Source organism: Hippoglossus stenolepis, chromosome 7 (genome assembly GCF_022539355.2).
Source record: "Hippoglossus stenolepis isolate QCI-W04-F060 chromosome 7, HSTE1.2, whole genome shotgun sequence".
Classification (NCBI taxonomy): Eukaryota; Metazoa; Chordata; class Actinopteri; order Pleuronectiformes; family Pleuronectidae; genus Hippoglossus; species Hippoglossus stenolepis.
Window position 1 is genome coordinate 18,539,906 of NC_061489.1, and position 101,343 is coordinate 18,641,248.

The 101,343-nt window shown below is 42.1% G+C and overlaps 8 protein-coding genes across 12 annotated transcripts; 4 read left to right on the top strand and 4 right to left on the bottom strand.

Moving 5' to 3' along the window:
• The first annotated feature begins 17,378 nt into the window (after nucleotides 1-17,378).
• On the top strand, nucleotides 17,379-20,876 carry gpr101 (G protein-coupled receptor 101). Its single transcript, XM_035161593.2, has one exon. The coding sequence runs from the start codon at nucleotides 18,042-18,044 to the stop codon at nucleotides 19,389-19,391; it is 1,350 nt and encodes a 449-aa protein (XP_035017484.1). The 5' UTR covers nucleotides 17,379-18,041; the 3' UTR covers nucleotides 19,392-20,876.
• A 779-nt stretch (nucleotides 20,877-21,655) lies between these two features.
• LOC118112348 (transmembrane 9 superfamily member 2) lies at nucleotides 21,656-31,632 on the bottom strand. 2 transcript variants are annotated; one of them, XM_035161591.1, is made up of 18 exons: nucleotides 31,323-31,632; nucleotides 30,854-30,921; nucleotides 30,651-30,744; nucleotides 29,888-30,015; nucleotides 29,601-29,730; nucleotides 28,921-29,048; nucleotides 28,654-28,768; nucleotides 28,440-28,519; nucleotides 28,242-28,347; nucleotides 27,757-27,807; nucleotides 27,248-27,380; nucleotides 26,606-26,725; nucleotides 26,443-26,500; nucleotides 26,090-26,249; nucleotides 25,820-25,971; nucleotides 25,582-25,693; nucleotides 24,783-24,954; nucleotides 21,656-22,668 (listed from the first exon to the last, which is right to left on the bottom strand). In XM_035161591.1, exons 1-18 carry the CDS (start codon nucleotides 31,458-31,460, stop codon nucleotides 22,601-22,603), a joined length of 2,013 nt encoding a protein of 670 aa, XP_035017482.1. In that variant the 5' UTR covers nucleotides 31,461-31,632; the 3' UTR covers nucleotides 21,656-22,600. The 2 variants fall into 2 exon arrangements, with proteins under 2 accessions (XP_035017482.1, XP_035017483.1); XM_035161592.1 differs by lacking the exon at nucleotides 27,757-27,807.
• A 2,499-nt stretch (nucleotides 31,633-34,131) lies between these two features.
• rbmx (RNA binding motif protein X-linked) lies at nucleotides 34,132-39,270 on the top strand. 2 transcript variants are annotated; one of them, XR_004697195.2, is made up of 10 exons: nucleotides 34,133-34,437; nucleotides 34,531-34,656; nucleotides 35,175-35,281; nucleotides 35,364-35,526; nucleotides 35,644-35,787; nucleotides 35,949-36,066; nucleotides 36,306-36,434; nucleotides 36,518-36,609; nucleotides 38,914-39,006; nucleotides 39,113-39,270. XR_004697195.2 is itself a non-coding variant. In XM_035161471.1 (9 exons), the coding sequence occupies exons 2-9, from the start codon at nucleotides 34,548-34,550 to the stop codon at nucleotides 37,690-37,692; spliced, it is 1,179 nt and encodes a 392-aa protein (XP_035017362.1). In that variant the 5' UTR covers nucleotides 34,132-34,437; nucleotides 34,531-34,547; the 3' UTR covers nucleotides 37,693-38,007. The 2 variants fall into 2 exon arrangements, 1 of the variants encoding a protein (XP_035017362.1); XM_035161471.1 differs by lacking the exons at nucleotides 38,914-39,006; nucleotides 39,113-39,270 and adding an exon at nucleotides 37,376-38,007 and having other exon boundaries at nucleotides 34,132-34,437.
• Nucleotides 39,271-39,793: 523 nt separating this feature from the next.
• arhgef6 (Rac/Cdc42 guanine nucleotide exchange factor (GEF) 6) lies at nucleotides 39,794-61,857 on the top strand. 3 transcript variants are annotated; one of them, XM_035161131.2, is made up of 22 exons: nucleotides 39,794-40,108; nucleotides 41,147-41,230; nucleotides 43,100-43,184; nucleotides 45,661-45,782; nucleotides 46,363-46,567; nucleotides 47,056-47,108; nucleotides 47,596-47,690; nucleotides 47,943-48,038; nucleotides 48,614-48,736; nucleotides 50,162-50,300; nucleotides 50,612-50,671; nucleotides 51,923-52,069; nucleotides 53,348-53,434; nucleotides 53,712-53,793; nucleotides 54,529-54,644; nucleotides 54,889-55,068; nucleotides 56,114-56,134; nucleotides 57,681-57,777; nucleotides 58,187-58,273; nucleotides 58,509-58,608; nucleotides 58,925-58,979; nucleotides 59,203-61,857. In XM_035161131.2, exons 1-22 carry the CDS (start codon nucleotides 39,944-39,946, stop codon nucleotides 59,329-59,331), a joined length of 2,328 nt encoding a protein of 775 aa, XP_035017022.1. In that variant the 5' UTR covers nucleotides 39,794-39,943; the 3' UTR covers nucleotides 59,332-61,857. The 3 variants fall into 3 exon arrangements, with proteins under 3 accessions (XP_035017022.1, XP_035017023.1, XP_035017026.1); XM_035161135.2 differs by lacking the exon at nucleotides 39,794-40,108 and adding an exon at nucleotides 40,979-41,026; XM_035161132.2 differs by lacking the exon at nucleotides 56,114-56,134.
• Nucleotides 61,858-63,689: 1,832 nt separating this feature from the next.
• Nucleotides 63,690-65,912, bottom strand: cd40lg (CD40 ligand). The gene is made up of 4 exons (XM_035160603.2): nucleotides 65,596-65,912; nucleotides 65,067-65,094; nucleotides 64,880-64,969; nucleotides 63,690-64,802 (listed from the first exon to the last, which is right to left on the bottom strand). Exons 1-4 carry the CDS (start codon nucleotides 65,794-65,796, stop codon nucleotides 64,441-64,443), a joined length of 681 nt encoding a protein of 226 aa, XP_035016494.2. The 5' UTR covers nucleotides 65,797-65,912; the 3' UTR covers nucleotides 63,690-64,440.
• A 2,277-nt stretch (nucleotides 65,913-68,189) lies between these two features.
• On the bottom strand, nucleotides 68,190-75,750 carry tmtops3a (teleost multiple tissue opsin 3a). Its single transcript, XM_035160602.1, has 4 exons — nucleotides 75,345-75,750; nucleotides 72,256-72,584; nucleotides 69,386-69,619; nucleotides 68,190-68,434 (listed from the first exon to the last, which is right to left on the bottom strand). The coding sequence occupies exons 1-4, from the start codon at nucleotides 75,748-75,750 to the stop codon at nucleotides 68,207-68,209; spliced, it is 1,197 nt and encodes a 398-aa protein (XP_035016493.1). The 3' UTR covers nucleotides 68,190-68,206.
• A 1,660-nt stretch (nucleotides 75,751-77,410) lies between these two features.
• On the bottom strand, nucleotides 77,411-82,156 carry vgll1 (vestigial like family member 1). The gene is made up of 4 exons (XM_035160567.2): nucleotides 81,938-82,156; nucleotides 81,208-81,410; nucleotides 80,759-81,121; nucleotides 77,411-79,923 (listed from the first exon to the last, which is right to left on the bottom strand). Exons 2-4 carry the CDS (start codon nucleotides 81,395-81,397, stop codon nucleotides 79,886-79,888), a joined length of 591 nt encoding a protein of 196 aa, XP_035016458.1. The 5' UTR covers nucleotides 81,398-81,410; nucleotides 81,938-82,156; the 3' UTR covers nucleotides 77,411-79,885.
• A 15,406-nt stretch (nucleotides 82,157-97,562) lies between these two features.
• On the top strand, nucleotides 97,563-100,435 carry LOC124852111 (tumor necrosis factor receptor superfamily member EDAR-like). The gene is given in 9 exon segments (XM_047340677.1): nucleotides 97,563-97,610; nucleotides 98,198-98,311; nucleotides 98,397-98,575; nucleotides 98,659-98,787; nucleotides 98,988-99,124; nucleotides 99,223-99,280; nucleotides 99,419-99,563; nucleotides 99,943-99,982; nucleotides 100,167-100,435. Coding segments are annotated over 9 exon segments (1,119 nt in total).
• The last annotated feature ends 908 nt before the right edge of the window (nucleotides 100,436-101,343 follow it).

Consider the following 101,343-nt stretch of genomic DNA (forward strand, 5'->3'; position numbering starts at 1 on the left):
TTTTCTATAATGTCATAATTTTATGAAAGAAACGTGTACACATGCTGTATTAGAAACACATGGATTATGAAGCAGTGTTTCACTTTGTTGTGTGGATTAGTCAGCCTATATTTATATGCCACGGTGAATTCAAACAAACAGGATTATGTGCATTGTGTCGGTGTGAATGCGGCAGGCTGATATCCAGCATGTGTAGGACACCTCAGGTGCACACAAGTATACATGCATGTGTGTGGTGTAGTATTTTTTTTAATAGGATATGGCTCTCCTGTGGCTCTGCTGTAAAGGCCTGCGATTGGTTGGAATCGTTCAGGCGTCTGTGTGTGCAGGCCGGAGCAGAGGCTGCGAGGCAGGCAGTGCGACCTAGTGGTGGAAGAGAGGTGTGTGGTGCAGGGGGGGAGTGCACAAACACACACTATACATCTTGCTCATATGGACACACACCGATGCGTAGACACACTCACAATCAAACCCACATACTTTGTTAATTCGCTGTAATTTATCTCCCTGAAACACATGCGCTTAACCTCTAACCCATGTATGACACTGTTCCAGGTTCCAAAATAACACATAATTCCCTACAAGCCACCCACACACACGCGTTAATGCTCTTTAACCAGGTTTGCATGCATTTGGAATGTCAGTCCACCCTCCTCTGCCACACACCCCCCCCGCCCCTACTCCCATCCTCTCACAGCCTGCTCTTGAACCAAATGGCACCGGTGGCAACTTCAAAGTCAGGATCTCTGTGATGACCCGACCTTCTCAAAGAAACATCCATTTGCCTGTGTTGTGGAATATTAGATCGGTCTAACTAGATCAGCTGGCGGTCCACGTTTTTCCAATCAGCCGACTGACACTCGGCCAGGCTGGTTTTTTGGAGATGTTCAGCCTCAGATCACGATTTGCTCCCCAACCCCCTAAAAAAAATCTGAGATTACCCCGCACCTCCAGATGTGTTGTAGCAGGGATTGAGAGGGCAGACGGGGGAGCTTTGATAAAGAGGGGGGCTGAGAGTGGTCGGCGGGGGGAGCTGGTCAGAAATTTTGGGAGAAAGAAGAGCAAAGGCAAGTGAAGTCCCAAAAGCAGGGTTTAACAGGGGCCCATCTCTGGCAGAGCCACGGCCCATTTTGCCTTGAAGGGGATTAATAATGAATTAAGGCACTCCCACCCCCCCTTCTAAAAAGATATTCATGCATGCTAATGCATCCATTATTTATAGTGTGCACAGAGGCTGGCTAGTGGTGGCCACATGCAAGTGGGAGGGATGTAAGGATGAAGTGAAGAGGTGGGGGTCTCTTCCCCCTGAGTGAAGCTCCGAGGCTCTGGAAGCAACATCCGCCCATTGTGGCTGAGCCGGAGGTGGGTGGGGAGGGTTTGGAGACTGGATATGGACAAGTGGGAGGAGGTTGGGGGAGATGGGGCGAAAGGGGGCCTCGCTGCCAGACAGGCAGCTCGTGCATCGGGAGAGGGCCGCCAAGTGTTGTGGGGGGAGGGGTGGATTAAACAAATAAATACATGATAAGAAATAATCATGCCAGGGAGGGAGGGCGCAATGGAGACAAAGAGGCTAAGAGGGACAAGGCGGGGGGGGGGTAGTTAAGTCGGACAGGATTTGCTGTCTGGACGGATCCGTTCTTGACCAAAATGTAATGTGTGAGGCAGGAGAACTTTTCTGAATGTTCCCCTGACTTGACTGGTTCCACAGTTTGACACATATTGAGCTCTTCTTCCAATTTCCACACCACAACTAATATAAGGCAGCTGTGGGTGATAATTAAACACAGCGTCGCAGAAGTTGATGCAGCGAAAGCATACGATGAAATGTAGACATTTGAAAAAGGTGAGAGATCGAGGACGAGTGGGAAGATGCTGTCTCCTTTAATGTGAGCAGCACGTCAGGTATGTGGTAATGCAGTGCAGAATGAGGCGGGGAGATAAGATAAAGCAAAGGAACGAGCCAGATGAGCTTTCTACCCCACTGATCCCCGTATTAGCATAGATACAGAGTCATCAGCATGGCAGGGAACTGGAGTTATGGTGGTGACACCTGGGCCGTGACACCCCAACTCATCTCCATAGATATCATCGGGGCCATGCGGATAAATAATACATCAGGCTTATCTAACACGTCTGCAGTGCATGACATTCTGCCGACACACCACCACCTTAAGTTTTGGTTATCCTTGTGAGTGAGTCATTCCTTATGCTGCTTCAGTCCCCCCCCCCCGAGTAAGACGTTACTCTGCTGTCAGTGATGGTTTCTAAATGGTTGTACAGTCGGGATGACGGTTGCTTCGACAAACTGCGTAACATTGATAATCCGGGGGAGGCTACTAAGAGTTCACTGTTTACATCCTTGCTTCTTGCGTGCATGAATACACATCTGCCAGAGATGCGGTGATATCTGGGGTAAGAGGTTATCAGTGGCTTTGCAAAAAAAACCTGTTTGAATGGGATTGCCCTCTGGCCCGTGAAGCAAATCCCCTACAGCATGGTGGAGTTATGAATGGTTGCAACATGAATCTATAAAATACTGTTACATGAGCTTGCAGGAACAGCGCAGGTAGCAGCCAGACACCCATTAACGGCAGACGCGCAACATGTTTCCCAACAAGTTGCACTGGAGGCGAGACCTCCCAGAAGGGACAATCTGCATTGTGCAAACATGGCAACCTTTGTTCCCCCAACAAACACAAGGTGAGGCTCTTTACTGCTTTTTAATACGAAAACCTCAACCGCACACAGGAAAATCCATAAACATTGGAATGATGTCAAAACAACATCGTGAGGTTTTCATGGTTTTAATTTTCCGCTGCTCAAAGTAGAAAAAAATGGCTCCTGCAACATTTCCTGCACCCCCGGTGATTTTTATGACAAATACAACAGCAGCTTAATTATACATGCGACCACCGCTGTAAAAGCACAACCATTAACTACCATCCTGTTAACACAGAGGACCTGCCTTGAAAGTGCTAGAGTCGCATTTTAAAATCTTTTCACTAAGCGTCTGTCTGCCGTGGCAGATTGGCACCGTTTAGAGGAGATGTAAAAAGGAACGTGGCAGCGCGCGAAAGGCCTCTTACACGCAAGCATGAAAAAGACAGCGACCTCAGAGGGTAATTGTTGATGAGCTGTCCTTAATGTAGTGGCTGAAACATCCTGAAATTGAATATCATGGAAAGAGATGTGTCTAAAGAGAGAGAAAAAAACAGAGACACGGATACTTTCATTGACTTTAACTCCAACCTCCAGCTGCATGGGAGCAGGACAAAAGGTGGCTTCTAGAGTCCGTGATCTGCCGCGGTGTGTCCAGGGAGAAAGCTTTGGAGTCTCAAAATAAGAGTGAACTTCCAACCTCTTCCTAGAGAGGCATTCGGTAAGTTTCAAAGGCTTCCTGGTTTTACGTTACTGGCCAAACACACCCCAGCTGTACACAAAGTGGCCACTCTCAATGAGACCCTATGGAGGCCGAGGGAGATCAGACAGACACCCCTTGACGTAACCAAACATCCCAGTTAAAAGCAGAGAGCGCTGAAGGGATGCCATTGATGTTATTGCTAGCTTAAACAGGTCAGCGTTCACTCATGGCTAGTGTGATATTACAGACAGTAATTTCATACTTGTGAGCAACGCTGCAAGCCCGGAGGCTTCTACAAAGAGAATTCAAAGTTTGTCACCGTCGTGAAGTAGAGCGGTCATCTGAATATTTCATACTCCGTCCTTTAATCTGCTTTATCCTGAAGACTTCCATATGGGCTTCATAGAACGTATCAATCTCTTGAGTGATATAATGTAAAACCCACAAAACACCCCCTAAAGGCAAGCCCATCAAGTAGCATTCACTCAGAGATGTATGGCCCTATGTTAAGCAAATGGGCAGAGAAATGGTGACCCACTGAATCCATTATTGCTCCCCCTATATCCATTGTTTTAAAGCCGGGCCTTATGTGCCCAGAGTGTCTTTAAAGGCATGTTAAGAGAAAGGAGCTTTCTGCCTTGGAATGAACTAACTTAATTATCATAGCAACTGGCAGTGCTCTTTAACATGTCAATGGTACTTGGCCTGCATGCATAATTCTGCTGTGTTATTGTGGTGGCCTCTGTGTTTCTCACTGACAAAACCCCAAACCACAGGCACGAGGGCCTATTGTCATGGGCGCATCCATCTGGATCAAGGCCATTAGAGGATATTTGCACTTCCTCTGTGGCTCCTGGCTCTTTTTTGACATGCGGCAGAAGGAGCAGGCATCACCCACCAGTGTAGGGCCAATTGAGGTGCAGATTGACCAGAAGGACAGTGAAGGAGGGCAGTCAGCAGGGCAGCGCTCCTGTCAAAACCGGTGATGGACACCCACGAGGGGGCTGCTAGCTGGCCTGCGTTTTCGGAGGTCCTATAGCAATTGATAGGACATGACGCAAGCAGGCGCCCTGGTTTCAGTCTTTTGTCCCCGGGGATGTTGGAGGGTGTATCAGAATGTCAGAGGCTCCTGGCTACAGCACACTTCTCGTGTCAACTGCCTATGATATACAACTGCCCCCTTGCATGCCCACACATACACCCCCGGGAAGATAGCAGTGGAACGCACCGTGTCTAAGAAAAGACGGATAAAATTAATTTTCTCTTTTTATGTTCAACCTCAATCATGAATAAAACATGAGTGTATAGAACCTGTACAGTGCAAACATGTTTGCATGAAATTTAGAGCACAAACAATCGGAAGACAAACACATAAATGGTTTCCTTTGAAGAGGTGGAAACATGCTGATGAAGCGCTCAGATAGGCCTGATGTGGTTAACACCATAGCATTTACAGAGGCCTTCAATGTTCCTTCATATGTATGCATGTGCATGTGTGTGTGTGTGTGTGTACACAGGTGGGGGGTGCGGGGGCATTAATTGTAAAGGCATATATCTCTATACACATATGGAAAAACTGCTTTGAGAGACATATCAAATAGAACCAATTCAGCTCCAACACATAAACACATTAGCTGTCAATCCATATCTCCCCACGTGTAACTTATACGCTTGTCGCTGCGCACGCCGCCTCTCGGAGCTGTGTTGGAATGCTGACAGCACAGAGATATGGATCTTGATTTGATTAAGAGTCAGAGTTGAGGGTCTGAGCGCTGGAGCCAGTGTGTGTGTGTGTGTGGGGGGGAGGAGGAGGCTGTTGCAGAGGAGGTGAGGTGGAGGGGAAGGGGCAGAGTGTGATGGCAAGGAGGAGGTGGTGGTGGGGGTTACCTGTGGCCCTGGCTCCAACTGGGAGTAATTTGGAACAGACTGCTCCCAATGTGTTCATTAGGTTGTGATTGGGGCTGAGCGCAGGTGGGGAGGGCCTGCCCAGCCTGACGCTGAATAGTCCTGATTGTGCCCGGCATAAAACGCCATCTGTTTCAATGAGGGCATGAGGGAGAGAGAGGGAGAGAGAGAGAGAGAGAGAGAGAGAGAGAGAGAGAGAGAGAGAGAGAGAGAGAGAGAGAGAGAGAGAGAGAGAGAGAGAGGGAGAGAGAGAGACGGAGAGAGAGAGGGAGGGAGGAGGAGGGAGCTACCGGTGAAAAGTCATGTTTTATGATGTCTGGTCATTTTTATGTTCTAACAAGGGGACACAAATTAAAAAAGGAGAAAAAGTAACGCTTGGTGACATTTTAAACTCTTGTCTTAAATTCAAAAATGCAATGAAAAAATCCATTCTAAGTGAAAAACATCATCGTGAAAGTCCATAAAATAAATTGGTGATGGTTTGAATAATACTGCATTGTGAACAAACTTAGCACAGAAACACAAGTGACCTGTTCTAGACGAGAGGTAAAATGGCGTCCTGCTCCAGACTAAATGGCAGGTTTGAGTCAAGCTGCGAGCAGACAGCTAAAGAGACAAGGGGATTGGAGATGGGGCAGTGGAGTTTATTTATGGGCCGCCTGCTTTAAAGCTGGGATGTTTTTGGTTAATCCTGTACTCATACCAAAAGCAGACATCCAAATGTTAATCTAGGTGTTTACACACACATTTACACTGTCTGCTTCGCTGTAGACACAACATTACCCCAAATCACGTTCATAGGTCTTATGCGGATAAAAAAATGCAGAAGACAAAATTTCCTTTTTACTCAGTCAGCCTCTCTTCTGTCTCCTATTTTTTTTCCTCCCTGCAAGGCCCTGGGAAGAAAAAGGAGAGAGCAGCAGAGAAGAAGGCCACTGTTTGCTGCTCGACTTTTGAAGCGTCTTTATCGGGCTTGGCAGCGTGGTCCTGCGTGTCCAAGCCTCGTCGTGCTTTTCATCCTTTGTGCTGTCCAAGGTGTGTCCAATGCACTGGCGCTTTGTGCGGGGAGGGAGACGACACATCACATTCTGTCTTCTGTCCCGAGCTGGGGGATGGGGGGGATTTGAGGAGGGAGGGGGTGTACAACAGCGGGGGACAAAAAGCAAACTTATAGAAGGCCGAGGGTCTTCAAAGCCGCGATGCACAAAGGCGTATAAAGCGTTACTTCATGCAGAGTTGTGCCAGATGTAATTCCGGGGTTCCTGGAGATAGAGAATCACATGCAATGCCTAGCTCCACCCCTGACACCATGAAAGGGCTGTGGCTAAGAAGCATCAACGGCCAAAGGGGGGGGTGGGCACAAAAGTTTGCTCCACTTTGATGCACAATAAACAAGTGAGTAAATCAGTCATCTTAAAGGTCCTGGTAGGAATCACTTGCTTCCTGAGACGAGGTAATTTCACGTGTGCAGCACGATTGATGCAGGCGCACTGGCTGCCCCCATTAGAAATCAGGAAGCCGCGGAAAGCGAGAAAGCGATCCCCCTCCCCTCCATCTCTCTGCCGAGCCATGAGCATTGCTTTCCACGGAAAAATAATTTTGATTGATTGTTAATAAACCCAGAGGTAGGCAGCGTGAGCCCGGTGCGTGGAGGATGTGTGTATAGGCTGTAGTTTTCCTGATCAACTTGACTCGTCCTCGTCTGCTTCCTGTGGCCTCCTGCTGAGATGGGACAGGTGCTGAGTGTGCATTGTTAAATATGTTCCAAGGCACAAACGCTGCCACTGTCAGGTACATCTGCACAGAGCGCGCTCCGTTCAGTGTGTGTGTGCAGGTGGGGTACGTGCGCGCGTGTGTTTGGCTCACTGACAGTGAATGGCGGTGGGTGTGGAGGAAAGGGTGGTGCCATCACTTTAGGCCTGCAGATGGGGTTCCCACAGGAGGGACACGCCCCGGTGTTTTCCAAGACAGAGACGGAGGCAAACATGGCGGCAGATCCATCTTTGCATCTTAAAGGTTTCGGCGGATACTTAGCCAGGAAACAGAAACTTCTTCTTGTCTCTTCATGTGTCATGTCCAAAGGCCTCCTGCTAGGGAAGTGGAGACCGCAGCCTCTGAATCCACAAGGTCGAGGCTTAGATGTCTCGCACAGAAGATTTTCCTTTAGCCGGCCTCATTTTGAATGGAACAGAGAAAAATAAATCACGTAGAGCCTCATCAAGGTGACATAGTGTGAGCACAATAGCATATAAATCTACCTCAGTGGCTCTCATCTTCACAGGATGGGTTTACTCAGGGACCCGTGTTTGTTTTACAGACTCCCTTCTTGCCTCCGAGGATCAGAATTCAAGTTTGCTTTATATCTTCACTGCAGCAAAAGGGCCGGCGTTTGTTCTTTTCGAGCCGAATTATATTGGCTGTTCATGGCGGAATGAAATCTTGCCCATGATTAGAGTGGAAATGAAGGATCTTGTGTATATCCAAGTGATATTAAATGGCACATGGCAGAGCAGGAGGGCTAAAGCCTCGCCCAGTGCTCCTCTGCATATCAATCATTAGGTGCTTGCGTGAAATGGAATAATTCAACCGCAGTGTGTTGGACTACAAGAATTATTTCTGATGTAGGAGCCACAATTGGCATGAAAATCCAGCATGGACGAAGTATATGAAATAATCATCAAATGGTTAATTACTAATAAAATGCAGCATCCAAGCATGTGACCTCTCCGTACACTGTAGCGGCCGTTGAATATATTAAACATTACATGCAAATATAGAGAAACACACAGTGTTAACGTGCACCACAGACACGCGGTACAAAATGGACATGCGTCGGTGCCGAGGTGTGCGGCAGTCATTTGGTGACTCATCACTGTACCGCGCGTCCAATTGAAACTTTTGGATTAGCTACCAGCTAGCGTGTATCTCTCCACAGGCCCGCGTCGTCCACAGGTCACAGAACAAAGCACAGGGGCCAGCGAGCAGGAGTCAGGGGTCACAGCATCCCAAGGGTACCTTGAGTCTCATCCCAAAACCTCTAACATCTTTCAAAGACCTCCTGCAGCCCAGGCCCTCATCAGCGAGTGCCCCCAATGGCCCCCTGCATATATGCACTAGCCCACGCTCTTCTCTGGTGAGCGAAGGTGGAAGCCTGAGTGCATCACCTGGAGCCGTGACTACGTGACAAACAGGCTCGCTCCGTCCAAAACCAGCCCGAGACTCGGTGGGGGGGACGCAATAATGATGCTGAGGGGGCAGAGACACACACACACACAAGGGGGCAATTTTCATTTTCTTCATATTTCACAAAGGCCTTTCGTACATTCTTGTTGAACTCGAAGCCCGGCTGCAGAGAGGTTTCAACCCACGAGAGATAATTACTCACAACCCACACAGCCCCGTTACCTCGGGTTCATGTACACACTGGCTCAAATTGATAATGTTCTATCTATAAGAAAACATTTCAATGTGCATGGAGGTAATGAGTGATCTTTCTTTGCATTTCTAGCTTTTAACCTTCAACACTGAGACAAATTTGAGCCAAACTTTATCCACCAGCAGCTCAGAAAAAAACTGGGCCTTGATAAAGCAATTGATCCATCACCACTCCCTTATCCGCCCGATCAGCCATCAATAAAAACCAGTGCCGGTTGCGACGACGGCACCAGCCAGGCCCACACCTGCCACAGTGGAAAAGACTCGGCCGACTACTTTACACTGCGAGAGGCTGAGGAAAAAATTAAGATGATCAATGTCTGCGCAGATTATACTTTATCCTAGATGAAGGGTTGAAATAGAACGAGTGCGGTTCAGTCAAACCAGCTGAACGGGTGAGAATTAAGATGTTGTAGCGTGGGATGAGGCAGTTATGCATACATAACATGTTGAGGCTGGGACCCCCTACTGGGGAGAGGCACGACAAAGCCTCTCTAACAGCAATACCTCTGGGACAGCTAATGATTAATTAGCTTGTGTCATTAAGTGAGGCAAATGTCACCCGAGCTTCCTGGGGAAGCTGTCACACCATGTGGAGGCTACTCACAAGTTTCCCCCTCAGGTGCTGGTGAAGGGTGGAGTGGGTGGGTGTGTGGGAGGGGGTGGGTGGGTGGGTGGGTGTTGTTGCACTGTTACTAGTCAAATCCTGACATCTAGTGGTCAGATATTAAACTACATCGGGCTGCAGATGCCACAAAAAACCCCAGAAAAAGATTTAGAAAACTTTTTTTCTGTCTTTTTTTTTTGTCTTGAGCAATGTATCTTTTAAAAATACATAAAAACATAGACTTATACTATAACTTATGCTGAACATTTGTAGCACAGGTCTGCAGCTCAAAGGTTATCCAGATTCACCTTTGGGATTAATCCCTGCTCTCTGATCCCTGAGCGCTAAATTAGGTGAGGTGACCTCTGACCTTTAAATGTCATTTACCTTATTGACCATGGCACTGGTGTCAAAATAAAAGAGCTGATACTTCCTCAAACACAAACTGGCATGAGCTGGATTACGGGCGCGCTTGGCAATACTGGCATCTGTTTTTAGCGCAAGACCTGGCAGCAAACACCGGACGTATGCCTGCTTGCTGTTGTGGTTTGTAAATTCCAAAGAACTGAATTAAATTATGAATAAAAAGTAAATTCTAACATAAAAGCATACGATTTAAAAGGTCTTACCAAAGATGCGAGATGCAGGCTGGAGTTGACGGCTCTCTCGAACAGTATTCCAGACGAGACAGGCTTCTGCAATGGTCATTCGAATCAGTGTAATTATGCCATTTTCTTCATCAGCGACCTCTGGATGTTCACTATGCACACGCTCACTTTTTCTTTCTCTCTCTCTCCCTCTCCATTTCAGGATCAGTGGGTGTGAGTCGTGTGCAGATCAGCACTGAATCCTGGCCTGCTGCAAGACCAGACCCAGGAGAAGTGAGAAGGCCTCTCTCTGCACCAGGGAGTGGCAGCACAACGTGGACACACACACGCACACACACGCACACACACACACACACACACACACACACACACACACACACACACACACACACACACACACACACACACACACACACACACACACACACACACACACTTCATGTCTCTGTTTATTCAGTGCACACACACAAACACATTGACACACACACACACAATCTGCCTCACCCTCACATAGACATATGTATACAAAAGCACACCTGTCAGGGACTTTCCACTGCGTGAGCAAAAGCAAAGAAGTCTGGCCCTCCCTCTGTCTCTCTGTATGTGGTATCCCATGTCTGCTATATTAAAGCAAATCCATTCAGTTCCCACTTTCTCATCTGAAATAATGGCATGAGCAATTTTCACATTTAGGCAAGCAAGGACACATGCGGTCTTTCTCTCTCTCTCTTCTCTCTCTCTCAGTCTCTCTCTGTGTTTAATGAATGGAGTCGGCTCCGGGCCCCCGTGGCTGTGGTCTAATCTGCCTTTGAAGATTTTTCACCATATCCAGATAGCAAAATAAACCTGCAGCTCCACACACAGTTGTTTTTTTTATCTCAAAACACACCAGTAAATAACATGTCCATTTGTATATCCGTATATGTTTACTCGTATCTACAAGTGTTTGTGACTTCTGTGTTATTTACCTCAGGGGAAAAGGGCCCGGGGCCCTGCCAGGAGCCTCCTGATTGTGCCAGTTTACTGGTGTGTGACGTTCATTTGAAGGGGGAATCTGTCAAATAGCACGATTGAATTAAAGTGCACTTTGGTCCAGAGTGCTCCCTCTTTGCCACTTTGCACCATAACATGTCTTGTCCTAAAATAATTAGAGTGGGGCCTTGGGTGGTGGAGTGGCCACATCCTCAATGGTCAAAAGGAGGAATGGTGTTGGCTTTGAATGGAAGCCTCCCATCTTAAAAAACACTCTATTTCTTTACACTTGAGGTTTGTTGTCTTTTGTGACTATTATCCCCATTCACCATTTGCTTTCATGCAGCTGTGCCCCTCTTAAAAAAAGTCTTTGTGCCACCACCATGAATACAGGGAATGTGTCCATGGCAGGTAGCCCTTATTGCAAGTTAATCTCCTGAAAGAGCCTCATACAAGTACTTTTAAATTCTCCCCGAGCCACCGAGGGCTCATCATCAATCGAGTACTTCTCCCCTTTGTGGGACTGATGAGTGTGGTGCGCGGCCGGTGACAATGGCTGCAAAGTGTGACAAAGTAATCACCTTCTGTAGAAAACACTAGTAATTACTTCTAAACTGTTTGGGCTTCGGAGACAACTGCCATTGTGCAATAAAATGAAAGGCTCCCTTTGGAGAGCAGTGCCAGGATCGTCTTTTTCAATCTGTTTGTCATCTGTTTGTTTACAGAGATATTTCTGTGCAGTTGCCCGCTGCAGCCATGTTTTTATCATATGTGTGTATGTGTGCATGTGTGTGTTTTGGCCTTGTGTGTGTCCTGATGCCTTCAGGCCCTTCTGTTCCTGTATTCTCGAGGAAAAGAGAGGTATGCGTCGACATTCATCGTGCAAACAAAAAGACACTTCGCACCCTACAAGCCATAATGTTAAGAGGAGCCATTTAATTGTTTAATTAAACAATTAAATGTTCCCTCCAGTTCAAAAGAGTTAGTTAATTATGCACATTCCTGCATTCAACCAGACCTCTATTCATCCCGTGTTAGGCTCTAAGAACGTCAGAAGAAAGACTATTTCCTGAGCTGCACCGATGAGATAATGTAGGTTCTGCTGATTCAACAGGGTTTATTTCTCTTATTATGGGTGGACGCACAAATGGAGAATACAACAAGATAGAAAACGACGACAAAATTAGCAAAAAAATACGTGCTACACTCTTAGAATGTCCTTTTTAAACTACGTTGGTGCTGAGCAGATGCTTACTCTCTTGCCTGAATTATAATTATTAATATATATTATATGAAATATGATGTTTTGTAGAAATGTATTCAATAGAATAGAATATTTAAATTCACACTTAGGGGAAACTAGAGTGGCACTTGTTACCGTAATGCATTAATAGTGTAAACTGTCATAATAGAAAATATTCTACATCATTTCCAGGAACGATGCTACTTTTATTCCCATGAGAGCTACAGTTACATATTTACCTGTGTAGGTCTGGAGCTGACAGATTAGCAAAGCAGCTTAGATAAATTCCTGGTCTCTGAAAATCACTGCAGCACTTACAGATTAAGGTGCATGAAGTTCAGGGACTTTACGGAGAAGTTTCGATTTGCTGGAAACATCATATTCTACAAATAAATATAAATATAATACATACGAGATCAACGACACAAAATACAAGGGATTGCATTTCTTTGTATAAATATGTTTATTTACATAAATATATTTTCATGCTTATACATATATATATATATACATGTTTGTATACGCACAGAGATGATACTGATCTTTCTTGGGGGATAAACTTCTTTAGTATAATTATCAGATGAAAATAGGCCTATATTCCAGCATTGAATCGTCTCCAGAGCTTTTTAATTTACTGCCGATAAAACAGGTGTTGAGGAAAATTGTTGAAATAAATTTTGACTGCGAAATGTCATGAAAACAAGAAAATGGTTCTAATGCCATCTGGCCTTAATTTCCTTGTCACCCCTAAAATATCAAATATCAAGCATTTGTTAATTTCATATATTGCATTATGTTCACACTTTCTTAGATTAGATAGATTTCTCTTTCTATAACATTGTAAGTTTTATGTTTTATACTTTTGAAGAATCAGTCACCAGTTACATCAATTGTATTGGATTTGGCTGCAACGCTGTATACCCCTGAAATTTCAAAAGTGTTTTGTGGACTCAAACACTTCACCCACCCCTCCATCAGCATAGTGGTCGATAATGAGTGAATTTTCATTTTTGGGTGAACAATCCCTTTAAGTGAACTAAGCTGCGGGCAGCACAGCAACAATGGCTGATACTCCTACATATACAGACAGCTAAGTCCCCTCTCACCTGCAATAAGAGTTATCTGGATGCACAGCAGCAGTTTTACTGACTCAACATGCCGACAGCTGCATCGCTGGCAGACCTGAAGAAAGGAGCGTGACAGTTAGTGGTTGTGGTGATGAATGAGAATCCCCTCCTCTCTGTTTCCTCACTATAGTCCTCATCAAACCCCTCTGAGCTGCGTGTGTCTCGTTTTAGCCAGCAGAGGGCAGACAGCATCAAAACAAACCAAACAGTGGAGTTAGTGGAGATAAAAATCATACATGACAGATTCTGTTTGCTCATCAATCAATCAAACTTTAGTTGTACGGCGCAGCATATGTAAATGTAAGGTGGCAGGGTGGGCCACATTAATCAGACTTTGTACAGATGCTTTTATGTGTCTTTAAAAACTTCCTATTTGAAATGTGTGCAGTTTTTGTTTTTGCTGTCACATAAAAAAGACACATTTTGTAATTGGTCTCTCTTAACAATATTTAATTTGTGTTTTAGATCTTTGCCTGCAAGTCTGTGAAGCTATAAATGCCACTGTGTTTTTAACATAGACCTGCTCTGGATAGAAATTGTTATTCTGGATAACAGTGGTTGGGTTTCTGAGAACTTAGGGCATCGATCTGCAGCGTCTGTGCCACCACACTGTCTCTTTTAGACTTTTTGTGTCTTTTATTTATTCTGATCTTGAGTCAGAGAATGCAACAAGCGTTGCCTGCGATATGCTCCTGGAAAAACTTTGTGGCAACCATCTCTCTATGTTAACATCCTGTTCGCAGTCTCAAAGCGCCTTTTGAGTAAACCACTCAAACAGTGAATCATTGTGCCTAACTAAACACCTTTGGAGTTTGTATAACAACTGAAGGCTATCACAAGTTCTCTTTCCTGTTTGGAAGGGGAAGGTGAGGTGTTCAGCTGCAACATGCAACTTCACCACTCTCTAAATTCTACACACTGAACCTTTAAGACCCATATTGTTCTCTGCTGCAGGTGATTCTGAGCCATAGGAAATATGCAGAAACGGTGTCAGGTGGTTATATCAGCATGTTTTGTAGTTCTTCAAGTGGCCAGAAACCGCCCGGTGCTATATTTCATAACATGCCAGCAAACAACTGCCTACAAATGGTCTGTATTATTATAGCAGCTTTTCTAGTCCTGATGACCACTCAAAACACTTGTGCAGCACTTTTTATATCATACACTTCCAGCCCAGTCATTAGGGGGAATTTTGAGTTAAATATCTTGCCCAAGGACACTTCAGCACGTGGAGTGGAGGAGACCAGGGATCAGACCGCCGACCCTCTGTTTAGTGGATGGCCCACTCTATCCTCCTGAGCCACAAGCACCCCATATTGTCGAGTATTACATAATTTCATTTGGAGTGTGTGTGGAGCTGTTTCTGGCAGCTTGTCGAAAGTACTTTTAACATTTGCTCAGTTTTTAGCTCTAGTTTGTTCGCCACCATCTCCCACTGAGAGAATCTGACACATTTACTTGCTAGATGCTTGCTGATGTGTTCACAGGCATTGGGTTAATTTCTGTTGCATTTGCTGCTGGGCCGTTAACTAGCAGACACCAGACTGACAAGTGTGGAAGTGCTAAATGTCCAGATTTTCACAGGAGAAATGTTAATCAAGCTTTCTGCTCCATAGTTGACAAAAATAAACAACAACAACTTTAGCTGGTCTAATCTTGTGTCAGTCCTCCAGTCTCTAATTGAAACATCAAACAAAAAAAACTATAAAACAAGTGATCACTTTGATTTCAATGTTTCATTTCAAAATGAAGAGGAAGACGTGTGTGCTGGACAGACACTGTGAAGATGCCAGTTTATGGAGAATAAACAGCCAGAGAATTAAATTCACAACAGAAGTTCTCCAAGTTAGAAAAAGGAAACTGCTGCAGGCCTGTGTCAGAACGGCAGGGTTCTCGTTTAAATGAATCATGGACTTGGTTACATCTGTTGTTGTCTTCCTCGTCATCACATTGTCAACAGCAAGAATACAAGATGCTTATTTATGCCTCTGTAATCTGGAAGAAAAAATGTACAAAGCCACATCGATAAAGTACCAACAAATAAACTAAATTGAAAACAGAGAGAATCAGAGAGAGACCGAGCTTTTATTTGTGAGCTTGCAGAATGAGCCCTTGCTGTGGACTGTGGGTTTGTTCTTGTCGACCCGTAGGTGTCGGTGAGTGACAGCGAACGGGGGACAAGCTGAATGACAGAGCTCCAGATGGAGAGCTGGACACCTGAGGCCATATTGAACTCTCATACTGCATTAGCAGTCTGATGATAATGATCCCATGAGGCGGCAGGCCCTCCTTTGAATCACAGTCCATTCAACATAAGAACAGGGGGGACGTCTCCCCGCCCCCTGTGCGGTCACCAGCATTTCATTTGCAATCTAAATCTAAAAAACACAGTGCTGGTGAGTCACATCAAAGGGCTTTTTGATAGCTGGGATCGAGCAAGGGCTTGAAATAAAATGGCTAATTACGAGTGTTGATGAGTGGGCCATGTAAGCTATACACACTAATTGGATTGTGCAATGCAGTGCTGCTTTTGTTTTCTGTGCATTAATGAAGTCTTTTCTCTGAAATGTTGAAGAACACTTTTGTGTTTCCTGGATTTAAAATGGTGGCCTATATAAACATATAATTTATACAAACACTCATATAGGAGATAATTCAACTCCATGGTTACATTTAGGGTTTGATTAAAAAAAACAACAGCTATCCTGAACCACCAGAAGCACAATGGGTTTCTGTTTATCTATTCTGGCTGTGTTTTCAGCATCAGCTTCATTGAATAATGAAGAATACAGAAGTTGTAATAATAGAATATTTACAGCTTTTGTCATTTGTAAAAGTAGGTATGTGAAAGATAAAGTTAATATCTTGGATAAAGCAAAGAAACTTACTTGCCCAATGCAAACTCAAAGTAAAACATCCCTTTGATCAAGGGCGGATAAAACTGATGATTATGAAAAGTCTTTCAACAAGCAAAAGAGAAATACGATTTCTAAAATTCAAAAATTTTATTTTAAACTTCAGGTTGCTTGTTCTACATGGATCTTAGAATTAACATTAGCATCCAGCCATAGTCCGATTTATTCAGTTTCATAACCATGAAGAGGTTTGGAAGGGTGCAGTAGGCTGGATACTCCAAAATGACCAATAGCCTACGTCCAGTTTGATCAGAATTAAAAACAAGTTTCTATTTGATGTAGAGATCTGAAATGTATCAAAGGCAGACTGTAGATTTGGCCAGATTCGGAGAAGAGCCAATGAGGTACAAAAGTTATTTTAGCCTATGTCACCATTTTGGGTGAGAGATGATATAATTTTTTTGTATATGGTAAATAAAAGAGGACCAAGAATGGATCCTTGTGGTGCACCTATGCTAATGCTAGGGGGACTTGACTTGGAGACTGCTGGAGATGACGGTCTCTCCTGAGTTCTACCTGAGAGGAAGTCATTAAACCATTTAATGGACTTGATGCACTAATGAAATACTTAAGATAAATCTGCATAAGGGGCCGCACAATATGGTGTTTTTTCACAGCTTCAATAATGTTGTTAAGGACACAATGCAGCTGTTGTTGTGCTGTGACACAATCTAAATACTGTAATTTGTTATTTGAAGAAAGAAACAGTCTCATTTGAGTCCTGGGAGGCTTGTTAACAGATGAAGTAAAATGACAATTGAAACACGCAATCCTTGAATTTAGAGCATGTTACTGTTCAAACCCTTTGGGTTGGGTATAGGAAAGGCTCAAGCAACTGAAATAATAAAACACTATGAATCGAAACCTTGTGCTTGAGACGATGAGGTTGATTTCTGATTCTTATTAAGCTCTGGCCACTCCATTATGTGAAGATGACTGATTGAATCACTTATCAAGGAGACCTGTGACCTTAACCAAGATCCTATTGGGCTAAATGGAAATCAGGCTATTTATTATGGGGAGGGGGGTACAAAAAATAAATAAATAAAATAAATGAAAGAATCCAATTGAGGAGTAAATGCTTTTAAATTTCCACTAAAGAAAATGGTCAAATTGACCCAATGTAATACGTGGATAGTGTTTTGTACATTCGGTTCCAAGTGTGAGTGGGTTCGTGAGACGCACGTTCACAACAAAGCAGGAGAGGGGCTGGTGAAGCAGGAGGTGGAGGGGGAGACAGGAGACGTCGGTGCAGGTGTCCTTGGTCTTATTTCCCCGCTGACAGCTCGGAGACAGGAGCCGCAAGGAGCCTAAGAAGGAATGAAAGCTGATGAAATAATAAACGTCTGATCTGCCGGGAAAATCCGGGGGAAAGAGCAGCGGAGGGAGGAAGGATGCGCTCGTCTGGATGAGAGACCCCCGCTGGGTGAAGACGCGCAGCGGAGGCTACGTGTTAGCTGAGCCGTGAAGAAAAAAAAAAAAAGCTCCGAGGATGAGGTGGAGGAAAATGATCACATCACCAGTGATCACCGTTTCACACGCATCCTGCTCGGATTAGAAATCTGCATCTGTCTGGACATCCCGAGCTCGGTGCTGATCGGCTGCCTCCACCTTCCAGGTTTCCTCCGGCAGATGTGGGCTGCATCAGGGACAAAGGCCTGCTCGGGATACATCGCGATGAGCAGCATTGATCGTCTCCAGCATTACAGGCGACTCCTGGACGAGTCTGCTGCACCGTTTCCACACGTTATGGACGCCTGTGCCATGTCAGGTGAGATGCAGCCGATGTGAGAGGAGCAGTGTTAGTGCAAACACAACCTGAGCTGCTCTTCTGCTCCATCACGATGGGACTAACCTGAAGCTGCTGGATGTCACTCCCTGGCACTGCTGCAAGTATGGGCACAAATATCACCGACGTTCCCTGGGAGCCTGCTGTCGCCCCTGATTCCGCCCAGTACCCGGTGTGGTCCACCACGGCCGGCTGCGTGGTGAAGATGGTGCTCATATCATTCATTGTGTGTGTGTCCTTGTTCGGGAACGTGGTGGTCCTGCTGGTGTTCCAGAGGAAGCCTCAGCTCCTTCACGTGGCCAACCGCTTCGTCCTCAACCTCCTGTTGGCCGACCTGCTCCAGACTATATTGGTCATGCCCTTCGCCATGGCGGCCACCGTGCCGGGTGTGTGGCCCCTGGATGTGCGACTGTGCCAGGCCCTGGTGGTGCTCATGCACCTTTTCGCATTCGCCGGGGTCAACACCATCATAGTGGTCTCTGTGGATCGCTACCTGGCCATCATCCACCCTCTGTCCTACCCCACCCGCATGACCCCTCACCTGGGCACCAACCTGATCATCTGCACCTGGGTGCTCAGCTTCCTGCAGAGCACTCCGCCTCTGTACGGCTGGGGGGCCATTGACTTTGACCGACACCACAACATGTGCTCGGTGGTGTGGTCCTCCAGCCTGACCTACTCTGCCGTGGTGTCCACCTTTTCTTTCTGGCTGCCCGTGCTCATCATGCTGGGATGTTACTGGATGGTGTTCAGGGCAGCTCGGAGGCAGAACGCTCTCGTGCACCCCATACAAAAGCAATCCTACACCCAGCCAGCGCCGCAGGACATCCAGGGCCCCGGCAGTCCACAGCGGCAGCCCCAAGCCCAGCCGGCAAGTTCACCTGAAGGCCCCTACTCAGCCAGAGGATGCCCTGTTCGGGTCAGGCACAGACGCTTCCACTACCACTGCAAGGCCGCTCGGGTAGTGTTTGTGATTATGGCCTCATACATCCTCAGCATGGGGCCTTACAGCATACTGAATACAATATCTATGAGCACCAGAGCGCCTGTACCACCCTGGCTGTCCTCTGTCGCGCTCGTGCTCTTTTTCTTACAGTGCTGCCTGCACCCTTACATTTACGGTTACATGCACCGCAGTGTGAGGAAGGAATTCCTGGCCCTGCTCTGCGGACCGTTCTGCAAGCAGGGCCGTCCCAGCCAGAGCTCGGCTGTGGAGAGCTGCTTCACCACCACAGAGGGACGCTCGGGCGCCCACCCTCACCTGCCCAGCCTGGCCGCTCGAGTCCTCCCTCTGCGGACTTGGGAAGAATGCACAACCTCCTCCACCCCCACTTTTGAGAGGAAGTCGAGGGACAGCCGCAAAGACACGGCTTCCACCAGCATCAGCTCAGAGAGGGAGCTCACGGTCCACAGCAAACAAAGCACATGAACGGCCTTGAGAATTTGGAGCAATGTCCTCATACAACAGGGTTATTCATTAAGAAGTTACTGGCATTAGGAACAACAACTTGACAATGTTTTTTCAAATGTTCAGAAACACGTTTTATGTTTTGTCTCATTAGTTTAAATGTGTGCAGTTATTATACAACAGCTATACAGTAAAACCAGAAACAACATTTAATTTGTATTTTAAAGTCTTTAACCTACAAGTCACTAATTAATACCACTAGGGTTTTTGACCTGCTGTGATATAGAAAAAATATTACATTGGATTAAAGTGCTGTGTGATCTGATCACTTTGCTTTGATTAGGGTTAATAGACGTCACTGATAACGTATTGATCTGCAGTATCTACGCAGCTACTCGGTCTCCTTTAAACCTTTTGTGTGCGTGTTGTGTATTCGGAGTAAGAGGACGTACTGTGTACCTTGTGTTTGGGCGAGCGAGCGTCGCCTGCCACTAATGAACTCAGGATCTGTTTTTGGAGAAACTTCATCGTGCCCTTCTCTGTTCTTGAGCAAGTGGAACATGTGTGTGTTTACGTCCTTGTGTCTGTAACTCTTCTTAGTCTCAAAGCGCCTTTTGAGGAAATGAGTAGATCAGTGATGCATTGTGCCTGTTCAAACACACAAGGGTTGGTGGATTACTTTCCTTGATGGGATGGACAAACAAACCAGTTTGACTTAACCTCTGTGTTTCCTTTAATTCTAGTTCAAATGAGGTGGGAATTTTTAATATTGGTCCGGAATTTTCTGCCTTTGTGATGTCGGCCTTTCTTTGAGGAAGTACAGTGTTATTGTTGAATCAGTGCAGTGCATAGAGAACAGGGTATAGACTCCAGTGGACTCAGTGGACCAGTTATTTAACGTAGGCCGCATTGTATATATATATATATAAACCAGTGGCGTATATATAAGAGTTTTCTTATGTTCCTCTGAACACATGTATATTTGTAAAGATCCCTCCTGATAGAACCTGCCCTCTCACAGCCAGAGAGGATGAATACCTGCCATGACTCATCTCATAGAAAGAGCGAATCACTGAGCTGATTGTAGATGATGTGTCGCCAAAGGATTTCACAGTTGCATGACCACATTATGTGCATTATTTGAAAAGCGTGTCCGGTTCTGTGGTCAAGTTTTTATAACTTTTAAATGAATGTTTTATTATTATGATCATGATTGATATATCGTGTTTGACTGGACGGCCATAGATTTGAGCCTGGAGTCATTCAACAGTATTATAGCTGACAATCAAGCTTGTACAGTAGGTCTGACACGTTTCTCTGTGCGAGACAAAGAGTTACACTACAGTGTGTGAAACAGTTTATCATCAAATAAAGAGAGTAGTGATGTTTTTAAAGTGCTTTAAAACGACATATTTTTGTGATTTCTATCGTGTCTTTGCATTATTTCTGGTTTCATCGATCAAGATCACAAGTTGTCTGTTGTTTAATAAAAGTGAATTATATGTATTATGTGTCTAAGTGTTGTATTCAACTCAATATACCAAGTGGTCCTAGGTGTGCATGTGAGGGGTTGTCCCCACAGACAAAAGCCTGACTTAAACTATCAGCAGGATCTGTGGAGTGAGGTCTGCTCGAGTCACCAGGCAAAGCATCATTCTGTAAAAACTCAAGACTTCAGAGAAATTCTCTAAATCAAAGTGAGACTAGAAAAATGCATCTACATCAAATAAAGTGACAATGACATGCGCTGCACTTTTAAAATGCTCGCCACAAAGGGCACTATGCGTTTGTATACGTTGTGTATTTGTACTAAACTTTATTTTCATCAGTGTTGTCTATATTGTTATTTTGTTGCTCTGTTACATGCAACATCTATTGCACATCTGTCTGTCCAGAGGGAGGGGTCCCTCACTTGCAGCTCGCTTACGGCGTTTTTCTTCCCAGTTTAAAGGTGTTTGGTCGTTTTTCCTCGCTCTGGTTGAGTTTAAAGGGCAGAGGAGCCTTGTTAAAAAACCCTATGAGGCAAATTGTGACATGTGAATTTAGGCTATAAAAAACAATTAGATTTGCGATGAAGTTCATCGGTTTTAAAAGTCAGCACAATAAAAACATAACTACTTCATGAACATTTAAATGGAAATATGAAGCTTCAAAGCTACTCGTCTTTAGGTCACTAGGGGTAACATATCCTATTACCTCATAAATATAGAGTAAGGGAAGTGGTTAAGAGTGTATAAAATGATCATATATGTAACTAGTGGCTCAAAAAAGAACATGGCCTTCACTTTGAATTAACTGCATTTATTTGTAAAAATGTTACCACCTTGGGTGATGACTCCACACTGCTCAAAGCAAAAAAGCAGCAGAGTTTTACGTATAGTTACAGTTCAGCAAACTGCTTATTAATATCTAAAAGGGTGCATCTGTACTGAATCAGTAAATTAACGGACTGCATGAGGATTTCACTGCATGAGGATTTCACTGCACATTAAGAATTTCTCCTGAGATTCTTAATGTGCAACATACTGTAACTGCAGCATATTCTTCAATGATACACGTGTGCTTCTTAGACGTGTGTGACCTTTGCTACTATGCAAACTTGAGTATAGCCATCAAATACAAGAGACTAGACATGTGTCGTAGCAATGTCAGTATTTTATATGATTTCTTAACTACAATACAAGCTGATAGTTTAAGGATTTAAAGCCCACCCTTTACCTGAAACAAGAAATTAAAGTTCCTTAATGGTGACAATCTTTAAGTAGCATCTTTTCACACACTCGCTCTGTACAGTATATGTACACAGTTTTTTTCATTTTTACAATATAAGTAATGAATGAAAAAAAGGTTTAGACATTTAGACACAACATAATAAAAAAAAGAAAAAAGAAAAAATACAGGGTGAACATTTCATCTTCTCTTGTTAAACCCACCAAAACAAACTGCTCACTATGAGAAACGAGATCATTGGAACCCACACTGATTTTCAAGGCGCCACTCAAAATATTACTGGTCAACAGTGAAGACAAAATTACATATATACTTTAAAAAAAAGAAAGAAAAGAATAGCAATGTAGGTTTAAAGCACAAAAGAGGACGGGCTCTGCTCTTCAGGTCTCTCTATTATAAGTGATGGTTTCATTCAGGTCCATTGAGACCTCTTTATCACACAGGCAGCACCGAGGAGGCGAGTGCTGCGACAGCAAGGAGTCAGTCTTTCCCTCAGTCCTCTAGTCCACCTTGACCACACTGTAGATCTTATTTACAAACCAGAAGCAGGCAAAGAAGCCAATTGTACCTGAGAAGAAAGGAGAGAGGTTACAGGAATGATCTGATAAATGTGATTACAAAATATAAAAATAACAAAAAGCACAAAAATCTGAGCCCTGAGCTCCACCAACGTTGAGAAGCCAGATTGGTCAAAATCCTGGATCAATTCATCTGGGTATTAAAGTCCAATCTGACTGCTTGATAGGGGCCACGCAGCCCAATCCGAATGAAGTTGTGATTAAAGTTGGAATGAGGTATAAGAAACAAACTTAATAAAAAAAATTTAAAAATAACTTAAAATGGGAAGTGAGGGAGGATTATTTAGATCAAAACTGGAAGCAAGGATGGGAAGTGATAGTCTTTTCCTTGAATCCTTGGATTACTTCTTGGTGATAATCTTTTGACATCTCGTTCCCTTGCTACTTACAGCTCTGACTTAAGATAGTGTCAAACTTTGTAGCAGCGACACGTGGGGACTACGGGCTAACTGTTATCTGGCCTAATGACGGTATAACACCATAAAGTATGTCGTCGTCTGACATCATGGTGAGCCTTATATTTCTGGGTGACATAAAGACCAGGCGTGTGTTTGCCAGTTATCTAGTCCTGTATATTATCCTCTTTCCACACATCCCTCATCTCGTCTGAGTGGGAGTGCATGAGAGTCGGACGGGGTCGGACCAGAGAGTGCCGTTACCATGTCAACATGCGTCAATCTCGGGATCTTTTAACATGGAGACGAGCACGGTAACAACGTTCTGCTCATCGTAGCTCCGTGATAATAATGCATGTGGAACATAGATCTGCACAAGCTTAGTCACTTAGCTTGATTTTAGGTGCAAGCAGAGAAAATGTGTCTAAAGAGCGATGATCAGGAATCCTGAGTGTTTATAGGCTTATTATTATCCATGGCAACAAGTGATTGTGGTGTCTGTATCGTTTGATGTTCAGAAAACCCCCCCCGCAGAACCAGGCTCTGGCTTGTCAAACAGCAGTCGACAGAAGAATTGACCCAAATAAGTCTGCAAAAAACTAGATCTGACCATCAGGGACTTTTATCATTCTAGTCTCATTTCCTAAAGTCCCATTGATTTTCATTCAACTACAAAAGGACTTAAGAATGAGAGTTCAAATGGGACCTTTGCAATTAAATGCTCTTGGCTTCATCTGACACGGGGCTTTTATGCTGCCAGTATAGAAATGAGAAGGCAAAGGCTTCTATTTGTCTAAATGACAAGCAAACAAATGTTGCAAATAGTGTGGAATTCTTCCTGCTCATTTGTCTCACAGGAACAGGGTGGAGATCCTGAATCTCCATAGTGTACATTAGGTGCACTCTACAAACACAGCTAACAATATAAACTACACACACCTGTCCACCTCTGACATGTGCTGCGTTCAGACATGCACTGAAGTCTGGATAATTTTCAAAAATATTCTAGAGCTGCTGAATGGGAGAACGTAAAATTCTGTTTCTCAGAACATTTTCTGGAACTTTTCCTGCCAGCCCCCTAGTAACATGTCCAAATTCACGATCCAGTGAGCATGTCAATAAGGTTTTTAAACACACAACAGACTCGAAACTGGAAGAATACTAATGTCTTGGGTTGAACAAAAAGGTGCCATACACGTATAAGAAGATGACAAAGATTCGTATGGCAATAAGGGCCGATGCCTCAAATCTAATACAAATTGCAGGGACAGCAAGAGACTCAGTGTGAATGTGTACACCATGTCCTGCCTCCTGCATGGTTTGCCAAGGTGTCTCACCTCACCGTTATGGATATTTTGGCTACTGTTGTGAACGTGTCATATCCCAACAATCTTCCTGCTGCGTTTTCCATATTTAAAAAGGCAAACTCTGCTAAATGTCCGGACGCAATCTCCGAACATTCTCTGGCGTTCATGTGAGAAAATGTCTATGCAGTACGACACAGAGCTTCTTCACAGGTCAGAGAAAATAACACTAAAATTAAATACATTTTTCAACTAAGGGATATAGTGTATGCGGATGGTTATTTGTCATTTTTATATAAAACTGAGCTCACGAGTAAAAGCAACAGATCACAACATGATATCCAGGTATCATTGCATTGTGTCAACACAAGCAGAGCTGACAAGTCACTGAACCCAAGGCCTCACCTGTGAAGAGGAAGAAGATGAGGACCATAATCATAGTGTATCCAAAGTAAAGGAAGGTGCTGGCCGCCCCTACGATTTGTAGCTTTGAGAAGAAGTAATGCACAGCGTAGATGAACAGATAGACTGCTGTGAAGCCACTGGTCAGGAAGGAGCGCCACCACCAGTGGTAGTCCTGGAAACACATGACAAAATATGACATGTTAGGATTTAAATCTGGACCAGATGAGTTTTCAGTTTCAATACTGTGTCCCTGTGTAAACAGACATATATTTTGCAAATAACAGGAGAAACATGAACAAAGAACCAACATCATAGTATTTTAAATCCCTGTATTTTCTCCCTGTAAAATGTTTGATGACTCATCCTGCACTCAGGGGCTGTTACTAATTTTGAGTCTTGAGAAAATGCACTGCAGGCTTCAGATCTAGGCTAAAAAAATATATGGCCTCACTCCAAATCAAAAGGATTTGATCATGGTCGTCGTCTTCAGTTAAATACTCAGGCTTAGGCGGTGGCGAGAAGTCCTCAGCAACAAAAGGCATGTTTTTGTCACGACTCTCCCTGTTAAGCTGTGAGCTACTGTTAAGTCTTGTGTGGGGGCGTAAAGCACGTTCAGCACTACGGCTGTAGCCCCATAGCTTCATCTTTTACTGCAACCAGCTAAATATACTGAAACAAATGGTGCTCTGACATCTGTTTCACTAGAATTGTAACAATGAGTTAATAGATCAGATTAATATAATTCCATTTTCTAAAAATGTTTGATAAAGAAAACAACATTCTCTGTATATTTACGTACCTCTGCACATAGATGGAAGTAGCAGAGAAGAATTGTGGCCTCGGAGCAGGTGATGAGCAGAATAATGAAAACCAGGAACAGGAACCCAAACATGTAGTACATCTGATGAGACCTAAAACACAAACAACCACTTTAAGCCACTAGATGGCAACACAAAGGGGCAGAAGACATGCTGTTACATGTCATTCAACACAAGAATTCCTGACAATCCTGAAAAACAGGATTCCTGTCTTCTTACCAAATGCTGTTGAGGATAAAGAAGAGCTGGATGAAGATGCAGCCAAAGGGCAGGATCCCGCCCATTACTATACCAGGAATGGGTTTGGTAAAGAAAGACTGCTCAGGAATTTGACGGGGAATCTGGTTTGTTCGCACTGGTTGCTCAATTGCCTGCACAGGTGCGAAAAGAGAGATTGAATAATTATGATTCAAGCATGTGTACACGTTTCATCGTTTCAAACAGTCAGTCCAAGCAGGACAGATTAATAAACCAGGAGGCCAAACTCACAGATTTCTTGAATCCAAAGTAGGCACCAACAAAGGTGAGGGGCACAGAGATTCCAAACCACAGGGCCAAAATAGCCACCAGAGTGCCAAAGGGGATTGCTGCTGAGGAACCCTCCACCCAAAGGATCAGGTTCATCAGGAAGAAGTCTGCAAACACAATACTAGCAGGAGAGAGGACGAAAGGACAATGACAAAAAGAAAGTTAATACATGCGAGAGGGATATTTGCAGAGTCCAAGGCATGAGAGGGCTTATGTAGTGCAGTGTGTCTCATTCCAGCACTCGAGGACAGAAATGATGCGGAAAACATGGGACAAAAGAACAAAAGCTGAGCAAAGGAAGCAAGTGAGCATACCCTGGGCACAAGAGTGCTGTCAGCAAGACGTTTGTCTTCCACTTTTCACCTCCAAAAGCTGAGAATAAAACAGATGGATGTGAGCGTCATGATAAGACATTGTCTGTGTTACCTGATAAGACTGAAACTAACGAATCTGTAACTGGTTTCGCTGGATTCTTACTTTTGTAAAGGCGCGCAGACACATAGCCGGCAGGGGTTCCCAGCAGAACCCAGAGGACAACAGAGCACGTCATGAGAGCCCCTCTGTTGGCTGGTGACAGGAAACCCAGACAGGCCAGGACTAAAGTGGACAAACAAGTGACAGTTCTACTTTACAAACATTAAGCTGACCCGGAAAAAAGTAAATACCTTTTCAAGTCCTTTAAATACCTTTACATGGTTGATAATGTACGTCAATATATTTTTAAAAAGGAACACAAAGATGGACTCTCAACCACATTCAGAGGTGGGAAATATTTTTACTTGTAATATAATACTGCCTCTGTAGCAATGATGGCAAAGTTACACTTTACTAGCTTAGCTTAGCTGAGCATTAATTTGCATAATCTTGTTCGTTTGATAAGTCAATATTAATTATGTTTCCATAGGAATTGTGTGTATATACTCAATATACACAACACACTGACATACATACATTTAAAAATCTGTATTTTTGGTTAAGGATAGCTCAGCAGCCTCTTAGTGTATTGACCGCGACAACTTCCGAACTGCTGTATATTGTTTGCTGCTCTGCCCATTATATAGTTTATGTGGTGAAACTAATTACAGCAGTTCATAATAGCGACTGTAAAACAGAACTTACAGAGTGTGATGAAGGTCATGATGAAGATCTGGGTGCCCTGCCCAAGGAACACAGACAGCAACATGCCTTTCCTGGGGGGACGGAACACATCCCCGTGCACCTGCTTCCACCCAGACTCCTCCTGTGCATCCTCCTGAGAAGGGAGCCAGTCAGCCAGAGAGGCACAGTCACAATCAAGGTCAAAGGGCTAAATACTTTACGCTTGCAAATGATAAAAGTAAAAGGTTAACCAACCACCAAGCTGTGAATACTATCTCACAAGCTTACACCTGTGAGCAAAGTAAAACGAGGTGAAGACTGAGAAAAGTTCACCAAAAGCTGGAAAATCTGGTGTGAAAACTCCTCGTTCTCGTCTCTTGAGTATCAGACCTTTTTTTCATCAAACTTTCGTGTTTCCACACCACATTTTGAATTTTGTTTTAATGTGCCGATTTACTGCAATCACACACCCAAACACCCGATTCCGTAAACACAAAAAAAAGAGTTTTGTTGTTTTTCCATAAGCTTACATAGGGTAGAGGGTTTTTTTCCTTGGTCGTTGGAAGCTTTATCAAGTCTGCCTGTGAAATGTGACAAAATATATACAATTCTAGGTGTGTGCGCGAGGTGGTATTAAATACTGCAGAAGTTAACCAATAGCCATTTAACTCTGATAGCAATGACCAGTAAACACTGAGTTACTGCCATGTCAAAAAAACTAAGCACTTAAAATGTGAGAGTTTTATCTAAAATATATTAAAATTAATTTCCCACAGTGGGACAAAAAGGTTACAAGCAGGGCTACAATTCAAAGTACCAGTAGAGTTGTTTGTTTAGGACTTCCGGGTTTATAATGACAAAATCTTTAGACCAACTTATTTGCATGGTGACAAAATGGTGTCCTACAATCCGTTTTGGTTTCTTGCCAAACAAATGAATCTTCAAGTAGTCTACACTTGTCTGTTAATACTTCATCTACACATCCAGATCAGCTCCAACTGAGAGAGACCTTTACCTGGTCCACCTGGTTGTATCTGGCAATGTCCTTGTGCAGGGTTCTCAGCATGATCATGGCCACCATGCCGGACAGGAAGAGGACAATGACGAGGGAATTCATGATGCTGGAGAAGACACACAGGACATATCATAGTATCATAACATCAGCTGACAAGAGGGTTTCTCTGGTGTTACTGTGTGAAAAAAGTCATCATACCTAAACCACTGGATGTTGGTATGAGGCATGGAGACCAGGATGTAGTCCCACCGTGAAGCCCACTTGATTAAATTGTTTTTCTGTTAAATGAAATAAATGTATTGATAAAAGCACTGATTTGTTGTCACATTCTCTCTATTTGGTAGAAATAGTTTTGTATTAGTTACATATAATTAGTTTCATTATAAAAGTATTATATGGTTTAGAGGCTGACCTCAAATGTGACAGAGTAGGTGTAAACTACAGAGATATCCTCAGTTAACTCCACAGGAACCTCCATCGGGGTGGTTCCATCACAGCTTGGGGTTCCCTCATCTGTTTGTTTGATACTGTTGCAGACAAAACACACACAATCGTTCAGGTCACATTATTAATGAGGCTGGTATTACGTTAAAATGGTGGGTTGTCATTCACCTGCTGCATGTTGAGGAAGATTAGACATAAAGCAAATCAATTGTATCTAGTGCCAACCAACATTTACCTCTTTGGCTCCAGAGTGGCAGTGACCAGCCGAGCGCCTCTCCATCCCTCGTTTTTTCCACTGTGGTACATGATCTTTATGTCCACATGGTTGAAGACATAAAATGTGTTCTTCTTGTGGAAATCAGACTGAAAACAAAAGGGTTGGGGGTTGTCAGGGAAAGATTTGTAAAACAAACATATGCGAGTTGTTGTTTCTTTTCTGTATTGAAATTGTTCAATTAGAGCAATTTTTATAAAAAGACTTCCAACCTCACCTTTACACTGCTTATGTCAGTTGTGCTACTGTGTAAATGCATGGCCTGATCCAATCAATACTGATAATGTCATATTTATAGTCAAATGAATGACTTTGCAAAAAGTTAAAATACTGGGTGAGACGTTTAATGTAAATTTAAGACAACTCTTGTTCTAGAAAAACTAACACAAGACTCCTTCATTGTCTATGAATACTCACAAAAATAGGCAACATTATATGTATGATTATTTAAACTAGATAGAGAGAAGGGAAATTACTCCATCATCCTTGGACACCCATGACAAATATGAAGATCTCATGAAACTCAGTATATCAGAATGAGTACCACTTCATATGCAAGTGACCAATACAGGGAAAACTTAACATATAAAGTGGAGCACAAACACGAAAATCAAAGACAAAAAGACAAAATCAGGACTCACATTAATGACACAAGCATCTTTGGGTTTGCCGTCTTCCGTAACAAGGCAGCCAATGGGGAAACCTGGGTTGCAGTACTTCTGACCGTCTTCCACATCATAGCACCAAGTCACCGGCATGTTGTCGATGATCCTGAAGGAATAATTGGTTAATCTCAGCAAGCCTCTTTTTGTTTGCCGACAGCTTTTCTTTACTGCGGCCATCCATATCACGGACAAAACTTCCATACTATGAGTGCTGTAATCCCAAGAATATCATTGTACTACAGTGCTGTGCATAATTTACTAACCAGTGGTGTTGGTAGTTCAGCTGCATTCCCATCTTGAGAAACTCCAGTTTGGCTGCATCCTCCTGGGAGGCTTTGGTGTATTTCTTTGTGCACACTGCCTTGCATTTAACATCTTCATTGAAGTTGAACTGTAAAAGGAAGATCAGAGTCTTATTGCATCGAGAGAGAACATATAAAAAAAAATAGGCTTGGGATTAGGGATGGGACAAAATATTGATATATAGTTGTCCTGACTCCGAAGATATGATGATCTATATGCTGGCGCCAAATATCAAGATTTTAATTGTTAATGTATATTTTTCTATATTTCTGTAAATTGATTTTGAAAAGTTCTGCTACAGAACTGTTCCGCTTTCTGGACATTTGCATGTTCATTTCACATTTGAATGATGTCACATTAGAATATTGACAGTGTGTTTGTTACAGAGTGAGAAGGCTCTGAGATACGGCTTTTCACTTATTACTTTACAGTTTCAGTGTCAAACTCGACACCAAACTGCAGTGAATAAATCCACAAATCCAGCACTTGACAACTTTAGGGAGATTCTTCTTCAGTTAGACAGATCTCATGATGTATGATGTATTACTGTGGGCCATGTATCGTGTCTCATAATGTATCATGTTACCCAACGATTCCCACCTCTACTTATATTTTTTAAATAAATAAAAATGGTTCAGCAGGGCTGTTGCCTTGTGATCAGATCTCTCAGGGCAAATGTTGAAACCAGCTCTGACCAGACCCTTAGATTGTGTGGCAACACACCTTGTAGGGCGAAGACTCGATTCGTTCTCCAAACAGCACCTGTCCAAGGTTCTCCGAAGGCCTCTTTTCCTTGGCATCTTTGCAAAAGTCGAACCTTTAAGTAAATTCACAGATTGTTGCAGAGAATGAGAAGATGACAACGAGATGGGAAATATGTTCGTGTGACCAGCCCATGACACCAATAGAATCCAGATACTACTTACACATCATACTCATAAGGCAGGACCGACTCCACTGAGTCCAGGCGATTGACGAACAGCTGAATCAATGTCTGCAAAGAAGCAAAGAGTTTGTCTCACACGTTCAGCAGCTGTGTGGGATGAACCCTGGGCTACGAGTTAACAGGCTAAAAGCTAACCCTGTTTGAAATCTGCACTAGTGTGGTGACAGGTTAATACTAGAAAGGTGAACCCCCCACACACACACACACACAAGAAAGCTCATTTACTGCCTTAGCAATGACAGACAGTCCTAACCGACGCTGCGATGCATGGGAACACTCATGCTAGTGTTCCCGGTAATAGCCGGGGCCTACGGGGAGCACTGGTTTGCTAGCAAGATCCAGGAAGTGCATTCCATACGAAGACGCACAATCAACCCTTAGCACTAAAAAAAAAAAAACCTCCACCACGTCAGATAACGACTATTATTGCATCTATGAAGGGACCTTACCTGGCAATCTTCGCCACCGTTGCCCTTTTCGCAGAAACTCACTGGGGCCAAACCCGGAAGATAGAACGCCGAGCACGAAGAGAAATGGGAGACCAGCAAATAAACCAGCGCAAAACCGCCGTGTATCCGCCTCTTCATGTTTGCCGGCGGGTCTTCGACGCTCTGGTTGCGGTGGTGGGAGCAGAGAGGCTTCCTTCTTCTCGGGGGCGGCGGGCTGCTGCTCGCTTTTCTGGGCTAACAGGCTGTTTGTGCTCGGGACGCAGAGGCTGCGCTGACCTGACAACGTTGATGACGTTCGCCTCCGACCCGGCCACGGCATCAGCACCGGAACTGAAACCTCTCACCCTTCAAAATAAACGCGCGCACTAAAATAATGACTTTAGTGTTCTGTATTCCTCACACGCCTACCCGGTGCTATGAAGGCACAAACTCGTTTGTTGTACATTTTGTTCATAATATAGATATAAACACTATTCTTAATCATTAACTCATCAAACTGTGCGACCATGCACTGGCAGTACCTTTACTTTGAAAGTTGAGAAATCGGATGTCACATGTGACGGATTTAACGTCGTGTAAGTAACAGTGACGTTTGCTTATCGATGTTTGATTAATAATACCAGAAAAATACTTTTTATTTTCCTATTAAGAACAATTACTCTCGATCTACGCTGCATTCAAATCTGTAAAAATAAAAGCTTGTGAGTTACTGTGGGTGTTGGACGAAATATTACAGATATGAGGAAGCAAAACAATAAAAGAGGCATGTAACTACCCTTATGCAACACGAGCAAATCTTTGTCAAAGGCTGCTTGGCAAACTAGAAAAACTGGAATGGGCACATTAACAGGTCTGCAATACAATGCATATTACATCACGACTTGAACAGAATTAAATTCAAACCAGACAGTCAGTTAACATGAGCTTGAAACAGAAAACAAACCAACTTTTTGCACCTAAATAGAGACTTGTCACCGTTTTGTTATTGCAAACTTCATAGATGGAAGCGAACTGTATTATAATTCAAAGAAAGTCTATTATTTAATGTTTATTTACCACAGGAGTTGATTTTCCCCTTCAAAAATCAACAAAAATATACTTTGTGTAGCAGGTGTGCTCTAGCTCTAATCCTGTGGTACGAAAGTGGATATTTAGTATAAGAATGAGTAATACTGGCGGACACTTGAAAAGTGAGTTTGGGACCTGCATAGCCTATAATTACAACCCCGGTTCCCCCCAAAGGGCATTGTAAATGAAAGGATGGTGGAGTCTGACAGGTAGTGATTGTAAAGGTAGAAGATTTGTCAGTGCATCTTTAAACAAGTACTCGGGATACACTGTGTGCTACAATTGTCTTTCAGTGTACAGGCCTTATAAGGATGAATAAGGGCTAAAGAATCCGCCCCGGGAAATTAGGCATTAACTTACACCTGGCTAAACAGGTCAGTGCAGTCTTTTCTTTAAAAATCACTTGACATAAAAACACAAACTTAAAGTTGCCACCAACTCAGTTACTTTACTTATGTGTTGTTCTGCATAATGTTTGAGGTCTTACTCATAACTGCTGATGGGTAAATCAGCCGGGAAGAACACAATTTAACAATTTTATACCAGCTTATTAAACTTAATGTTAAAAAACCCACATCAAACATTAATATTTATCTAAAACGGACTAAATTAAAATGTTGTATTCAATGTTTGGAGTGGAGGAACTACTGCAGCCGCACTGATGTTGCAGTCAGCTTCAGTAAAGCGGAGACTTAAAGCATCATTAAACAGAGGTTGAAGGAAAGGTGGCAGAAGCAACGGGAGGAAGACAGGAAAGGACGGTGGTTTTGCAAAATTCAAAGGAAAGTGGGAGAAATTACATTGACAGGAGGAAACAGGAGAGAAGAAACAATAATATCAAGGCTCAAATATGGACACACAGGACTAAACAGTACTTTGCAAAAAAATTGGAAAACATGATACAGGAAAATGTTATTATTGTGGGCAAGAGGAAACAGATCATAGTGTTATAGTACACTGTCCTAAAGAGGAGCAAGAAAGAACGCAGCTAATTGTAAACCTTGGCAAGATTAAAGTACATTTTGATTTTAGAGAAATCCTACAAAATGTAAGTGTTATCGAATACTGACACTGAAATTGAAACTACTGATCATCTGTTTTTCGATTGCATGTACTCTGTAACACTCTAGACTTACAAGACTGGCGGTCAACTAACATCCAACTCCCTGTTCCCCTCACAAGGCAAAAGATTGTGTTGGGTATTAACTTGAGGGACAATAAGAGTGACCTGATTATTAAAGCCTGGTGCTCCTGGCAAAATGTTTCATCCACCCATCTTCTCTGTGTTCAGAAGGTGGACAATCATCTCTGTGCCCTGAAACTAATGGAGGGGAAACATGCCAAGTCTCTTCTCTGGGCTTATGAAGACTTTAAGATATATGAGGACCTCTAGTGAAACTAAAAAGTAGTTTATTTCTATTATTTTATCATTTAATTTGTATTTAATTAATTATAATAATAATAATAATAATAATTATTATTATTGTAATTATTATTATAATAATAATTATAATAATTATAATAATTATAATAATTATTATTATTATTATATTATTTTTTTTATCTAATTCACGTTGTTTATAATGTGCCTTGTTATTTGGTATCATTTGTAATGACGTCAATGTCTTGATATTTGACCGATTCAAGTTTTAAAATAAAAACAACAAATTTACAGGGCAAAAAAATAATCCCGATTCTTGGTTTTGGTCTGCAGGTGGCGGTGTCGCGCCGCGGAGCTTCTGGTCAGCCGGGAACAGAGCGGGAGAAGGAGAAGGAGGGCGGAGTGGGAGAAGTCGTTGTGAAGCTTCAGAGTCTCGGTGCTGATCAGCTCGGAGGCCGCCGCCTGTAATGCTGACTTACTCCATTTAATCTACTCTGTGGTTTTATCGTAGATGTTGTAGAATTCGCGTGCTGGCGTTTGTAAAGCTCAGCGCTGTCGCTAGTTAGCCGGATCGCTCCTTAGCTAGCGTTAGCCCAAGTAACCAGCTGCGGGCGCTTTATCGCCATTTTGCGCATTCAACAGCCCAAGACTTTCGCCCGCAGCAAGGTAACAACCGCAGAAATACACCCAGGAACCAAACTTTGTTTTAGCTGACGCTCCTTATAACAGTAACGTTACACGATCCGTTGTGTGTCGCAGGTGGTTGATTGTGCAGCATGGCAGAGGCAGACCGACCGGGGAAGCTCTTCATCGGGGGACTGAACACGGAGACCACCGAGAAGGCCCTGGACCAGTACTTCAACAAATATGGCAGGATTGTCGAAGGTGTGTATGGAGCCATTGTTGGCCATTTTAACGCTCACCTCAACCCGCAACTCGGTTTACGGTTTATTCCAAAATGCACAGTTTTTGCCGATGAACACTTCAAAACTCTACCAGATGTTTGTGCACTTACTTGAATGTAACTAAAGGCACCAGATGTCTACACGAGTGCATTTTATTTTTGGTCTTTTCTCGCAATTTGATAATATTAATAACATTTTATTTGTTTGTATTTTGAATATCAGATGTGTGCACCATCTGATGTTTTTTGACCTTTTACTTTAGTCCCCATTTTCTCTTATTTACTGTAAATTGAAATCTAGCCTTGAAGGAGGAACTCCGAAAACTTTTTTACCACAAAGTAAGCAGTGAGATTAAAATTGACAGCAATCTTTTAGATTGACAGTTAGTAAATTGACATTAGAAATAAGTTAAATTGTTGTAAAATAGTATCGTTTGTAAATGATGTAATCAGCCTAAACACAAAGTACAAGCTCTCAGTTGTTATCTCTTTATTTCAGTTATTTTGATGAAGGACCGTGAAACAAACAAGTCAAGAGGATTTGCTTTTGTTACTTTTGAAAGTCCGTCTGATGCAAAGGATGCAGCACGCGAGATGAATGGAAAGGTAACTACTGTCATCAGTCAGCCGCACTCCCCTTAGAAATCTGCTTTGAGTTGTGATTGAAATTGTAATTCTTCTACCACAGTCTCTCGACGGCAAGCCTATCAAAGTCGAGCAGGCTACAAAGCCTCAGTTTGAGAGTGGAGGCAGGCGAGGACCTCCACCCATGTACTCCCGCAGTCGCCCCCCCAGAGGAGCCCGTGGTTCCAGGGGAAGTATTGGTGGAATGAGGGGCCCACCTTCCAGAGGTATGTTTTTATTTAGCAAACAAATTGAATGTGTGCAATTGTAAAACAACATATTTGTATTCTATTTTACTTTTGGAGCTTAGTGTGTTAATATTTGCATCTCTTGTCTGTGTGAAGACTACGATGATAATTCAGGAAATGGAGAACCCTTCTTCAAAGGGATGTCATCCAGAGGCCCCCCTCCTATGAAGAGAGGACCCCCAGTACGTAATGGAGGCCCCCCACCAAAGAGGTCTGCCCCGTCTGGTCCTTTGAGCAGACGTAAGTATGAGAAGGTGTTCTATTGGTACTATGCTGACTGGAAACCCAGTGGTTCATAGATTTGATCACTTATCTAGTTCTCCTGAAAGTACCTTGATTGGCTTCTTGTATCTCAGATTCTATTTTTTAATTAACAAGCTTTTCTTGTCTTTGTTTTCTAGCATCCATGTCAAGGGACAGGGATCCATATGGTCCACCCCCTCCTCGCAGAGACTCCATGATGTCCAGGAGGGATGATTATCCATCACCACGAGACGAAAATTACAACTCAAAAGACAGGTAAAACATTTCATCTTTAGTTACATTATACAATTGTGTGATAATGTGAAAATGTTTCTGCATTTAATTAGATCAAACTTGAGCATTTGTGCTTGTGTCTGAAATCTGTTCAAAAAACTCAATAACTAGTTACTTACTGTTATGATCATGGATAAAATAATCAACAGAAATTCGGCTCCCAAGTGAAATATCAAAGACGGCGTTTACAGCTCTGCAGTTAATTGCACTATGTTTTTCAGCTACTCCAGCCGGGATTATAATTCCAGAGAGTCAAGGGATTATGGACCTCCCCCCAGAGATTATTCATACAGAGAGTACACAAATTCCAGTTCCCGAGATGACTATGGCTCAATGTCAAGAGGATACAGGTACTTGAATAAATTGACACAAATGATTTGAAGATTAAATCATCACATTTGGTCATCAAATGACAATTGTTTGTACTGTGTAGCGATCGCGATGGTTATGGCGGAGGCCGCGAAACCCGAAGCTACATGGACCGTCCGAGTGGTGGCTCCTACCGAGATTCATACGATGGTTATGGTAAGATACGACTCCATGAATGTAATAACCACTGTGGCACAAAGAAAAGCTGCACAAATACCCAAGCGAATCATAGCATTGACTACCGCACTCTCCAGTCAGAAGAAGCTGCAGTTTTTCCCCACCCCAGAGGAAGTGACTTATCAGGCAGCTTCTTAACTTTTTTCTCTTCCCTCTTCTGCATCCTTGACCTGCAATCCAAGCTGCATATGTTCACGCTATTAGAAGCCTATAGCCATTGGCATCTAAAATTCAAAACAAAATTCTATTCCAAAGCTGTTTCTTCATATCTATGTCCATAGAACCGCTACAGCCATCAAAATAATCAGCTTTTGTGGCAATATCATGCAGAATATTTGCAACCATAAGGAATCTCAAAAAAAGTCCTTGGAAACATCTGTTGAGCTCTCAGTATGTGTTGCCTAGCAAAGCCCTCCCTCAAGGAGTAACCTTCACAAAACCGTCAAGACAACTCTGAAAACCTCGTCCTTAACCTGCAGTTCTGACTCTTGGAGCTCTAAATGGAAAAGGCTTCTCAAATCAATGGCATGCTGAAATGGGTAACAATGCCCATTAATTCCCTGTGCTTGGATACATTACTGCTGATATCAACCAAGTATAGCAAAACATGATGGGACATTTAAATATGTCATCCATTCAATTTATTTTTCACAAAGTGAATTCTATTGGCGAAAAGTGGGCACTTGGCAGTGCGAGAATATGTATAAATTAAACCTTGCCAATTACCTGACCATTGACCCTGCAGGTAACTCTCGCAGCGCCCCACCTTCAAGGGGCCCCCCACCATCCTATGGTGGGAGCAGTGGAAGCAGTCGTTATGATGACTATGGCAGCAGTACCCGGGATGGCTATGGCAGTCGTGACAGTTACCCCAGCAGTCGGAGTGAGCCGTATCCACCTAGCCGTGGTGAGCGTATGGGCAGGCAGGAGAGGGGCCCTGCTCCCCCTGTCGAGAGAGGCTACCCTCCTCGTGATACGTACAGCAGCTCAAGTCGTGGAGCGCCTCGTGGGGGCCGCGGGGGCAATCGAGCCGATAGAGGAATGGCTCGCAGCAGATACTGAACTGGACTTGGAAATCGCATTAAAGCCAACCTTGGTCGCCGTTGCACAGTAAAGACGTGTTCTGGATGAAACCTGACAAGACAAACTAGCCATGTCTAAATCTGTGGATTACAAAGCTTAGCTTTAAACTCTGTCATGACTTTCCCAGTTTTTTATGTGTAAAATTACTTTTGTTTTTGTTTTTTTTAGTATTTCTCTTGCTCATGTAACAGTACAGTTACCAAGTGAGTGTTAGTTTTTGTACATCAGTGCTGTTGGAATCTGCAATGCCCTATAAGTCTGGCTACTCTAATAAAGCTTTTAGTTGTACCATGACCACTGCTCGTCCATTTTCGAAACCAGATCAGAGACAGTAACATGAATGTGAAGTAACAACATGAATCTCTGTAAAGCCGAGTCTCTGCTCATACTATATACACAGCCAAGTGACTGAAGTTCATTCTTACCACTCATGTACCTCCAACTGGACGCTACTGTTTTTAAGGGTTAGGGAAATGTTGCTGTCAAAATGTTCCAATGTAGTTTCCTTGGAAACGGATCCATCACCCTAGAGCCATATGATGGCATGCAACGACAAAACCAAAGGCAACAACAACCAAATGCAACTCGACTGGTAGTCAACAGCTGGTAAGCAAAGCAAACCTCTTTGTTTCTCGTCTGTAACTGAGTTTCTCATTGTCCTGTATTGCAATCTCCACTCAGAAGGGTGATGTTCAAGATGGCTTTTGCTACAGTGGACAAAAGACAAAAGGAGGTCGACTGAATGAGCCTTTTTCACTGTAGTCCGTTTTCACCGGCGAAAATTGTCAAAAGTGAGAAACAGCCCAAGACAATGAAAGCCATAACAGACACCACGTGAGCCCTCGAAACAACCTTTTTTGCCTTCTCAATCGTTCACCCTCAGTAAAGTGATTGGCAACCGTGCATTTTTATCTCTAATGTAAAAAGTGTTTGTTTATTTTTTTAAGACCTATTTTGCGAAAACTGAAAAGCCATTTTTAAATTAAGAGCCATATTCTCAGTATCAAAACCTTTTCCACAAGCATGCCAATTCAAACAATGGAGACCTCTGGAAGAACCGCATCGTCCTCACTGCCCAACTGGAAACGATCACTGAAGCGAATTCGAAGTCGGACCAAGGACTACAACATACTTTCCGATTATTTTATGAATACATGACAAGGACATGGCCAACATGTTAATATTCTGTTCTCATTGCAGGATGAACATCCCTCCAAGGCAACTGCCCTTGCAACGTAGCTGACTTGTGTCCTGGTGACGTTGAACCGATCAAGCCGCAGTGCGCTTGTCCAGGTATGTCAACCAGACAGATCGTACAATAATCATTATATTGTGGTTAAGTGGATTTTCATTGCTGTGTACATATATAACTGGTTGTCATTGTTTCCCTGTGTTTCAGATGCTGCCACAGGCTTCTGTTGAGAGTGGCGCTCCGGTCCTTTCAAGTGGATCAACGTGTCGACAGTGGGGAAGAACACCGGCTGAGGATTTGCTCATATTCACAGTTTCTGGTGAATTCAATAAAGAGTTTTCAAAAAAAAAGAGAGCTTTGTTTCCTCTGTTGTCTTGTCATGAAAGAAGAATGAAATGAGCACACCTTTGCACAAAGATATCTTTGATGATGGTTTAGTTATGAGTTTTTTTTTTTTTCATAACCTCTTTTTGATAAGAGGCTTTTCTAATGGTGATGATGATTTTCCTCCTGCAAATATCCAGTTAAAGTATTTAGCAAGTGGGCGATGCAATAATCAAATAGCTTGGTATTGTTCTCCGGAAATTAGTGCATGACCCATTTGGCATCGGAGTGGTTTTCCATGCCAATGTTATAATGGATGTCAGCAGACTGCATGTCAGCCCCACTGATCACATATCCTGAATCACTCCCACAGTACTATGGTGTGTTTTTTCCACATCAGATATCAGGTCCCTGGTGTTGTTTGTAATATAATATGAGTGTAAATACCCTGTGTCAGCATGTGGTTCTCTGCAGAGGAAAAACTCCTGGCTATTGTTTAGGTGCCTATTTGCCAGTAGGGGTGATCATCAGTTCTCAGTGTAGAAACACCGTCCTTCCCCCCACCTCCCCTTTTCTTTTTTTTTTACTTGTGGCAGAAGTGCGGATGTGAGTTGCATATTGATACGGAGCAGGCCGCCACTTTTCTCGCTGTTCGATATATATATTTAGTGTTTAGCCATGCGTGCACACGGGCGATGATCATTCTGTGGAGCCATGAATCCAGAGGAGCAGACGGTAACGTGGTTGATCTCGCTGGGAGTGCTCAGCTCGCCCAAAAAGAACATAGCGGACCCGGAGGAGTTTCTGAAAAGCTCGCTGAGGGATGGGGTCGTCCTGTGCAAGCTCACCGAGCGGCTCGTACCTGGCTTCACGCCCAAGGTGAGTTGTCGGTTGAAGGGGAACTGTAAAAGAAGCGGGGTCTGAGCCCTTGTTTTGGGGAGGAAAAAGGAGGAAGGGAGGGGTGGTTGTTCGATGGAAGTGATACCGACATAACTTCTCCCTGCTGCGGGCCTGACGGTCATGCAGCTCGGGTTAAGTTCTCGCTCCGGGCACCGAACTACTGCCGCATTTCGGCGGGCTTTCGAGACGTGCTTTCCCGCGGAGCTCGGGGGTGAAATGTTCCGCATTCTTGACACGAGTGAGTCGGAGTGAGACACCCACCAAACACAGGACCCACTCGGGCAGAGGGAGAGCACTCAAACACCGAGGCCGTACCGAGGCGACGGAGCAGCTTTCCGCAGCGCTCCTTTCTTTCTAAACCAACTTTTTATATAGTTATCAAACGCGTTGACAGTGGATCTTAAACACACATTCTTTATTATTGAGGTGACAAAACTTAATAAGGATAAATAACAGTTGCAAAGACGGTTCGTCACTTCCTCCTCGGTTCTTCCCGGTGCGAGCAGCTAGCTTACAAGAAACCGGAAGTAGCACGGAAGTAGCCACTTCTCCCTTGCGAGGTTAAATCTTTTACCCTCGTTTGTGAACTTTCTATTTCACATGACACACAACACTTTTTAAAAAAAATTACAGGTAGTGGGAAGAAACCCGAGCGTGTTCATTCCCCAGCGTCCATTGATGGGGGGAGGGTGCTTTTATTTTGAAAGTTTGAGAAGTGAGCGGATGTTTTGCTCTAAGTTGCAGCTTTGACGTGTCTGCGCTGTAAATGGTTGTGTGTGTGTGTGTGTGTGTGTGTGCACGAAGGAGACGCAGGAAGAACCCGCAGTTATTGTATTTTAACTGCAGGTCTCCACGTTTGGATCATCGCAGCAGTGTTGTTTTATTTATTGTCTGTGTGTAAGTGGATTTACAGCAGCTTTTTTTTTTTATTATCGTCAGATAAGAGCTTGTGTCAGATCTCTATCTCCTTTCCTATTTGTTTATATATTTAGTGTGTGTTTGTGTGTGTGTGTTCAGTACTGCCAGGATCCGAGAACTGAAGCCGACTGCATTTCCAACATCAGGGAGTTTCTCAGAGGATGCTCGTCCTTGAAAGTGGAGGTAAGAGTGTCCTGTCAAGTTTTCCAACCCACGACGATGTGATCTGTGTGTCCCTGAGCGTGATCTCCTTAGTGCAGGTCACAGAGGACACTTCATCTCACTCGCTGCTGGTGTTGTGATCTGCTTAACTGACATATGTTTTCTTCCACACGACCATGTGGAGTGAGCCATGTTAACCGGGTCACTCAGTCAGTCACTCACTCACACTGACCAGATCTGAGAGAAGCATCTGTTCTCAAATTTGACCTAACTTAGCTTTCAGTTTAGTAAACTGTATTTACTTCCTCATAAATCCCCCCTTTGCTTTTCATACTTTTTCGCTTGTTTATCTCTGCTGCAGGTTAAAAAAAACAAACCTCAGCCCCTAACTCATGCTCTGTGTTGCTTAAAAGACGTCCTAATGTTGCAAAGTGTCAAATGATTTGCAGATGTTTGGGGAGTTTTCTTCATCACTCTGCACCAGCCTGCTTGAGACTGGCCACACCGGACAGTAATTTCTCCCCTAGCTTTATAAATAATCTCTTTCTGGTCTTGAATCACATCAGTTGGTTTCTTTAAACGGCCGATTGAGTCAGCGGGTCTGGCTCACTGTGAAGTCAAGTGGTTTAGTAGTTCTGCCCAGCTGGCTTCTTATGTCTGGGAGGTCCCCTTTGCTTTTATCCATGAACCCTGTCGTAGCCCATAATTAGACCTTTTTTTTTGCGGCCCGACCAGTAGCTCGTGGGCAGAGGCTTTTGGAGATCTACTGTCAAATGTATCAGCCAGGGGATGTATGTGGCGCTGCAAAAACGCCCTGCCCAAGCTTTGGTCAGTGATGTGATCATGGTTGAAGAACTTTTCTCTCTCTCTCTTTTATTTTTGGCGTAACGAAGTTGTGCCCGCTTGTCCTGTGACTACACAAAGAAAGCAGTCATACCATTTTCACTTCTGCCCTGAGATGCAGAAAGAGGAAGCAGCAATTATCGCTCAGAATATCTGTCGTGTTATTATTTATGTGCTCATATTTTCAACGCACTACTTCAGAGTAACATGTATGTGTAATGCGACTCATTTGAAACTAATGACCCCAACTACGGTCAAGGTCTCCACACTGGCAACGGTTATTTCTGATCAAGCTCAATACGATGACGTCAGAACCGTTTACTCCTTCAGTTTGTTTCATCGGTGCGAATGGATTTTTCCAGTCTGTTCTGCTTTTAATACCAGTGGTGTAAAATCATTACGCAAAGAGCTAACAAAGCCTTCTCAGTTTGTTTTGCATGATGGAAAAACATGCTGAGTTTTGATATGGTAATCAAAGACTTACTGGTCACACTTACTTTAAGTCTGAATGAGGTCATACACGACTCCTGACCAAGGCTGTATCACTCAAACTCTATATTTAAGATGTTTTATTTAAAATGTGAAACCTTATCTGCTGGAGGAAAGCGGATAGCCGTCTGAGACAGAGCGAGGAGTGTGAGACTGGGAGAGCGCGCTCATTTACGAATCACAAATGAGTGTGGCACTGTCTGTTTTAATACAAACCACTAAGTCACAAAATATGGGTCGTGCGCAACATGTCCGTTTTTATCTCTGTCTTGTATGCTTTTTTTTTTTAAATCCCTGTGTGCTCTTCATTTTGTGTGTGTGCATGTGTCTGTCTATTGTTTGTGCTGCAGCCTCTCCCTCCCTCCCCCCTCTCTCTTCATCTGTGTGTACTTACCAAGCATTAATGCTCAGATCACTGCAATCAGTAGAAAAAGTTCCAATTATGACTTTCTATTCTTCCACATCTGATGGATTCCAGGTTCTATGAAAACATGGTTTGGCGATTTAAATTTTTTTCTTTTGGTCTGAAAGCATCCTCTCTGTTCCTTCTCCATCCAGGGGTTTGAACCAGAGTGGTTATACACCGGCGAGAACTTTGGCAAAGTACTGACCACTTTGCTGGCAGTCAACTTTGCCACACAAGGTAAGAGCTGTGCAGTCTTTCTCTGTATTTCCTGTCGGCTGGGTAATATTCATATGTTTTTTTTTTAGCTTTTACATCACAGTGTCCTGATGCATGAAAGAAGATGAGGCATGTAACAAATTCATTCCAAGTCTGCATATCATAGATAAATGCTTCTTGAGGATTTCCCCCTCCCCTTTCACTTAATGCAAACTTGTTTTCCAAGGGACAAGCTTGGATAATAAATGAACAGTACACTTAGTTTCATTTTAGGCCAGAGGATGTTTATTGCCTCCATATTATTTTTTCTAGATTTTCTACTCTGTCAGTGCAGCTCTTCTGTGTTACCCATGGGCAGCTGGCATGGCAGTGTGTGTTTGCATCATGCTGGGTGCCATATTTACTCATGTGCATCCATAGCATTCATGCACCATGGATGATAGCCTTCTTTGTTGGCTAATTATTTTTGGTACATTGAAATTAAGCTCCAGTATGATGCAAAATCCTCAGTGTGGCTGAATACACACACGTTTACACCTACTGCTCAAGTGTGTTTCTTTAATGTGGACGCAGCATAAAATAATTTGCAGCACAGTATCGCTACAGCAGCAGTTTAGGCTCGAGAGCCCTTATTTTGGGGCAGTGAAGAGGTAAAACCAGTCCCCCTCTCATTGTTGCCTGAGAACCAGCAGCATTGATTGTATAATCAGCGAGTTTTTAGACCAGTCGGCCACTTCTGCAAGATTTATAACTATTTGAGAACATTGTCTTTTTGACATTCCTGCATATAAACAGATATGTGCTTGATTGACGGTGAGGATTAGAGCCTGAGATTAGGGCAGCGGCTAATGTTTATTTTCATGGTTGATTATTATATTATGAGTCTAATGTCAGAGCACTGTGAAACTCGGTTGCTGAATTTTCTCAGAGTCAGAAGTGATGTTTTCAAATAGCATATTAACCCAAATGTTCAGTTTAGAGTTATATAAAACAAACAAAGACACAACATCCTCATAATTTAGAAGCTATCAGCTGCAATTGTCTCCTATTTTTGATGAATTTGAATGTTCTCTGTTTTGACCCATCATTTAACAGGTTAAATGTTTCTATACAATTGCACATAAATGGAGGGGATAAACACGGCACCTTGTGAGATGTGGATCAGAAGCCTCTGCCGGTGCTGGGTCTCTGCTTGATATGCAACGCTTTTATGGGCTGGCCAGTGGCCATGCCTAGCAGCTGTTCTGTCATCTTCAGAGGTGAACTTGATTTGAGGTGGATTAGTCACAAGTTACTTGATATAATCAAACAAAAGAGGCCTCTGTGTTTTTACTCATGATCCTCCAAGCCTCATGAGTTTCAGTTCGAGGTATTAATGTTTGTTCAGGGTAAATACTTTGAATATGACAATGCTCGCCAAAGAGCGCTTGGCTAACAGAAGGGCTTTTCGGGATCCTGTTTGTGCGTGTATGTGTGGAGGGAGTGGCGTGTGGGATCCATGAGTCCCACCAGTACACGTGGAATATCCCGCTGGCTAAAGTGTTATTTTCATCATATCAGTTATGCCTCAGTGTGATGCAACCTGACGTCTCAGCATATGGAAAACAGTAGGGAATCTCCACCATTTCCCCATCTAAACATACATGACATAGATTCCAGAAGACAGGCTGATTAAACGACCCTAGCACGTTTTTACTGCCCCCAAGGAAAAGTGCACTTAAGCTAATGTCAATTTTATAGTCTCTGAGTTGGGCTCCTTATTTGATCTGAATCAGAGGAGACAAATGGTGCACGCTCATTATTTTTCAATCCTTCTGTAATTTGCAGTAGGAAGACGCAGTAGACCTCGCTAGCATCCAGTTGGAATTTGAGAGGTAGTCATCAGTGAGTGTGTTTCTGCTTTTCCGCCTGTGTGCGGCTGGGTGGCTGTCATGTGTCACTTTTCAATTGAGCGCTGGGAAAGAAAATTACTACTCCTGTCAGAGCGTCTCAAAGATTGCACTCACTGCAGAACAGCTGGCAGCGACTGAACCTAAATCACTGCTGCAGTGGCTCAGTGGTGACACTGTCGAGGCTTCGGCTGTCTGTAATGTAAATCGCCTAGTAGACTGTATATCTTATAGGAGACAGGTTTGTAGGATATATGTTTGAATTAGTCAGAAGGAACGTATTTGCTGGACTGTACGATCACTGAGACATATTTATATTATAATGTATAGACTTGAGAGTTCCTTTTCCAGCTGCTTGCTTGTGTTGGAGCGGTGCGACAGTTTTATTTAAATCGGTTTGTTCTGTCTGACATTGTAAATGTGTGTGTCCATGTTCACTGTCCTGGGGGTTGTGCAGAGCAGTGGACCATTCTCACATGAGTTATCATCAAGTGTTTACCTGTGTCAACTCTGATGATGATCACGTGTGTGTTTTCTTGGAGAATTTCAAACATGAGCACAACTGAAGTAACCGAGGCTCCATGTTTCCTCTGTGTGTTTGTCCATAGACTGCGCCGCAGAGAGGTCATGTCCGCAGTCCGGCGCCCATTCTCCTAGTCAGTCGACGTCTTCACACACACTCTCCTCTGCCAAATCCAAAGGCTCCCTGCGCAGACAATCCAAATCAGTGGTATGCTCTCTTCTACATGTGTCTACATTTTCTGTCATCTGCTCACTTCATGTGCTCGAAACTGTTCATTTCAAGTTCGGTTAACTTCCTTTTTACATTGTGTTTGTCAAATCATTTGATATGTTTTACCCCACACGGCTGCACATTTAATTCGCTTACACAACTAGAATGTCTCAGTAGAGCGCATACCTCCCCCAAGGCCCCCAGTCCCTTAATATTCAATCAAGCTGCAGCAAATTGCACACGCTCATAAATATGAATCCTCTAAATATATACATTTAATGTGTTCTGTCTTGGCCCATGTCCCATCGTCCACAAAGTTTCATGGAAATCTGTGCGGTTGTTCTTGCATAATCCTACTAAATTATAACTATAAACACAAGCACTGTGGCGGAGGTAATGAACAGATCATTATATCAAGAGAAGCATGAAAAGTTTAATACATAGCCCCAGCCTAATTTAAAAGAAACTTGTGGAAGTTCAATATGGTGAGTGTATGTATTTTATTGCACTGCACAAGATATTTTTGTTGTTTTATCTCTTGACATTTGTCTTTGTGACGCTGACGCCTCTTTAACAGGAGATGTCCGAGAACGGCGGAGGCGGGACGCAGATGGTGAAGGCCCGCTTCAACTTCAAACAGAACAACGAGGATGAGCTGTCGTTCAATAAAGGTGAAATGATCCTGGTGTCGCGGCAGGAGGACGGAGGATGGTGGGAGGGCTCACTCAACGGCAGGACGGGCTGGTTCCCCAGTAACTACGTCCGGGAGATCAAACCCTGCGGTGAGTCCGGCCACACAGCCTCCATTTCTGAGTGTGGATTTCATTACAAACATTTCTTAGAAGAATAAGAGTTACATTGTCGCTACAGTAAAGAATTATGGTTCAGTTGCATTGTTCCGGCTTTCTAGGAAAGGAGCTGTGTGAAAAAGAAAAATGTGTTTGACCTGACTTGTGTTCCAACACTGAAATTAATTAACTAAGAATATGATTGTGTGCAGGAGAGAATATAACATTAAAATGCTGAGGTTTTGTTAGTTTTGTTAAAAAAAGAGTTTTACTTATTTGTCATTGAAGACCTCTTCTGAAACTCCTTTCTGAATGATATATATTTTCAAATTCAATTGTATATTTAAAATGTCAAACTGATGTGTAAGATGGTTGTTTTTGTCTGGATAGAAATAAATAGATATTATGTTGCTGATTATTACTATGCCTTACTTCTGAGGATCTGGTTGGTTCTTACTAATCAGTTCTTATCTCCTCTACAGAGAAGCCGGTGTCTCCCAAAGGAACTCAGCTGACTAAGAACTACTACAGTGTGGTGAGTGAAAGTTCTGATGTGTGCTGTTCTTCATGTCAGTTAACTTGATTGTTGGTTTTTCATACAGATCTATGCACAGCTGAAAGGAATTTGTTATTATATACGTTTGCTTGACATTAAAAACTATGGAGTCGTTTGGACACCATGCATTTGACAAAATATAATTTGGTCAGTCAGTGATATTTCTAGACACTAAAGCAAAATGACATGTGGAAAGTGATGCATTTTATTTTATATTTACTTATCTGTTTATACAGTTTTCTTGTGTTTTCTTATTTTTAACATAAGTATATTTTCCATTTTTATCTACTCTGTATAACCTCTGCATCTCTTTTTGTTTGCGCATTGTTTAATTGAACTAAATAAGAAACAATGAAGTACTCCTAAATGTTCCTAATCATGAACCAGTTTCATCTGATTTTGGAAACACCGTTGTTTTGCCTGGAATCTGACAATATTAACCAGACGTTTTCTGCTGCTTTCCCAGGTGGTACAAGACATCCTGGAACATGAGCGAGAGTTTGTGAAAGAATTACAAACTGTGCTGAGTTGTTACCTCCGACCTTTGCAAGCCAGCGATAAGTAAGAGCCAATAACTAAGAGGGTGATGGATCCACTAATGTGCAAAAGATTTTAAATGAGGAAGACAGAGGACAGTCTGAAATACGAAGGAAATCTCCTTTTGTTAACTAGATGATCCAGAATGATGCACATGATATGAAGTTTTCAGAAAAATGTCTGTACTACTGTACTTTCATGTTAACTTTCTTTCATTGTGGAAGTTGTAGCACATTTATCGTGGTCTGTAATAATACTACATCTGTGTGTATTAAGGCTGAGCAATGCAGACAGCGCCACCTTGTGTGGAAACCTGGAAGAGATCCTGAACTTCCAGCAGGGACTGTGTGTGTCTCTGGAGGACTGCACCAAGTAAGTCAAGCAGGGCAAGGACCTCCATGAAAAGTTTTATATTTAGATCAGTTATGTCACGTTCTGTCATAACTCAATTTCTACACAAAGCATATCATACTTATTTGTATTATCCTTCCTCCCAGACCTCTCATATTGATTTATTTACAGTACAAATATTAACTTACTGAAATATTGTAATCAAAGTTACCACCTTTGCACAATTTATTTTATAAATTTGCATGTTATCTGGTTCATTTCCTTTGTGCACTTTTGGGGAAACTAAAATGCAAAACTACTGGAATGCAAATATCTACCGTGGGGTGGAAGGAAAATATGTAAATGCAACTAAGGTATCATTTGCATTGGAAAATGGAAAAGTGTGCACAATGTATAAGTAAACAGTTTTCAAAAATGCTAGAACCATCTTGTATCATCAGTAAAAATGTATTTTGCAGGAAGAAATCTATGAAAATGATTCAGTGTATCATCAGTGCAAACTTTTTGCCTTGGTCACTCTCCTTTTCCTCAGCCTTATTTACATTCTTCACTTTTTCCACCTCTCTGACCCTGTCTCTGTTTGTCCGACCTTGCAGAGTCCCAGAGGGCCAGCAGCGAGTGGCGGGCTGCTATTTAAACCTGATGAGTCAGATCAAGACTCTGTACATGGCTTACTGCTCCAGCCACCCATCAGCTGTGTGCATCCTGACGGACCACAGGTCAGCCCCTGCACACTGAACAGCACAGACAGCCATACATTACACTGCCAGTGGAGAAGTCTTGCTATGGAATTACAAATGTCAGAGGGGAAAACTGAAATGGACAGTGCAGAATTGCCAAAGATTTAAGTTTTAAAACATTTCACTGAAGTTTCAGTTTCAGTCGGAAGTCCTGCATTTTAAAAATGGCTTTTGACTTAAATGACCCTTGTGGTGCTATTTCTTAAAAAAAAATCAAAAATAAAAGATCAACCCGTTTTTAGAAGAGAGAAGCGTCACAGATGTTCACTCTGTAGTGGATCAAAGGCAAAACGTTCTTTAAACTATTGATATAAAAACCCAGCATGCCCTGAAACTTTGTTTATCCACTGGCCTTTTCCATGTAATTTGTTGACATGGAGTATTACTGAGTGACTTGTCGGCCACCTTATGTTTTCTACTGATGAGCTGTAGTTAATTTTTCAGCCAGAAGGTGTCAGCCTTTCCATCTGTTAATGACCAGGAGGTTAATTGTCCCGGGTCCCTGTGCACTGAAAGTTTCTGTCTCTCCATTTATAATTCAAATGCTCTGATCTAAAGGCAGAGGGACACACTGTTAGGAATCTGTGCTGCATGGATCACAGATCATAGATCTCTGTGAAATAGCAGAATGACCACGGTGACATTTTAATGAAGTGGTTTGTCAGTTTCTACACTGAGACATGCAAAGCAAGTTGAATTACAAACAGGAAGAAGCCAACTGTTGACAGGATGTATATACATGTAGTTGTGGTTAAAGACAAGCGAGAAGCTTGTTTTTCACAGTGAGCACCTTTGTGTTGCAGTTGAAGAATTTGTCACATTTACTCAGTGTTGCCAGTTCGTGATGCTACAGGATACGGCATGACTGAAGCTCTGGATCTTTCAAAGAATGTTAGCGTGCTCGCTGAGATCACTTTCCAAATCAGTTCGTGGTTTATTTTCCAGAAATCAGTCAAAATATCAAATCAAAACTGTGATGTTAAACAGAAAAAACTTCAGTACACTGTTCATTGACCTGTTGCCATAAAAAGATGCAGTTTTTACTGGTTCTAAGTTACATGAACTGAAAAGTATGCCTACTTTTATATACATCGTTTGACTATTTTCAACCCTGTGTATCTCGATAAGGTCTCCTGCTGCGTTATACATAGTAAATAAGTGGAGTATATGTGTGTTGTGTATGTGCACACGTAAAATTATTAAATTGATATTGAAATAGATCGTACTTAACTTTAATCCAAGCTGTGATGCAATTCAATCTTTTTTTGTTTTGTTGAAGCATTGATGGCACAATGAAGAACCTTTAATTTACAGTCAGGGTGCTCTGTGTTCTGTATCCTCAGCAGAACAGTCGTTACCATTAACTAAGGGTTACACGTGTGTGTGTCTGTGTGTGTTTTACAGTGAAGAACTAGACAAGTTCATGGAGAGCCAGGGAGCAACTGCTCCGGGGATCCTGACCCTGACCTCCAGCCTCAGTAAGCCCTTCATGAGGCTCGACAAGTACCCGACCCTGCTGCAGGAGCTGGAGAGACACGTGGAGGTACAGAAAGACATGTTTAAATACATACTGAAATAATATTCAATATTACTTCATAGATAAATAAAGAATTAAAATTAATACTGAAAAGTGTTCCCATATTTAACCACTCATTCAAATTCCATTGACTTGATTTACCTCCAATAACTAAATGAATGCTTAAACCTGACAACGTATATTAATGGGGAAGTAAAAATGAACGAGTCTTTCTCCTCCTGTCTCCATCTTTCTTTTCTATACCACAATTGCTTTAATATGAAGCGCTGGTCCAAGCTGCTGCGTTTGATTTGATGTGTTGCTTGTTTCCATCACAGGAAGCCCACCCAGACTACACCGACATCGTAAAGGCAACGGCAGTATTCAGGAGCCTCGTGGTAAGTCTGGTAATCCAGAGAGCTCTTCATGCTTAAACCAGGTTTAAACTTGATCTTAAAATTGTTAAGGTTAAAATGAGGCTGAAATACATCTGCATGGTAAATTTATGCTATTCTCCTGAATGCTTTGTATCATCAGAAGTAATAATGATCCCACTAAAGAATTCAGTTATGTCCTGTGTGTTTCTTTTTCTTTTATTGACAATTTTATTATGTCCCCTTCATTGTCAGTGATGCCACAAATGATTGACAGTGGAATGTAACATAGCACCTCACAGCGCTGCATGGCAGGAGTGTAATGGAAGTGCCTGAGACTTTTGGGTGATAATCTTGTTCTTGCAGCGGGTGTGAACGGAAATGCTAAAGAGTTGGATTAGAAAAAAAGAAGGGCAACCCGCATTGTACCTGAGAGAACCTTGATTCTGACACACAGTTTCCCTTGTAGAGATTTGAGTTATGGGTAAGACCAGATGAGTTGACTCACACATGTTTCTTCCGCAGTGCTGCACAGGAAAATTGGGAGGGGGCGGGGTAGGAATTGCACAATGCTGACAATTGGGGTGTGTGTGTGTGTGTGTGTGTGTGTGTGTGTGTGTGTGTGTGTGTGTGTGTGTGTGTGTGTGTGTGTGTGTGTGTGTGTGTGTGTGTGTGTGTGTGTGTGTGTGTGTGTGTGTGTGTGTGTGTGTGTGTGTGTGTGTGTGTGGTTTGCATGGTTTGCATGTGTGGTTGGGTGGTTGGGTGGGCAGGCTCTGAGACATTCTAGTTCCCTCTGCAGTACCCTGTCTGCAGAACCTCTTTTTGTATACTGCACAGTGGAAAATGGATGATGTTGCATTATCATTTCTTCTGCTTGACGAGGGAGAACCCCTGCCAAACACCTGAAAGTGTACTACTTGAAGCTGCAGCTTTCTCCTCATACCTGTGACAATGAATTTAAAAGAAACACATGGACATTGATTTTTTCGAAAGCTGCTCATAAGTCAGTATTCCTAAAAGGAAAGAAACTACATTGTTCAACAACAGGTCGGTTAAATGTTTTAATGACATCTACCAAAAAGGAAGCATCTCATTTTTGAGAGTGGGTGTCAACATGGGCTTTAGACTTTAAACTCCCTAATTCCAGTAATCTGTAAATTTACACTGCAAATACATCCCCAAAGCAGCCCTGTGCATTCGACAGTTTCAGTGAATGTTTAAATCATTTGTCATCTTCATAGACTGATATATATGATTGTGTGTGTTGGTGTTTAGACGCAGTGCCAGGAGCTGCGGAAGCGCAAGAACCTGGAGCTCCAGATCTTGTCAGAGCCTGTGCGGGGCTGGGAGGGAGACGCCATGAAGAGCCTGGGCCACGTAGTCTACATGTCCCAGGTCCATGTGAAAAATGGGTCCAGTGAGGTGAGAGAGCTGTGTTGGGTTTAATGCCGCCCGGATACAACCAGAACTAACATCAGTTTTCATTCGAATTGTTCGAGTTGGCTGTATAAGGCAAATGTGTAGATAAGAGTCCCAAGGGTGCCTTTTAGTCTAAAAATTATACAGATCCATGAATTATTCCATGGAAAATTGGTGAAAATGTGAAAAAAACACCCTATCTCGCACACAAAAAATCTTTGATCCACTCTTTTGTCTTGAATCGCCCCAAAATGTAATGGATTCTTTCTTGGCCCACGTGCCATCCGCCAACCAAGTTTTGTGGAAATCCGTTCATTAGTTTTTGCGTAATCAAACAAAACAAACAAAACAAACAAACGGACTTGGGTGAAAACAGAGCTACTTATCCCAGTTAAGCCTCAACTGCTGTATAACAAGTACAGTTTAAATCGTCTAAATTGTCCTCGATGTTAAACTACAATCTAGACCGATGCATTGACCTTCACTAGTTCAAGAAAATGCAATACATATTTACATTTTTTTTTAATTGAGATGATTGACTGCGTTTTCTGCTAAAGTGAGACTGTGGTGTTTGATGCAGGTAAACAAACAGAGGAAGTGTGAAAAGCACCTTTCGGGGAAACGCACTTCGCCCTTTTCTGTGATAATCCCAGCAGGTTCTCCATTTTCAGAAAAATGAAACTTTTATCATCATCGAAATGTGTTACCAGTTCCCACAGTCCCACAATTCAACCTCTTTTACCACTAGTTCAGTGTCAAAACAGAAAGGAGTGTAGGCCGCACGCAGACTGAAAAACAGCTCTTTTTTTATGTGGTGTCTTGTGTAGGGGTCGGCTTTTATTTGATGTTTGGAAGAGACATACTCATTTGGATTCACTGTCTTTTGATCACTGCTAACCACTTTCCAACCACCGTACCTGTCCCCATATTTGTTTTACAACTGAACCTTCATATCCGCTCATCTTATTTTCCATTCATATATAGAGCAACGGCTTTGCCAAACCCATATGTAGTTGCCAACCTGAGCTACATTATGCCAGTGTCAGCTATAATGATGGCTTTAGCGTCAGTAGGTGCAAAATAAACTGGAACGCACTTTGGTTTTTGATGAACAACATGATGAACCTTTAGAGCTGCTGCCACCCTCCATTCAGTGCCAATACAAAAACTGGACGTCAGAGAAAACGGTTGTTTAACCAGTGACTAACTGTTGCCATTCATGTGTGCAAGAACTCATACTTCATATTGCAAACCAAATCTTTTTCTGTTTCTCTTTTACAGGAGAAAGAGGAGCGCTATTTAATGCTTTTTCCTAATATGTTGGTCATGCTCTCCGCCAGTCCCCGAATGAGTGGATTTATTTATCAGGTGAGCTGCAGCATGTGTTCCCGTTATCAATAGAAAGGTGAAACCCAAAAGAAACTGTATCTGTGATTCTGGTGGAATCTCACCATTCGCTGTTTTTAATAGCATCATTTACTATTTAACAAACCCAAAACTTCTAGGTTTATGTAAGATTTTGCATTTTTGTGGATGTAATCCTACATATTTCATGAATTTCTGTCGATAACAACATATCGTGGCTGCGTGGCTTCTGCGTATGACATGGTGTCTTATTTCCTCTTCCATTGTTCGTTCCATTCAGGGAAAGCTGCCGCTGACGGGCACCACAGTGACGAGACATGCAGAGGATGCCGACAGTGCTCACTTTGCCTTTGACATCACAGGTTTGCATCTGAAGCTCCTCTCCTTCAGTTTATTTGTGGAAACAGTAATAATGCATAATGATAATATATAACAATGAGCGGATCTCGAACAGCTTTGGGAATATGGCTTCAAAACTCACAAGTGCTCACAGTTGTAGCTCCAACCTCGGCTAACTAGAGCTATTTTCAGACATGAACTCCAGAAAAAGTCCAGAAAATTTGGTTTGCACCTTCTCCGGAGTTTGCCTTTCACATACGAAGGCGGCAGCAGGAGATTCTCCGGGTCACACACGTTCACAACAAAAGGAAAATGTCCAGAACATTCAGGCGAGGGGTGCAGCCTGAGTAGAGTATGCTGGAAGAGGAAAATTAAGTATAAATTTCACAGCGGAAATCATGTGCATTTGTTTGCATCGGCATCTGTTCTTATCACCAAAAGTTCCTAAATCTCGTTGACTTTACAAGTTGACAGCCTCAGCTGCATATTCTACACAAATTCTACACCCCTTTGTCTTTACCTGAGCTATTTAAATCAACACACCCAAATGCTCGCTGTGAGTTATCCGGGCACAATCCTGCTGTATTCTCACCTCGGCTCACTTCCGGAAAATGTCTGGAGTTGCTGACTCCTTCGATCTCTAAATGCCACCTGCGTAATGTGGGTTTTGTAAATGTTGTTTCTAGTCAGCTTTTGGTGACTTCCACTGAAGTCTGTCTATTTGTGTTTGTGCGTGGGTTTGTGTGTGTGTATTGCAGGAAGCATGATTGATCGAATGACAGTGCTCTGCAGTAGTCCCCAGGAGTTGCAGGAGTGGCTGGAGCACCTTCAGCCCTTCACCAAAGGTGGCAGCCCTGCAGGCACCATTGCAAAGGTTAGAACGCACACACATAAACATACACAAGCACACAAACACACAAGCACACAAACACACAAACACACAAACACACACATAAACAGCATTGAGTCAAAACCGTACTGAAACTGAACCCTACACTGATAAGGTGTGAACCATTGAGTATTTTCTCGCCCTGACATGATGAACATTACTTTCACACTTTCATTGTACAGTCATCATTTTCGATTGTCACACAACCGCTTCTCTTCTTTCCACATAGACTGTAGAGGGAAAGCCACTGAGCATGGTCGGAACCCCAACTCACCTGTCCCACCTGGGCAGCCTCAGCGCCATCAGTCGTGGCCCCCTGGAACCACCAAAGATCAGCAAACCGTGGTCGCTCAGCTGCCTTCGCCCCGCGCCCCCCCTCAAACCCTCCGCTGCACTGGGCTACAAAGAGGTAGGAGTTAGAAAGCTGCACAAACAAAACCACACTTGCTGGATGTGCATCTACGGTAAGCAGTCTTGCAGTGAACTGTTACTGCAGCCGAAAGAAGTCTCCTCACCCACGTCCCCCTCTGTCCTCTTTTCTATCTCTATTTGGATTCAGACCCAGGAAGTCTGTTTTACACAAAGATCTTCACCAAACACACAAGTTAAATTCCCCCCCACACACACACACACAGGCCTTTAATCCATTAAAATGACTGATATGGCACCTGCTCAGAAGTAAAAGATACAAGTGCTCCAGGTAGATGAGAATAGCATTAGTGGTTCAGTTCGTGTACCCTGAACTGTGTGGTCACAGGCTCTTAAAACCGTGTACTGCTGTGATGCAAACAGGAAAACCCACATTTAAATTAGTTTTCTGAAGAATTTGTGAGCCAGTTAGATAAAGTACACAGTGACTGGAAAGGCGCAGCAAACATTGTTGTTATTATTGTTGAGCAGTAGATAGAGTCAGAGTCCTTTTACGGGTCAATTTTTTGTATTCCAGTAACAGCAGAATGATCACCGCGTCTGACTGGCACTGAGGGAACCACGAGTTACTAACTTCTCATGTTTGTTGAAGGTCACTCTGAAGCGCATGCGGGAAGCAGAAGCTTTACTTCTTAGTCAGCACTCGGTTGTGAAGAACTCCCACAGTTTTGTGACACGTTAGATACACAGTATATTTCGGTGTCTGTACATCTTTAAAACTATATACACATATTCCTCTTCTCCCACCTTGAGAATAAAACAGGTTTACGGCTCGCTGGGTCTTTTTCTCTGCTCTGCAGAGATAGCATGCATAGTCCTCTGAATGCATGACCTTCTTGCTGCTATTTTTTTATGCTATTTTTTAAACACATAGTTATTACCCTATGCTGCATAGACAAACCGTAGGTGAACTGCAGAGGGGGTGTAAAAATGCTCACTACCAACTCTCTATCACATCTGTCTCTCATCGTATTTTTCATGCACATTTCCTCTTTTTCTCTCTTTCTCCATCTTGCCTTCTGTAGAGGATGTCTTATATCATGAAGGTAAGGTTAGAACACTCTCTGTTTCTCTGTGTGTGCGTGTGTGCGTGTGTTATCCCCAGTGTTGAGCCGGTATGCGATCGCTCTGTTTGCTTCACTCCTCCCTCATTGTCATCTTGTTGGTTTCCTGTTTTCTGTGGCTCTGCGTCTCTCTCTCTCTCTCTCTCTCTCTCTCTCTCTCTCTCTCTCTCTCTCTCTCTCTCTCTCTCTCTCTCTCTCTCAAAGAACGACTCACCAAAAAACACTGTGTAGTAATTCCTTCTCGGATACTATTTTTGGAAATGTGGGTACAGAGTGCAAAGTACAGTCAAATGTCATTCAGCCCTGAATGTTATATGCAAACGAATCCCATTTGAATACTGAGGAGCCTGAAAATGCTGTGAAAGGTGTAGTTTCCTGTTTCTAACAAAACTTTGTTTTCCTTTCCATAATGGTCTACAGTTTTATCAGACATTGCACTAATGTATAAATCCATCATTCGCCCGGTGGCTTTAAACAAAACTCCAAACTCCGCATTTATGTTAGCATGTGAATTTCTGCGGCTCCCAAATCAAATTAAGTAATTCATCTCCATGTGCTCCTTACTACTCATCTATTCCAAGCAGGTAGATGACTAACCAATCATTGCTCCAGAATGGTGTTGGCGTGACACTGACACACCACCCTGCTCCACTGGCCCAAACACTGTGGCACAGTCCTCAGAAAACCAAGCCTAATATGGAAAGATCCGCTGTTCAGCTGAATTAACAGGAATCCCTCAGCTTCACAGGCTCTAAAGACATGATTCAGTCAGTTATTCCTCCTGATCTGTGGTTGCGTGTCAGGATGCACCATGAATTTCTCTGTTACGTGCTCGTCTTAGCTTCTCCTTTTCATGGAACAAATTACATAATGTAAAGTTTAATAAGAATATGACTGGAATAAGTTAAGTCACAAGTTGGCACCACACTTTCAAATCAGCATTAGCACATCAGCAGTTTGTTTGACTATTCACCTCATCTTTAATGTTCTCATGGGAGGAAATCGTCACAAACAGGCGGCTGTTGCCTGAAAAATATGTAGTAGTAGTGTCACAATAATGAAGAACATCTTTACTTCCTTTCCTGGCTTTGAAAGCAAATGTTATTTGACATGAATAAAGAGGAATTAGGTTTTTCTTCATGCTTCTGCTTTTTGTCAGGAAGGATTCATATCAGCACAGATGGATTAGATGGGTGCTTCGGTCACAGTCACCACCACATGCTTGCTGCCTTGTTCGTTGATGGTATTTTGTTCCTTGATGTTGTCTGTTCATAAGGGATGCGCGTCCCTGTGAGCTTGCATTCTGTTTGGTTTGAAGTCTTGGCTTTACAGGTGTGTGTGTGTGTGTGTGTGTGTGTGTGTGTGTGTGTGTGTGTGTGTGTGTGTGTGTGTGTGTGTGTGTGTGTGTGTGTGTGTGTGTGTGTGTGTGTGTGTGTGTGTGTGTGTGTGTGTGTCGTGCGTACGTGAGTGCGTGAGTGAGTACGTGTGTGTGTGTTTGTTTTAAGACTAAATTGTTTCACTACTCCAGGACTCCAGCAAGAGCCCGCGACCCATGAAGAAGTTCCTGCCAGGCAACAGGAAGAAGGAGCGGAAGCCCTCAGATGACGAGGTTCAAATCAGGAAAAGTAGGAGTTTTATCTTAATTATATGAAGGTTTATGGCAAACATGAGAAACAGCCTAATACTGTCTTATATTACCTTATAAATACCTACATTTTTAGTTCTTTGTGTGGTTTTAACGCTATTATGGTATTTACCTCCATTAAGAACTTCATATTTTTTCCCCCTGTCCAATGTTTGGTTGGTTCGTTTGTCAACCAGATAACACAAAAGAAACTGAATGGATTTCCACATCTATGATTGTTTTTCACTTTCTTTAACATTCTCTTGCACTTCCTGACATTTTCAACAGATTCCCAGGGAATTTACTGCACCAATGCAATGTGGGAAATTTGTATTACCTCCGCCAAGGACATTATGTTTTCATTGGTGTCTGTTTGTTTGTATTTATGATTCGTAATCTGCTTTTGTCAGGCACGGCCGCTCTGGAGGAGGATGCTCAGATCTTGAGGGTGATTGAGGCGTATTGCACAGGAGCGAGCCTGCACCAGACCACCACAGGTGTGTGTGTGTGTGTGTGTGTGTGTGTGTGTGTGTGTGTGTGTGTGTGTGTGTGTGTGTGTGTGTGTGTGTGTGTGTGTGTGTGTGTGTGTGTGTGTGTGTGTGTGTGTGTGTGTGTGTGTGTGTGTGTGTGACAAATTATTTCTGTAATGCCTTCTTAGACAGCACGTCCATTGCAACAAATATAGCCGTGTATCAACGTTTCCTCTTGATTTGTCTGTGTGTTTATATGCAGCGGTGCGGAAAGAGTGCATCCCTCAGGTGCTCCTACCAGAGGAAGAGAAGATCATTGTGGAGGAGATGAAGAGCAACGGGCAGACAGTCATTGAGGAAAAGTAAACATATTATAACTTTGAAAAATAGGCTGTCATTTAGTTGTTGTACCAACAGCGACAAAAACGGATTTGTCCTTGTTTGAATTTGGATCCTAATTATCTCTGTAATTAGATTCAGGAATATGATATTGATCCAATTTTGGTCGTGGGGGCCTGGATCTTTACTCAGACTGACCTCGGCTCAGAAGCCAGTGTGACCTTCATGTTCAAATGTGTTGCCATATAATGACATTGCTACCTGCTTTATTTATTGAGCAGCTAAAAATAAATATCGATATTGTCCTTCAACCCTCATCGTCGTTTTGTTTGTTTTCAGGAGCCTGGTTGATGCCGTGTATGCTTTAAAGGACGAGGTTCATGAACTGAAAAAGGTGAGTTTTAACTAATGATCCCAACTTTCCTTTTACTTCAGTATATTTTCACTTCTTCTCCTGTTTTGAGATGTAAATTCCGTATAGTGTCTTATAAACTGTTAATTAGATGTTCATATGCTGCTTTTTAAATGCTAAACTCGGCCTGCGCATCTGGGTTTCTTGCAACGAGGAACGGTTTCGCAGTTTGTTAAATATTGTCACTGTCCCAATGTTTTTACAGGAGAATAAGTGGATGAAGCAGTTTCTGGAGGAGGAGCAGAAGTCTCGCAAGGAGCTGGAGCGAGTTGTCCGAAAACTGGCTAAAACTGGCCAGAAGAATGATTGTACTTGGGATGACGGCGGCCACTGAACGCATCCCTCTGATCATCCTCATTCGTGTGTGTGTGTGTGTGTGTGTGTGTGTGTGTGTGTGTGTGTGTGTGTGTGTGTGTGTGTGTGTGTGTGTGTGTGTGTGTGTGTGTGTGTGTGTGTGTGTGTGTGTGTGTGTGTGTGTGTGTGTGTGTGGGTCTGTGGGTACCTTTTACTGTGTGTGAGCATGCTTGCAGAGGGACAGGAAGGTGTGCGTGTATATTTGTGTATCTGTCTATGTTGCGTCTCCGTATTTCAATCACACCACAGCAGAGTTGGACTCCCTCTCTGACGATGACTCTTGGAGACTCTTGGCTTAATTTGACGTCATGGTGAAATCCGTCTTCCTCATCCAGACCCACTGGATGAGAGATACAAGTCCGCTTCCTCCCGAAGCAGATCAGCTAAACCAAGACTGGTAAAATGGGATGTTACAAACATACCTCCTCTCGGCTACTGGCACTGTGAACCTGCCCCAGCAAATAGAACAATTTTGGACGAGGACAAAACAAGTTCTCTGCTGCTTCTCTTGCTTCAGTTGGCAGTAGAGTTCTAAGCCATCAAGTCCAATAGGTTTTCTCTTGCATGCACTTCAGTTACCTAGGGGACTTTTTTCTTCTGTTCGCATCTTGATGTTTTTTTGTCTTTGTATTTTTATTTGTCACAAGGACCGACCGTGGGGAAATCGATTGACCTTTCATGAGTGTGTGTAATTGGCGTTTCTGTAACATTTCAGTCATTCACATTACAAATTTCCTGCCGGTTGTTGTGGCCGTTTCAAACAAATCAACCAGGTTCAGCTCATCGTCTTAAATTCAGTTGTTGCCCATGACTGTTGATTTACAAACTGCATGAATGTACAGTGTTTCTGCAGAATCCTGCATCAGAAATGTGACAAGATTTTCAGATATTTAGTCCAAAGCTATCAGGGATGCAGCTGCAGTAAAATAGTAAAGGCTTAACTATCATTTATTATACAAGAGCAAATAATGACTTTGATGTCTCCCCTACTCTTCTTACTAAAATATATTCAATCATTTTACTCATTGGCATAGCCTGGCTTTATTTTGGATTTTTAAAAAGTATTCTTTATTTATTGCTCACCCAAGCATTAAATTGTGGTGTTAGCCTTGTTGATATAGTTTTGCTGCCTTTTACATCTGTTTGGATTTTTGTTTTTTAATCAAACCAAACTGATGGATAAAGGCAGAACATATGTCCTTGTTTTGGCCAAGGGAAAAGAGGACGGGGGTTTTTCATTACAAAAGAGGAAACATGTTAATGAATGAGTCTGCTGGACAATTCAAAGGTTTTTTGTTCAGTCTCATACAGAACTGACAGAGACAGACTGAGGAAATAAACCCAGTGAGATTCATTTGATGGTGTAGAGTAGAGCTGAACTGTCTAAGTGCCTCCCAAAGGGGTCGTTAAACTTATAACCGAGTTTAACACCAGACTGGGACTAAATGCATGATTTATATTGAAAGTGTCAGAGATGGATCATTGTAATATTTGAATGAGAATGGCTCAAACTCAATGGGCGTATATGGGGTCTGAAATATGAACGGGGCTCAGCATGTGATTTAAGATGCAGCCTCTCAGTGGGGACTCTCGGCGGTACATTTCCTCATGCGGTTGAGCACTGTCAACACTGTTATCTATTCTTGCAGCGCTGCAGAGCAGCAGTGGATGCTATTGAAATGCAATAAGTGACTGCTTTACTGATTTGACCTCTGGGTCAGTCCCAGCGCCATGGACCAGATTTGGAGAAATTGCAATAATGAATGAATTAACCCAGTTTATTAACCAAAAAAATAGGACCACAGAATGTGGCTCAGTTAGCTTGTTTATTACGTTCAATTTGCCTTTATTTAATCAAGTCCTCTTGGTTGGTGTTGATTGTTTAAAGATCGCTGACCAGGTCCCAGTTTTCATTACAAGTCATATAAAATGTTATAATATTGTTATACTGTACAATCCATGTTGGGAATCGCTGTTTTTGCATGCACCTCTTTACAGGGAGGTCAGGGCACCGTGTAGGGTACAAGGCAGCACTGGTACATCTCTAGCAGAGTCGCTGTCTTGCTCACGGGCACGAAAGCAAGGTCGGTTCTTACACAGCTGAAGGGACCGATTTAAACCGCTGTTCCTATTCCAACATGCAGATTCTCCTCGGCGCTACACAGACTCTGCTGCCTGCACAGATGTGTGACGGTCTCATCATATCTTTGCTGTTGAGATTAACATTGTTGCTCATTCTGTATTTTGAATTGTTTTCATTGAGTCTAACATACTGTAGTTTTCAATTCCCCAAAGCCTCATTGAGCACTTACTAGTGGGAAGGGGCTGAACTCCGTTTTTTATCTTGTTTGAAATCACATCTCCAGACCACTGTGTGTAATGTTTTTGAAAAGTTGTTCTATGCAATTATTGTTGTTGCAAAGTATTGTTATTGCTTCTTTTTTTTCTAGACACTCTGTTACTTTATGTTTGGTATGGTCATCCTTTTATTAAAAGTTTAATATAACATGTGGAGCTTAACGTCAATGTCACAAAATGGAAAAGGCCAAACATTGAAACTACGCGAGTTCACGTTTGACTTGGAAATCCCGTCTGGTTCGTCCTTTTCCACACAGCATTCAGCACTTTTGCGCTTCAGGAATTTGTAGGTTGTTCAGATTCGACTGCAGGAAACTCTTCACAGGATGGAAATGAGTGACTAGAATAGATGACATCCTGTGAGAGAGCGTCGCCTCTGCATCTTAACGCACCTCCATAGATAATCACATTTTCCATTCTCTGCTACTCATCCGACACACTGCCGGGTTTTTTCATGATGTCTCAGGTGCTGACTTCAAACTTGCACTGCACTGCATTTTACTTTTGATGGGTGGGAGGGAGGTAGAACCTTCTTTTATAATACTCACCCAGTATTTTTAAAGCCTAATAGTCATCAAGCAGGTTAAAGTTGCTTCTAACTCATACCTGGAGGATAAGGTGGAGCCAGCAGTTAAATATAAACTGATATGATTTGTAATTTTTAATGTTTCAGCCCCTTCCTTTACTCGGAATCCGGAATACTGAGAATCATTTCCTGTCTTTTAGGCAGCCATGGGTCTAAATCAAATTTTCCACTGTATAAAAATTGAATGGCAGATGTCACATAAGGTAATCGTGTGATACATCACAGTGAATCTTTAATCTATGATCATTTGTGTCAGTCATTTTATCGCTGTGGAGGAATCATACTGTTCCAGCAGAGGATAAAGAAAAATGAAAAGTTCATTGTGATGGATCATGGTCAACTGATTTATACGCCACATGGGATTAAATGTAGGCCAATTGGATGCCTGGAAAGAAGGAAGCAATATATTACAGAATAAGAAAGTATGCAGCTTATACTTGAAAACTGTTAGCAGTAAAATACAATACATAAAAATAATTATATGTCAACAAAGAAGTAGTTTCCCGCTTCATGGGGTATAGTTAAACTTTTTTCAAGTGGTAACCGACAGCTGCAGTGGTCGTGTTTCTTGTGGTGCAGCATCTTGAGAAACTTCATCTTTTGTGTGGTTTCTCGTGTCCTAGAAATTTTAAACCACAGTGTAACAGATTGACTAATGATACAGAAGGAACTTTACCGTTCCGTTTAAATTACAAAGTTTGATTTCTGAGTGGCCAGTGGAGCTCCTCAGACCTCCCTTTCGTAGTCCCGATGACTGGGTGATGATTTATCCAGCGCCTCAGCAATGATTCTGTTCTTTTTTTGGTTTGCACCATTTCTTAACGTCGTTTAAAAATATTTTCACACAGATGTGCTCCATATTTGGACATACACACGAATGTGTAATACAGTGGTCACCAACCTTTTCGAGCCCAAGATCACTTTTAAATCCAAACGTAAGCTGAGATCTACCACCCTGATATCTTCAAGAAACCCACTTAGGAGGGTGATATTTATTATTTTTGCATTTTCTGTTAAAGGCTGAATGTACGAGCATAAACATACACAAAGAAAGGCGGTTATGCAACTTTATCTATTCAATGAACAATATTAATATTAATTCATATTTGCAGCATCTGTTCAGTGCACAATATTTAGCTTCAGTTCAACACTGCAGCACAATGTTTTTTACATGGCCAAAAATATGATGATTTCCTTGTGTGAAAGTAGTCCCTTGTACTCAAATAAATACAAATACTATACAGTTTGAAGCCGTTCATATTCTGCTCCTGCAAATATGTCACAATAAAATCTCCTTTTTAAACAAAAGAATGTTTTTCCGTCAACAGAAACGCTGGGGTGGTTTTATTTTGAAACGCATACAGAAAGTGTTGCAACCACTTATGTTTGTAACATAATTTCAACAGATAAACATTAAAACTCAACTGAAAGATCATTTTCTCCGTTTATTCTTCTGTAAAACACAATGTTTATCTGTCTATGACACAAACGTATTTACAACACTTCCCGAACCCGTTTCCAAGTAAAAGGACTCCAGTGTTTCACGTTCTGAGTCCATTCATCTGTTCTAAGGTTCTATCGGGGCTTAGATTGTTATCGACAGACCGAAAGATGCGCGTCTTCATACCGTAGTATACTAATATTTACTTTAGTACATAAACCGACTTGCAGTAGATAAACTAGCAGCTCCGCCGCCTGCAGCGGACACGCTGCCATGTAAACAACCGACACAGCTGATCTGCGGCGAAACCTCAGCCAGTGAGTCCAGAGAGTTCGAGGATCACATTGAAGACCGCGAGATCGACCGGTAGATCGCGATCGACAGGTTGGCGACCACAACACTAAGATGATCTGTATCTCCTTTACTTTTAATTGACTCCTGAGTTGAGCACATGCGCGATAAACTGATGATATAAGACGGGACACTTAAGATTAAATATAGAACAATAATTTCAGGGTCATAAAAACTTCATTTACTTGAATAAATACAGAATGATTATGTATAAATTATAGTTGAGGAATGTTTCTCTATAATCAGAGTTTATCAAACCTCAGTATTCAACAGTGTTCTCAGTAGATTTATATCCAAGTCCATCCGCTGAATGAGTTCACTTCAGGTCCGTGTACACTTTCCTCTAGACGTTCCTACAGTCTGTACATCCCAAACGCTGTGGCTTTTTCATCGTAGTCCACCCAAGAAAGGTTTTCTATCCAGACACCGAGCTGATTTCCTTCCTCCAGCGTGACCACCGATCCCTGCGTGGCCGTGCACAGCCCAGTGGGGCTGCCCAGGTTGCAGTAGGCCTGCATCAAGACCTCGTCTTTCGTCGTCTCGCTCTTCCTCAGCATGACTCTGCTGAACAGGGGGCTGGTGGATCGGCTCTTGGAGAAGGTCACCCTGGAGTAGACGTAGTAGTCACCAGAATGCAGCACAGTCAGCCAGCTGCTGTAGGAGTAGTTGATGTTCTTGCGAGGTGAGTTATTCATGTCCCACTGGAGATAACCAGCTGGAGAGACACAGGGAGACGTTTATTACAGAAAATACTCATTTCATTTCAAATATGTTATTTCTATAGTTTCTTACGTGTCGATGTCGTTGCTGTTTTCCGGTCAACCACCAAGTTCGCCAAGGCTCTGTGGGAAGGTTCCTGTTTTACTGATGATAGAAATTCAGCTGGAAAAGAGAGAAAACATTTGGTCAGAGTCGTATAAATATTTTTATGCAACTTAATATATCAAATTACATTTGGGAAGAAATTAAATGAGTTTACCTTTTCCTTCAGCTAAGGAAAATCTCTCCTGTGGGAATGAATTAGGAACACAAATTAAGATTTTCCTCATATACTTATTATCTATATATCATATTATCTATAATATTAACATCATGCAATTGAAGAGCTTTCTCTCTTTGTTCACAAAATGTCTGTTATAGTAATATCACACCTCACCGGCTTGTTCAAGAGGATTTCCTGTGCTCTCAATACACAAATGCAAACCCAAGTGCGCTGCAGTTTGCAGATCAGTTACTTCATTCAGAATTTAGAATGAAAAATTATGAATTTGCAGATGAAACTGAAATATTTGTTTCATAATTATTTTTTCCTATTGATTAGTATTTAAGTTTAATAGAAATTTTAAAAAGTTGAATAACAAAAAGGGCTTTTTCCCTCAAACCATCACCTTTATATTTACAGAGTAAAATACTTGTAATGGCTTTAGTAAGTACTGCATAATGATTTTAAAAATAAATTCAGCAGTGCTAACAGCTAGGCCATGTGTAGTTAATAGATTTATTTTTACCATTTTTTCATAGTGGTACAGATAGATGAATCCTCCGACAGACAGCAGCAAATGCAGCACCGCCACGCCGACCAGGAATCGGATGAGAGTCTTGCTGTGGCTCGGTGATGGAAGTGGAGCAGGGATGAGGAGTGTCTGGGACCCGCTGAGGCGCGGAGGCACCGGCGGTGGAGCCATGCTGGTGTGGTAAGTGTTGATCATGATGGAGAGTTGTGGTGGAGTCTGCAGGAGCTGCCTGCTGTCCGTCACATCCCCACGCACCTCTGAACTGCAGCTGTCTCTGCCAACTGAGTTTTACTCTTGATACTTCCTGGAAGCTCTGAAGACTTCAACGTGCCAAATCTACAAGTGACGTGACCTTTGGTGACTTCATGTGTGAGTGTGTGTGTGTGCATGCACGTGTGTGTGTGTGCGCGTCTTCCATTCTGACAGGTTCAGCAGAATGTTACGTGAACTTGTACTACTCAATATTTCCATGTAAGTGTGGCAACACTTCTATTCTTGACAAAAATGAACAATAATCCTACAAAGTGCAGTATAATGTACTACTATTTGTTATACAGGAATAAAACTAGGCAACGTGTCACAGAGCTTGTACCCAAAGGCTTGTGCATTGAACACTCAGTGGTTTTAATGCTGTGTGTATTTCCTGAGACACAAATGACCACAGCAGCAGCAAATACATATGATCTACAGAGTCATAGGAGCAGGAAACAACACATTTACAACATGTTCTGCATCAATCTGGTCATTAAAGAAGATCTGTGTGTAGAACCACGCAGTTTAAATATTTTACGGAGTATTTATTTGGTTGTTTACTTCACAAGGTATTCAGAGGAAACAAGAATGAGTGCAGAATGCAAGTGGACAAATGCCAGATGAGCACAGGCCGATAAAAGCTTCCTGAATTCATCTCACCTCAGTTCAACTTGAAAGAGGTTTATTCAGATACATGGCGATGTCGTCACACTGCAGAATATGTGAACACTGCTCGGTCGTGGCGGCACATACAACAAGGCAAGAGGAGTAGGAGAAAACCTGGAGAAGATGCACAAGAGATGAAGAAAGAGGGGCTGTCATGGCAACAACTTGACCGAAGGGCACAGGAGCGGAGAGGATGGAGGGTGTTCGTTATGTTCCTCGGGGAATCAAAAGGACACAGAAAGTTTAGGCTAAAGTTTAGGGAAACTCTTTTTCAAGTTTTCCCAATTAGTCACCGAGTGCCGTAAAAAAGCACAAGGTTTGAGACAGCTCAGCAGATGACACTGTGTCGTGTGTCAGATTCTTTGAGTCATTTCTGAAGAGGTCAGTGCAGCGTCTCGTCTGCACGAGAACTTTTTCTCATGGAAACTTCCTCCTAGAGCTTCCACACCCAGATGTGCCTCTAAGCGAAAGGAAGGAAGGCGAAGAGAGAGTTTCTTAAAATTCATGCTTCTCATGAAATCGCTGCGATACTGAGTTACGTTTACCCAGTGAGTAGAAAACAGTCATTATTATTTGTTATTTTTGGGTTATTCAATTAAAATGTTATAATCTTCTCTTACTCCGAGATACATGTCACTTTTTGTTACTTGTTGTCAATGACATGTTTGTCTTTTACATTTTTTTATGTTGAGGAATGAAAACTTTTCACCAAAAAAACATTTGTGATTGTTTTGGGGGCTAAAATTTAAGATTCTAATGTTGAGAACTCGGTTAAAAAAACCAGTTTCATTTATCTGGTGGTGCCTCTAACCCCATTAAGGTTGTTTTAAACTTAAATATGTATAATATTCTCTTCACTGCACACAAGTATTGGACAGGGTTTCCTATTATTAAAAAAAGACTTTAAAAACCGATACTTAAAAATGACTGACACACATGAAGTCTGACAAAACATGTGCTGTAATGTGACATTACTGCAGATATTCATATCAAACCACGTTTCATATCGACATCTTTTGCATCATCTCAGTGGTTCAAAATATCCTCAACTGTAAATATATACATAGATTATTTGTATGTATAGAAATAAATACAAATAGGAATAGATTAAAGGTTTTTAAACCCTACATTTTATACTTTGTTTGACTAATTTAGTACCAGACACCATGTACGGTTAAATTCTATGTAATTGTTGAACCAGAATCAGTGCATGTTAAATTATTCCCTTTTCTCTCCATTAAATGGTGCATTACACAATATTCTCACTGGTTCTTCTGTTTCCTGTTGTTGCTGTTTATTTTAGAAAATGAAATAAAAGAAGATAGGATCAGGATTCAGAATCAAACGTCTAACTGAGAAGTCCGGGGGAATTTTATTCTTATGCAAACCACAAGAGACATTCATTGATTTTTACATTTCATGAGCGTCGGCATGAATATGCAGAGGCTGCTTTAACTTGGTGAGTCAAGCTGCAAACTTACACATAATGACATTCTTAACATGTGCTGTACATTATCGTATATGGAAGATCAGCACATGACCAAGTGAAATGTGAACTAAAGCAGAACTGCATGGGACTGAGTTTACATTCAAACGTCAGAGAATTGGATTATGGACATCCATAAAAAAATTAAAAAACTTTGTTTTAACGTCCACAGTCTGTCAGATGAAAAAGGTGAAAAACCGTCTAAGGAGTGAAATGAACAGCAAGTGTGTGACGTTCACTCTGCCGGCTGCAGGGGGCAGCGTTGCTGGAGCTGCTGTGGATTGGAGGTTGTGCGGAGCTGACAGAGGCCTGATGCTTGTGGAAGGGGTCGAGGCCTGAAGCCAGTGTCCTTGGGGTCGGGTGCACTTCTTCATGAACAGACTGAGGTTCGTCACTGCACTTCATCAGAGCCACAAAGCATCTGTAAAACTGTGGAAAAACACAGAATGCAGGAAGATCAGTGTTTGTCAGCATTGATGTGGTGTTCGGGCGATTTGCAGGTTATAAGAAGTTTGACATCCAAGCTCATTATATCAGTAACATATCAGTCAGTTACTAAATGTTAGGATATAGTCTGCTGAAACAATACTTATACTCTATCTAGAGATCAATTTGTTAGTTTACTCAAGACAAATATTGAATGTGTTTAAGCAGAAACCATAGACTGTATTTAAAGATGGATGTCGTGTGTCCACTTCCTCCGGCTTGACCAATCATGAGTCAGTCTCGGCTGTCAATCATGATGTTTCACCCCTTTTTTATCGCATTAAATAACTAATTAAAACCAAACCTACTGGGAAATTGAGCACTTGGAAAAAGATCAGTGTGATAAGATCTACCTCAAATGACAGAAGACATACACAAAAATCTGCGTAACGTGAACTTTGACTTATTAGTTGGTTCATGTGCCATCGATCAACATGGAGGATTTATGCGTTATACTGCCTCATGTCGCCCACAGTCTATGAAAGAAGCAAAAGGTCACATATTGCTGCGGGGGAAGGAAAGCTCTTATGTGTGGGAGAGAAATCTTGTGTATCTACTTGCGGCACTTTTCTGTTTGGTTCTGTTGTGTGTCTTTGTAGCATATTTGTCTATTCAGCTTATTTTGTGTATTTGCCAAATTGATGAGGAGGTTTTCTTGCTTATGCCTAAACAGGAGCCTGTCATCCAGTGTGATGAACATAACAGCTGATAAGTTGTTATCGAGAAACACTGAGAGTAAAAAGACTGAGCTTCTCCTCCGTGAATGTCTCTCTACCTTTCTCTCCACTTCACAGTTTACAGACACAGCTGAGCAGACATATTTATACTTTAACCAACAGATCTTACATAGCGTACATCATCGTTCCTCACCCCCCCCCGGCCCGGGTCGCTCACCTGGTTGTTGAAGAACATGTAGATCACAGGGTTGATGACGGTGCTGAACTTGGCCAGGACCGAGGGCACCACACTGGCCATGGGAGTGACCATTCCCAGCCAACCGAAGGTGGCAATCAGGGCCATGATGCCGTAGGGCATCCAGCACAGCATGTAGAAGGACACCATGGACAACACCATCACCAAGATGTGCTGCTCTCTGCGCTGAGCGGCCAGCAGGTTGATCTTACCCGCCTGGAGACAAATGGAAAAATAATCAGAATCAGGGTTTATTGCCAAGTTGGTTGACACATTCAAGGGATTAGCTTTTTTTTTTTGATGGGTGCTGGATCAACAAATAATTTCTCTATACATCTGCCTGAATGCTGAACCATGGTGTAACTCTAACTCTCCCTATTTTCACCATAGACGCCTCAAATAACTAGGGTTCATGATGACTATAAATGTGATTTTGTATTTTGTGCTCCGTTTTAATATCTACTTTGATATGTGTATATTCTGTATTGCTGATACATCACTTGATTACTTTAAAATGGATTGTGGGTATTTAAGATGGCAACTTTGTTTGAGTAGAGCTATTTTGTGCTCTTCACGAATTGTTCCCTAACTTTTCCAGAAACAAAATGAGAGCTGACAGTTGGTTGAGGAGAAAGTGTGAATTTGTCCGTGCAGTGTGCGACGTGTGAGTGTCGGCTGGAACGGTTGATCTAACGTGTCAGACTCAGTAATGGACATGTCGCAGTAACCATAGAGACACTCATCAAAGCAACACTAGACGGTTAAAGTGTGTCCAGCAGCTCCACTGTGTTCCATTACATCGGACCTGCTGGTTTCCCCCGCTCTAGTGCAGCTGTGGGCTAAAATTAGCTCAGATACTGAGCTAACGTTGTCCACAGAGAAGCTTCTCAGTTAAATCCTAATAAAACTGTTTTTTATTGCTTCTCTTCAAACATCACTCATGACATATGGGCGCTGCAGAATTGTGCTTTACTACATGAATGTAAATAAATTATTTTTTGTTATCATCGAATTTTGGTGGGGATCCAGGAATAATTCATGTGTCTTAATGAAAATAATCAGGTTTATAATCATGTTTAGGGGACTGGTATTTATGAGTGTGCGCAATTTGGTGCAGATCAAAATAAAAATCTGGATTTAGTGAATTTAAATGTGGTTTCATCTGTTGGGCCTTGCGCTCTACTGAGTAAGATTCTATTCTTGTAATATAGTCTAAAAAAAACTGTCAGGAAATGTGTCCATTGGCAATAAACAGGACACAGTTATATGAGAATAAATCTCAAAGGTGTGTGGGTTCATGGAGGAAGCTTTGTCAACAGCATCATGGACACAATCTCAGAGCGATGTTGCCATGCAGAGGAGAAAGTATATAAATCCAAGCTGGATCCACACTGATGCTGCTGATGTAAATGTCATGTGTCCCTCTGACGTGTCCGCTTCAGTCACCTCGGAGAAGGCGGCTGAAGAATCCACACGCTGATTGCTCAGTTTCTAAGAAAAGAGCTCCCAGTCAGAGGGCGATGGGCGAGCCACCATTCGAGGGTATACAGTAATCATGTCTGCAAAGCCCCTCCGTGCGCTGACTCCCTCGGGTGCATTAATAGCAGGTATCCACTAGTAACAGGTTGCTTCCCTGATCTAAAAATACCTCCCATAGGTGATTCATAGGCGCAGTAGCAGAAAAGGGCAGAGGGGCCCCCAACATCAATTGATTGCTCTTTATTAACATTTAATTGTGTGTCTGGCAGGTTTACGTAACCCACACCGAGCTGCAGATGAGTCACTCTCTGGAAACTGAGAGGGGGTCATTGCCCTCGGGAAGGAAGCCGGGCTCTGAAACCTCGCTCGCCCGAAGATGTGGCTGCTCGGTCCTTCTCATGCTGGATAAATGGATTGTAAGATAGCCAACACTGATTTGCAGCTTTTGGCATTATCTGCTCCTCGAAAACACATGAGCGAGTGTTGATGGGAGTGTGAGAGGCATCACTCAACCTCCGAGCTGCCATCTGATGCCCAAAGAATACCTTGACAGCTCAAGAGGCACCGTGAAGCCCACTTCACGAGACCGATTAAGGCTTCATATGGCACTTTCAGCACTTTACCCTGAGCAAATTACAGCTGGGTGCCGTATGTATCTCACACTGAACCTATAGAAATGTGTGTGTTGTTTACTGTCAGGGGGAAACACAGCCGAAGGTAATTTAGCCATGTGTATATACAATATTATATATAAACACCAATACAGTCACACCAATTTCTGTGACATAACAAGAGCCGGCAAGTGGTGACATGGAAACACTCAGTTCGAGCAGCAACTAAAGCATCTGAAGCTTTGAAAGAGACAGAACAGAAAGCACACACAGGCTTTAAATCGGATCTGTTATCTGTTTTCAGTGATTTTCTCCCGTGAGCTATTTCATATCAGGGCATTGCCACTCCCACCTGAACAATCATGAGAAACAATGTCCTTGATACACAAAACACAAAAACTATGCTTTGTCTCTTGAGCTAAACTTTGTATTGTTTGCCCTGATTTTTTAAAAATGGTTTCATTCTTTATTTCATTTGTTGCAGGCATATGTCTAGTGTCTCTGCTTCTACTTTACCTGAAGAGTTAACAGCCTGTGTCTAAAACGTTAGCAGGAAGGTAACTAAAAAGCTTCAGGGGCGTCAACTGGTGTGTTGACATTTCTTGTCTTCTGAGTTTTTATATCCCTTATAAATGAAACTGACAACGAAACTATTCATAACTTATGCTTTATTAAAACATACGTGTTCTGTGTAATTTCAGTCCTATGACATGTTCAACCAACCGATCTGTGTAAGCGTGTACCAGACCGACATGCACTCACCCTCCTGATTGCAAACAGGATTCGTCCATAGGAGTAGACCATGAGCAGAAGGGGCAGCAGCAGACAGAAGATGAAGAGACACAACACGTACGACACGCTGGTGGGCGAGCGGAGGTGCCACTGGACTGAGCATGTGGTGCCCGGTCCCTCGGGCCCGTAGCTGCTCCAACCCAGTAAAGGCGGCACGGTCCAGAGGAGAGAGTAGAGCCAGGAGCCTCCGACACAGAGCCAGGCCTTCCTGAAGTCCGAGATGTCGACCTGGGTGGAACGCAGCACGGTGGTGTAGCGCTCATAGGAGAGAATGGACAGGGACACCAGGGAGACGATCCCTTATGGAGCAAGAGAGGAGAGATCAGAGTAGATCAGGTTTATAAGAGAGCAACTTATACTTCTTACTCTCCCTCTTCTAACAACTCCACACTGGTTCCAATGAACGAGGAACAGTTGGTCTGAATCAACCTGCTGACTGCAACTGAGATGTTCTCTGTCAAATCAGACCTTTAACTTTCTCGAGGGTGTGAAAGCAGAATAAGAAATAAATAGTTGAAATGAATTCATTAAATGCAAAAATCATTGCTTGTCCGGCTTTTATTCTTCCAAGTAAAAACATGAAAGTTGTGGCTTTTTCTTAACAATGAACAAAGATCTTGAAATTTATACATGTTTTGTGATACGATGACTATTCAAAACTGTCGTGGGAAGCTGTGTGTGAGCATCATTCTTCTTTTTTTGTGACAGGAAACCTTAAGGCCACTAGACCGTCATAGAAAACTCCATCCTATCAGCTGCTGTCTGTTCCTTGTCATTGTGTACCGCTCACAGAATGACAACGTCGGCTGAACCGCCTCTTTGCTCCAGACTGAAATATCTGAGCAACTGTCTGATGAATTGAAATGACATTGATGAACTGACTTTTCCTCCAACATGAGGTTTCATACTCGTGGTTTATAAGAGAAATGTCTCAACAGCTGCTGAAGGGATCGACATGAAAGTTGGTACAGATATTTATGCCGACTCTAACATTCCCTTTGTCATCATCTCATTAATACATATCCCAGAATGCTGTCAGATCTCCAGCACACAAAAGGTTTGAATCTTACAACTATATAACTTTTCATCTAAATGAATTGTTTAATATTAAAAACACGAGTTTCACCGTCAAATTCTCTTAGATTTTAGAGTGAAATAGTTCTTTCATGTTAATAATGTTTGTGAATGTGTGTGATAGTTGGAGAACTTTCCTTTGCTAGTTTGCTTTTGCTGTTATTGTGTTCCCATGCATTTTTTATTTCTTCTTAATTACTTATTCTTTAGGTTTTTCTATGCTTCCGTAAACCACTACGAACTCCCACATGTCTGCCTGGTGTTATATAAATAAACTATATGAAAGTTTATGTGTGTGTGTTTGTGTGACTCATCAACAAGTTTGTCTTTTGTACAACAATTTAAAAAAAAACAGGATGCACATTTCTATCTCGGCTGCAGAAAACCTTCAACTGAAAGCGTGTGTGTGCTGAGGAGATCAAGAGAGTGAAACTCAAGTAAATCTGTCAAATGACATGTTCTCACTTTGACACAAGATGAATAGATTGCAGCGGTACTCTATGTCACCGTCACTGGCTTCCTGTCGTGAATCTCGCTGCTGTCTTTGGTCTTAGTTTCCTTAAAAGAGACAATTAATTGAAATAAATGGTAGAATGGGACACCTACACAGTCCCACGTGGTTATTGTGGGTTTTATTTAACCAGTGGTAGCGGTGGAAAATAACTAAGTAAAGTACATTTACTCAAATGCCGCTAAACCTCTGGGTACAAAATTACCATGAAAAATATAAAAATACCTGAGTAAATGCATTTCAGCTACTTCCCTCCACTGGTTAAATACTGTGAACTCTTTATGGTTCTTATGAGTCAAGTATCTGAAATATTTGGTTGAATCTGACACCAACACAGTTCATTTGGTTTTATTTAACCTTTGGAGTTAAGTCATCTTTTCTCAAGCACTGTTGAGGTTTGAGTTTCATGTGACCCACAAAGAGAGATACTATTATTATGACTCCAGCAGATGGACTGTACAACTACATTTTACTCTGAATTACATTGCACAGAAGGATTTAGGAGCAGATTTAACAAAAGAGATTTTTGATGTCATACATCAATTACGATAAAACAGAATCACTCTTAAAGTGACTTAGTGCTTTTATTTTGATATCTGATATTTAGCTGATAACAGATTTGCACGTTGCAGTTTTGATTTGTAACAGTTTGAATGCAGGACTTAAGGTTGTAAATAAGAATTCTTGTACAATGATACTGCTTCAGTCCTATTATCAAAATGATCTAAATACTTCTCCCACAACTATCTTTAACAAAAACGTCATCATCCAAATCCAGTTAACAAAGTCAGTTACCATGTTTGACTTTGTCAAAGATGATTTTGATATCTGATGTTAGGCTGATATTGGATTTGCACTTTAACTTTGATAAAACTTTGAATTCAGGACTTTAGCCTGTGAATAAGTAATTTTGCTAAAGTACTTTTATCAAAGCTCTAAATGTTTCTTCTGCCATTGTCTTGACAAAATCACCAAATCATCAAAATGAATCTTTAACAAGTCAGTCTCCAGGTTTGGCTTTATTAAAGATTATTTTAATATCTGATGTTTAGTTTTACTTTGGTGACATTTTGTATACAGGATGTAAATAGGTGATTTTATACAGCAGTACTGCTGCAGTACTATTTATTCCACCTCTGTCTGTATTAACAAAATCATGAAGTCATTTAAACAAGTCAATCACCCGAAATTTGCCTTAAAGATTATTTTGAAAATCTAATAACTAGCTGACTATGGATTTTCCCTTTTACTCTGGTAAAACTTTGACTTCAGGACTTTAGGTTGTAAATGAGTCATTTTATACAAAAGTACTGCTACAGTATTAAAGGTTTGACTATTTCTTCCACGTCTTGTCAAAATCATCTCTACCAAAGTCAAACATGAATTTTTAACTTTCTGAATTCATCATAAAACTCACGAGTGGGTGGAAAACCACAGACAGAAAGTTTTGTGTCTGCTCTCACGTGTGACTCACCGAAGAGCGAGTTGGCGAAGCCGTACCACTTGCAGCCGTGCTCCCCAATGAGCCACCTCCCCTGCAGACTGGCAGCGAAACTGAAGGGAGTCCCGAACACGCAGACCAGGATGTCGCTGAGGCTGATGTTGAGCAGGATGAAGTTGATGGGCGTCCACAGCGAGCGGAACTTGGCGAAGACTAGCAGAGCGAGCAGGTTGTTGAGGATCCCCGCCACCAGGATGAAGCCGAGGCAGACGGCCACCACCGTGTGGCCGCTCCGGCTCAGGCCACCGGGGCTCAGGCCACCGGGGCTCTGGGACGCCGCCGCCGGGGAGTCCCGCAGGGAGAGGTCGGTGCTGGGGCCGGAGGTGGAGTGGGAGCTGTCCGCGGTGCTGAAGTTGCAGCCGCGTATGAGGACGACCATAGCAGAGAGAGGAGGAGGAGAGGAGGATGAGAGGAGGAGGAGAGGAGGAGGAGAGGAGCAGGAGAGGAGCAGGAGGGGAGCAGGACAGGAGCAGGAGAGGAACAGGAGAGGAGCAGGACAGGAACAGGAGAGGAGCAGGAGAGAAGCAGGAGGGGAGCAGGACAGGAGCAGGAGAGGAGCAGGACAGGAGCAGTAGAGGAGCAGGAGAGAAGCAGGAGAGGAGCAGGACAGGAGCCAGACAGCAGCCGGAGAGGAGCTGGACTCACACACTGTCCTACACAGCCCCGATGCAACTGCTCCACATGCTGCGAGGGCCGCTACTGCACAGTTAGAAGAGAGTGTACTTTGCCCTGTGCTCTTCTTTATACCTGCACACTTATAATAAACGCACCCCCCACCTCCCCACTCCTGTTCTCCACACTCTCTCCTCCCCTTTCTTCCTCAGAATCTCCCCTGGTATTATAATGAGTCCTTTTGATCCCAGTGGCCTGTGTTAATAGAATGAATCCCACCAATTTATTGCTTTCCGGCTGCAGGTGCAATGTCTTTCTGAGCGTATGTGCAGACGTGAATCAAATTTGCACGGTCACACTGACTTCCATCGGATTCCTTCCATTGGAGTTTTCACGACAGATATAGGCCAGATCAAGCGATTGTCCCAAAATGAAGTTCTAATTATACACCAGAGAGAGAATTACTTGTGGCGTTCCGCTTCAGAGACACAAACTTTGGCTGCATGGTTTTGCTAAGCCATGCGTTTCATATTCAGTGGTGCTTTCTGTGCAGGACTGCTCTTGTGTGTAGGAGCTTAGTCAACTGTGCACAAAGTAAATCACCAACAAAGAAGCATTCCCACCTGTTCAGCATTTTCTTTTCCACACGGCCAACCTGTGTTTTGTGTCCTCTAAATAAACTTTTACCTCACTGCACCGACTTGTTCTCATTCATTTCTTCTTTGTGTGAACTTATGGAGACTTCAAAGCCATTAAAGATAGGTGATCCATGCAGAGAGTCAAAATCTAAGTTGGCAAAGTTCACTTTCTGTTGCAGATCAATGCAGTGAAAACATCTGCGCTCCCAGCTGCCTTGTTCACAGCAATCGATTAAGTCTCATATCGGTATGAACAATACATGTGCCTGTGTCTGTGTAGCAGCAATCAGTGCATGGAGGCACGGTAGCGAGATACCGCTGATACACATGCTGGACTAATCACAAGTCAATCTCAGCTGTCAATCATGACCTTTTGTATAATCAAATTACTAATAAATAAATAAACCTATCAGAAACATGACAATTAGAACATACACCAGTGTTATAAGAAATAACTAAAATGACAGAAACCACTTTGAGAAAAATGTATTTGTATTTGTTTGGTTCATGTCCCAGGAGGCAGGATTTATGACCTATACTGCAGTCAGCCACCAGGTGGTGATCGAGATGCATTGGCTTCACTTTGGGGAGCCTCATGTCATCCATCTTCATATAGTCTAAATTTAAAATAGAAAACACAATGGCATTCCTCAGACAATATTACAGTGAAGTATAAAGGATGTGTAAGTTGTTACTTTAATAACAAAGAAAAAGCTGTCTCCCTTTTTTCTGACCCTGATGTTCTTACTTTATTGTTTTTCATTAGAACCAGATGAAAGAACACAAACACTGAATGAAGTTGTTTTTATTTTTATCCAACATTACTTTTAATCACTGCCCATGATGCACTTGTGGAATCTAAAGATTACAGTACGACCGAGGAGGGGGCGGTGACGTCACTGTGCTGTTCGATCTGTTCTGATCTCTGTAAATCTCAGATGTAATTGTCACCGGTGTCAAATGTTCTTCTAATAGGCGCTCGCCTTTATACTCCTCTTGAGTAGGAAGATAGAGGGATTTTTTGTCTCAGATGTTCTCTTTACACAGTATTTTTACTCCCTCTAGTTCATTTTTATATCTGTCGCACATCCTGTACATATTGGTTATTGTATCTTTGGATGTTTTAGTTGTTTGCTTTACGAGTTGTGTGATTTCTCAAACTGTCAGTGATACGGTTGATAACTTTCCTTTCTTCACACTTCTTCCTCTTCTTTCACGAGTTTCCAGCAGCTACAACGAAGAATGATTTTAACAAACAGAGGTGACGTGGCCCCTCAGGTCTGTGAAATCCTTTTAGACAGTCAAGGACAGTGTCATGATTGTTTTGTTTGGAATGCGTTATCTCGATGATGCTGTCTGGTGTGAAGCTAAAGGAGCTGCATTTTTCAAATATAGAAAAATGAGGGTCACGCAGACTGAATGTCCGTCGACAAAGAGAATGAGAAACTCGTATTTGCAGAAAACAGTTACAGAACCAGAGAACAGTGCTTCTGTTTGCAGCCCCCTTCTCTTACAAAGCTTTAAGTTAACAGATTCTGATATAAACTATCTTAACTGTTTCGTGATTTCGTTGCAGATTCAGGATCGCAGCTCTGGCTACTGTGGATTCACAATAATGAATCAATCATGATTCATTATTGTGTGCATCACTGGTAATACCTCAAACATTACAAGTGTCATTACTGCTCCCCTCATTTCTTTCACACATTTTGTATAAATACTTTAAACATTAATACACTGTCTTGAATGTTATCGATAATGTTATATTGTCGACGTGCTCTGTTTCACGTGGAATCTGTTGCACCCCTCCGTCCTGGGAGAGGGATCCCATCCCTCACTTGTGGCTCTCTGAGGTTTCAACATTTGTTCTCCTGTTTGGTTGTTTTTATACAGTTTGAACCAAATTTTAACCATACTTTTTTTTTTATATATAACGTTTTAATACTATGTGCATTGCAGTGCCTTAGAAGTGTCCCACGAATCCTCGCTTCATTCTGATGTGATCCACTGGAGCATCTCCTGAAGTTGTGCCCCAACTGCTGGCAAGGGTACCAGACCTTTGTCGTCATGGTTACAATATTAACTTTAAGTTAATGGAACAATCGTGGTTTGAATCACAGACTGGTTAAGTTATGTTTACACACAAAAGCTGCAAGAAGTGCTTTGCTAACTGTCCAGTATTTGTATTTATTCACAAGACATTTTATTTCATAATGTCTCATCTGTGTATTCATTAAGAATTTACCACCTTAAATGTCCATAGTATCAATAAGTAAAAATAAATCATGTGCACGAGTGGAAGATGTATTCAAATCATTTAATTTAAGCAGAAGTTGCAGTAAGACACAATAAAAATACCCAATTACATATAAAAATCCTGACTTATGAGTTTTACTGTAGTAAAAGTATTATCAGTAAAATCTTCTTCACAAATTTAAAGTAAAATAATTGATTGTGCAGAAAAACGTCTTTTAGTTTTATCTTATTTTTCGATTATTATTGCTACATTAACATATAATTGCTAGTTTAATGCTGTAGTCGTGTGAGGTGAAGCTAATTTGACTTCTTCACTCTGCTGGGTAGTTTACTCGACAGTAGCTTTATGAATATTTAATATGGTGTCAACCTGCCACTAGATGCCACTATTTTTCAATTTGTGTTGTCTCCCGTCCAGTGTTAACATTTTTTTTTTTTTATACTTTTACTTTACTTTTGATACAAAATTACAGAAAACTATTTATTAAGATTATATGACTGTCCCCTTTTGGATATGTAAAAATATTAACAACTAAAGCTCATCCAGGTGAACTGCAGACCGATATTAACAACAATATTTTTACACTGAAAAGTCTCACAATGTAATACTGGTCTAGTTACTGGTGTAGGTCCACTAACATAAGATATAAGAGAATGCCCTTTGTCCAACTTCACCGCAAAGGAAGAAACAACAGTGCTCCGAGATCTACCAGAGGAATGACAGAGTTGAAGAACAGGTTTGTCAGAGAGTGTTCCCTTCCAGAAGGCTTGTTCCAGGTAATACATACTGAGGTACTGAGTTCATTTTCGTGAGAAGTGCAGAGAGCGAGCCAGGGAATGGAAGTGCTGCTGTTTCTTTCGTCTTTGTGAGTTCTCCCATGACACTTCGAGGTCTGTTTGACAAAAACACATCTGGCTGCTCCTCGACTGAAGAGTAAGCCAGCTGTTGTAACTCAGTGTCGCGTGGTTGAAGACGTTACTGTCTCTGCTGCTCCAGTCGCTCGCTCTTCAATACCAGTATAAGTCCTTCTTGTCCAGACGACGCTCTGACAGAGAGGAGACAAAATCCCAGCATTTCTAAACAACTCACGATCACCCACACTGTTGAAAATTACAGCCTAATTAATATGTTGTTATCTTTTTCAAACAGTAGCAGAACAAGATGCAAGAAATTCCTGTGCAGATACAAGGAAATGAACAAGAAAGTTTTCCAGATCTTACTGTCAATTCAAAGATTCCTAACAAGAAATTCCCAAAGACGTCCACACTGATTTGAGAATGACAGGTTGTCTGCTGTCCAATGATAACCTACATAAGTGCCTCCGTACTGACTGACTCTGAATCTGGTGCATAATGGCACATAATCACTGCTTTTATGTAAAGATGTACTGCAGCATGCCTGCTTTATGCAGCACGAGCAACAAATGAACAGGAATGTGCTCTGAAGATGACCAGTAAGATATTTTAGTTTAATTGCCGTCACTCAAGTGATTTGTTAATGCTTTCCCAGTAAGAATGCACTTGCTACTTATCAGTTGTGTACTGCCGGAGCATAGAAACACAAGCATGCACTTCAAAGAAGGAACATTGGTTATGTGCCTCTGAAGCTGATAAGGAGTTGAATTCCAGCAAAAGATTGAAACAACACTTTGAATTAATTTCACTTTCATTACGCAACCTGTGATACTGGGGGATGTAATCATCAGATGCTAACATCTGCCCCGTATCTAAGAGTCATTTTTAATAACCAATCATTACCTACTATACATTATTGATTTTGTTCCTTTCTCGGACTGCACAATTCTTGGCACCAAGTTATATTATTATTACTGCTTTATCAGTTTCTCCATCTGAGGTCCGATGCTGCGGCTGCAGGCTTACCAGGTTCAAATCCCACAGCGGGGTCCACGGACTCTCTGAACCCCTGAGGCACGGTCCAGCTTGGCAGCAGCTCTGGCTTGGAGCTGGAGGCCATGCTGGGTCCCATCTCACCCCTGTCACTGTGCAGCAGGTTGAGCAGGGATGTGGCGTATTGTTGTCCAGTTAGGCTCAACCCTTGCGGGGTCAGGGAGTATGCAATGGGCGGCAGACCTGAGCCCTCTCCTGGCCGGGCTGCGAGCGAGTGCCACGAACCGGGGGGAGTTTCGTCCGCGGTGCTGAATGTCAGGAGACGTCCCGCGGCAGGAGGGGCCTGTGACTCAGTGTAAGGGTCAACAGCCCTGCCCTGACATGAGCTGGTGTTCTCTGCAGGGGGCAGAAGAAGAGAGAAGCCATGAAGTTGAATAGAATCGCACATCTTGTTTGTTTGTCACTCACTGTTATGTGCTCACCAAGTTTGATACTTTTCCTCATTTTTTTTGTCTTCACTACCGGAGCCTTGGCCTTGCAGACCCTACTGAGGGCTCGGGTGAAGTGAGCGTCCACCATGCTGTTGATGTCGCCCTGGAAGTAAGTCAGGATGACACCCCGAGAATGCTCCTCCACCTTCACAGCCATCGGGCTTTCTGTTCTGTCCTCCATGGGTCAGCTGGGACTGAACACAGAGACAAAACCTATCGCTGTTGACGAGTACTGTCAAAGTCAAGAGGGAAGATTTCCTCCTCATCTTCACATGAAACCTAACTTGCCCTGGATGATTCAAGCCATGAACAGCCGGCTGTCTCTAACTGTCCTGCTTCCCATAAAGTGTCCAAACGATTCACACAAACTCAGCCAGTCAGACAGTGAGGTCCACCTTTCATTTCAGTAGATTTGTTAAGTATAGTAACATCTTACACTCACATGAATGGAAATATGTACAAAGAGCATAGAGATGTCAACATTAGCATGAAGCTCTTTTGTAATCTGTGAAAAATGAGCAGCGGTTTGCAGTTTTTTAAAGTGGGTCATTATCTTATCATCTTTTGAATTTGAAATATACTGTGTATTTAAAAGAAATGGTGAAATAAAAGTATTTTTTATGTATTATTATATTATATAAAGCCCCCATGAACTTCCTAACCTGACTTTTGAGCAAAGAACCAGAGAGTGCATCATTCACATGTTACTTGCATTTCTTACCTGACCTGATGTTTGACCGAAGACGACCAGACACTGAGTCCTTGCATCGACTGGTGGATCAGAGTGAAGGTGAACAGCAGCAGCAGCAAATGTTGTTGGAGGGAATATCACCTGGTTTCCGAGTCATCGATAAGATTCGAAGAAGCGACAGCTGTTGCCGTACTTTTCTTCCTCTACTCTACACACACAACATTTCGCTCGCCGATCCTCCAAGTGTACATGATGTGTTGGACTGGCAGGGCGTGTGATGCTTCATAGACGCAGACGGCTATGAGCAGAATGTCATCCGGCAAGTTCCTCCAGAAACTGAATGACAGCTTATTAAAACATTCCTCAGCCACAGTGACAAGAAGTCAAAGAGCAGCTTTGAGGTGATTCATTAGATGATTGCAGATAAGACTAATGTTATTTCAGATTCAGATGTTAGATAATACAGGTTTATACCAATTGTACTTATGACATAAAACTTTTTTTTTGACAACCAATGACCTCCTTACAATTTTCATGGCTTCCGTGGTTGACTTATGAAATCTTGTTTCCTTGTTTAGAGGACTAAACTTTGTATTTTGTGTCATTCATAACAGATCAAACACAATAATGTGGCTTTTTTATCATTGATAACAAATAAAGATTTAGTCTGGACTAGAATAAAAGTAAAATTTATATTTTTCGTCTGGTCACTGTGCAGATTAGTAGTAATGGAAATGTAAAAATATGTTAATAAAACTGAATCGTGGCATTAGACAATATCCCCAAATGAAAAAGTAGAAGCAGAACAAACAAGAAAAAAAGAAAAACTTACTGAAAAAACATTGAAACATGACAGCAACTGTACAGAGAGATGATTTAATATCTTACAAATTACAACAATATGCTTTTAAATTTCATTGGAAAACTGTTATAACTTTAAATGCAAGGTTACATTTTCTAATTACTTTACAATTATTACATTACATACATATTTTTTTTCAATTATTAGCTATTCAGTGATACAGACATGGAGCAGTTCATCTTTTAACCACTGGATAGTCACCTAACAACAGACCTTGAGAAGGAGAGCTTCACAGAACGTCTCATACGGAGGCCGCTCACGCCCCCTGGTGGTGCTGTGGTGCTGAGCCTGTAGAGGAGTCCGAGACCTTCCTGATGCTGGAGGTGTTGTCTGAAGCAACTGAGTTGATAAGATTGTTCTTTTTGCGGCCGCCCCCCACTGTGGCAGAGCGGCTCCAGTCTGGACACAGGGGGAAAAAAGAGAGATGAAGAAGAAGGATCATGAAAAAGAGTTGACATCAGGACATGAACCATGGGACACTGCATGTCCACAAGAAGAAACATGGCTTTACGGCAGGTACCTGAGTAATCACTGAGCCTGAAGCGTCCGCAGCACAAGTGGATTCTCCACTGTTTCCTCACGTTCTCCTTCATCACACAGTGGAACAAGAAAATAAAGAAGCCTGGGACACAAGAGCAGAGACAATGGACACAGTCCTCTGTCAATTTGTCACTGCTTTTCTTATACGATAGGAATTGTAGTGTTTTCTTTATTCTTTTTCTATTTCTCTAAGCTCTTTTGATTAAATAATTTCATTATATTGCTATTGCAGCACTCACATTTTGTCAAGAAACGAGAAACCCATCATTGCATGGCGAATTGAATTGAAGAAACTAGTTGTGAAATCTTTTTAAAACCAAGGTGATAAACTGTAAATGCACGTGAAGTACGCTGGTAAATGTCAAAACAATCATGTGAACAACATGATGTGAAGAAATTGGATTTTTAAAACCTCCCCGAGTCTAGAACGCAGTCAAAATTACATACATGCGAGAACTAAGAGAATTACACACGTGTTGAAAATGACACACTCCTTTGTGACTAACTCCTTTGTGACTAATAACCACTAAACACTTCAGCTGATATTTACCCTGCAGAGTGTTGAAGATGGAGAACAGGTACATCATGACCACCCGGCCCGGCCCAAAGGAGAAGAAGCCCATTGACCACGTCAGGCCCAGGAGGACGGTGAGACTGGCCACCGCCCTCAGGTCAGGCAGCGAGCCGACGCTGTTTGCTGAGGGCTTATTGGCTCTCATCTGTCTGATCTGAATCAGAACCACGACGAACACGGAGATGTTGCCCAACAGGATCAGGAGAATAAATGCCACCACGGTCACATAGAAGACGACGTCGTCCTGCAGCCAGCAGCTGGAGGGAGGAAGACAGGCGGCCATGTCATTTACACTGGGATTTAGGATGAATGTCACCAACTACATTTTATTTTTGTATGTTTGTTGTTTTTATGGATTTTCCTCAATATCCCTGGAACATTCAAATCCGAGCTAAAGTCCTGTTTACCAGCGCTTTTAATCACTCTTCTTTTAAATGGTTTTATTGCTTTTACTTGTTTTACTCTCTGTGTTTGCTCTTAGTTTCTTATCGCTTTGAATTTTATTTCCATTTATTTATTCATTTAGTTTGTCCATCAGGGTTACCGTACTTTAGGTTGTCTTTGAGGATAAACACATTCACAGTGCTTTCCATTGACTTGGTACATTTTTTGCTTCCATACATTTTATCAGGCACCAAAGAAATCTCATAATTTCTATCATTTGAGACATGAAGGTCACTGCTGCTCAGTTCTTACAATGGGTCAGTGGACTGGTGCGTGCTCGAAGCCTGTTCAGCCGCAACGTTGCCATAAGCGTCTTTATCTATAGCCAGCACCAGACCGACTATGACCAGAGGGATACCTGTGAAAACACACAAACAAACATACAGTAAACTTAACACAATCGTATATAGTGAAAGAAATAAAGCTTGTATACTGTATATGTTTATTCTTTGCTTTGGATACTAGAATAACTGGCTGATTTGTTGAAGAAATTTTGACTTTGGAACTTAACTGCTCTTGATTTTGTTTGTTTTCTACAGCTAAAAGTCCTGGATAATGTCTAACTCCACTTTTGTGCTTTATTTGTCATTTCTGTAACACACTATGTAATCTGGTTCTTTGTGTCGTTCAAACAGAAACATTGTTCTACAGGTAGACTTGAACATATATAGAGAGTATTCAGGGTAAAGGTTTGAAATGATACATAACTATTTACCCTATTCTATATATATCCTATACTAAATTTAAGTTCTTTCTAGGATACTTAAAATTTTGATGATTGGCAAATAAATCTCTAATCTCAGGTTTCTTAAACAAAGTCTTATCAACCCCAGCCAATTAAAATCCAGTCCTGAACCCACACAGCCAATCAAAGCCAACAGACCCTGAACTTTTCTTCTGTAAGGAGTACTCAGCGTTCTGCCTTACCCCATCCTACAGCGCAGAACTTGAGGATGTATGAGGGAACATAGATGTTGAAGACCTTGACCAGGGCGAGGTACATGTTTACGGCCTCCAGGCCCATCCAGGTGAACGAGGCCAGCAGGAAGTAGTGCAGCGTTGCAGCGGTGGCGATGCACAGGCCGTAGCTGGAGAAGGATGAGAACCAGGAGTCCAGGAGGAAGAGCATGCTCAGCCCCAGCAGAGCAGCTGACAGGTTGATGAGGATCTTAGACGGGTAGTCCCGACGCAGCTTCCTAAAGAGTGTGAGCGGGAAACGTTGAGAGAGAGGACACAAACACAGACGGACCAAGGACAAGTCTGAAGTCTCGCTAAAAACCTCAATATTTTTAAGGATGGTGCAAGTAGGTAATAGTGTTTTAAGGCTTATTAACAAATTCTAAAATGCCACAGAGTGAATCACTGAAGTAGCGAATGCACGATGCCTCTTATACTGTCAGTGTATGCGACTCACTCAAACACCAGGTAGGTGAGTAGAGTGATACCCAGAAAGATGGAGGATATCCCACATCCAAGATATGAAATCAGAGTCAGAATGTAGCTGTTGGCCTCGCTGATGGGAGTTCTGGACACATCCTGAAACACCAGATACAAACAGGGCAAAACTTATATTTAAAGCCAGAATTGGTCAAAGTTTATAGGTTTAATACGTAACATCACTGCATCAAAATCTAAAAAAAACATAGACTTATGTTATATATATTTGGTTGAGTTATGCACTTCAATTATCACAAATATTTCCACCATCCTTAGTCATATCCCCTTTGAATCAGTGTTGTGGTTGTCTGCCAACCCTTAACCCATTTTTACAATACACTTTTTAAATCTTGATCATTTTTAACTATTTATTTCACAATGAGGGATTTTTGTAATCAGATGTGTGGATCATAAGTTACCAGAGAAACAAGCTAAGCCAGTGTTAGCAGCAGCATGGCTCCGCTTTTCAGTGTTTTTACTGGATTGAATCCAGAGCTCTGTTTGTTTTGAATAGAACACCTCATGCTAAATCGTCTCCTAATAAAAACCTCCCATATGTTTTCATCATAAGTTATTAGAGAAGGAAGCTGAGCAAATGTCAACAGCAAGCAGCAACTGAAGCCAATACCAATACACTGCAGTTCATTGAATGGCCACTTGAGGCTGACTCCAAAAGTGAGTCAATCCCTGGCAGCAGTTTGGCTAACAGCTCCCCGGGACAATATTTAACGTGAAACTGCTTCTATTAGATTATTAATTGGTTTATATGTTTTGGAGAGAAGGAGGCCTTTACGGACAATAAACCACCCGTTAAAAACCAGATCAACGATAAACAGCGAAGGAAAGCTAATCAGGCAAAGGTAATTCCAATGACAACATGCGTATTTCACAACATCACAGACCACTTGCAGACCACCAGTGGCAGAAAATGACACATTGTACATTTAAATTTTTCTAAATGTGAGCTGGTGGTAGAATCTAAAAGCTGTAACGTCAGCATCTTGCATCACAGCAGTGAGCCACTAACCAGACTGAACACCTCATGTTGTTGTTGTTTGTTTCCTGGATTAGTTTATAAAAAGCAAATCAGCGACTCACCAGGAGCACCGCGAAATTTGTGAGGTGATCGCAGAGACAGCTGGTCTGATGAGGAGAAATACTCCGGGTTTCACAACCACTGCCGTTCCAACCACCCAGTCCACCTGACACACACACACACACACACACACACACACACACACACACACACACACACACACACACACACACACACACACACACACACACACACACACACACACACACCGACAAAGATACACTCCATTTATTGGCTCTGGCATCTACATGGACCTTGATTGTTTGGTCTCACTGGTACATAGAAAGTTGGCTCTAAATCCAACTGTAAACATATAAGATATATACTGGACAATAAATGATGACTAACTCACCATTCTTCCTGAAATCCCAAAACATACACTGCACCCTGTCCTCGGGCTGTAAAAGAGAAACAGGAAGTGATGGTGGCTTTGGAGTTAAAACAACACACAATGTGTCTTTTCCCTGGCGAACTGAAAATGGAGTCATTTCTCACCAGTTTGGGTTTGTGATGGCTGAGCGTCACCACCACTCGATCACTCAGGTGGCTGACATCAGTGTCATTGATGCTGGCAGATACTATATAAGAGTTCAACGTCCACCTGCTCTGAGTTGCACTGGTGGTGTCCTGGTAGGAATCAAATAGTGGTTACGTTAACTGTGGCACGGCTATAAATCACAGCAAGTTGGCGGAGGGTGTAAAGTTTCACTGAGGTCATTGGTCAATGATATATGGTACAGAGGGGCAGATAGAGATTTGTCATATTCAAAGATTGTTTTTGTGTAAGTGGGGAAAGTTACAAGTTTAACTGTAAATATCAAATATCCAACATTGGTTTTCCTGTCGTTTCTCACACAAATAATTTGTGAAAATAAGCTAAATCACTTTCAAGCTGAGATTGATAAGAGGAATTGTTTCCCCTCTTTGGTATTTGCGATTACATGTAATATGAATACATACAGCGGCAACCTGTTAGCTTAACTCTGCATCCAGACCGGAAAAACAAATCCCAACTGAATCTGCTTCGTTGAATTAAATCAAACAAAATGTGTAAAATGTAGGAGGTCAGGAGGTCACACCCACATCACCCTGTGTAAAACCACGAGCTGCTCTTTTTCACTTTTTAGAACAGAACTAAAGAAACTAGAGGTAATGTATCAATTATTGAGCTTAACGGGTGCTGTCATGTGGATTTTGTTATCAGACAGAGTCACAGTAGCTTTTCCCACACGTCTCCAGTCTTTATGCTAAGCTAAGCTAACTGTCACCTGGCTACAGCTTCATTTACATCCTACAGATATGACGGCAGTATCAACATTCTTATCAACAAAATAATTTATCTCTTAAGAATATCACAGTTGTATTCTTGCATTAAGTGGCCTGCATACAACAGGCTACTGCAGTTTCCTCAGTTTCTTTATGAAGAAAGAGAAAGTAAAAAAGAAAAAAAAACATAAACAAAATGACAAATAGAGAGGAGCGTAATGAGAGTACCTGAAAAAGCTCCGGTGTTCCATGGAACTGAAACTGAACACGAGTTGTGTTTCTGGTGAAACAGTTGTTGAGCTCAGAGGGCAGAGAGATGGTTGCATCGGTGTCTGGAAGTGGTTCACTCACGAAATTCCAGTTGACAAAAGTCTGAAAAACAAAAATAATAGTACAGATAATAATAATAATAAGTATTTGTGAGTTAATCGGCTACATGGCATTTACTATTCAAGCTGAATGTATTATTTTATGTTAGAAATTGTATTAAAGTCGACTCATTTGCTTTCTCACTGAAGTTTAATGAGCTGTGGCGGCTTGAGGCCACATTGGCCCATTGCTTGATCAAAACAATATTTCTTTTCAGCTCTTGCAGGTCACAAACCAGCTGATTCGTTAAATTGGGATTCTTCATTACATCACATTTATGATTTTCTACCTTCAGATCCAGGAGAGATGAAACTGAGGACACACCGAAGGTGAGGCCCTTGAATCCATCTGCAGCTACGTTGACCATGGAAAGTGCCAGTGAGGGAGCGGTGACACTCACAGATTTACCACTGAAATACATGTTGTCTGCCATTCTGTCCGTCAGTTTGAGGACTCTTTGACAAAAGAGAGACAGATTAACAATCTTGCACAAGGGTGCACACGTTTTGTTCATATTTACTGAGATTAACCAGATGCCCACTTCCCTCTTTGCTTACGTTGTAGCCACTGGTGTGACGTTGGTTTCAGAGAGCAGGATAACAGCGATGACAGTGACTATATCAGCACCAACAGCAGGTTTGATGACGCTGATATCAACCACTTCATTGAGCTTCCCCACCACGGAATCCAGCTCGAAGGATGAGAGCACGGAGCTGTTACTTAACTGAACGTCCACCAGGTCCTGAACAATGTCCACCACCTCAGCAGCGTTATCTACAAAACAATAAAAACATTTATGGTTTAACTTTTCCTGTAATTGCAATTAATTATTTTTGTATACAAACAAAGGCAGTGAACCAGACTGTGTGTGATACTCTTACCAGTGGTGACCGTGATATTGAAAAGGTCTGACATGGTCACAAGTTGCTTGCAGTTCTTCATATCAGGCCTAGCCCAGCTGGTCATGTCAGTTTCAATGTCTAACTTGCTGAAAACAGAAGAGAATCAGAGACATTCTTTTTAATATTTCAATTATAAAAAAGTAAATCTTGAGTTTGGTTCCTCTGCTTGTAAGATCATCACCCGTTTCTACCAAATGTGGATTATTGCCTTATTTAACATCAACCCTGTGTTCCAGTAATAAGCCATAAACCCGGTTATCTGTATTACATTGCCTCTTGAGTGATAGCGATAGTGCAGGGATGATGTGAGGAAGGCTGAAGCCTTTCATTACTCTAATAATTCACTTGTAGGAAATTGATTTCAGCCTGAGCAGGCGGCTGGCAGGGATCCTTCAGTGTGTGTGGGGTATGAGAGCTTGTGTGCAGAGTGGGAGGGCCGCGTGGAACAGGACGTCGTAATCAAGGGGAACGTCTTGTCTGGCTGGGCTGTCTCCATGGAAACAGAGTGACAGTTTTGACAAAGAGGGACAAAAGATCCGAACGAGTAAATACTGTCGAGGAGTTCGAAAAGACACCTTCCCAAATTTGATCGGATCAGACGATTCAGCCTCATGCTAGTGAGAATAAAGCCCTTAATATGATTCCTCACCATCTCAACTATAAACCAGGATATGCTTTATTAATATTGGCCGACATTACGTAATACTGTCAAACAATAAATCATTCGATCATTTTGTACAGCGTGATAAGCTCTGCTAATAAAGATGTGTTTGGATTGATTTTCGTGTTGTCTTTAGGTCATCGTTTTATAATGGGACAATTACGTTTTCATCGTCTCTGGTCAAATCTGCTGTGTAAAAGGAAATTGGTGAAGTCTTACCAAAGCCTGTGAGCTCTTTTTGATTGAGGCTTTCTGCAGCCCATCTCTTGTTGTTCTTGTGGAAATGCTTCAGGCCAAATATATTCTCCATAGATCGTTACTCTGGTTTCTTCTAAACAGTTTTCTGGCACTGACAAAAAAATATATATATATACTTTAAGTTGTCGAATTTAAACTTTCTCTTTTCATGTGAGTTAGAAATCCATCTTACATATTTGCTTTATCGCCACGTCCACGGCTTCAATAATAACGGAGCCATTTTCGTGCTTCGACGTCAGTGCAGAATTAATGAAAGTTATGATTTCAGCAACACAGTTGATTTTGTATTCCTGAACATGGAAGGCGCCGTAATATCTGTTAATGAAACACACAGTTAGTGCTGCTGACAACCACAGTGCTTTAATTAATTCTGAATGGAAAACAAATTAAATTGACAATGCAGTAATGTCAAACAGGCAGTGCAGGTAGCTTTTAAAATAATAATTTTCTATTTTCAGTCACCTACTGTTTTTGTCTTTGATAGGAAATCTAAAAACAGAAACCAGAGAGATGAAGAATAGTAATTATCATTCTTTAAAGCAGTGTGAGATATTATTCCTAGGATTAACCAAAACTCTAAAAATAACGTGCACTTATATTGTCTTTACATATTGATGTTGAACAACATACTCACTGTCAGTTTATTCTCTTGGTCCATGTTCCTATTGAATAATACAGATTAATATATAACAAATCAGAGCTTTCAAATTAGAAATATCAGAAACAGGATGTTTGCTATGCAACAATAATTGAATCAACCCACCGGCCGACTTTCTCCTTTATGACGAGATTCAGTACAATCATGGTGCCATTCACCTCCAGTGATTCTTTCACCTTATCCCAGAAGACAACAATTCAGTGAACACAATTTGTTTGGTGATAATAGTGTGAGTCACTGTCTCTTACCCATTTCTTAATGATAACCTTAGGATTCGTGGGGCCACCAATCATCTGTAACGTCATATTAACTCTGAAGAACGTATCCGGTCCGACTGCAGGGATGAAACGGTCTATGTCATATAATGACACAATTCAAAGAACAACTCTGAATCAAACTCTATTTATGGAACAACAAATCTGTTTGTGCTGTGCAGACTCCCCACAGGGTCGTGACCAATTCCTGTTACTGTTTATTCTTAAAATTAACAGAATCGTAAAATGAGCAAACCCCAGGCCATGCGGTCGGGGTTTTCTGGGAGAGAACATTTCTAAAACCAGAGATGTGGTTATGGCTGTTAGGGTTGCATTGACTGAAGTTTTCTAATTGTATGATGTGTGAAATAAACACTTTTGATTCTGAATATGCGTCTAGAGCGCAGACTGTATATAAAACTGGACGACACATCTCCACTTCCTGCCCCTATCCCAGTAGTGATCGGTCATTCGAGCCGTGGTACAGAGGTTCCGACGATACTCGACCACTTGTGAGTCATTCTCAGCTGTCAGTCATGATGTTTGACCTTGTTTTCATTGCATTAAATTAGAAATAAACATTGAACAAACATCGGTGTGATAACAACTACCAACAATGGCAAAATTTAGTTCTGTCCCTGATTATAAAGATTAACTCTTTGATTTCTGTGTGTGTTACCAGCACTTTAAACATCTTCAGTTGTCTTATTGTGTTTTTAGTTATTTGTTGTTTTAATGCTGCTCCTCTGCCATGATTTGAGGAATGTCCTCCACTGTGAGACAGCTAAGATGTGAGAGTGAAGCAGAAACAGGAGTGAAGAAGCTGCATGAACCCGTATGTTTCATCAGAGTTTCTTGATAAACTGACAGGCACTCAAATTGCAATCTGAAGGATCCCCTGTCGTCGACACGTTAGCGGGACCAGCAGGTCGACCTTGAGTTGGAACCGTTTCTGAGAAATAAATGACATGAATTACAAGAAAAGAACAGCACGGACAGAATGTCTTTCACACTTGGCTGCACCTTATTTTAAAAAGGAAAGTTACTGCTGTCGCTGTAGATAAACGTATTCTTTCTCGCACGCTCACCTGATGTAGATGCAGTAGTAGTGACAGCTGTCGGTGGTTCTGTTACTACAGGGAACGACTCTGAAAGAAACACATGAAATCATGAATTACAAAAGTTTAAAGAAAAAACATTCAACTAAAAATCTAGATTGAAAATAGTGAATTAAGAAAATGAAGTGATTTAAATTGTGCAATAATGAGATATCATGAATTTCTTATCTTCTATTAGATACTTTTAGACACTTCACTCAGAAATGTGCTCTCTGGCTTTACCTCACTCCTTGTTTTCATTAGTGCAGCTACACAACGTTTATTTCAGTCACTTGACAATAACTATACAAATGCGTGTTCGGTTACACAACAGTGGGCGTATTTTGTATGTGATACTGACATGTGCTGCACAGATTGTACGTACCCACAGGAAGTACCATGATGCTGTTAGGGTCAGCTGACAGATTGAGGAAGCTGTAAGAGGAGGTCAAACTCAGCAGAGCAGGAATGTACGCCTGAACTGCTTCTACGTTGGCGGCAGGATTCACATTCACATTGACTTCACAGCGGAAACTGGGGGTAGAACACAAGAACACAAGCTAAATCTACATGTTAACAGTGCAATGATCGTGAACTTCGTTTTTTTGTAGGTGTTGATTTCTTCTCACCACTTGTCACAGAGGGAGACTGGTGACGCTGTTGATCCCTGGAAACAGACGTCTCTTCATTAAAAGGTTACTCATTCAATTACACCTGGTTGTTTTTATTATGATTCACAACCACCTGCCGTTCAGCTCACATCAATGTTCTCATACGAAATTCATTCACTTAGAAAAGTAGAATAACACTCAGCAGAGCACAAACCTCCACCAAGGCCCAACAGTCCCCTTGTCAAACCATATTTAAGTTGACTAGATTTATATTTGGATCTGCGACAAATTTCATGAATACAAATATATATCATAGAAAATGTGGAAAAACGATGTCTCGCAATGATCCACACCGAAATGTTATGGATTCCTCCCTGACCCGCCAAATGTCCACCACGTTTTATGGTAATCCGTCATAATCCTGCCAGCTAAAAATAAAAAAAAATTCACTTGATGCAGATAATAACAATCTCTTCTTTTTTAATATTGAATTATACTGTTCTCTAATTATTCTGTTCTCTAATCAGCTAACTTAATTGAGGATATTGCTTCCATGGAAAATCAAACTGAGGACTGTTCACAAGACTGTACCTGAGGCTGTCGCACATGCAGAGCTGCAGAATCATTAACCACGGGGCAGCTGCGGCTGTACGGGAACACAGATAACAGAAATTACAGTCATGTTCAGAATATACACTACGTTCAGCCTTGAAATGCAACGGTCACCTTTGCACCTCACACCTCTGTTCAAAGTGGTGGGAAGGATTTACGTTTACAAGTACTTTGTAATTTGAGTTTTAAGAGAATGGTTTTACCTTGGGGATGACACGGAGATGTCGTGGACAGAAATGGTGTGAGGGAAAATGCTCTCCAGCTGATGAGAGGTGACAACAGGTACATTATTCTGAAAGGCAAATCTAACTGTTGAAATCTCATTGGCATATTCAACAAATTATCATCGCACCCAGCCTCTTGTGACTCCCTCCGGGGAGACAACACAGTTCCCAGGCTCCGCGGCGTGAACAATATATGTCCACATTTGGATTTTGTAGAGAGACCATGCTAAACAAAAAAGAAAAAGAAAATGAGGAACAGTTGCAAAGGAAAATGTTAATCAATCAAGTATAATCAACAGCTTTTTCAAACAAGGTATTGCTGAACTCTGGAAGATGTGCTGTACCTTTCCTTTGACCGTGTAGTTCCTGAATGTCTAAATATCTGCACACTCATTAAACTCACACAGCAAAATGCTTTGGTTTGTGAATAATTGAAGACATTTTGGGAGCAATAGATTTCTTAAAGGTTCAGTGTGTCAGATTTGGGTGAAAGGGATCTTTCTGCAAAATATAAAATATAAAATAAAATAATCCTAATGATGTTTATACTCGTGTGTTTCATCTAAATTGTACAATTTGTTGTTTTCTTTTCACTAGAATGGGCCCTTTATATTTAAATACTTTATATTTACATCAGGGGCGGGTCCTCTCTATGGAGGCCACCATGTTTTTTACAGTAGTCCAGACTGGACAAACTAAACACCTTTTACGTTTTTAAGACAACTGAAGGCTACCACAGGTTCTATTTCATGTTTGGAAGGGAGGGTGAGGTGAGGCTGCAACATGCAACTTCACCACTAGATGTCACTAAATTCTACACACTGAACCTTTAATTCCAGGGAAGTTTGAACTGGACAACCATGCAATGCAACAGAAATAGTTCCCACTGTAATTACCACAGTTTAGGCTGTTGTCAGGCACAGGAGGGCATTTGTGTTTCCACTGCCGCTGGTCCCATCTCACCACGTCTCCATCTGCACAGCTCTGCTTCCTCAGCTCCTCAGCACTCCATTCTCTGGACCAGATCCTGAACAGACCGATCTCCCCCAGTAGGTTGTTCCCGCTCTCTGGCTGAACCTCCCCGTTTGTATTCACATTATGAGAAACCCCCAGAGTGAGTGTGCCGTTTGGGCCCAGCTGTTGGGGTAGGTCAGGATTCACAGGGGCCTCATGCAGAAGGGTTCCATTAATGTAGGTCCTCAGCCTTCGAGCTCTGCCCGACCAGGTGAGACACACAGAGTACCATTCTTTGACTTTCAGTTCCCAGACCAGAGGCTTTTTCTCTCCGAACAGCCACACTGTCAGCTGTGGACCTGAGCCCCCGAGTCCCAGCTCTATTCTTTTACCTCCCCGCGCTTTGTACACAAACCCTGTCCACTCGGTTGCAACGTTGCGGCGTAAGAGCAGGCACACACTCAGCTCCTCGAGGGCCGGCACCACGACACCTGGCTGTAGCTGCCACGTGCAAGGACGACCGCTGAATTGCACTTTCTTACCCCACAGGCTGGTGGTGGCAGAGGCAGCTTGTCATGTAGAAAAGAAACAGAAAGGTTTAAACTACTGTTATTTTTTTTTAAGAACTCAATATGAGATCACAGTCAAATCTTAAATGTGTGAAGTCTAATCTCACGTAGAACTCAATTAGATATCAAGATTTTAATAATTAAAAAACAACAAAAACAGAATAAAAGGACAGAATATTTCAGAGGATATGGTTTGTATTCATTCTCTGTAATATTTTCTACAACTTTAAACATTATCAAGCTCTTTAGAAATCATTGAAATGCTCGGAAATCTTACTAGAACCCAGAAGAACCACTGACAGCTGTATGTACAGACAGACGGTCAGTGGAGACCGGGAGTCCATGACTGCAACTTAAAAAACCTCCGGGTTTTCAGTGTCAGTCAGCTGGTCATCTGCTGAAAGGTGAGAATAAATAAACAGATGTTTTCATTATGATTCACTACGTTGAAGGAATCTGTGTGGCTAAATAAAAAAGTGAGACTTACCATGCTTCCTCCCTGCTTTGGTCAAATCCAAAATATAAGATATTCAGTAAGAAATGAATCAATCGATCAAAATCAGTTCACACAAAGCTGCCCGAGCAATGAGTCTGCTGAGCGGTGTCAACTCATTTCTCTATAAGAAGACCTCCACGCCCTCTTGCTAGAGTTACTCATTAATCACTGGCAATAAACATAACCAACACAGGCGATAACACTAAAACCATGACTTTGTGAAACCCTTTGCAAAAGTGAATCTCAAGATCTCTCCGGTTCACACATTGAAGAGTTTTGTGCTCAGTGTGAAATCACCTGGTTGTGGTGCTGCGGGTTCAGCGGCTCAGCGAGAGTTTGAATGAATAATTATCCTCCTGAGGCTTAAAGTTCAAAGACAAGAGTTCAGGGTCGTTGAGAAATAGTCCGGCTTTGACACACACCCTAGTTTGTGTAGATGTTGAGGACACAGATGTAATAAGACATGACAAGCTTTAGGTTCGGGGGCCGTTGTCAGAGCTTCTTCTTTTAGATTCCTTCTGCGTGGGGATGGATGTCTCTGAGAATTTGTTTTCATTAATATTACAGCAGTAGACACAAAACAATGCTTATTTAAATGCTGCTTATGACAAAAGTCTTTCTTGGTTTGGGTGAGTGTGTAAATATTCTTTAAACAGAGTAACGTGCCAGTAATGCAGAAAATGTACGAAGACTTACATATTCCTATACAGTTTACACTTGTCACTTTGGTTTCGACACTTGCATCCTTGAATGTATGTAATTTAAATATACAAATTGTTTTAATTGGATTTAATCATTGCTCTAAATGCGCCGCCGAGCTGACATTTCCTTCTCGTCCAACACTTTTCCATTGTACTGTTCACCCTGTGTTAACTTACACATGACAATAAAACTAGAAACTATGTTCTTCCACTGCTCTTGTTTTTTACAGGTGATAAGAGTTCAAACAGATCTAATTTACTTCCCTGTGTGAGATACACTATGACCATGTCTGTGAAAGGTATAAGGTATAAGTCCACAGTGCAGCCTTCCTTTGAGCCTTCACAATTCAAACAACCGATGTATGTCAATATCTCGACCTTTTTTGAACCAGCAATATCCTGTCAGGGCGTTGAAATCCTTCAACAAGGGAAGACAGGATGTTTTATGGCTCCATGCTACCACAAAGTGGTAAAACGCGATATTGTAGCAGCCTGGCTGCACTTTGGGAGCCGTTTAATGATTCGCAGCTCGTCACCTTCAGCTTGTCTCTCCTCAGTGGAGTCAGCAAGAGGACAAAATAATAGATAAGTGACTTTGTTTCACTCACACAAAATATCCTTGTTGGAAACAGCTTTCTTAACAAGGCTCTCATTCATGTATTTGAATACCCTTCCCTCCTCCTCCTCCTCCTCCTTCCCTCCATGTCTGCAGGAGCTGCGGCCAAAACAAGCGGGTTCCCCAGAGGTAACGTAAGAAGACCAGGTGTGACGTGAGGTGCCCAGGTGGGGGGGGGGACCTGAGTGTCATGGTTGGGAACCTCTCTTGCGTCACATGTGATGTACAATGAGGGGGATTCCCAAAGATCTCTCCCACTTTTGTCTGCCTCTGCTGAATGAGGAGCAGCTTGGAGGGAGGCACGTTGTGAAGGATGCACTGCTTTTACAGATTTGAAACTTACCAAATTAATTTATTAACTATCTATGTATTGTTTATGATAAAACTTTTAAGATTGCATTCAAACGAGAACACATACTTTTTTAGGATTACAGTTTCAGAGTAGAAAAGGACAATGGACATTTCTCCAGTGGGGTTGTGTCTCTATGTTGCTCTGGTTATGGTAAGTCTGACCATTAAAGCAGTTTTCTCTTAACTGTGTGATGTTGTATTATTGACAGATAATCAATATTTTCTGTAACTTAGTACCTGAAAAGGTAAAGTACAGAGTACATTCACTTGGTCACTGTATTAAGGTAGAACATTGAGATATTATATTTGAGTATTTACATTTCATGCCACTTTGTACTTTTTACTACCATTTACTTTATTTTATACAACTTCAGAATATGTTAAGTTTGGTAAAATATGATCAATTATGGAGAGGATACAATTTTTGGTTCATCACTTGTACTTAAAGTCATTTTTTAAAAAGTTAATCCAACATTTGTAAAGTAATTCTCAACTTGTTTAAAGTATTTTTTCAGTAATCCATAGACACTCAGTTGGAGGACGTTTTAAAAGAAGCGGATTAAAATGAAATAACTGCAGTTTCACTTGTTTTAAGAAATACAGGTTTCTATAACTCAGTCTTATGATATACAATAAAATGCGAGAATTTTTTTTTTTTTTTAGCAACAAGTGCTTTTACAAAATTTTGACCTCAGCATTTTATTTTCCCTCTGATTATCTCACATGTTACTTCCTCAGGTTCAGTGTGTTCAGGTGCAGTCTGAGCTGAGCTGTGATCAGACAAAGTTCCTAAACCCTAATGGCACATGTGTGGAGTGTCCTGTATGTGGAGCTGGAGAACAGCTCTCAGAGGTAACATAACACATCACAGTGGTCGGCAACTTTTTATTTTTCACTTTCTTTTCTTTTCTGACTCTGAACTGTGCCTCCCTCTCAGGACTGTGGATTTGGAGATGATGGTGGAGGAGCCTGTGTGCCGTGTGACAAAGGGAAGTTCAGCTCCAATACCGACGTGGCTCCCTGCAGAAGATGCACCAAGTGCAGTCTGCTGAGCCGCCTGGAGAACACGGCCTGCTCCCCAAGCAGTGATGCCCTGTGTGGCCACTGCCTCCAGAGGTGAGGTACACCCCCACACTGCAATCATCCATCATCTGATACATGGCATTCATCTTTATGTAAAACTGGGGTTGTGCATGCAGGTATTATGAACTCAGGAGTGTGACTGGGGAAGTGGAGCCGTCCTGTGTGCCGTGTCACAGCCATGACACAGTCCATAAAGAGTGTTTGCTTTCCACAGCTCAGAGCTCCAAAGCAGGTAAGATCCAGTGATAAACCAGTGACTGCACAACGGTGTAGACAACTATGTTAATAATGTTGTATGAAGAGTTTTATGGCGACATGTTGTAAATGAAGATTTACAAGTGTTATTCTCTGATAAGACAGTGACGTCACTTTTCAAATTACAAAGAACCTGAATAAGAGTGAGTGACCCTGTGGATTTTCATTACTTCATTGTTCTCAGTTTGACTTGACAGATTTTTTTGTTCAATCCAGGAGAAAAGGAAGAAGACATTTCAGTGATCCTGATTGGTTCAGCAACAGCTTCCTCTGTTTTCCTCATTGCTCTGCTGCTTTGGGCTTTCCTCCTGACTGCCAAGAGATTCAGTGAGTTAGACGCATTCTGTTTGATGTTTCTTCTCCGTCTCTCCAATCTGACTTCTGTTTGCTAAATGTGCCTCATATGAACTTGTTGCTACATCCAGAGCAGATTCCAGAGTTTTGTCCTGGACCTGAGGGACTGTTGTCTGCAGCAGATCTTCAGTACGTAACTTTGAGGGAACAGCAAAAACACTCAGAGACGAGTTTCTTTCAAGGTTCTCTGCAAATAGCACTTACTGAATTATTACTCCTTCAACCAGACCATAACTAATTATTTACATAAATGGCATCTGTTCCCAGAGGCCTGACCTCACTGAACCATGGGAACGAGGCGCATCCAACTTCTATTGTGATTAATGTCACCACCAACATCAAGCCCTCCAGTCAGAAGACAGAGAACATCACACAGGAGGAGCAGAAAAGCAGCTGCTTCTCCACAGAAGAGGTGAAATACACAGGACATATATAACTTATTGTCAGGGTCATGGCAGGAATAGGAACAAAATCAGATTTACAGTGGATGCTCCTTTCTTTGTCATTATCCCATAAATAAGATACACGGTTGGCGTTAAAAACTCTTTATGCTTTATTCAAAATCCATATGAGATCCCAAAATTAATTATTTAATTTAACGCCAACTCTCAAATCCAGAAGGTTTCATTTTTTTATAATATTAGTCATAGAGAATTAAGCATCATTTCAAATTTGCATATCATAAAAGCTGTGCGTAGGAACAACTCAGTTTTACTTCATGTGAATTACTATGTGTAAATGAAATACATTCAAAGTGATGCATTCTTGTTTCTTTTCTATGTCGACATCAGATGGAGCAAAAGCTGCAGACAATATGGGAGAAGGCTCAAGGTGTGTATGTTTTCATTAAGACAAAGCAAACACAGCAGTTATTCGTTTGGACTATAAAAGGGCCGTTCAATTTAACCTCTGTGTGTCCAAGTAGGAGGCACCATCCTGTTGAATGGCCTCTATCAGCAGGGACCATTTCTTAAGTTCATGCATGATTCCTTGTACTTATCCTGACTTTGTCCAGGTGACAGTGTCGAGACGCTCGACTATGACTCAGTCCAGGACTTGTCCCTGCTCCTCGACTCTGCGGACGACAGGAAGGCGTTGAGGGGACTGGGGCGGTCTCTGGGTGTCCCGCCTCAGGTCGTCGTTCATCTCCAAGGCTTCCAGGACCTCTTTCAATACCTGCGCACCTCCACCTCCACACTGCTGCCCCAGCTGGCCCAGGCCGCTGCACTCTTGCCTAATCCTGAGGTCGTTGCTAGGATACACAGGGCTGTGGTGAACAAGTGACCACTTAGCCCCCGAGGATGCGTTACCATGACTCCAGCTGTATAGTATTTCTGACCCACTTTGCGTGATGACTCTGTTACCAGCCGGGTCGCCCGATGCTCCTGACGCGTCTCCCTGAGACACAATGATGTTCTTTGTACTGACATAAATTGATTTTGGGTGAAGTGGGACTATTACTGTAAGTAGATATAAAAGGCATGAAAATAACATCAAAGAGACTTCCAACACTTTTTTGCCCACTTTGTTGGTTCCACCTGAATTAATCAATCATGTTAATAGAAGCCATGAGACTGACCAAACAGTACAGTAAGTCATTATTTGTGCTTTGCTTGTTAAATAACACAATATCCAGGTCATTGCAACTGAACCTTCCATGCAAGGTTCCTTCCTGTTTACTGTGTAAAATAGAGGAGAGGCCCTCTGGCTCAAGCATGTGAGCCCGACCAGGACAGAGGGAGCAGTGTTCAAAGCAAGAGAAAGAACATAGAGCCCTGAGAAAATGTGTTATTCTCTCACTGGGAGACGTTTGCCAGCTGAACATTTTTCTTGATCTCCAGCTCTGCAGATTCTTCGGCACGTTAAATCCGGTAAGGTTCGTTTCGTCGCTACTTTTCAAAGCAAACTCAAATGATAACGATTAACAAATTGTCAGTGAGGTTTGCTGTCTGATCTAAAATCTATTTCCCTCTTGTCTGAAAACTGACTTTGAGAACTATAATGAAAAATATGTCATAATGAAAGTACTTAGTTTGTTTAAGTAAACACTCTTGTACCATTAGAGTATCCTATATGTTTTTAATTGTATCTACATTTGATTTGCTGCTGTTCTCATCATCTCTTGTGGACAACACTTTTTTTTTCAGTGTACATGCAATAACTAACTACAAACGCTAGGTGGCGCTCTTGAT

Coding starts and splice junctions, on each gene's coding strand:
- arhgef6 (XM_035161131.2), top strand. CDS start 39,944: ATGAATCCAGAGGAGCAGACGGTAACGTGGTTGATCTCGCTGGGAGTG. Junction 45,783..46,362: donor GCAGACAATCCAAATCAGTG/GTATGCTCTCTT, acceptor CCTCTTTAACAG/GAGATGTCCGAGAACGGCGG. Junction 53,794..54,528: donor CTTTGCCTTTGACATCACAG/GTTTGCATCTGA, acceptor TGTGTATTGCAG/GAAGCATGATTGATCGAATG.
- tmtops3a (XM_035160602.1), bottom strand. CDS start 75,750: ATGGTCGTCCTCATACGCGGCTGCAACTTCAGCACCGCGGACAGCTCC. Junction 72,585..75,344: donor CTTCGCCAACTCGCTCTTCG/GTGAGTCACACG, acceptor TTGCTCCATAAG/GGATCGTCTCCCTGGTGTCC. Junction 69,620..72,255: donor TCCTGTTTGCAATCAGGAGG/GTGAGTGCATGT, acceptor ATTTGTCTCCAG/GCGGGTAAGATCAACCTGCT.
- vgll1 (XM_035160567.2), bottom strand. CDS start 81,397: ATGGAGGACAGAACAGAAAGCCCGATGGCTGTGAAGGTGGAGGAGCAT. Junction 81,122..81,207: donor GAGGAAAAGTATCAAACTTG/GTGAGCACATAA, acceptor TGCCCCCTGCAG/AGAACACCAGCTCATGTCAG. Junction 79,924..80,758: donor CGCTGTGGGATTTGAACCTG/GTAAGCCTGCAG, acceptor CCTCTCTGTCAG/AGCGTCGTCTGGACAAGAAG.
- LOC118112348 (XM_035161591.1), bottom strand. CDS start 31,460: ATGAAGAGGCGGATACACGGCGGTTTTGCGCTGGTTTATTTGCTGGTC. Junction 28,520..28,653: donor CCTACTCTGTCACATTTGAG/GTCAGCCTCTAA, acceptor TTCATTTAACAG/AAAAACAATTTAATCAAGTG. Junction 26,726..27,247: donor CATGACCTTCATCACACTCT/GTAAGTTCTGTT, acceptor TGTCCACTTTAG/TCCTGGCCTGTCTGGGTTTC.
- rbmx (XM_035161471.1), top strand. CDS start 34,548: ATGGCAGAGGCAGACCGACCGGGGAAGCTCTTCATCGGGGGACTGAAC. Junction 35,527..35,643: donor GAGGGGCCCACCTTCCAGAG/GTATGTTTTTAT, acceptor GTCTGTGTGAAG/ACTACGATGATAATTCAGGA. Junction 36,435..36,517: donor TCAATGTCAAGAGGATACAG/GTACTTGAATAA, acceptor TGTACTGTGTAG/CGATCGCGATGGTTATGGCG.
- gpr101 (XM_035161593.2), top strand. CDS start 18,042: ATGTCACTCCCTGGCACTGCTGCAAGTATGGGCACAAATATCACCGAC.
- cd40lg (XM_035160603.2), bottom strand. CDS start 65,796: ATGATCAACACTTACCACACCAGCATGGCTCCACCGCCGGTGCCTCCG. Junction 65,095..65,595: donor TGTACCACTATGAAAAAATG/GTAAAAATAAAT, acceptor TCATTCCCACAG/GAGAGATTTTCCTTAGCTGA. Junction 64,803..64,879: donor AACAGCAACGACATCGACAC/GTAAGAAACTAT, acceptor GTGTCTCTCCAG/CTGGTTATCTCCAGTGGGAC.